The sequence below is a fragment of the Salvia hispanica genome, chromosome 4 (genome assembly GCF_029641045.1).
Source record: "Salvia hispanica isolate PSC_SH4W2 chromosome 4, Shi_PSC_v1, whole genome shotgun sequence".
Classification (NCBI taxonomy): domain Eukaryota; kingdom Viridiplantae; phylum Streptophyta; class Magnoliopsida; order Lamiales; family Lamiaceae; genus Salvia; species Salvia hispanica.
Window position 1 is genome coordinate 50,521,791 of NC_142695.1, and position 124,580 is coordinate 50,646,370.

General features: G+C 35.6%; 15 protein-coding genes and 1 pseudogene across 26 annotated transcripts; 8 read left to right on the forward strand and 8 right to left on the reverse strand.

Moving 5' to 3' along the window:
• The first annotated feature begins 7,910 nt into the window (after positions 1–7,910).
• Positions 7,911–18,485, forward strand: LOC125191671 (mediator of RNA polymerase II transcription subunit 15a-like). Of its 6 annotated transcripts, XM_089069512.1 has the most exons (13): positions 7,912–8,185; positions 8,340–8,371; positions 8,495–8,656; positions 10,261–10,372; positions 10,489–10,609; positions 11,652–13,052; positions 13,756–13,826; positions 13,954–14,028; positions 14,258–15,640; positions 15,765–16,109; positions 16,947–17,147; positions 17,228–17,316; positions 18,023–18,485. In XM_089069512.1, exons 3-13 carry the CDS (start codon positions 8,505–8,507, stop codon positions 18,228–18,230), a joined length of 4,158 nt encoding a protein of 1,385 aa, XP_088925638.1. In that variant the 5' UTR covers positions 7,912–8,185; positions 8,340–8,371; positions 8,495–8,504; the 3' UTR covers positions 18,231–18,485. The 6 variants fall into 6 exon arrangements, with proteins under 6 accessions (XP_047945030.2, XP_088925638.1, XP_088925637.1 ...); XM_048089073.2 differs by having other exon boundaries at positions 7,911–8,371; positions 13,765–13,826; XM_089069511.1 differs by having other exon boundaries at positions 7,912–8,371; positions 8,505–8,656.
• Positions 18,486–19,127: 642 nt separating this feature from the next.
• Positions 19,128–22,066, forward strand: LOC125194280 (putative serine/threonine-protein kinase PBL24). The gene is made up of 7 exons (XM_048092416.2): positions 19,128–19,341; positions 19,492–19,634; positions 19,779–19,876; positions 19,955–20,759; positions 20,838–21,053; positions 21,602–21,751; positions 21,831–22,066. Exons 1-7 carry the CDS (start codon positions 19,158–19,160, stop codon positions 21,894–21,896), a joined length of 1,662 nt encoding a protein of 553 aa, XP_047948373.1. The 5' UTR covers positions 19,128–19,157; the 3' UTR covers positions 21,897–22,066.
• A 32-nt stretch (positions 22,067–22,098) lies between these two features.
• Positions 22,099–22,860, forward strand: LOC125194281 (PRA1 family protein E-like). The gene has a single exon (XM_048092419.2). The coding sequence runs from the start codon at positions 22,245–22,247 to the stop codon at positions 22,770–22,772; it is 528 nt and encodes a 175-aa protein (XP_047948376.1). The 5' UTR covers positions 22,099–22,244; the 3' UTR covers positions 22,773–22,860.
• A 275-nt stretch (positions 22,861–23,135) lies between these two features.
• On the reverse strand, positions 23,136–29,499 carry TPR10 (ankyrin repeat family protein). Its single transcript, XM_048092420.2, has 13 exons — positions 29,349–29,499; positions 29,201–29,263; positions 28,964–29,134; positions 28,746–28,877; positions 27,830–27,969; positions 26,734–26,820; positions 25,891–26,016; positions 25,210–25,362; positions 24,822–24,893; positions 24,229–24,330; positions 23,582–23,752; positions 23,418–23,497; positions 23,136–23,327 (listed from the first exon to the last, which is right to left on the reverse strand). The coding sequence occupies exons 1-13, from the start codon at positions 29,377–29,379 to the stop codon at positions 23,264–23,266; spliced, it is 1,392 nt and encodes a 463-aa protein (XP_047948377.2). The 5' UTR covers positions 29,380–29,499; the 3' UTR covers positions 23,136–23,263.
• Positions 29,500–30,192: 693 nt separating this feature from the next.
• Positions 30,193–31,553, reverse strand: LOC148929376 (uncharacterized). The gene is made up of 2 exons (XM_089069518.1): positions 30,839–31,553; positions 30,193–30,757 (listed from the first exon to the last, which is right to left on the reverse strand). The coding sequence occupies exons 1-2, from the start codon at positions 31,311–31,313 to the stop codon at positions 30,657–30,659; spliced, it is 576 nt and encodes a 191-aa protein (XP_088925644.1). The 5' UTR covers positions 31,314–31,553; the 3' UTR covers positions 30,193–30,656.
• Positions 31,554–32,589: 1,036 nt separating this feature from the next.
• Positions 32,590–34,521, reverse strand: LOC125192462 (protein WVD2-like 2). 2 transcript variants are annotated; one of them, XM_048090041.2, is made up of 6 exons: positions 34,397–34,521; positions 33,640–33,809; positions 33,381–33,536; positions 33,237–33,308; positions 33,065–33,160; positions 32,590–32,966 (listed from the first exon to the last, which is right to left on the reverse strand). In XM_048090041.2, the coding sequence occupies exons 3-6, from the start codon at positions 33,519–33,521 to the stop codon at positions 32,760–32,762; spliced, it is 516 nt and encodes a 171-aa protein (XP_047945998.1). In that variant the 5' UTR covers positions 33,522–33,536; positions 33,640–33,809; positions 34,397–34,521; the 3' UTR covers positions 32,590–32,759. The 2 variants fall into 2 exon arrangements, with proteins under 2 accessions (XP_047945998.1, XP_047945996.1); XM_048090039.2 differs by having other exon boundaries at positions 33,050–33,160.
• An 8,417-nt stretch (positions 34,522–42,938) lies between these two features.
• On the forward strand, positions 42,939–43,637 carry LOC148929377 (uncharacterized). Its single transcript, XM_089056824.1, has one exon. The coding sequence runs from the start codon at positions 42,939–42,941 to the stop codon at positions 43,635–43,637; it is 699 nt and encodes a 232-aa protein (XP_088912950.1).
• Positions 43,638–46,105: 2,468 nt separating this feature from the next.
• LOC125195343 (secreted RxLR effector protein 161 pseudogene) lies at positions 46,106–46,828 on the forward strand (annotated as a pseudogene).
• Positions 46,829–50,062: 3,234 nt separating this feature from the next.
• On the forward strand, positions 50,063–51,709 carry LOC125191664 (uncharacterized protein At2g34160-like). The gene is made up of 5 exons (XM_048089057.2): positions 50,063–50,283; positions 50,480–50,528; positions 50,664–50,726; positions 50,801–50,865; positions 51,416–51,709. Exons 1-5 carry the CDS (start codon positions 50,113–50,115, stop codon positions 51,503–51,505), a joined length of 438 nt encoding a protein of 145 aa, XP_047945014.1. The 5' UTR covers positions 50,063–50,112; the 3' UTR covers positions 51,506–51,709.
• A 190-nt stretch (positions 51,710–51,899) lies between these two features.
• LOC125197197 (putative myosin-binding protein 5) lies at positions 51,900–56,124 on the reverse strand. 2 transcript variants are annotated; one of them, XM_048095911.2, is made up of 5 exons: positions 55,973–56,124; positions 55,597–55,636; positions 54,393–55,266; positions 52,572–54,026; positions 51,900–52,233 (listed from the first exon to the last, which is right to left on the reverse strand). In XM_048095911.2, the coding sequence occupies exons 3-4, from the start codon at positions 55,195–55,197 to the stop codon at positions 52,594–52,596; spliced, it is 2,238 nt and encodes a 745-aa protein (XP_047951868.1). In that variant the 5' UTR covers positions 55,198–55,266; positions 55,597–55,636; positions 55,973–56,124; the 3' UTR covers positions 51,900–52,233; positions 52,572–52,593. The 2 variants fall into 2 exon arrangements, with proteins under 2 accessions (XP_047951868.1, XP_088913891.1); XM_089057765.1 differs by lacking the exon at positions 55,973–56,124 and having other exon boundaries at positions 55,597–55,951.
• A 1,721-nt stretch (positions 56,125–57,845) lies between these two features.
• On the forward strand, positions 57,846–61,306 carry LOC125195834 (uncharacterized). 3 transcript variants are annotated; one of them, XM_048094089.2, is made up of 3 exons: positions 57,846–58,132; positions 58,437–60,672; positions 61,011–61,306. In XM_048094089.2, the coding sequence occupies exon 2, from the start codon at positions 58,465–58,467 to the stop codon at positions 60,670–60,672; it is 2,208 nt and encodes a 735-aa protein (XP_047950046.1). In that variant the 5' UTR covers positions 57,846–58,132; positions 58,437–58,464; the 3' UTR covers positions 61,011–61,306. The 3 variants fall into 3 exon arrangements, with proteins under 3 accessions (XP_047950046.1, XP_047950047.1, XP_047950048.1); XM_048094090.2 differs by having other exon boundaries at positions 58,452–60,672; XM_048094091.2 differs by having other exon boundaries at positions 57,847–58,132; positions 61,016–61,306.
• Positions 61,307–61,832: 526 nt separating this feature from the next.
• LOC125193760 (flowering locus K homology domain-like) lies at positions 61,833–68,305 on the reverse strand. 3 transcript variants are annotated; one of them, XM_089056296.1, is made up of 7 exons: positions 68,181–68,305; positions 66,393–66,911; positions 63,874–64,126; positions 63,026–63,174; positions 62,655–62,936; positions 62,334–62,528; positions 61,833–62,221 (listed from the first exon to the last, which is right to left on the reverse strand). In XM_089056296.1, the coding sequence occupies exons 2-7, from the start codon at positions 66,906–66,908 to the stop codon at positions 62,033–62,035; spliced, it is 1,584 nt and encodes a 527-aa protein (XP_088912422.1). In that variant the 5' UTR covers positions 66,909–66,911; positions 68,181–68,305; the 3' UTR covers positions 61,833–62,032. The 3 variants fall into 3 exon arrangements, with proteins under 3 accessions (XP_088912422.1, XP_047947588.2, XP_088912421.1); XM_048091631.2 differs by lacking the exon at positions 68,181–68,305 and adding an exon at positions 67,960–68,137; XM_089056295.1 differs by lacking the exon at positions 68,181–68,305 and having other exon boundaries at positions 66,393–68,137.
• A 1,285-nt stretch (positions 68,306–69,590) lies between these two features.
• LOC125192456 (Mitochondrial inner membrane translocase complex, subunit Tim44-related protein) lies at positions 69,591–75,733 on the reverse strand. The gene is made up of 11 exons (XM_048090034.2): positions 75,590–75,733; positions 75,403–75,495; positions 75,108–75,215; positions 74,612–74,694; positions 73,422–73,473; positions 72,673–72,765; positions 72,512–72,580; positions 72,271–72,366; positions 71,659–71,727; positions 70,261–70,317; positions 69,591–70,049 (listed from the first exon to the last, which is right to left on the reverse strand). Exons 1-11 carry the CDS (start codon positions 75,608–75,610, stop codon positions 69,963–69,965), a joined length of 828 nt encoding a protein of 275 aa, XP_047945991.1. The 5' UTR covers positions 75,611–75,733; the 3' UTR covers positions 69,591–69,962.
• Positions 75,734–91,914: 16,181 nt separating this feature from the next.
• On the reverse strand, positions 91,915–96,130 carry LOC125191797 (bifunctional 3-dehydroquinate dehydratase/shikimate dehydrogenase, chloroplastic-like). The gene is made up of 10 exons (XM_048089214.2): positions 95,698–96,130; positions 95,123–95,228; positions 94,285–94,503; positions 93,733–94,073; positions 93,385–93,448; positions 93,060–93,167; positions 92,822–92,972; positions 92,565–92,716; positions 92,308–92,470; positions 91,915–92,215 (listed from the first exon to the last, which is right to left on the reverse strand). Exons 1-10 carry the CDS (start codon positions 96,075–96,077, stop codon positions 92,172–92,174), a joined length of 1,728 nt encoding a protein of 575 aa, XP_047945171.1. The 5' UTR covers positions 96,078–96,130; the 3' UTR covers positions 91,915–92,171.
• Positions 96,131–103,139: 7,009 nt separating this feature from the next.
• LOC125193214 (putative inactive leucine-rich repeat receptor-like protein kinase At3g03770) lies at positions 103,140–106,320 on the forward strand. The gene is made up of 7 exons (XM_048090975.2): positions 103,140–104,707; positions 104,797–104,930; positions 105,017–105,257; positions 105,330–105,535; positions 105,623–105,672; positions 105,757–105,868; positions 105,956–106,320. Exons 1-7 carry the CDS (start codon positions 103,366–103,368, stop codon positions 106,214–106,216), a joined length of 2,346 nt encoding a protein of 781 aa, XP_047946932.1. The 5' UTR covers positions 103,140–103,365; the 3' UTR covers positions 106,217–106,320.
• A 1,822-nt stretch (positions 106,321–108,142) lies between these two features.
• On the reverse strand, positions 108,143–121,008 carry GYRA (DNA GYRASE A). Its single transcript, XM_048094500.2, has 27 exons — positions 120,491–121,008; positions 119,869–119,938; positions 119,688–119,753; positions 119,028–119,129; positions 118,859–118,903; positions 118,669–118,767; positions 118,474–118,560; positions 117,766–117,836; positions 117,166–117,274; positions 116,981–117,043; positions 116,033–116,098; positions 115,813–115,901; positions 114,869–114,917; positions 114,536–114,622; positions 114,243–114,336; positions 113,259–113,329; positions 113,083–113,172; positions 112,257–112,382; positions 112,018–112,175; positions 111,075–111,156; positions 110,823–110,987; positions 110,644–110,745; positions 109,943–110,076; positions 109,234–109,354; positions 109,053–109,107; positions 108,863–108,962; positions 108,143–108,498 (listed from the first exon to the last, which is right to left on the reverse strand). Exons 1-27 carry the CDS (start codon positions 120,922–120,924, stop codon positions 108,390–108,392), a joined length of 2,844 nt encoding a protein of 947 aa, XP_047950457.1. The 5' UTR covers positions 120,925–121,008; the 3' UTR covers positions 108,143–108,389.
• Positions 121,009–124,580: the final 3,572 nt, after the last annotated feature.

A 124,580-nucleotide genomic window follows, 5' to 3' on the forward strand; every position in this document is an offset into this window, starting at 1 on the left:
ATTAAAATTTCATATATCTAGTTGTAACTTGGTATATGTAATTTTAATTTCAACTTACTCTTATAATTTTCAGTGATCAAGTAAATTGTGAATTTCTATGTATATGGTATTTTTAAAATCTAAATTATGAATTTTAACAGTGATACATTTTTAGATAAAACTAGTGTCTAATCACATCCCGTGTGATGCATTACTTGAATTTGAAAACTAAAAAAAACTAAACTTCCAAAACTTACGTATAGTACAAAATATTTACAACAAACATATATATATAGACTACATATGTATTTGTTCTAAACTTTTCATTCTATTCTTTTTCACTTATAGAATTATATATTCTTTATTCCTACATATTTCTACTATAAATTATCTTTAATTTTTAATTACAAAAATTAGACTTATTGTTTATTTGAACACATTCCGTGCAATGAACATGCTAAAATAAGAAAACGATGAAGCGCAACTCAGTTGATAAAACGTTTTTTCTCAAACCAATAGGTTAGGATTTTAAGTCATCATGAGAATAAATAGAGGATCACTGTTGATCTTTTTTTCAAAAAAAAGTAGATTAAATTGGTTTCCAAAAGTATAAAAATTTTAAGATAGAGAATCATTATTAATTTATAATTTGACACTTTGACTTGCTTTTTAGTGAAATAGCCGATTTAGAAAATTTGGCCGTCAATTTTTTTAATAATTTGACCTTTACCATTCTTGATGACATGTAAGTTACGAGATAAAAATGTACATATACAAAAGTTGAGGCTAAAATATAAATCAATTGAATTAAAGGAATTTGATTGTAACCACCCCATTAATTATTTCCTTAAATATTAATTCAAATTTATTTAAAAATTACCCTAAATTGTTATCACAACACTAACCCATCTTCTTTTATTTAAATTTTGTAAAATGATTTTATAAATTCATAAAAGTATTATTTAAATTTAGTTTATACTGTAAAATGATTGTATAAATTCATAAAAGTATTATTGTATGAAATCTGAAATCATAAATATATAAAATAAAAAAAATTATTAAAAAATATAAATCAAACAAAGGGAAAAAAATAACACATATACCGAATGAGAAACAATATTATTATTTCAAGTTCTAAAATCACAAATTTATACAATAACAATTTATTGTACCAATAAAACTCATATAACCAAATAAGTTTATAAACTAAAAATTGCACACAAATCACGTATCATTTAAATCACTTTTAGATCTATATTACAAAGATCAATCACAAACACATGTCAATAAAAATAATGTATAAATATATATTAGAATATGGCCAAATCGATCAAAATCATCAACAAAAATACAACAAAATAGCATAGAATATACAACCGATATCAAGATGCATGCATTTAGCCCGAAAAAAAAAATGGTTGCATACCCTAGTAGTATACCCTGCATCGCCTACTTCTCGTGTAGCTGCTACCACCCATACCATGTCCAAGAAAGACAAATGAATAAGAGTTGCCACCAACCTAATATTAATATTATGCACTACATGAAAAAATTATACATTCGACACTTCACAATAGTACATGAAGAAAAAGAAAAAAAATCACATAATTAAGCTCGACACATCAAAAAATACATCACTTCCACCATAAAGACCTGCAAGGAGAACAACATAAACAACACGATTGATGATCAACCATGATCAACCATTACAAGTAGCAGTATTAAAAGAAAAAAATAAGGTAAACAGAGCAGAAAAGCATACGCAGTTCACAGTTCACACACACAATTATTAAAGTTATAAAAATAAGAATTAAAATTTCCATCTTCGAAATCCCGCCATTGCAAAGTCAGAACACAAATGTGTGTATAAATACAAACGCTCAAAAATCAATAAAACAAAAGGAATATAATGAGAGCACATAGAAAAACGATTGAAATGACATAATTGGAGAGATCAAAAAAGGGGAGGAGAATCTCACGAAGCAATCGTCATCAATGGTGAAAATGTACTTCTTCTCAGAAACCATGTAGCCGAAGCAGCGGCAAGCGAATAGGTTAGTGGGTAAGTGGCAATGAATGTCATTAGTGGGTAGTTAATCATGAAAAAAATGAAGAGTCATAATATTAAAATTTAATAAATAATACCCCCTCCGTCCCAAGGAAGATGACCCCTTCCTTGGGCGGCACGGGATTTTATGCAGTAAATTTTTGTGTGTTAAGAGGAGAGAGTAAAGTAAGAGAGAAGGAATAAAGTAGAGTTAAAGGTGTTTCTATTTTAAGTAATGGGTCATCTTGGTTGGGACAAACCAAAAAGGAAAGTGGACCATCTTCAATGAGACGAAGGGAGTAGTAAGTATATTCAAAAAATCTTTTTTATACTATCAATGGCATTTATGTAATTATTCCAAAAACTCCCCTTTTATATATTTATAGATCAATTATAGATAGATTATTATGGCTAATAGACAAAGTATGGTGTATGTCATGTCGTATTTGGAGAGAGAAATATTTTATTTAGATGTTGGTTGAGAGAGGTCTCAATTATGAATACTTCTATATTTTAATTTTACAAATACTTCTTATTTATAAAAAGCATTACGCTTATTCCACATATTGAGAATTTTAATATTTTTTATCAAATAAAATCATATCCAAAACCCTAATCCAAAAAATATCCATCAATTACGTTCTTATTGGGTTACGTGAAATTGAATTTACTCCATCAATAAAATTGATATTATTTGTGGATGGCATGACCGCATGAGTTTTAATAAGAAATTGTTAAGGTAAGAGAGAAGAGGAGAAAACTGGCTAAGTATGAGAGAGTGAGAAAAAGTATGAGAGAAAAATTTTCTATTTCCAAAAATAAGATTATTTTTTGTGCATATTCCAAAATGGTAAAATTAGACTATTTTTCATGAATGAAGGGAGTATATAAGAATCATTTATACAAAATTTCTTTATAATAATCATAATACTTTCAAATTATTCCCGATTCTAACTATAAATTACATATTGTTAATAAGAAAATTTATGATAACGTCCATCTTATCCAGAAATGAAGAATAAGTTTACTAGTTGTTTACCCGTATGTAACTAAGCTAAGCAATAAAATCACCATGTATTATCTTCTTAGTGAATTTGATTAAAAAAACAAGCAGGAAGCAAATAAAAAACACAAGAGAAAGTAGAAAGCGAATGAAAAAAAAAGTAACGTTGTTAGATGGAATTTAACGGAATATATCAACTTGAAACATAAAGTAAACATTTTGTATATAAAATATGTAAATCTAAAGCTATTTATACTAAATTGAAACATTGGTGAAACTTCTTATATGTACTACTTAGGGCATTCACAATGGGACATCCTAAGCGATGCTCTATGCACCGTCACGTCAGCATTTTATCCTCCTTTCATGTCACTTGCAGTGGGGCGGACTATAGCCCGCCCTAAGCATTTTATCTATTATTTGAATATTTAAATACTTCAAAATTTGGAAAAACAACTTCATTTCATTAGAATTCAAACATTACAATACGAAATAAAAAAACTACAATTTCTCAACGGCGGCGGTTGCGGTTCCAAACTTCTTCAATCATGTCGGTCATGAGCTGAGTATGGTCTTGTTGGTAGCGCATTGAGGCCTGACGCTGTAGAACCGCACCGAAGCCCATCGGTAATCCTCGAGTGACAGGCGAGGTCGCCGTGCTAGAGCTAGATCCGGCTTCATCATCCACCCAATCGGTGACATGTCCACGTTCTTATTCGACTATCATGTTATGCATGATGATGCACGCATACATGACGTCGGCGATGACTTCCTTGTACCAGAAACGCGCCGGACCTTTCACGATTGTTGTAGGCCAACTGGCGGATCACAACCGTGCACTTCTGCAACGGCGTAAGTCCGGGTCTGCCAATCCCGTCTTCCCGATACTGGAAGTACTCATCACGTCCCTCCAACGTGTGCACAATGCGGAGAAAAAGATCTCGGCTCATTCTAAAACGTCGGTGAAAAACATTCGGCAAAATAATCTGTAAACAGACGTTCGTGCGCTACGTCGTGCTCGCGGGGGACATACGTCCGACGTCGTATCAGGCGAGGGACCCGCGCCACCGCTTCCGCCGCCTCCTCCTCCTCCGCCTACTCCCGCTGCATTTGTACTTTATACGAATCACAAATCAATATATATAAAACTCTACCTTTAATTTCGCATCACACAATTATCAAACATATTCTTTTATCAATACATATAACTATAAACTTTAAATATCATAAACAATTTGCACATCCATATGCATATGCCTCTTTGTTAATTTATTATTCTGTGACAAATCAAGTCTGGTATCTGCCCGAGATTTCTCTATGACCCGAAGGTCCCTCTGTAATTGGACTCATAGGTCCTTCTGTATTCGACCCGAAGGTCCCTCTGTATTGGACTCATAGGTCTCTCTATATTTGACCCGAAGATCTCTCTGTATTTGGACTCATAGGTCCCTCTATATTTGACCCGAAGGTCCCTCTATATTTTCAAATCCAGTGCAAGACTGTCACAGATCCTCTTTAATCGCGTGATTCATATAATTCCAATACCATATGTAAATTTCATCAGTTGCATCAATTTCATATCCATATCCCATTCAATCATCTATATTAAATAACATCACCATATCAAATTCACATCACAGATAACCATAAACAGTTTCATATCTATATGTATATGCCTCTTTGTTCAATTAATTATTATGTGATAAATCAAGCCTGGTATCTGCCCGGGATTCCTCTATGAACCGAAGGTCCCTCTGTAATTGGACTCATAGGTCCCTCTGTATTCGACCCGAAGGTTCCTCTGTATTGGACTCATAGGTCCCTCTGTATTTGGACTCATAGGTCCCTCTATATTTGACCCGAATGTCCCTCTATATTTTCAGATCCAGTGCAAGACTGTCACAGATCCTCTTTAATCATATGACTCATATAATTTTCAATATCATATATATAAAACATATTTATTACACCAATCACATACCCATATTATATTCCACCATTAATATCAGACAACACATAATCATATCATCTATACATCATATAATCTGATATTCACTCTAAGTCAATAAATATCAATCAACCACGTCACATATGTATAATTAAAATTGTGATTATACAAACCTGATTATAATTGACTATATAATCGAACACCAGATTCAGTAACACCGATCCTTACCAAAACTTTTCTTCTTTTCTCTTCGTTTCTTTTTCATCTTTTATTGAAGGTACATACATACTTGCTAGCTGATATTTTAATTCCCGGATACCTCTATTTTTCTTTCTTTTATTTCCTCCCTCTCCCTTCCTTCTTCTTTTTATCGTCTAACAGTACATATATATCCACACTTTTGAGTCGGCAACTATATTATTTATTTAAAGCCTTTTAAAATGATTTTCCACAATAAATATAATATAAATGGTACACACCCATGCAACGTAGAGATTAGTTGCATGAGATTAGTGGCTAAGTGGTCAACACGTATATGCAACACAATTATACTATGCATTACATTTATTTAAATATATATTTTTATCATTTTCTAAATGTTATCACAACTTTTAATAAATTCAATAAATTATTCCAATTTACTAGTATATAATACTACGTTCAAAGCTATACAAAAATCAAAATATATAAGAGATGTGATTTCAAATCTGTCGAGTTTCCATTTCACGTGTCCTCATTAGATTTTCATATATAAACAAAAATCTTGTAAATAGTTAAATATGTAACATATATGAATTATACACGCATGTGTATACAAAGCGACTCATATATTTTTACACTTAATATTACATAAAATTATATATGTATACATTTTTGGTCACGGATGTTACACATCGTCCGGCCCATCGTCCACAGTGGCGAACGATGTGACGGACGATGGGGTAACCTCCCCGCATCGTCCGCGGACGATTTATCGGACGCGGACGATGGTTAACCCATCATCTGCGATGCTATGCGACGTACGATGCATCGTCCGGCGCATCGTCCGCACCATTGCGGATGTCCTTAGTTACCCCTCAAAATTGATGATCTTCAAATTTGACATGAAAGTCACCTACTACATCCCTAACTATATATACCAACATGATAAGTGATGGTGTCGCCCATAGGGCAGCGCAATTGGCAACAGAAGGGTAGATCTTGCTGCAACGTTAAGTGATGGTGATGCCTGCAGGGGTAGCGCAGTTGGCAATGGAAGGGCAGATCTTGCTGCACGTTAAGTGATGGTGATGCCCGCAGGGGTAGCGCAGTTAGCAACGGAATGACAGATCTTGCTGCAATGAGTCTGGGTTCAAATCCCATTGCTGTCGTGTAGTTGTTTCCATCTCTCAGGCACAAGTGTGAGGCTGGATTACTGGGTACCCTGATTGAACTTGCTCACATGATGTCGGGCCGAAGTATAGGGGCCGCCAATACAACGAAATTGCCATTTTTTTTGCTGCAATGATAAGTGATGATGGGTCCCATCTAGGCCTGTAAATTCGGGTACCCACTGGTACCCAAAACCGAAAATTCGGGTACCCGAACCCGATATTTCAAAAATATCATACCCATTACCGGACCCGTATGTGAATTCGGATATCCTAATACCCGTTGCGGGTACCTGAACCTAACTAATCGGGTACCCATAAACCCGAAATTAGCGTATTTCAAATTTATTCTTTTATATAAATTATACCGTGATGAGAATAGAAATTAATAAAAATAACACAATAATAGTACTATTTATTGACTATTATTAAAAGTATAAACTTCAATTCAAATGCTTTAGCTTTCTCTAGATTATGATTCTATGACTATATATATATATATGTAGTACTATATAATAGACATTAGACAAATAGACACTACTTAATTTCAAAATAATTTTTTTTTTGGCATAAATCTACATGTGATTAAATAAATTTACCCTAAATTTTTACTACGGGCCATAGGCCCTATACTAAATAAAAATATTTATCACAAATACATAATTAATCGGGTATTAGTCGGGTATCCTAATACGGGTTTCGGGTACCCTAAACCCGAAAAATCATAACATTAACTACCCAAACCCATACCCGAACTCATAATTTTGGATTTCGGATACCCAAAACCCGTTGGGTATTGGATCGGAATCGGGTATACCCGAAACCCGCGGACTAAATTTGCAGGCCTAGTCCCATCACTGTGTTTAGTAGGAGATGAGTAAGAAATGAAGAAGTAACTAATCCTCAAATAAAATTTGGGTATAAAATTAGAGGTAACTGCTTTTAAAGTCACCAACTTTCCATGAATTCCAATTTTTCCCACAAACTTTAAAAAGTTCTTGTAATGTCACGAACTTTATTGTCGGTTGCCATTTTCCCATATCAGGTTTTTCGGTCTGATTCAAACTGTTCATTTCCTATTAAGACAATGTCCAAATTATTTTTTCTTACTATCGTTATATTCGTCTTTGAAATAGCTTCGTGTGGGTACCTTGTACGCTCAATCGGAACTCGGATGAAGAAGTTATGGTCATTTGATGAAGGCTGCGACCTTTGTGCGACCTTGTGCCATCATAATGGCCATAACTTCTCCATCTGAGTTCCGATTGAGGCGTACAAGGTACCCACGCGAAGCTACTTCAAAGACGAAGATAATGATAGTAAGATAAAAGAATTTGGACATTGTCTTAATAGGAAACAGACAGTTTGAATCAGACCGGAAAACCTGATATGGGAAAATGACAACCGACAATAAAATTCATGACATTACACGAACTTTTTAAAATTCATGGGAAAAACCAAAATTCATTGAAAGTTGGCGGCTTTAAAAGCAGTTACCCTATAAAATTATTATCAAAAGCAGAACAAAAAATACACGCATCCCCTTCCCCAAAATTTCCCTTATACAATATGCATTATGCATATTTTCTCTATCTATTAACTATGGAAATCATATCATATCTAGTAAAAGAAAAAAATAAAAAGAAGATTTTCACGAGACTTTCAGTTACCAAACAAGTCGAAGTTATTCCATATGCTTGCCTGAAGAATTTAGTATACATTTCAATAATATTTTTGGTTATCGAGCAACACTAAATTCCAAGGTTTTTCAATTAGGCAGTTCCCTTTTTTGATTTCGAAAAGCAGTAAAAGAGTTATTGAATTGCAGTATTTGCAAGGTGCATGCATATATACTTGTTTTTCAATTAGGTATATTGGATTGGATTGGATTGATACCCTACCCCCAAACTCACTCACCTCTCACGCTACTCTGAATCATCGTTTTTCTTAATTTGATTTGCAATTATTGTGTTCATCCATCCACAACTGTAGCTTGTTCCAGTTTCATCGCTGATTCCTTTAAGGTCAAAATTTCAGTCAAAATCTCAATTTCATACATAACCTACTTGAAATCGTCTTTTGTTTTGTTTGGAGAGGGCAGATGATGGTGGTGTTTGAATTAGTCGCGTGAATTGTGCTTGTTTTAGGAGGCGGTAGATGGACAGCAACAGTTGGCGGTCAGCGCAAGGGCAGGTTCCGATGCCCGGTCAGGTCATCGGCGGCGAAGCAGTGCCCGCCGCCGGTATGGAAGGCGGCGATTGGAGGAGTCAGCTGCAGCAGGATTCCAGACAGAGGATTGTAAACAAGATGTAACATTTCCAGTTTTTCCCCTTTATTATTTGGTGTTCTTGAGCTTGCCCCTTTTTGTTGGTTTATTAAGATTCTTTACATGCTTTCGAATCCCCTCCTGAATTTTTGTGTTGGTTGGGAATAGTGGACCAGCAGAGGTGTGCATTGCTAAAGAACATGTATGCTAGTTTATTAGTTAACTGCTGCTTTAGCTTGAATCCAATCACGGGTTGGTCAAGAGTAGTGCTACCAAAACCTGAAACAACAGTTTCTTCTCTTAAATGCTGCATGACCATGGCTTAGATGCCTGGTACATGTTTGACAAAACATGAGGTTTTAAATTGGTTGTCCGAAGGAAAAAACATGTTAATGGTCATTCATTCCTGTTCTCCCAAACTGGATTTACCCATTTGTTTGCCAGTAACAAACATTGCTTCTAAGTTTATGTGAAAAAGTTACAACAAATGTTGAAGGAGATTATGAGATCTGTATGGTCTATAACCTTCATAGAGTGTAGACAACACATGCTGGACCTCTCATATATTTGAACCGTTAAGGTTAATTTTGTGGTTTAGCTATCAGTATCTCAGGCTCTACAAAATTTGGCTGCATGCATATGCCAGTTTCGATATCAGTATTAGAAAAAAAATGAATTTTTTGTTCATCATAATTTATGGACATGGGCCATATGGGCAACCATGAAAACAGAAATGTTTTGTTGATTTTTGGATGTTTGAATCCTAAAGTTGATTTTGTCGTTTAGCTTGTGTAAGCAAAGATGAAAATATGGGTATGTTAGTTTTAACAAAATTTTGGTAAATATATCAATTTCAATGGGAATTTCAGGAAAAAGGTTTTTAATGAGTGACCCAAAAACTGAAATATTGGGGAACCTTTGAATACTTCAATTCTTGCTTCTAGGTGTTTCAGATATTATACTGTGTTACAACTTGGCAATTGTTAGTTGATGTGGCATGCCACTTGAGAAATAAAAGTTTAACCATAAACGTCTCATTTGTTAAGGCCCTTATTCATTTAAGTTCCATTGTTTAGATTGAACAATACTTTTTAAGGAGTCTCCTTGATTCTCTCTAATCCCATATCATGGGATTAGGTCATCTAATATACTGATAATATTGAGGATTAAATGTGAATTAGTAGGCAGCTGGAGCTAGAAAGTCAGTTAGATCTAGTTATCTGGTCCCTGTGGTCTGTGAAACGTTCAAGTGCAGATGAGAATCACGAGGAAGTAGACGTCTTATTTGTAATTCTGGTTCGAGATGCCAATTCTGTAGAGTGTGGTTTTTCTAAATAAAACAGATAATATTCACAAGCCTATGGTGCTTTTGCTATACATTTGGAGAATAGATTGATGGGGTAAGTCAATAGAAAACATTCAATATGTAGTTGTAATGCATTGAGTGCTGACCTTGAGAACTTCTGAAAGTCGAGTAAATTCCTTTTGATATGGACTTATGTTGGCCAATTTTTGTGAAGCTTGCCTTCTATTTTGAAATCATACTTTCTTACCTAAAGATCAGTACAAATGTATCTACATAAATAAACTTTCATTGCCAGCTCATGTCGTCAATTTCAGACTAACAATATGATGCTCAATTAATAGAATGGAGACTTTGAAAAGACATCTTCCTTTCTCTGGACAAGAGGGACTGCAGGAACTCAAGAAAATAGCCATCAGATTTGAGGAAAAAATATATACTGCAGCAACTAGCCAGGTATACATCTCACATGGTTTACCTTTTAGCTATTTAAAAGCCAATGTTGCAATTGACTGCTTGGTTTCCTTTTACTGAAATTTACTGTAACTTGGACCTTTCTCATTTGTTTACAGTCGGATTATTTAAGAAAAATATCTTTGAAGATGTTGACAATGGAGAACAAATCCCAGAATCCTATGGCGAATTCTCTTCAGTCTAATGCTGCAAGTAATAGCAAAAATCCTCAAGATCCTGGTAAAGGAACATCTGTTTCTATTTCTCCCCTGATAGTTTTTACATTTTTGCCCAATTTGTAATGTGAACTATCATGAATATTTCCTGAAAAATGCAAGTATCGAGAAAATATACCGAATATTTGGATATCTCAGACATTGCTTTACTTTTTGATGACTCTAATGGTATTTAGACTGTAGTACATTGTGCAGTAAGTCGGTAACTGTGTGGATTGAAACTCACCCAGCTATAGACATGTTAATTCTTATGACTCTTAGCCTTGTCAATTGGAGTATTTTTAAAAAATTATAATCTTGTCAAATATTAGTATCTTTGAAAAGTCAAATCAGTAGAAATAGTGGAATTGAGGATTACTTGTAATTTATCAAAAATTGTCTCAGACACTCGATTCGATGGTTTAAATCTAGCCTTTATAAACTTCTCTTGCCATCTCATCTTAAACATTATTTCTGGATTGTTCTTGACCCAAGTATTTCAGTCTTCAGTCATTAGAACTTCTGTTACCTTAACAGATGGGAATGAATAGTGTGTATATAACTTTGCAAAATATTTTAAACAAATTCCACCTTTAGAACCACGATGATCAAACTTATGACATAGATTCAGTGGGAAAAGTCAAATTTATTCAATTTAATCTATTATTGATGCATTAAGCATGGTTTAGATTGCTTGATTACATTAATCATAATTTACTAAAGCACTTAATCAGGCTAATATTGTTTGACAATTGAGTGCTGTCCGTCCTGAACTACATACCGGTGTAGATCTCGTCTCTTATGTTCAGTTCCTGTTCTCATAAGGTAGCCATTTTCAGTTGTCCTGGTACACTTGCTTCTCACTGAAGCACTGATACCTATACTCTGAATTGACATGTAATATAGCTCTCTATTGTTACTCAATAGAGTTGCTATAGCTTCTTAAAGATTGATGATTTTTCCCATAAGCGGATTTCATTATTCATCAATATAACATGCTTCCATACTCTTAACATTTGATATACTTGTCCTGATAAATCTGTCCTCTTTGTGTGCATCTTCGGCAGCTTCTCAAAGCATGCAGTCCCAAATGCAAAATCAGGTCCAGCAACTACCAATTCCAATGGTTTCTAATCAATCCCGGCAACAGATTTTATCCCAAAATATCCAGAATAACATCCCATCAACTGGAGTGCCGAATTCTGCTGGTTTGACACCTTCAATGCCCTCTGTTGGCGGCATGTCCCAGGGTACCATGCCCAATGTTTCTGTTCAGAATCCTAACATGCAAAACATGTCTAGTGTAACTCCGAATGCAGTAGGGAATTCAATGGGGCAAGGTGTGCCTGCTAATATGTATGCAAGCTCCCAGAGACAGATTATGGGTAGACAGCAGCAGGTTGTTTCACAGGATGGCCAACAGCAGTCTCAGAATTCACAGCAATATCTTTACAATCAGCAGCTGCAACAACAAATTTTGAAGCAGAAATATGGGCAGGGAGGTTTGCAACAATCTATGGTGCAGTCTCAGTTGCAGCAGCAGCAGCAGCAGCAACAGAACCTATTGCAGCCAAATCAGCTGCAATCCTCTCAGCCAGCTGTTATGCAATCTTCTTTGAGGCAAACATCAGCGTCATCGACACTTCAAAATCAACAGACATCTCTTCAGCAATCAAGTCAATCTATGCTTCAACAGCAACCACAACCAGTCCTCAGACAACAGCAGCAGCAACAACCACAACAACCTCCCGTCATGCATCAGCAGCAAAGTTCTATGTCACAGCACCCAATGCTCTCGAGTCAGCAGCAGCAGCAGCAGCAACAGCAACAGCAACAGCAGCCTAGTACCCAACAGCCAAGTCCTGCAAACATGCAACAAAATCAGATGATTGCCCAACAGAATAACATGATTGACACACAGCATCAGCAAAGAATCATGACTCAGCAGAACAACATCTCCAACATGCAGCAGCATCAGTCTATCAATCAACAAAATAACCTTCCAAACATGCATCAACAGCAGTCAAGTGGTCAGCAGAATAACCTCCCAAATATGCATCAACAACAATCAGGTGGTCAGGCAAATCTTTCTGGTTTCCAACAGCAGCAAATGGGTGGAATCCAACATGTTAACTCCAGCTTGCAATCAAATCAGCAACCTGTCCATATTCTACAACAATCTAAGCTTGCAGCTCAGCAGCAAATGCAGCAGAACATGGCAAACATGCTGCCTAACCAAGCTCAACCATCCCAGTCGCAGCCAATGCAGCAGCAGTTGATGTCACAGATCCAGTCACAGCCAGGGCAGCTGCAACAGCAAATGGGTTTGCAGCAACCGTCAAATACATTACCGAGAGACATGCAACAGAGAATTCAATCATCTGGTCCCATGCTTCAACAGCAAGCTACAATTGATCAGCAGAAACAGTTGTTGCAATCTTCGAGAGTCATGCCAGAGGTTCCATTGAGTAAGTTTTTACTCTTTATTCTTTAAAGATATCAGTTTTTCCTTTTTACCACTTCAGTCCTCTTTTTAAGTAGTACTACATAATTAGGCCATGTTCACATATAACATTTATTCTACTATCATTGTATTTACCGGAAATATTTTTCCAAATATATCTAAAGTGGTTGCTCTTAATTATGCAATAAAAAGGTCTTCTCGTCTCATTTGATGCTTTGTTAAGTAATTGTTTTATTGACTACTTTTAGGCTACTAATTTAAACTTTGTGAGCATTTGTGAAGTCTTTAGAAGTGTCTTGACTAGTAGACAGACTATGTCCGACCATCTCTCGAAAACCAGTTGCTTGATTGATGGATTATCAATCTATAGAAGATATCGTCTTGTATAACATATAGACAGGCTTAAGAGACAGAATATAAGTGATTTTGCCTCTGATTGAATAGTACTGGTTAGTACATAGCTTTTCGCTTGAGAAGATGATGAAACCGTTTGCAGTTTGTCTTTGTTGCTTCCACAATGTAATAATTTGGCATTACAGATGTACATTCATTCTTAGCAATTGATATGGATGCAATGCACATATTGAGATAGTAAGATTGTTCAGTCTCTAGTCATCATAAATTCCTCGCATGTGCTGTTGCTACCATCTGTTTGTAAGGTTTTGCTATTCTTATCTTTTCACCTAGCTAACCCATGATAACTGTAGCATCTTTAGATTCCTCCTCACAGACTGGGAATGCAAATGGAGGGGAATGGCAAGAGGAAATTTATCAAAAGGTATTGTTGGATGCAGTTTTTTCTGTTCTCAATCTAAAAGATTTTTTGAGGTGGTTAATCACATGGCATTCTCTACTGATTTACTAATTTGAACTGTTATGCTTCACCCGCTGTTCTTTCGTTGCAGATTAAATCCATGCATGAGCTGTATTACCCTGAACTCAATGACATGTACCAGAGAATGGCAGCCAAGCTGCAGCAGGTAAGTGGTTGGTTTACATAATCTCATATTTACCTTAAAAAGGGCTTAGATAATGGTGAAAAGCAAGGCAGTCAAGCTACATAATTTTATTACATCAGTCATGTGGTTCCCATGAAAATACGATGAAAATAAATTTCAATTTTGCACAACGCTCTTGTGATCCTTACCCAGATAGCACTGTTTCTTGATTTTGATTCTCTCTGATGTATATGTATCTACTCTGTTGCAGCATGATTCTCATCCTCAACAGCCTAAGAACGATCAACTTGACAAACTTAGATTTCTTAAGGTTATGTTAGAACGGCTAATTATGTTTCTGAGGACAAATAAGAATGACATTCAGGCCAATCTGAAGGAGAAGGTTGCTGGAGTTGAAAAACAGATTTTGAATCTTATTACCTCAAATAGGCCCAGGAAGCCTGGTTCTTCATTGCAAGGGCAGGTCACCCAGCCTCACATGCATGCCTTGCAACAACCTCAGCAACAACAGCCCCAAATGTCTCAAATGCACTCGAATGAAAGTCAAATGAATTCTCAGATGCAACCAATGAATATACAGGGTTCTATGATGCCTACACAGCAGAATAATATGACCAGTTTGCAGCATAATACCTTATCCTCTGGCTATGGTGTTTCAAATTCTCGTCAGAATATGCTGGATGGGCTGCCGCCTAGTTCAAATATTGATCCTGGGCAGGGAAATGTACTTAACCAGATGCAGCAACAAGGTTCCATGAACTCTCTACAACAAAATCCAGTGGGTGTCTCTCAACAGATGGCTAGCTCTATATCTTCACAAAATGGGCTGACATCACTCCAGTCAAATGTCAGTTCCTTGCAATCAAATTCCAATACTCTTCAGCCACAGCAAATAAAACAGGAGCAGCAAATGTTCTCATCCCAGCATCTAAAGCAGTTCCAGCAAAGGCAGATGCAGCAACAATATATGCCAAGGCAGCAGTTACTCCAGCAGCAGCAACAGCAACAGCAACAACAACAAATCTCTCAGCAGCAATTGGGACAGTTTCCTGGACAGCAAATGACGCAACTTAATCAAATGAATGACACAAATGATATGAAGACGAGACACCAGATGGGTGCAAAACCAGGAGTTCTTCAACAGCATAACTCTTCTGGACATCGAACTTCATATCATCACCAACAAATGAAGCCTGGAACACCTTTCTCCATGTCGTCGCAGAATGCTCTTCAGGCAACATCCCCGCAGATTGGTCATCATTCTTCTCCACAAATCGACCAGCAAAGTATCCCGACTTTGCATAACAAGGCTGTAACTCCACTGCAATCTGCAAACTCACCATTTGTTGCCCCATCTCCTTCGACTTCCATGGCTCCATCCCCGATGCCAGGCGACTCAGAGAAAATGAATTCTGGTATATCATCAATCTCAAATGCTGGAAATGGCATGCTTCATCCAACCACTGTAGTGTCAATGCCAAACCAGTCCCTTGCTATTGGAACTCCTGGGATATCTGCCTCACCTTTACTTGCAGAATTCCCCAGTCCTGATGTCACTCATGGAGTTGCACCAACCATTGTTTCCAGAAACTCTAATATTGTGGAACAACCAGTTGAACGGTTAATCAAAGTGGTATGGTAGAACTTGCATCACAATATATGGCAAACCAATTTAAAATCAGTTTTCTCTAAGGGTTTTGATACCTCTTCATTGCATCTTATCTTGTTATGCTTTGTTATTGCCTTTTTTTTGACAGGCGAAGTCTATCTCTCCCAAAGCTTTGAGTGCCTCTGTTAGTGACATTAGCTCTGTAGTTAGTATGGTGGACAGAATTGCAGGATCTGCTCCGGGTAATGGATCACGTGCTGCAGTAGGTGAAGATTTAGTTGCTATGACTAAATGCCGCTTGCAGGCCAGAAATTTCTTCACTCAAGATGGGCCGAGTGGTGCCAAGAAAATGAGACGTTATACTAGTGCAATGCCATGTAATGTTGTTTCATCTAGTGGGAGTGTTAATAATGATAACCTCAGACATTTAAATGGTAATGAATCTGATGGAGAATCTACTGGAGCATCGAATGTCAAAAGACCTAGAACTGAGGTATGTCGATTCTCAACTCTCTTCTATTTGGAGCAGCAGGTATTCAAGTATTACTTATTTATGCTGACCCTTCTAACAAACTTTCACAAGCTACTATGTTGATAAGCTCAGGGAATATTAAGCAACAATATGACTGAATGGTGCCAAAAATATGATGAAGTTCGGGTTGTAAATCACCGCTAGCATCTCACCCATCCCCTTTCTGTCAAACCCTAAAAAAAGAAAAGTTCTAGATCTGGGTTTCTTGGAAATGTAGAAGGACTAGAAATGTAGAAATAAAGGAAAGTTTCTTAGTTTCTTTAGAAAAAGAAAGTTCACTAGTCTTATATCATGGTTCCTTTAGAACTAGAAGTTCACTAAGCTTATATGTCATTGCTCGCCTTAATATATGATACTCCCTCCGTCCCTAAAAAATAGACAACATTTGAAATGGTACGGGTTTTAATGCACAATTGGTACACCTATTCTCCCAAGTGGTCATTTCCTCACACACCTTTCTTCCATTTCTATTCTCCCATCTATTCAATATTTTGTTCCATCTTTTTGTGGTATGGAACAGCTATCTTTTTCAGTGTAATGTTTATTAGTGTTTTTATGTAATGTGTTTTATGTTATTTTTGTAATGTTTTAGTTTTCAATTTTAATTGTGTTTTTACAAGAACAAGTCTTGGGCTAATTTTGGAGATTCACATCAAGATTGATTGCTATGATGCTATTTAAATTATTGTTTAAGCAATATCTCAATACTTGCTAAGCTATGTTGGTGCACTTGTACTTTATGACTTTGCAGGTTGCCTATTAGTTATTAACTTTAAAGATGAACTTTCATTATTGCAGGCTAACCATGCACTTGAAGAAGAGTTGCGGGATATAAATCAAAGGCTTATAGACACTGTTGTCTATATCAGTGAAGATGATGTTGATCCAACAGCAGTTGCTGCTGCTTCTGAGGGTGGAGAAGGAACTATCGTGAAGTGCTCTTTCAGTGCTGTTGCTCTTAGCCCTAATCTAAAGTCACAATATGCTTCTGCACAAATAGTGAGATTTTTGTTACTTTTTATCCTTACCACCTTTTCTCCTTTCTTTTACATACTTAGGTGCGTTTCACCAAATTGCAGTCTCCAATTCAACCTCTAAGGTTGCTGGTCCCAAACACTTATCCAAATTGCTCTCCTATACTTCTGGACAAGTTTCCAGCTGAAGTCAGGTGAGTTTATCTTCAAATTACTCCACATTAGTGTATCCTGCTTACTATGCTGGTATTCTGTTATTTCTTAAGTGGCTAGAACCCATAACTGGATTTGGAAGGCAGATTTATTTACCTTTATATTTATCTATTGAGAAGGCAGATAAAGGAAATTCAAATAAAAAAGGAATTCACAAGGGTACCAAATATTCAACCGATGCATCTAATATTTGTAAACAAACTATTCGCCAGACAACAAACATATGTTCTGTTGCAATCGGTCTTATTATTTTGAGTTTCCGAGGGAAAAGGTTACTACTAATAAGCTGTAAGGTACATACACTCGTTTCAAATGTGCATTCTCTTTGAAGCCTAATTTGAATGGATATATCATGCTTCGTACTTCGTAGTAGTGTAAGATGGAATGAATATAGAATAGCCAAGGACCATCCAACTAAGTGTGGTCTGATGCATTCCAATTCTCTCAGCTAAATGTTACTACTATAAAACTGGAAATGCTTATTGATGAAGAAAAAATCTTTCTTTTAATAACCCTCCGGGTGTTATTACTGTGAAATTTAGACTAGTTAATAAATTAAAGAGGAAATATAAAAATTAAGATTTTGGCTTCTACACATCAGCCTTGGACCACTTCCCTTTTTGTAGGTGAAATTACCTTCTCAGTTTGAAAATGGATGCATTAATCTTCTTTTTTGACTGTCTACAGTAAGGAATATGAAGATCTCTCCATAAAGGCCAAATCTAGATTTAGCATCTCCCTGCGAAGCCTTTCACAGCCAATGTCACTCGAGCACATAGCCAGAACTTGGGATAATTGTGCTCGTGCTGTTATTTCTGAGTTCGCCCAGAAAAGTGGTGGTGGAACCTTCAGCTCAAAATACGGAACATGGGATGACTGCCGGAGTGCAGCCTGAACGAATGGAATCTTGAGCCCAATGGGATGTGATACTCTTGCTGTAAAATGTAGCTTCGGCAAACTCTTGAGATGTGGGTTTGCTTCTGTAAAGACGATTGTCGAAATTCGTTCTGGTCATTCATGTATGAATAGTTGTGTATTATATGTGATGTATATTTTTGTGCTTACATGAAAAATGTTGTCTGGTTTTGAGAATGACAAAGAAGCGTTGGCTGATTCAGCAAGTGCATATGTATTGCCGGATGTTGAATAATTGTGTGTTGTCTGATCTACATCAGATTATATTTAATGAGTATATTCTTGAAATTATATGAAAAGGCAGTTATAATAGTTTTTTAACAATCCGACACATTGTATCTTTCTCCTGATTAGGATATTTGTATGTTTGTATCGTATTTTGAGGAATCTTAATTTTTATTCATTTGTTTCTGAATCTTTTTATTTACTATTTTAGCAGTATTTTGGTAAGACAAAATTGTGGCAAGGGGGGCTGGAAACAGTATGAAATGAGTTGGAAAACCAATTATGTTGTCTCAATCAACTATCACAATGATATTTTTTAAAAGAAAATGAGCATGTACAGCCGAAGATTTTGCTTAGCTTTTTTCGAAACAGCAATTGAAAATTCAAATATTTAATTTAATGAATGTCACTTTTATGTAGTACTACTATTATTATATGCTAGCAATTTGCAATCTGCCTAGCATTTAACTACAGCTTGTGAACCAAAACACAGACACAGTCACACAGCAGTATCTAAGCAAAAAAAATCCTTCGTCTGAAGATTGAATATACCTTTTTCAAGAATGGTATGCAGATCTTTTTTCTGTTCCATTAGTTTGGCATGAGTTTTCTCTATGATGAATATGATTACGGGCTCATGGCAAAAACATTAAATATTTATTAATAAGTAATCTTCTATAAAATGTCAAAGGGAGGTGAGATTGAGAAGGTGGTGGTGATCCAAACATGTATAGATTTGAGTTGGAGTGAGATGAAATGGATGCTCAATGCTTTGCCCATAAATCCTGGAGATGAGATCATATTTCTTGGAGTTCTCCAACTCACTAATTCTTCTACTTCCTCTTTCCTTTCTGCTGCTAAACTTTGTGAGCCTCTCTCTATCTCTATACATATGTGTGTGTTTGAATTTGAAATAATGGTTACAACATCAAAAAGAACATATATCAGCATGATTTAGATGAGTAATATCATTATATAATCTAGAATGATGGTATACAATGTGTGTGATATTTCAGTGGGATACAAGGGCAAAGAGGATCCACATGTAAATGGTTCGATGAGAAAATTTATGGAGGACGAAAGACGAAAGAAGAAGGAAGAATACAGTCAAAACAGTGGGATCATCAAGCTGCAAGAGAAGCTTCAATCAGAGAAAAAGGTTTGTAATACATTTACCAAATATATAAACCTTGATAAGACCTTTTGTGATTGACTATACAGCACTTCACTTTGGCCTTTATTCCATCCAAACTTTTTATGAATGATATTGTAAAAGGCCAAGCTGTGTATATTGTTTTTCTAGGTGAAAGTGAAGGTGGAGGTAGCCGTTTGTACGTCTCGTAGGGTAGCTGCAGTTAGAGCTGTGAAAAGGTTGGGAGCCACTTGTATGATTCTAGACAGGTATTTACATTGCCTGATTAAGCTCTTACAATGGCATTGACAATGTTGGATGTAAGAGAATCGGTGTTGCCTTTGTAGGGAGATGAAGAAAGAGAAGCAATACTTCATGGATAGAGTGTCATGTGGGATCTCAACTATGAAGAGCAACAACACCATTGTTCAACTCCGAGGTCCCATCATTCGACATGTCTCATATGACGAGATGATACCTTCTTACTCGTGGGAACACATCTCTCCCACAAGTGATCAAACCCTTCACACTTCATCCATATATAGTACTACTATTAGTACTAATTCAACTTCTTGTTCCACATCAAAGGAAAACAGAACTCCCAAGAATGAAGCAAATGGATTAATATACAACCACCACAAGTTTGTTGCTGATCCGATCTGCTCCCATTGCAATAGCCAACGGCCTAGAACCGGGAGCCACATGGAGTTCAGCTATGAAGAGCTTGATGAGGCGACAGGCGGCTTCTCAGAGGAGAACTTCATATCGGAAGGCGGATTCGGGCTGGTTTTCAAAGGGAGGCTCAAGGACGGGCGGAAGGTGGCCGTGAAGAAACTCAAGGCCACAAGCCTTCAAGGGGAGAAAGAGTTCAAGAGTGAAGTTCACTTACTGAGCCAAGCAAAGCACCAGAATGTGGTGATGCTGTTGGGATCTTGCACGCAGGGAACTCACAGACTCCTCGTCTATGAGTTCATCTGCAACGGCTCCTTGGAGGACAACTTGTCGGGCGAATGCAAGCCTCTCAACTGGGAGCAGAGGATGAAGATCGCAAGGGGGGCCGCCAGGGGGCTGGCCTATCTGCACGAACGCAGCATTGTGCACCGGGACATGAGGCCGGGGAACATACTCATCACTCATGACTATGAAGCACTGGTCAGAACTAACTAACTAACTAACTAACTGAATAACTGAATAACTAACACTCTTTAGATGAGTTGTTGGTGTGTGCAGTTGGGGGATTTCGGGCTGGCGAAGGAGGATGATGGGACCGGGGCTAACTCGGGTGGGGTAGTGGGGACGCTTGGATATGTGGCGCCGGAATATGCGGAATCCGGCAAGATGTCAGACAAAACAGATGTGTACTCATTTGGGGTGGTGCTGTTGCAGCTTATCACTGGCCTCAGAACTACTGATGAGATTCCAGGTGGAAAGAGTCTAGTGGGATGGGTGAGTAATAACTTTTCTACTTGCTGTTTCTTTTGCTATATTGATTTGTGGGCGCGCCTGTGCTGTACACGAAGGTTTCGATTTTAACTTTTTCTTATATATTTCTTTTATATACATAATGGGAAAAAATAATAGTCTATGAAATGCTCTATAGAGCTCCTAAGTAGTGGATGTATGAGTACGTAGTGTAAAAGTGGATATGAAATCCATGAATAGTGCTTGTGAAGTGCTCATCATCGTAAATGCCCTTATGATACTATAATAAATACCACTATTTTTAATTTTGGATATATTTCAAATAATTCTCAGAGTAGGTCCACACCTTTTCCTGATTCATTCTCTTTATAAAAATTTCTTTTTGATCCATCCCTAGGCTTAATCAAAGGAAAGACTGAAATCCCTTGTGTTCAACTATTTCTTGAAATATCTCTTTTGATTTAAACTGCGTTGTAACTTGTACTCTTCTCACATTTCTCTCATGGACTGAATCAATAAAACGTATTTTTACTCAAAATGTCTTATTGAATTAATTTATTGTAAGATGACAGGCAAAGCCACTTTTGGAAGCAAAAAACTATCCAAAACTCATAGATTCAAGGATTTTGGAGTGCCATGATGTCCACCAGCTATTTTGGATGGTGCTTGCTGCTGACAGCTGTCTCAAACAAGATCCTCATCACAGGATCACTATGAAACAGGTTTGTATCATCTAATGTTTCTTCATTAAATTTCCAATTACACCATCAAATTAAATTTCCAATCTATATTATTATGCAGGTACTCAATTACTTGAACTGCAATAAAGAAGGCAACACCAACTTCATTATTGACTTATCTAATTGAGCTACAATGTGTATGAATCTGCATCTTAAATTCAATTAATAAATAAATGTAACAATTCGACTTAGAGTGAGATTTATTGTTTTATCAATTTGTTTTAGATTCTAAATTTATTTTAGATTTAGAGTTTAGTAAAAAATCTTAATTAAATTACAAAAAATTAATCCGCTCGCTATTCGATTTAAAATCACTGAATTATTTTTGCTTTGAGAGATTCTGTGTGTCACACTGAAACAGCCCCAACTCCCAAAAGCTCCTCCGCCCACATAATCCGCCGCCGCCGCCTCAATTAGCTATCGGTGCTTTCTCTATCTTCTCATTTCATCTCATCTCGCAAATTCCGCGACAACAATGCTCGCAAATTCCAATTCCGCCGCCGCCGCAAAGCCGCAGCTAGTTTCCCGCGCCCGATCCCTCTACGCCGCGCGCCGGCCATGGAGCCTGCTCCTCGACGTCTCCTCTCTCTCCCTCCCCTACAGCTACGCCGAGGCCACGTCTCGAATCCGCCACAATTTGAACTACTTCCGCGTCAATTACGCCCTAATCGCCCTAATCATCCTCTTCTGCGGCCTCGTCTACCACCCGCTCTCCATGATCGTCTTCCTCGTGGTGTTCATGGCCTGGCTGTGGCTCTACCTGTGCCGCGAGGATCCGGTGATCGCTCTAGGCAGAGTTGTGGATGATCGCGTGGTTCTGGTGGCGCTGGCGGTGGTGACTGTGGTGGCGCTGGCGTTGACTCACGTCGGATTCAATGTGCTCGTCGCGCTGATTGTGGCGCTGGTGGTGTGCGCCGCCCACGCTGCCTTGAGAGGCACGGAGGATTTGTTTTTGGACGAGAGCGACGCGGCGGAGGGCGGCCTGCTCTCGGTTGTGCGTTGAGCCCTAGATTTTGAGCCAATTTTATTGTTCTATGTAGTTTGTATACCTTGTTCTACTTCCATCCAATTCATATTCATATCTTTCTTCTTTTGCCTTTGCTACCAAACATTTCTACCAACATTCTTCAAGTAATTTGCTGGAATTTCAGTGTTGTATTCAAAGTTGAAGCTCATTTTCATGCTTTGGTGTTGTCATTGGCAAAGAGTGTTACCCATATCCTTGTTAAGAATCAAACACAGCCTATGCTGTGTTGAGCAGTGCAATTGATTGGTTGGCCATCAAGTCCGGCTTAATTGGTTGGGGGTTCGAGTAACCACAGTGACGGGATAAATGGATAGCCCGATGGCAAGACAGAGTAGTGTCTTTCTCGAATATTCAGTATCAGAATTCGATAAGAACAAAATATTAATACAGTATTCACCACAAGAACAAAATTGAGTGTGAAAATGCTACCAAGTAGTATTACAGAACAGACCGATAAATATTCTTCATCAAGATTCTTGCAGCTGCTGCTGTTGTGTTGCATGAAATTTTCTTCCAGCATCCACAGCTTCCCTGCAACACACAATGTCAACCAACCATTTTCCAGGCCACCTATTCTTGGATCCAAAAAATGCGACATAATGTTCATAAAAAGGTTAAGACCTGAAAGCAGTTACAAGCTCCATATTCTCAGGGTTGAGTGTGACACCATCATAGAAAGCATTGGCTGCGTCCTCAAATTTCTGCAATATTAAGCATAACAAATGTTACAAGACAGAAAACATAAATTTGCAATCAATGTGTTGACCATAGGAATGACACCTCACCTGCAGTAGACGAAGAGCGGCACCCTCTCGGTAGCAAGCCTTTGGCCAATCAGGCCTAAGAGCCTTACATGCTCTTGCATCAGCTAAAGCATGCTCGGCTTGTCCAAGACGAAGCCAACAGAGACTTCTATTGGAAAGTAAAGTGGCATCAGTTGGGTCAAAATCAATTGCCTGCAAATTCATATCAAGAGAATAAGCCAATCAGATACTAATATGAAGATTTTACACATTTACAACCCAAGAGCAAATCTATGATAATCCAACATATGATCCATGCACGCCTAGACTATATATTTAGGTGTGAAACCAGCATCTCATACTATGTTGATAAAACATTTAACATTTAGACTCATGAGGAGGATATTAATGATCAAGTGTTTTATACAGTAGTATAATATTATACACTCATCCTAGGTTAAGATGATCGGTTATAGCAACTTTGGTCATTTAAATACTAGCCCTATATTTAATTGGTGATTTATGACTTAGATATGTAGAATCAGTAGTACACCCTCGTGTCACATAGGTATGGATGGACGATAATAGAGATAACCTTGTAAGTTCCTCATCCTATTTTGTTATTGTCAAGCAAGACAACCTAATTGATGGAACACTGAATTATTCATTACATAGCAAACAAAATGAACCTGTGTGTAAGCATCAACTGCTGCCATATAGTCTTTCCTCTTGAAAGCATCATCAGCCCTTGCCTTAGCTTCAGCAGCTTTTTTCTTTGCTTCAGCTGACACCTGAGAATTTGAACCAATGAGTAAGTCAGTAAAGCTGACTTTGAATATCAGCTATTTAATAAGTATCCAGTGGCATATCCAACAACAGATCTCAACAGCTATGTCCAGTAAGTGTTATTTCACTGCCATCGACTCTCTCTCAGTAAGAGAGTCCAACATCTAATCTGCCAGTTAACTTATCCTATACTTGGTATGATAGTGATTTGCCCCTTGTAGTATTTTCCCACTGTCAGCGAGATGAAATCCTCGAAATCACATTGCTACCCAAGCTGAAGGGACAACAAAATAATGTTTCACCACCACCCCAGTCCAAGACCATGTTAATGAGTAATCATATACACTAACAGATGCAGGCTCGAGGCAAATGAATTCCAGAAAACGAACAAACTAATATACAGTGAAAGGGATTCTACTTTAGAAAATTTAAGTCAGAAATAAAACAAGAGGAAATATAATCTCACATAAAAAGATGTAGTGTTATCAAGAAATACCTCAGGCAAACTTATCTTGGGAGTTGCAGTATCCTTAAGTCCATTAGATCGTGCGGTGTTTTTATTCTGACCCTGCATTTGTTTAAATAGAAACCACATAAAGTCTAATAAGAAGAGACATGTAAAACAAGACAAAACCCCCCAATGCGGTAGGTTATAGCCTATAGGTTGAAGTAGATAATCTTTTTGCCAAACACCCAACGACAAAACAGAAAAAGTACATAAATGCTCCATCATAGGAATAAAAGAAGCTTATTTATCAAGAATAACTAGCACATAATTACCCATAACCTCAACTGTTAAGTTTTCCATGTGGCTTTGACAATAAAAAGTACAGGGATGATCACATCTTTAGATGTGGAAAAGGTAAATCATATGGAATGGCTACCTCCTCTTTCCCTGTTTCTTGTTGCATGTGTTTAAGAATTCCATCAATACTCCATTCTGGAATTGATTCAATTGGAGCTGTTACTGGAAGAAGAATTTCAACAGCTACCTTATTTCCTCTTGAAGCTGCTACCTGAACTGGTTTCAAACCATCCTGCAGCAAGACGAAGCTTAAAGACCAAAGGTTTCAATGAAAAGATGACTGTTTAGATTTGCCTTGATTTTTCTCCCAAATTCCCCAGTTACAAAGAACTTATACTAACTTGGCCATCCCATATTTCAGTAAAATGTTTTAAGATATTACATACATGTGAACTCATCTAGGCTGAAATTAGTTAGTATAAGTTCTTCTGATACTACTCCCTCCGTCCCGGCTAAGATGACACATCGCTTAGCCGTCACGGGATTTTAGGAGTTATTGGTTAAAGTGTTTAATTGGAGAGAGAGAAGGTGGGTGTAAGTATTAAAGTAGAGAGATGAAGAAAGATGGATATTTTAATAGGAGTGAGAAAAAGTGGTTGAGTGTGTTAATTGGAGAGAGAGAGTTACCAAAAAAGGAAGGGTGTCATCTTAGTTGGGACAAACTAAAAAGGAAAACGTGTCATCTTCTTAAGCGGGACGGAGGGAGTATTTTTTTGTAGTAGATGAGAAAACCAAGGCATGTAAATTTTGCTGTCTTTACCTCATCAATGGCATTAGGATCAGCTCCAGCTTGTAATAAGCAGTTTATGATCTCTGGGCTGCCAATATCAGCAGCAATGTGCAAAGGTGTCGCACCACCTGCAGTAAAGTTCACAGTTGCACCTGCCTGTATGATATAGCAAAGTATGAATTCTTAGATATGCTTACATCCTTGAAAATAGAAAATGCATGACCGCGTAGAAAAATAAGATGCAATAATGTTTCTTAAGTGACCAGAGCATGCAAACAAGAAATCAAGCTCTTATCAAATTCTGAAAGTGCACTTAAGAACTATATTTAGAACAAGTTCTAGACCCCATTGCACTTAAGTTCTAGAGTTAGTAGAATTTCGTTCAAAATTTGAATAATAAACTTAAAATTGTAGCATTTAATCTCAAATTTAGTTTTAGACTTCAAAAAGCACTGAATTATAAATTATTCTTTTTATATTATGGACTTGAATAAGCTAGGGTTAGCGTCAAATCAACTAGGCCAAAAAGAGCTCAAGAGCTAACATGCCAACAAAATTGAGGCAGAACCCTGTTATTTAAGGTTAGTCTCTCCCATCACCTATCTAACAACTATAGTAATAGAGAGGATAACATGCAAAGCAGTGTACTAACAAGATACAAGAGAAAGCACCAGCTAAATTATCACCTTACAACCATGGCAAAAAGTGCTCAAATGCAACGGGGACAAAAAAAATGAGGTTAACCATATAACTTTCTGGTTAGACAGGTTAGTTAGCCCATGGGGCCATCACCCATTAACAACTTATCAATAGAGGGACGATAGCACGCAAAGCAGTATATATCCTAACAGTAGAGACCAGTTAATTGTTTACCTTAATTAATAACTCCAAACATGCCAACGAACCAGCTGCAACAGCTGATAATAAAGGAGTAATATCATCTTCAGTCTTAGCATCTGGCTGCAACAAAAGCAGATAAAATCGTTAAAGATTGGGAGAGGAATTGGGTAAGGGTACACATAGTACAAATCGTAATACAATCAGGAACTTTTTATTAGGGTACCTATCCCCCCTCACCCCCTAAAGATTGTTTGGGCACATTTGAGTGAAATTACAATTCAATGATGCAGTTAAAACCACATTCTAGTATTTCAACATCATCTTCCTAATGCAGTTTAGGCAGCCATCAGTATGCTAAATCAAGATCAATGATTTCAAAACCCTATGTAGTCACATGATCTGGTGTTGGATAGACGGAAATCCTAACTTCAAATGACACAAGGGCATATGCACACAAAACCCCAACTGACACCACAGGGAAATAAAAAATGTTGGTTCTAATTCTATTGTTCAAATTTTAAAATATAACTATAACTGGATAGTTTCTATTAATGGTAATTAACCAAGCTAAACCATACTTCCTCCGTCCCCTAAAAATATAAACTTTCTATTTAAGGAAATTTCTTTTTCTCTAATATGATGAGACGCATTTTCCACTAACACACTTTTCGTTCTATCTCTCTCTTATTTTCCCAATTTTGCATTAATACCCTTGCCATTTCAAAAGTTCCTATTTTTAGGAGACGGAGGGACTATTATTCTACAAGTGTGGAATTAACACTGCATAAGCTGATACATCCAATTAAAATCTAACAGCCCATACCTTCCAAAAAACATCTCAGATGATACAGAGGCGGCACTTTCTGTAGGCCTTAAAAGAAGAATATGTATCTTTGTGTTTACCTTTTCTACTCCACAGGATACAAAGTATATTAAATTCTTTAATTAATCTTTATCAAACATATCTAGTTATATCACGAATTATCCACCTCTCAGCCAGTAGACCTTGTAGATATTTTATGACAAAACGCCGTCCAAATGATCTTAAAATGTGTGCCTTAAGTGCAGAAACATTTCAAAGATGGATAATTAAATTAAACTTTTCAACGTAGTAAAGCAATCAACTTACGTTGGCCTTATGTTCTAGTAGTAATTTGACAGAGTCTTGCTGGCCATGACCGGCAGCCCATATTAGCGGAGTACCAGCATCACTTTGAGAATCAACACTCACATCCTTGGAGAGTAAAAACTTTAGAAGCTCAACATCTCCTGCAAGCAAAGTTCAAATTCATTCAATTGTTGAGATTTCTTAACAAGAACAACTGAAAGATAATACAAAGAACAGAACAAGTCCCAAAAAATTCTTTAGAGAAAATGCTCCTGGTTCAATTCAGAACACACTTAAATATAGTTTGTTTTGATATACACGAGCAAATCATTGCTAACTGATAACAGGAAAAACTACAAATTTTTCCTCTCTACATAGAAACAAACGGCAGTGATCAACTTATAACAGTGGATCCCTGGGCTGAAATAGATGTCGCACCAAAATTCGAATATCTGGTCCTTGAGTTAACTAGCTAGAATTAATGCAGTTTCCCATAGCTAAAAAGCCTAAGCTTTCTTCTTATGATGGGAATATTAACCAAAATAGGCCGATTATGCTACAAAATAGTCAATATGACAGCAATACTATATTTTTCCAGTCCTCAACTAAATGCAGCAGAAATTGATCATTAGACTGCACTAATGGGGATTAATTACTTACCAAGGCAGGTGCTAAAAGATAAAAACTCATCTTTGATTAAGCACAAATAGTAGTCCCCAATAAATGAACTAATCACATACAGCCAAACCTTCAAAACCGCTACGAGGCTATGTTAAATGAATTAACCATATTGCAAAGTACTACTCTATGAGATCAGCGGTCTCCATAGCCGGGCCTCAAGTCACACAAATCAAGTCCAACTCTTTGTTTGTCATTCCTAAGACAGCAAAGGAGTAAATAGAATTCAACTTTGCTTCCTAAACGGATGAGAGTATACCTGTTCCAGCAGAATGATGCAGAGCAGTGGTCCCTAAAGCACTTGGTATGGAAGGATCAGCACCATGATCTACGAGGTACTTGGCGAGGGCAGTATGCCCTTGCCGCGCAGCATGCGTTAGAGGAGTATCTCCTGAATACCAATACCACAAATCAGGAAGATGTAATTATCTAACCGCACAGCCTCAATCAACTGATAACACATGAACACTAATTTACCATCCTCATCCTGCGTATTGACATCCATCTTCAACTCTTCCAGCAGATATTTGCAAACCTCAGCCTGACCTTCCCTGGCAGCAAAATGCAGAGCCCCTCTCTGATTGGCATCCTTAACATCCGCTACCGTTTGCGCTAGCCCCTTCCCACCATCGAGCTGCTTCGCCAATTCTATCAACAGAAACAAATTAAGCTATAGCTGAAGCGTCCAATTAAAAAAAAAACGAGGCTGCTTACTTTTGAGGAGGTCTAAATTTCCAGTCTGCGCGGCATTGAGGAAGTGTTGAACTTTTTCCCTCACTGTAATCAAAGCATATGAATTTAGTGATTCGGAACAAGGATTGAGAATTCGGTTGGTTACAAAAGAGAAAGTTGTGGAAAAAACCTGCTAGAGCATGAGAAGCATCGGGCGCCATAAATTGATCTCTGGTTTTGGAAAGAGAATTGGAGAAGAAAGATGAAGAAGATTTGAGAGTATGAGCAAAAGCCAAATAGTGTTTGAATGAATGCAGGGGACTTTGCAGCAGGTTTTGGATTCCAGAAAATTCTCGCTTATTGAAATTTGAACCCATAACCTACTATTTTTTACGGCCCAGCCCAAATTTGAGACATTTTAGCTATCCCATTTCCTCAAATCAAATTTAATTAAATAAAATAAAAATTATATAATTTAAATTAATATCCCTTTTGATCATTCGCTCCCTATTAGATTTTTACAAAAAAGAAATACAAATATAAACCAAAAAAATTTAATTTTAAATATTACTACTACTATTAGTAGTATCAATATTCGCTCTCCATTAGACTTTTTAGCTATCCCATTCCCGTCTCTCCCTGCGACATGGCCACCTCCTTTTTGCACCGAACATGCGGCCTGCACTGTGGTCACCCTGCCTCTATACACGCTACGAGCCACGAACCCTCCCTTCCTCGTTGCACGTCTCCCAATATTGCATTGTACACGGACACGACTTAACACCATCTAAGATGAAAAATACGCGGCATGCATATGGAATTTAACACGAGATGTTTAGATAAACAAGCTTATGTGCAACAAAATTTCACTTTATACTACTACTATACTATCAATAATGTAACAAAAATATCCGGTCTATAGCTCAATTTCTAGCATTGTAGTTTCCATGTGGCTGGCGACATGGACATGTGAAAACATGCCTCAGTTTTATCGATGAGTACGTAACCCAAAATCAATTGGTCTGAGAATATAATGAAAAATCAAGAATTATGGTCGAAAAAATAATCGTTTCTTTGGCAAACTTGAAATAATCAAGGCTTACAAATAAGTTTTCTAATTATAACAATTTTATCACTGTTACGTGAGCTCGAACATGATAATACAAACACTAGCATATAATTATAGGACGATTATTTGCAGCATATAAGAATTATATTAGCCATTAGGCCTACATTGCTATCGTAATTCCTAAATCACAATATTAGCAACGCTGCCCTTTTTCCGTCACCCTTCCATACGTCCCGGCGTGCTTCCACATTTCCGAGAACGAGTAATCATCCACGCTTGCGATTAGACTTACTATCTCGAATCTCTACCATTTGTGGCGATCGGATGGCGAGGCTCAAATTCTGAACCTATGGCCAAGCCGATTAAGCTAGGTAGATTAAATGAGTTCTCTCTCCGTCTAGATTTAGATTGTGTTTCTAGCTAGATAGTCTAATCCATGCCACAGCCTCTAATTGGGGACTGCATCACTGAACATGCTACCGCCTGCGCCCAATGCCGCAGCTTCGTCTTCACTTGTTGAGGATCATCGCCTGATTATAATAATTAAACACTCAATTCTCTCAATCAATTTCAAATCTCATGATGAAATTAAACTAGAAACGACGCCGTACCTTTGTTCAAAATTTTCCATGAATCGGAATCCTTCTCGAGAGAGCACGATCGGGGACTCAATGTCGCCGGTGGCGCGGGGGCGGGGCTAGGCAGGGGGCTGGCGAGGGGGCTGGTGAGGAACTGGCGGTTGACGGCGAAGTAGAGATCGAGGGCGGGGATGGTGGTGCACAATCGCTGCCCTTCCTCGGCGTTGAAGCCGAACCCTAGCTCGATGCATCCCTTGAGCTCGTTCAGATCCTCGTCCGTCAGATCCTCCTCGCTCCTCCACCGCTCCTGCTGCTGGACCTGGCGGCGGCGGCGCTCCCACGCGATGTTGCGCGGCGCCTCGCGCATCGAAAGCTGCTTCGTCAGCGTGCGCCACAGCGGCGGCGCGTCCTCGCCCTCGGAGACGTACGACGGAGACGACGACGATGCGGATGACAGAGGAGGCTCGGGTGTTGCCTGGTAATCGAATGGATTTTGCGGATCTCCCATTCGAAATGTAGGTATGAGAATTAGGAAAGGAAACACCAAATCGATCGATCAGCTGTGCTAGTGTGGTGGTGGTGGCGGCGGCGACCGTGGCGGGAGGTGGGGTGGGGAACCGCCTCGGGCCGCCGTAGAGGTGGTGGTTCTAGCTCTGTGTTTATGCGAAGAAGAATTGAAGGATTCTTCTTTGTTAAGGTGTGATTGTCGATTTTGATGGATGAAGATCGGAAGAAGAAGGTTTGAAGAGAGGAGACGAGAGAAGGAGGCCTTTGATCTGTTTCTGCGCTCAACCCGTCCTTTCTAACTGCCATCTTCCTTTGCATTATTGTTTCATAGAAAATTACGCCAAAATCATCTTTCAAAAATTATATGACAAATAATAAATCATGTTCATTTTTGTGCATACAAATGCGATTTTGAATTAGCACGTAGTAGTACATATAAAGGCTACATATTTGCAATGTTTAGATTAAATACTCCCTCCGTCCACGAATAATAGTCCCGTTTTCCATTTTGGTCCATCCACGAATAAGAGCCCCGATTCATAATTATCATAAATGGTAAAGAGACCCCACATTCCACTAACTCATTCCACTCACATATCATTTAAAACTAATATATACAAGTGAGACCTCTATTCTACTAACTTTCTTCCATCCACTTTTCTTAAAACTCGCGCTATTTAGAAATGAGATTCTTAATTGTGGACGGAGGGAGTATTAGATACTATGATTTTTGAGTTTTCATTTAACACTATCTTTTGATTTTGTTGCAACGTTGCACAACATATAATTATTTTTTGTAAACATGTCACCCAAGAAATATAATACAGTATCTGCTTGAGTGAAAAGTTCGGTAATGAATATGAGTCACATTTGAGTTTGGCGCAAATAAAGGAAACTGAGTAGAAAATTAATATTGCAATGTGAGTCTTATTTTTATATATTAGTTTTATACTGATAGATAGTGAGTAGAAATGGTTAGTGAAATGTGTAATTTATTTATCATTTAAATATTTAATATACTAAAAGTGAATTGAGACTGTTATTAGCAGAGTAGTATAACTGAGTCTCCTAGATGGAAGAAGTATTTGCTTAACTATTGGCCACCCAAGAAGTATATAATAGTCTTCTTAAATGACGTACGGTCAAAATATTATATAGAATTGATTATGATTTAGTATATAATTCCATATGCCAAATAAAAGTTTGAATATAGATCCTTAGAACTTCTCAAACATTGCCATTATAAAGTCAAGAGATGAAGAGTAAAAACCCCATGCAAATTTAGTGAATTAATCTTTGGCATGTTCAAATACATTGTGTTTGTATCAACAGTACAAAACCTCTTAAGACATGTACTATCAGTATGAACATTTAGACAAGCCACATGGATAGATCAACCATGTTAAAAGTGTGAATGAAACTAGGAAAGAAAAGTGAAAAAAAATGATCATATGTTTTGTTGATCTTCATCTTCCTGCTCTTGTGTATCACTCTTAACAGCCGTGCTATTATCACTTGATCTTCGTCCCCCATCGCGCTCCTTCCCTTTGGCGTGCTCGTTCGCTCTGACTTCCCCACAACATCCTTTCCCTGCATCACCGCAGCTCCTCCTCCTCCTCGACAGCTTTGGTGATTTAGGCCGTGTCAGTGGCAGCTGCACGACACTAGTTTCAACTATCAAAGAGAGACACCGAAAAAAAGGAATTTGCGAGATTTGCCAAAGTGTTTGTTTGAAACCTTTTTTAGCTCAACCTTAGGGGGAGGCCCTTGACGATAGAAGCTAGGAACTGGATTTGCTTTGTACACCATGGTCTTCCTCAGCTCCTTTATAGCTGCTTCTTCTTCTTCCTAGAGAAATATGAATGATTGATTTTTTTTTGTGGTGTTTCATACTATTTGGAAGTATGTATACTACACGACATACCTTTTTTCTAGCTTTGGCTTCGAGTTTCTCTTTCTCCAACGCCTTGTGCCTTTCATCCAGCTTCGCGTAGTACTAAACTTGGCAGGCAATGGAGATTTCAACAACATACATATCACAAAATATTGTATCGAAAGAAAAAGTTACCTCTTTGCGTTTCTCTAAACGTTCTCCACAGATGAATTTTGGAGCAACGGGAACTGTGGGTTGGAACGTATTAGCCAGCTCTGATGCTGAGGAAGCGTCCTCTTCATCTGTAACTTCTTCATCCTGCGGCTTTTCTGACATTGTACAAGTGTTTGGCTGCAACGATCAAGAACGATCATCAGAAATGCAGTTCTAAGGCTTATGTTACACAAACAAGATCAAACATACAAGATCAGATTTGAAGAGGTCAGTAACTAACCGGAGATTGCTGATCATCAGCACCCGAATCATCGGTCTGATCAGTGCTTACTGTTTTCTCCCCTGTCTCATCAAATTCATTAGTGTTTCTCTTTATGCCTCCTTGCTTATGAGACTCAACCTTTTCAGGTAAAGATTCAACACCGGGTTTCGCTTCAAGCTGTAAGCCACCTGCAACGATATTCGTCCATGAATACAAGTCAGACTAAATAGCCATTCTCAATAATTCACTATTTTGTTTTGTCCATACATGATAAAACTAGTGTGATTGAGAGTCAATTAACAGAAAAAAGGTCTCTCATTATTCTTAAACTGAATTAGGGAGGGTGTCAAAATATTTCATAGACAAACAGCAAATGTATACAATCAGTTATCATAATTTGTTTTCAAGCATTTAGGTGTGATTCAAAGCTAAAACACCATTTTTTCAAATTATAGAATATGAACCTATAAATCACAATATAAAAACCATAAATATCTTGTAAGTTGTATATATTCAAAAAAGAAAAGTCGTGCATTTTTATTAGGGCTAATAAGTATGAAATAGAAATGCAGCAGAAAGGGGAAATCCACAAGGGCAAAATACATACCTATATTCATGAAGAAAGATAGATGGAGAAAAAAATATACCAACAAATAAAATGAAGATCGAACAGAACAAACACAATTGCAAATACATACATGCGTTTCAGAAATAGAAAGGCTGTCATTATTGAAAGAAAAAAAAAGCTTCAACAATTGTGATTTAAAGTTCTTACAAAAATTATGGTCGGAAAGATCTACAAGAAATGGCACCACCACCTTCAACAAACTAACGTGAGCTCAATTCTGTTTTTGTTTAACTAATTTTTTTAATTTTTTTTTAGTTGATGTTTTGTTTTCTGGATGGCCCGTTTATGACGGGTTGATGCTGATTTACTTATGGCTCATCGCTTTTTTATACTGAAAACATTTTTTCATTCACAAATAAAAGTCCTTCAAAAATAAAAATATTAATACAAGACACGATCAAGAATATATTGAGCCAATGAGGAAACAAGCTTACAAATCACATTTTTATCGAGTCGGATTAGATTAGATTTGATGAAGAGATGCATGTTTAAACGGGAATTGGACCAACAATTATGGTTTTAGAATTGTAATTGTCTCCACTGACTGAATTAGAATTACAATAGTAACTTTTGAATTTTACGTGTTTGGTTTGGTACCAAGGTTTTGGAACGCAAATTTAGACCAAAATAAGAAATTTAAAATTAGGAAACAAGGAAAGTCTGGAAAAACTAATTTGAAAAATGAAAATAAGGACAAATTGGTATAAGGGCATGCCAAAATGACCAAAAACAATTGCCGTTTTGGAACCAATACTAGAATTTTCGGTTACCGATTCAAAACTGGAACAAAAAATTTACTTGTTGAACCGATTACGTTCAGTTTTCCTTTAACTCATGTCGAGCTATTCTAAGATTAAATTGACTGTTCATGAAATAGAAGCAATCCTAGATGTGATCATGTGGAATAGCATAGTCAAATTATATAAAAAAAAATGAGATTAATTAAACAAAATACCTTGGGTGGGATAGGATTAGACGGATCAAGTATAACCAAAATCAATAGTTTTAAACAAAGCCCAAACCCAAAAGTAACTTGGACATAATAACATAATGAGAACTAAGTAGTAGGAAGTCCCAAAAATCAGGTACAACTAGAGATGCCCAATTTTCGAAACTCTCATGTAGCAACCTGAAGGGTACGTGCTATAGGATTTTGAAATCCAATTGAGTTAAATTAACGTCACATGTCTAATTAAAAATAATAGTAATATGTTTATATAAAAAAGATAATTAATGAAAACAATAATTATAGCATTTCATAAAATTCTTTTCTTATTTTTCACATATGATCACAAAATTATTAAAAACCATTTCCTAAAATAACTCAAAATTTTATACTATTTCAAATAATTTTTTCAACAGAAAATTTATTGTATTAAATCAGATAATTTAAAAAAAATTCTAACAAAATCCTCAGAAATTTGAATGTATATTAGCAAGTTGTTTTTTGTTTACATAATCCCATCAAACCTTTGATAATATTGCGATGATTGTAGATGATATGACGATGATATTCCGATGATAATTTTTTGGTGATATTGTGATATGTTGATGATATTTTGTTGTTGCGTTGATGATATTGTGACACATAATCGATAATGTTGTGATTCTATGCAGATGAAATTGTATTATTGTGTTGATGACACTGTTACATACAATAAATTGTATGTATACGATGTTGTATTAATGGTATTGTGTTACGTCATTTCATATGGTAGATGATAGTGTTTTTGTTTTGATAATATTATGTTATTGTGTTAATGATATTATCAATATGCAAAAATATTACACTATATATTATCCAAATATTCAATTTGCACTAAAATATTTTAATAACATGTTATACGATTCCAGATACAAAGTCTAATACATTTCGAAAATAATCCAGCTGGAGCTAGTGACATAACAATGTGAAACCTCCTTGAGCCTATAAATATTGGCATCGACTTCGGAAATAAAACACACACGCCACATTCTCAATCTCATTCTTAAAGCTCCATGGGTGTTTGCATCATACAAATTCATCACTCAGAAACGATCCGTTGCCCCATTCTAAAGTGAAAAGCGTAGAAACATTTTTCACAAGCGTGAAGTGACCGAGGTGCTAGCCGAAGCCCTTGTCCATTGATTCTAGTGCCCACTCCAAGGTCGCATGTTCAGCATGATCAACGATGAAGAAGGCGATCCTCTTGCCATAAACTTGACCAATTTTTCATTATTTGTTGGTAAATCAAGAAATGCCAAAGAAGTTTCTCGAGATATCAAGTCTGCCCTGGACATCAATGACGTTTCAACAATGATGTGTCTAGCCATCACCGCTCACAATAACCTTGAGAAGGTGAAAAGGAAGCAAAAGATGTGAGCGATGATTGCCAACCACATCAATGTTTGAAACTTCATTGACGTACGGGATTGACTTAATAACTCAAGAAACTTCTTTGGCATTTCTCGATATACCGAGTTTCTGCTCTTCGCTCAAACGCCTTCTTCATCATGATTCATGCACCGCATGTCAATGATGGGTTGATCGTCAACAATTTCTTCTAGGAATTATCTGGTCTTTATATTGAACACTCGGCCTTAGAAAGGGTGTTAGAATCAATAGACGAGAGCTTCGACCAGCAGCTCGGTCGCATCACGCTGGTGAAAGACAATGTTGTATCCATCTCGGTTGGGGCAACGTATCCGGTTAGTTATAAAAAGCGAGATAGTGCCCTCGGCAAACTCATGGAGGCAGTCGGGGTCATGATAATGGGCGACAAAAATGTCGTCAAATATATCAGCAACATTGACACGGTGGATCGCCTTTTTAAACTACTCATTCCGTCTATAAAAAGTACTAGTATTTTTATATTTTTATTTATGTCCATCAAAATTAGTCTCCTACTGAATCGGAACCAGAAAAGTAGCATATGAATTCTACATGTTTGGCCCAAAGTTTGTGATTTTTAAAAACCACTTTTAAAGTTAAATGAAAAATATACTGGAATTGACCCAAAGTTTATGGTTTTTAATACTAATATAGTAATATCCATATTCTTTCTTTTTTAAAGTATATGATCACAAAATTATTAGAAATCAATTTCTCTCTGCTAAAATAATTCATAAGTTTAAACTTCACATAATTTTTTTAAGGGAAATTGGTCTCTAAAATCATGAACTTTACCTAAAATTTGGTATTTCCCATAAACTTTGAAATTGGTATATAATATCACGAACTTTGCATTTTGTTTGGTATTTCCCAAACTCACTCAAATAAGATGTTTTCATCAAAATCTTATTTAACGTAGGCAACCGTGATATGTTTTATAATATTTTGAACCACTTTTTAAGTTCATAACATGTAGGATAAAAAGTTACGTTGAAAATCACGTTGATTTAATTGTGTGAAGTATGATGAAAAAGCCTCGTAAGTTAGTCAAATATAGTAATAGATATCCGTGGGAAATACCAAACAAAATGCAAAGTTCGTGATATTATATACCAATTTCAAAGTTCATGGGAAATATCAAATTTTAGACAAAGTTCATGATTTTAGAGACCAATTTCCCTTTTCTTAACTAAAATTATTTTTTATAAAAAAATTTAAAAGAAAATTATTTTGCTCGGTACAATTTTGAAAATTAGAATGAAAAATTAGTGGAATATGAGTCTTATTTTATAGTATATTATATTTATAATAAATTGTGTGTGAAAAAAGTTAGAAATAAATGTTAAGGACATATAATAGCATATAGACAAAAAAATTGATACATTTATTGGACGGATTAAGTATATACTATAGATCCCCTACCATCATGTATTTCTGTGTTGGACGGATTAAGTATATACTATAGATCCCCTACCATCATGTATTTCTGTGTTTGCCCCCTGTACGATGATATTGTAATTTTATGCAGATGAAATTGTATTATTACGTTGATGCTATTATTACTTAATTAGAGGAAAAAATATGTCATATATTTAGAATTAGTTAGATAAATATAATGCTCATAATCAAATAGGAGTAGTAATACAGCTGCATTTGCCTTTTTATATAATGACTCTTTTACTTGACGTGTGTGAACTCATTGTGATTAATTACTTGCATTTTCAATTTCATTTTGTTCACACTTTTTTTATTCCACTTCAAATCGACTGTTTTAATATGTAAATAACCGATTTTTTTTTTCTGAAAATATTTTGTAGGTTTTACTAGTTTCTTTTTATATTATTTTTCTAGTTACATGTTTTTAGTGGGTGCTGAATAGAACCTTTCAAATTAATATATGCAATATAAATGTTTTGAATATACAGGCACTACAGTAAAAAAATCGTTAAGAACATGTTTGAATATATTGCAGGAATGATTTTTATACTTTTTAAATAGATGAACATTGATCATTTCATGTGTATATTCAAACATCTATATCGCATAGAGTGGTGCTAAATGGCCACATTATGGCTGGACATAATCAGATTTTTAATGTTCATTTCAATCAAATTTAATGCACTTAGAAAGTATCAAAATTTTCAGGACTATTCTACCCTCTGCCTTAATTCATCAACAAATATTTTCCTTAGGTTTCTATAAGAGATATACGCATACTTTCTTTTCATTTTTTCTCAGAATTTTATAAGAATTTACAATATTAAGTAAGTATACTATATTATAATATTATAATTAAAATTTTAAATTTTTTACTGTACATGCTATAGTGTAGTGTCCTGTTTTACACTAATAAATTAAATAATAATACTAATAAATTGTAATATAAGTATTAGTGATATAAAGTAAAATACAGAGTTAACATTTGAAGTTAATGATAATTTAAAAAATAATGTTACGACAATGTAATAAAGTCTAAATAATGACAATATTAAAAGATCAATTAGTAATAATAGTATTCTACTCTTATCCTACTCTATCATCTACTTTAATCTCTCTTATTATTACTTCGTCCCAATTAAGTGAGTCATAGTATTCTTTTTTGGGACGTTCCAACAAAGTTGAGTCATTTTGGTTTTTGACAAAACATAAACCATTTAATCACTCTTATCCTACTCTATCATCTACTTTAATCTCTCTTATCGTTGTTTAGGATTGAGTTGTGAGATTATTTTAATTGAAAGAGGGTGACTCTGACTAATTATCAAATAATTATTCATCTATGATTGTAGGGGTGGGGAAACGGTTCTAGGTTCTCGGTTAACCGAGAATCGAACCTTATTTTTTCGGTTCTCGGTTAACCGAAAATTGAAAAATAAGGTTAAGGTTTGGTTTCGGTTAGTAGGTTTTCGATTTAGGCGGTTCTCGGTTCTAACCGAGAACCGAAGGGTTAGAACCGAAGAACCGTGATTAGTGGATTGATTGTTAATTTTAACTATATTCATTTTAATTTATCAGTTATCACAAACTTCATTGCAAACTAATTTTCACGGCAAACTAATTTTTGGTGAGTGATTGCAAACTCAGAAATGAGATAATGACCGTAAATAGTCCCAAAGTTTGTTATCCCCATTTCAAAGATTGATTAATTGCAAACAACTTCGTTCTCCCCATTTCAAAAGTTACTGGTCCACCTAGTCACTAAGATAATATGATCATGAATAGTCTAAACGACCATTACCTCACACAAGCAGCTCCCAGCGAAGGTGGTAAGCTTATGTTGAATCTGTCCTCCTTCATTCACTCAGGATGAAGACCCAACAACAACAGGCTCCATTATTTTTTTTTAATTTTTACAGAATGTATTTCAATTGATTTCGGTTCCTTCGGTGGTTTCGAAGACCCTGTCGGTTATAACCAATCGGTTCCTCAAGGAACCGAACCGACAAAGGGTTCGGTTTCGGTTCTAGATTTCGGAAAAAATGGGAGTCGGTTAACCGATTAATCGGTTCGGTTAGAACCGAACCGACCGAATCCCCACCCCTATATGATTGAGTTGTGGGATTCAATCTCATGAACCAAATGCAATGTATATTTAATTCCGAAATATAATTTTAAAAACCGAATAACCCCATAAAATACGTTTTAGTCATAGTATTGTTTTTTGAGGTGACTTAATATATATAAGAATGTTGAAACGGAATAATAAAATACTAAGGTGTTTCCAATTAAAAGTATGATCATTAATATATTTGATTGAAAATGAATATTTACTTACTTTTTACTAGTATTTTTTAATTTATTATTTTTATTTTGATGGGAAAATTAATACTCTATTTTTAATCTCATAAGTTTGTAATTTAGTTCATTTTAAATTTCATTCAATTGATATTCATTTCAATTAAATAACTTTCAGTTTATATATTGTATATGTATTTATGTTTTTATTGTTTTATCTATATGTACTTTTATTTAGTACTCCCTCCGTTTTATAGTAATAGGGGTGTTTTTCCATTTTCGTCTGTTCCATAGTAATAGAGTCATTTCCCTTTTTAGTAAAAGTCAACACATTTTTCCACACCTACTTTACTCTCTCTTATTTTTTTCTATCTTCATCTCTCCACCTTTTTCATTTTCCACTTTATTCTCTCTTTACTTAACTCACCTAACACAATTTTTCTTAATCTCCGTGCCGAAAAGTTTTGCCTCCATAGTAACGAAGGGAGTATTTATTATGTGAAATCAGTTTTGAAGTTACATTATTAATAATCTTAATATTAAAATTTAAACGTTTGTGTTTAGTATTAATTATAATAATTTAATTATTGGTGTGTACTTTATCTTTAAGTTATACATCGTGTTTAGAATCAATACTAAATCATAAATTGTTCAATTCAATTGAATAAAAAATAAAACCTCTAAATATTAATTAAGATCCAATATATGAATTGAATTTTTTTTAATTCAGTTGATTAATAACTTTAAAATATAATAATTTAAACATGTTATACTTATACGGTTATAGCCTTATATCGCAAATAATAATTAGTACTCCGTACTTCATATATTAATTTACAAAACTATAAGTATAACATATTACATTTATAATATTGAATAATATTAGAATATAAAAGTATAATAATACTCCCTCCGTCCTGGCTAAGATGACATATTGTTTAGCCGGCATGAGATTTTAGGAGTTATTGGTTAAAGTATTTAATTGAAGAGAGAGAATGTGAGTGTAAGTATTAAAGTAGAGAGATAAAGAAAGATGGATATTTTAATAGGAGTGAGAAAAAGTGGTTTAGTGTATTAATTGGAGAGAGAAAGTTACTAAAAAAGGAAATGTGTCATCTTAGTTGGAACAAACAAAAAAGGAAAACGTGTCATCTTAAGCGGGACGGAGGGTGTATTATATTTTATAAATTAATAATTTAAAGGTGTGTTATAATCTAATGATAATAGTAATAATTAATGCTGCTAACATCACTATTATTATTAACATCATTACTATTATCAATCGCTTAAATTATATCCGAATCTATATATCATCATTAATTCAAACTATATAAATTATCGTTCTTAGAGTCAAACTAATCTCCTTTGCATAGAGAATTTGGTCCGAATTATTAGTTTTATATTGAAGAAATATAAAGTTTTAAAGGGAAAGGGCCATTAAGTAAAATACTTATGCACTAACAATTAGGCTTAATTTTTCTAATATTTTAATAGTGTTTAGTACCATTATATCCATGTGTGGGTGGCCATAATGTGGTTGCATAGCATTACTCTATCGCATATACTACTTAATTCGAAAAGTTCGATCCAGCATCCATTAATTATAAACATGTAATTAGAAAAATGTAAATTAAAGAAAGTAGTGAAACCTACAAAATATTTTCAGAAAAACACTCGGCTATTCACATATCAAAACTGAAAGTTTGTCTATTCCAAGCTGTGCGAAGGAAGAAAAACTTGCAGAAATTGGAAATGAAAAGTTGGTCAAACAAGTGACCACATCCAGTGGTTAAAGATCAAGAGCTGGGTGATTCATTGTCGACATTCAAGTTTCAGTTACATCTTTTGGTATCTTAGTCTTTTAGCATTCTAGTTTATCCATTGTTTTCTTAGTCTAGACTCTTCTTAGACCTCTATATAAGTTGGTTTTCTTGGTATTGTATCACATCATTTCAAGCGTGAAATATTCAAGCAATTCGATTCCTTCATCATGTGCAACACTATTCTGTTCACATACATTTCTCTTTTTATCCATGGGATTGTTGGTTTCTTTCATGGTATCAGAGCCATGAAATAGCCAACTTTCCTCATCCTTCTCCTTTATTTGTCTTTCTATTATTAAAAATAAAAATGTCTGATAGTGATACGTCCGTTGAGATGGAAAATCCAATAGCCACAAATGTCACAGCACCTCTTTTGCTTTCCCAGAATCATCCTATCAATTTCAAACTCACCGAGAAAAATTACTTGGTATGGGAGCAGCAAATTCTTGCCACTGTTAGAGGATATGGTCTTGAATCATTCCTTACTAGTGAGCACTCGATTCCCTCACAATTTCTTGGGACTGTAGGATCTACAGAAATGAGGCTCAATCCTGAGTACCTCTCTTGGCATCGTCAAGATCAGTTATTGTGCGCTTGGATACAATCTTCACTCACAGAAAGCACTGTTGTTCTTGTTGTTGGAATGAAGACGAGTAGGAATATGTGGCATGCTCTTCAAAAAAAATTTGGTAATCAATCGAAGGCAAAAATCATGCAGTATAAACTGCAACTCCAGACTCTCAAGAAGGATGCTCTTCCCATGGCAGAATACTTGAGCAAGATCAAAACTTGTTGCGATCTACTCGGTGCCGTGGGGTGCAAAATAGCAGAAGAAGATCAAATCTTGCACATCCTCTCTGGTCTAGGCGCTGAGTATGACTCAGTTATGGTAACCATCACCTCTAAAGCAGATTCATGGAAAGTGCAAGATGTAAATGCACTATTACTCAGTTTTGAGTCCAGATTGGAGTCAGCCAAATCTCCCTCCATCAATCTTGATGGATCCCAGCCTACATCAAACTTCACTCAATCTAGTGGTCAGAAAAGAGAATGGAATTTTCAAGGAAGCAAAGGCAGTTACTCAAACTATGGAAGAGGAGAAGGTGCAAGAGGAAGTGGCTATCGTGGTCGAGGAGGTAGAGGCAGAAATGGTGGATCCAGAACCTCTTGTCAGCTTTGCCAAAAACCTGGCCACACTGCTGACAAGTGTTGGTACAGGTTCGAGCAAGGATTCATGCCTCAAGCACCGCAGCCTCGACAACATCAACCAACCTATCAACAAACGAATAATGGCCAGCAATCCACTTTTTCTCGGAATCCAGCAGCTCATGTTGCTCAAGCTAGAGGGCCTCCAATCATCACTTGCCTTCAGAGATCAACTTTGATAATTCTTCCTCCACATCTTGGTATCCAGACTCAGGGGCTACTAACCATATCACTAATGATCTTTCCAACCTGAGTGTGAGTTCAGAATATCATGGAGGTAAACATCTCTTACTTGGTAATGGCCACAAAGTTAAGATCTCTCACATTGGTCACTCAAACTTTCTTCCAACTCTTACAGCTTCTAACTCTAGATCTTTGCATCTCACTAATCTGCTTCATATACCTAGCATCACTAAAAACCTACTAAGTGTGTCTCAATTTGCCAAAGATAATCGAGTCTTAATTTCACCCTTCTCTTTGTTTTGTCAAAGACCAGGTCACCAAAGCAATCATTCTCAAGGGCATCCTTAGTGATGGGTTGTACAAATTCTCACTCCTAAAGCCTTCCCAGCCTTCGAGTAACAGGTTTTCTAGTTTCAACTCGTCTCCAGAAGCTTGTTCTACCTCTCTGGACAAGAATCCTTTTGCTCCTACTACTTCTAATAGCTCTTCTAGTATAGAATTATGGCACAAAAGACTTGGCCATTGTGCTTTTGATATTGTCGAAAGAGCTCTTAAAAGTTGTAATATCTCTTATAATTCAAATAAATCCGTTTCCCTTTGTCAATCTTGTTGTGTCTCCAAAAGCCACAAACTTCCATATCATGACTCTCTCACTCAATACACATCTCCACTCCAGCTCGTACACAGTGATTTATGGGGTCCAGCCCCTGTAATTTCCAAAAATGGATTCTCTTATTATGTTACTTTTGTGGATCATTTTAGTCGATTTACATGGCTTTATCTCTTGAAAACAAAAGGGGAAGTTGAGTCTGTCTTCAAACATTTTAAAAGCTTTGTTGAAACCCAGTTTAACCAAAAGATAAAAATATTTCAAAGTGATTGGGGAGGTGAGTTTAGAGGTATGTCTTCCTTCCTTCAATCATCTGGCATCCTTCATAGAGTCTCATGCCCGTATACTCCTCAGCAAAACGGGCTTGCGGAGAGAAAACACAGGCACATAGTGGAGATGGGGTTGTCCTTGTTGTCTCAATCGGGCCTGTCCTCTCAATACTGGGACGATGCTTTTGTTTCTGCATCTTTTCTCATTAATAGAATACCCGCAAAAACCCTTCATTTTGTGTCTCCTTATGAAAAATTATACAAGGCCAAACCTGACTATCACTTATTGAAAGCCTTTGGCTGCCTCTGCTACCCACATCTTAGACCATATAACAAACATAAGCTACAATTTAGATCCACTCCAGCCACATTCATTGGCTACAGCTCACATCACAAAGGGTACAAGGCACTCCTTCCCACTGGTAAAGTGATTGTCACAAGAGATATAATTTTTGATGAAAGTGTTTTTCCTCACCTTAACCCCACTCCCATTCCAGTTCCTCTTGGTGACTCTACTGATTCTGCCCCACTCTTAGCTTCCTCCATCCCTACAAATTCCTCATTTCTACCTACTTCTCCAACAGTTCCCATGTACTCTAGCTCATCCAGGTCACCAAACTTATCTTCGAGTTCCTCTGACAGCATGCACCCACCGTCACCTCATGTATCAACTCCTCTCCAAATGGATTCTCCCTCTCCACAAATCCCCCCACCTTCACATCATGTATCTACTCCTCACCAAATGGCTTCTCCCTCACCTCTTGTCCTCCCACCTACCCCTCCTACTGCTCCCACACATCCAGTCTCTAAACATCATATGATTACAAGGGCTCGGGCAGGCATTTTCAAGCCCAAAGCCCTTCATGCTGCTGTCCTAAATACTTCTGATCAAGTTCCTAGATCTTATTCCATTGCTCTTTCCATTCCTTTCTGGAAGAGAGCTATGGTTGAAGAATTTCTAGCCCTTCTAAAGAACAAAACATGGATTCTAGTTCTTCTACCACCTGGGAAAAATCTAGTTGGTTGTACTTGGATATTCAAAGTAAAGAAACATGCTGACGGCCTCATTGCTCGACATAAAGCCCGCTTAGTTGCTCAAGGCTTCTCACAGGTCCCTGGTTTTGACTTTAATGAGACATTCAGCCCCGTTGTAAAGCCGCACACAATACGGCTCATTCTGACCATCGCCGTGACTTTTGGCTGGAGCATTTCACATCTTGATGTTAATAATGCATTTTTACACGGCGACTTGGTTGAAGATATCTACATGAAGCAACCACCTGGCTTCGAACAAGGCTCCCCTCAGCTTGTTTGCAAGCTTAACAAGGCCATATACGGTCTTAAGCAAGCCTCGCGCTCCTGGTTTCTCACCGTGCAGGCTGTTCTTTTACTCTTGGTTTCACTCAATCACGCGCAGATACTTCACTCTTCTTCCGCATTACCAAGTTCGAGGTAACCTATCTACTGATATACGTTGATGACATACTTATCACCGGGTCCTCTCAATGTGTTGTTCGGCACATAATCTCCAAACTCAGTAGCATATTCTCTTTGAAAGATCTAGGGGAAGTGAAATAGTTTCTTGGTGTTGAAGTCACTCGCACTGCTCGTGGCCTTCATCTAAGCCAAGGAAGCTACATTAGAGATCTGTTAAAGAGAATGAATATGCAGGAGGCGAAAGGATGCCCCACTCCTATGGTATCTGCCTCTAGACTTTCGAAGCATGATGGAAATCCGACTGTAGAAGGAAAAATCTATAGAAGTGCAGTAGGTGCTTTGCAATATGCCACGATAATCAGGCCGGAGATCAGTTTCTGTGTGAGCAAAGTCAGTCAATTCATGGCCAATCCCCTTGATTCACATTGGAAAGCCGTAAAGCGCATTCTGAGATATCTTGCAGGATCGAGCGACTACGGATTACATATTCTGCCCTCCTCTTTTTCACTTACTGGATTTTCAGATTCGGATTGGGGAGCTGACTTGGATGACCGTCGATCAATCACTGGATATTGTGTGTATTTTGGAAAAACTCTGATTTCTTGGTGTTCAAAGAAACAAACGGTTGTCTCTCGATCCAGCACCGAAGCAGAATACAGAAGTTTAGCACAAGTTACTTGTGAATTGTCGTGGTTAAAATCATTGCTTGAGGAACTGAAGATCAAGTATTTGAAGCCCCCCACTGTGTGGGTTGACAACATTAGCACCATTTCTCTTGCTAGCAATCCGGTTCTTCATTCTCGCACGAAACACATTGAACTCGATGTTCATTTTGTTCGGGATAAAGTGCACGGAGGAGAAATAGATCTACGACATGTTCCGACGACGATCAAATCGCAGACATCTTCACTAAACCGCTCAGCTATCAATTCTTCTCGAGATTAAGGAACAAGCTGGGAGTGTGTCCCTTATCCTCGCTCGAATTGAGGGGAAGTGAAAGTTTGTCTATTCCAAGCTGTGCGAAGGAAGAAAAACTTGCAGAAATTGGAAATGAAAAGTTGGTCAAACAAGTGACCACATCCAGTGGTTAAAGCTCAAGAGCTGGAAGATCAAGAGCTGGGTGATTCATTGTCGACATTCAAGTTTCAGTTACATCTTTTGGTATCTTAGTCTTTTAGCATTCTAGTTTATCCATTGTTTTCTTAGTCTAGACTCTTCTTAGACCTCTATATAAGTTGGTTTTCTTGGTATTGTATCACATCATTTCAAGCGTGAAATATTCAAGCAATTCGATTCCTTCATCATGTGCAACACTATTCTGTTCACATACATTTCTCTTTTTATCCATGGGATTGTTAGTTTCTTTAAAAAACAGTCGATATGATGAGGGATAAAAAGTATAAAAAATGAAAATAAAAATGTAAATGCAAATGATTGGCTATAGTGATCACAGTGACACTGACAGTGAGTTTACAGAATATTATATGATTATGACACGTGTCAAGTAAAGAATGATTATATGAAAAGACAAATGCAGTTATACAGAATTTGATTATGACATTCTATTCATATAATCCCTGTCCCAATCCATGTATTAGATGGCATTACGGAAGACCAATCTGAAAGTGTTAATTAATTAATTATGAACCATGAAAAAGGTTTAGTGCGGCATCATTACATTATTAGAAATATATCAAATATCATTGTTCCATTTTGTAAATATGACATAATTTTTCCAAAAAATATGTTAAACGTAATATTGTACTATCTCATTATCATGCAATGTAGTTATTGACTTTTTATTACAAATATAATTAATTAATTACTCCCTCCGTCCATAAATATAGTGATTTTGAATACAACACGAGTTTTAATTCAAAGTTTATAAAGTATGAAACAGATGAAAAGAAAAAATAAATAAAAATATTATTAGTATAGAATGAAGCTTACCCGATAAGATTAAAAACTTGCAAACAAATGGAAGTGAGTTAATTTTGTGGGACAGATGAAAACAGAGAAAAAGAATGTAGACCCCACCCAGGGACCAAAACGATAGTTGTAGCTGTATTGTCCACAGATGCCAGTTGAGGAGAATCGCATTACCAAAATCATACACTAATAGTAATGCTGCGTAGAAGAGCCCTCTTAACAAAATAATCTACAATGGCCAACCAAACTTGATTGGTTGATAGGTCAAGAAATTTCAAATTGATTTACCAACCGATAACTCAAAATTAGTTGAGTTTGTGAGAAGCCAATATGCCAAGAGGATGAACGCCGATGATTTCTGCTCTGCTCTTGTGAATGACGGGCCGATGATTGACAGCTTCCTCCAGACATTATCTGGCATTCATGATGAACATGCGGCCTTGGAGAGGGCGCTAGAGTTCGCCAAGAGCGCTTCCACCATTTTCTTCGTGGCAGCAGCAATGCTGTGTGTGTTGACGTCTAAGACTGTTGTATCCATCCCGGTTGGACTTGGAGCAGTGGGTACAAAGCTTAAGGAGACGGCTAGGGTCATGATAACGGGTGCCCACAACGCCACCCAACATGTTAGTAGCATCTACACAATGGCTTGCGGGTTGCTGGTCGAGATTCAACGTTTGTCGGAAATGGTGGCTGATCAAGTACATGCCCAGTGCGTGGAAAATGCATTTCACTAGTTACTAGCCAAAGTAGAAGACTACCACCGGGACATGAAATATTTCAAGCTCAACAGCATACCCAGACACCACCTTGGCTAAGCTACTTCAAAATATTAATTTTAGTCCATTTCAATTGTTTTTTGTATCCTTCTTTTCTTTCTTTGCTATGGATTAGGATATTATCATATTACATTTATTGCTCATCATTTTATATATTAGATTTATTGTATTTGTGTGTCTATGTTTTTTTCATATGCAAGTGTACTGGAGAAATATAGTACTACCTCCGTCCCCCAAATTTTAACACAGTTTATTATTTGGTCCGTCCCTAAATATTTGACACACTTCACTTTTTTCCATTTCTTGTAGTGGACCTCATATTCCACTAACTCATTCCTACTCACATTTTATTATAAAATTAATATTTTAAAAGTAGGACCCACATCCCACTAACTTTTTCAACTCACTTTCCATTACATTTCTTAAAATCCGTGTCAGGTCCAAGTGTGTCAAAATTTGGGGGACGGAGGTAGCACTATATATGTGTGAATTTGATTTTAAAATTGTCCAATTAAGTCTTGATATGGAGTAGTATAACTTATTATATTACTACTTTTAATGAGAAATAATGGTCTTGGACTAATGTGCGCATTTTATACTACTACAAATTAAGTTAGTAGTACAAATAGTAAAGATTAATAGGTTGCTCAGCTAAGTTAATAAGAATATCTGTGATTATAAAGGTTCTTTCCCATTTGATGGTAGTGGCAAAGAATGCCAAAAAAATGGATTAAATAGAATATTACTATAAATTGCATTTTGGTTGAGTGTCTGGTTTCATTAGATTAACAAATAGGACCGCCAAGGATAAAATGGACTTAAAATCATATATTGTCAAATTCATTGCTTAAGGGTCAAACCTATGACCCCCAACTTTACCTATTATCTCAAAAAATAAATAAAATGTGAACCTATAAATCACAATATATAAACCATAAAAGTGATGTGTATGCAGTATGCACCTACAAATCACAATTAAAAAGCTATAAAATGTGATTTAAAGCTCAAACACCCTTTTTCAAATTATAGAATATGCACCTGTAAATCACAATATATAAACCATAAATAGTACTAGTCATGTGTATTTTAAAATGAAAGTGGGGCTTTTTTGTTAAGGCCAAGGAGTATGAACTAGAAATGCATTCAATCAACACACTTAAAAGGGAGTAGTATTTTTTTCATTCTAAATTAAAATACTACAATAAAATTCAATAATAGTAACGAACCGAATCATCGACGACATTTTTTTTGAAGTCCGCTTTCGGTGGACTGAGTAGATCAATGTCTCCTAACAGTGTGGAGATCCAATATTTAATTTGCATTTTCCATAATTGAAATGAACCACATAAAATTATTGGGTATGAATTTTGATTGGGTTAATGTGCTAAGTAGCAGCTCCACCAGTTATTCTTACATATTCTCTTCTATACATATATAGTTAACCAAATATAAATGAGAAAAAAAGAACTTTGGAAACTGCAAAAAGTAGAAGAGGAAATTTTGGAATTTGTTAATTGAAGGAAAATGACAATAGAAGGAGAAACTGCAGTTATCAAACAAGCAAGCATTGGAAATATTGGTGATGTCAATATGAATGGCAATGGCAATAGCAATAGCAATGAAAATATCAAGAAAAATAGAATTCAGGTGTCCAATACCAAAAAACCACTATTCTTCTATGTCAATCTTGCCAAGGTTATTTCTACCTCTCTCTTTATCCCTCTCTATGTATGGTAAGGATAAGTACGGATTAAATGAGAGGAATGCTCACACGAGTGACGAAACCACTATAATTAATGATAATAATTAGTGAGGTAATTTAAAATGTAATGTTAAACGAATTTGTGTGTATTTTCATTTTCTTTGTTTTTTTTTCCTTCTTGCTATGCAGAGGTACCTACAACAACATCAAGAGATAGAGCTATCAGCTTTGGGCATGGGTAACTAATTACCTACACTTAACATAGTTTACACCAATGCTTCATCACAAATAATACTTTTCATTAATATTTTGCTCAAATATTTAATGAATTTTGTATAATCAAGTTAATGATGCTGATGATTGTTCGTTACAGCCATCACTACAGTTGTGACGATAGCTGAGATTCTAAAAAATAATGGATTTGTTAATGAGAAGAGTAAGTAACAATATTTCATGAAATTAACTTAGTATAAGAATTGCACTCAAATTATGTTTGCTTCAATATTTTAGGTATCGTGACTTCAACGGTCGGAACAAAGGATGTAGCCAAGGGTCGTACGGTTCAGAAAGCTAGGGTAAGTACTCCATTATTCAAGGAAATATTCAATTAATATTCGAGAATTGAAATGACTTCACATTTTTTTACACACTAGAACTACGTCGTTTCAGTTGAAATCAAGAAGTCATGCAACACTAGTTGGAATCTTCATCGGTTGCAAAATCGGATTAAAGCATGTATTAATGTAGTAACAGTCTAACACGTAGATTTAAAGATGGTATATATGCAAAATCTTAATTTGCCAAAAATTCAACAATTTATAGGCAAACCCTTTAAAATATTACTCTAGCTATTCATAAAATATTCACTTTCCTTTCTTGTAGTACATGTATTTTAAAACACTAATCAATATTCATGATTTTTAATTATTAATTATGCACTAATTACTTCACTGCGGTTTTTACAAGTTTCGCATTTCAAAGTTTGAGAATAATATTATGATATCCTTCCTCCCCATTCCAAAAATCATAAACAATAGTAACTTTTAGAATATGCATAATAAAATACTAATAATAATCATTAAATTAAACAATTGTTTGAGAATTATAATAAAATTCATGCTACAGATCGAAATTGTGCTGGAGAAGTCCGAGAAATTCGATAGCCTAATGAGTGCATCACAAAATGCAAATGGAAAAGTTGAAAACAAGCAGTGAGATTGAGGAGATGGAGCCCTACTTTTGTAATCTATTAATATATTTTTTGATATTTTTTTATTGTATATCTCAAATCAGATTATTTTTAACTAATTCATATTTTAGTAGTTGTCATTATATACGTTTGTAAGTGAAGTCAAACAAAGCTGGGGCCATGTAATATTTACATCTCATATTGTATAAATCAACTTAGTTCAGTTCAAATTTGTGTATATTTTTGTTGTTTTGATTAATACATTATTCACTTTCAAGACAAAGTGTGCTTATATTTCAAGAAATGAACCAATATATATTGACAGCAAAGTTTGATTTCGGATTGTATTAGCATCCATAGACTAATTTTTGTACACAACCCAAAATAGAAAAATGGAACTGTTGGTTGTGGACGGAGGAAGTATGAAATAAAAAAGGTTTACGAAATAATTCAAGAACACAACTTCAAATGCCTATACATTGTTAAATTCATCACAATAAAAAAAAAAACAGAGAAATTTTCACAAATATGAGACTAGGACTTACACAAGGAAATCTATTCAAAAACCAGATCCCAAAACTGCAAACTGAAAATTCCATAAATACAGATCCTATATATATGAAGGAAGAAGGGAAAAGCAGTGATGACACTATACATAACAAATCCATAAACTCGCCTGCCTCTCAAGACTCGATCTTCGTTGCAGCATGCCTCTCGCCTGTGTCTCAAGACTTAATCTTTGGTCATTATGCATCTGAGAAGACATGTTACACGCATAAACTTAGACGACACACTCGTAATATTTGAAATTTAACGTGTAAACTTTTGATGTACTAATTTCTGTACGAACATTTAGATCACCTATAGCAAGAAATGCAACTGCATCAAGATATGTTACTCTTTTTAGTGATGGACATAATAAATTGGCATTTTTGTAATCTTCCTATCTAATTTTGTTGCACCTAAGATCCAGGCTTTACCTAATGCAAAAATAATGCTTTGAGATATTTAATAGGTTGATCAATCGGAATGAATAGTTTGATCCCCGTAACAAACAAGTCATATACTGTTATACTAGATGAAAGATCATACCTTAGATGCACCAAGACGTGAATCATGCTGAGTTTTCTTTCCTATTCATAACATGAGCTGAATGCAACTCATGCAGACGGGTTGCTATTTCTCGAACAAATACAAATCCTTCACTTCCCTTATCGAGTGCATTGATTGAGCACTCAATAACATTTTGTTCTGCCTCTAGTGCTTGTAATCTGTTGTTTATAACAGCCAGTTCTTGTCTAAGTGCTGATAACTCGACATTTTGTTCTCCGTTTTCTTGGTGAGCGCGCTCATATCCAGATACATCTTTATCTCTTTTTAGATGATTCTGCTCTGTCCCACAGTTCTCTTGAAAACTTGCAGCTAATTCAGGCTGGTCAGAGGTATTAACCTCGAGTGATTCCTCTGTTGAAAACCCTCGAACAATCGTGTCAGAGTAGACTTCATGTTTGGTGAACATAAAGAGTTTCTCTTCCACTGTTTTCAGACATTCTAAAATATACTGTTTTTCATCTTCAAACTGACGCGGCGATATCTGTAAGGCGTTGGTGTCCCTGTTATCTGCCTCAAGTGTCTGCTCCTTCAACTCGTCTGATTCATATTCAGGTCTCTCGTTAACAAAATTATTTGACGAATGTACATCCCCAAACGGATATCTGTAAGATTCCAGCTCAAACTGAAGACGTTGAATCTGTTTCTCATTCTCAGCAAGGAGCTCATTAGCTTTCTGCAGCGCCTCGCTATCATACTCAGCTTGTTCTTCCAACACTCTTACACACTGAAGTGCCTCCATATGGAAGGCTGCTTTCTCTTCTTGCAATCTCGTGATCATCGCCATTGCTTGGTTAGCTGCAATGGCAGAGGCGTTTCGCTCCTCCTCCAATTCTTTGTACAAAGTGGCCAGTATCTTCTTGTCATGCTCAACCTGTCGTTTCAATCTATCTGCATCATTTTCGCCTTCGACTTCACATACACTGTTCCCATCTAGAGATAAATTAGACTCATTCCTTTCAAGAGAAATCTTTCTTTGAAAAATTTGAGCACCTATGGCATCCGCAGCTTTAAAATCTTCGCCATTTGCAGATGCCTTAGGAGTAATATCGTTTGAGGACAAATCAACACCTCGAACAGCAGATATTTGTGATAGCAAGAGCTTCAGATCCTCGCTAACTCTATCCGTTATAGACCGTTGTTGTTCTAATCTTCCAGACAACTGTCTACCTCTTGCTCCGAGAGCTAATTTATAAGCATCACCGAGATCCAAAGGGCCTGTCATTTGTGAACTAGCCTCAGTTTTATTCGATTTTAAATCCATTTGACTTTCAAAGGGTGGAATCAAGTTGCTTCCAACACTAGAATTTTCTCGACGTTCTGTGTTAACCTCTTTGCTTAACTCGTCTGTGCCTGTGGAGTTGATTCCTAGAGTAGAAGTTTCTCTACATTCAACATGAACATCTCTCTCCAACTCGAAGGTGCTCGTAGCATCATCTGGATAAAATAACAGATGAGGAAGCAGATAAGGCAAAAAATAATTACAACTTACATATCCAAGATTAGAAATATGATAAAGGAGTAGTTAAGTTCTCCTAATCACTCCCACTAGTCCAAAAGAAGATGAAACCCGAGACCTTTGGCATCAGACATTACCCCTCTACCGCTATGCCAACTCACACACACGAAATACATATTTGAAATATAAATGATATGTTCAAGACCAAATTGAAGCCTTGGTAAAGCTTGATTAAAATGTAGTTTTCTGATGAATATATGAATGTAACACAATATAAAAGATGATTGGAGACATCAATTTACGGTCATGTATGCAACGAGACATGTAGCACACGTTTGACTTACTAGTATGCTTTGAATCAATAGAGTGAGCCCCATGATTTGGAGAAGGATGAGCATATGAAAAATCAACCAGATCAGTAAGTCCAACGACATCTTTACCATGGCCACCTTGTTCATCCAACCCACGCCCGATAGGTTCCTCAGAATCTATATTATGATGGGATTTAGTGGGCTTCTCCGATTCAGAAAGTGATGATTTGGTGGAAGGAGCTAGATGTATCACTTTCTCCGAAGCAGGACTACGAGCAACTTCAGCAGAGACAAACTTAGCCTCTGATTCATGGTCTGAAGGCTCCATTCCATGAATTCGTTCACTTGCATTTTCAGTGTCTGAATATGGACCTTCAGACTCAGAACAGGAACCATCCTTGATCTGCGAATATTCTACATGGGGCAGCGGATCAGCATCCCTGCTCCGCATTTGGTCCAACTGAGACGACTTCTCTGTGATCTCCTGCACGACATCCCCACTCTGACTATGATCGATGGACGGCGGTGCATCAACATGATTGTTTTGAAGTTGACAAAGAACTAATGAGGTGATTTTAGACTTGTGCTCATTGCAAATCAAATCCCAGTGAAAATCAGCTCCCTCATCTCCTAAGACACGATCCAATCTCGAGCACAACAAACATGGTGTCCTCAATTGGTAATGGCGGGCAAATCTTGTAACCAAGTAAGCAAAACTAGCATCAACGAAAATCATAAACATGAGCATCCATTCAAGAACTGCTGAAACTAGAGCCGAAGCAATACTAAGAAAAACTTGATGTCCAGATTCATCGCCCAAACTTCGCCTCAAGGCCATTTCCTCAAAACTCCAATCAAACAGGAATCCTATTTCACTAAACTGATGATCCAAAAGTTCAATAGAGAACTGTAACAACAAATAGAAAATCCCAAGTTACAAATAGTGATTAATCAGATCCCTTCATCAGCAAAAGCATAGGAATATGCATCAAATCCATTTGGCAACAGTAACTTTAACCATATAGTGACACATATGCATAAGCAAGAAGTCAAACAATGAAAAATATGCATAAACAAGACAACAAACACTTGATAACTGCAGAACAAGAAACTAATGTAAAAGAGGGAAAAGAGAAAAAGTCAACCTTAAAAAAGAAGTGAAAGCATCACATGATCTTCACATCCAAATCAGACATATACAAGCAAGAATCAATAATATCCAGCAGTGGAATCATACCTGATCGCAAGAAAAGCAGCAGTTTTCGCCAAGAAACAGACTGTAAGAACACAACAAAACAAGATTCAGACAAAAGTAACTGAAAATGACAAACCCAAGAAACCTTATATCCCAACACTGATATACACAAATACAAATAAGAAAGTGGTGGCGGTGAAACAGTAGAGTGTTTGAAAAGTTCTAATAGGAATTTAAAGATGTGAAATTCCTCAAAAAAAGACAATCTTTAGTAAGCCGACAATATGACTAAGGTGGAGTTAAGTCGACTCGGCATTATGTAGCCGAAAGCTTGCCACCCCCTACCCCACTTCACTTCAAGAAAGGCGAAACCTTTCACCAAATCAGATCATAGATTCCATGGATTTCTTCTTTTTACCTGCAACTTTTCGATGATTAACCTCTCAAGTGAATGTCCGAGAAATGGAAATTCTATTTTTTTTAGTTTCAAAAATAGAAATTCTTTGGACTACAAACAATTGGGCATCCAGATTGGACAAGTCCAGTAGAAATTGCACTGTGTGTATTAATTGAATTTTCCTATTTACACAAAATTATCAATATATGAGGATGAACACGTTTTCATAAATTGAATATTTTTATCGAAAGCATAACATTTTAGAATAAGACTTGATTTATTTTAGTGGACAATAATGTATTAGTGACTTTATGGTGGGACATTATATCATTTGTCTAATCAAGATATAGCCACTTTCACCTTAAAAAATAAATTCATATCTTATGTATTTCATGCAAGACAATATTTATAATTTATAATATGCGCGAACACACAAAAATACCTACTTTCGATAATAAACTGACAAAATACTTAGTAGTACTTTTTAAAAAAAATGAATTAGTTGTTATATTCATTTTAAAGTATTTTAAACAAGTTGTGTTCAATCATTACATTGGGCATGTATATTAATTGAGAAATTTAGAATATGAATATAGAAAAAAATTGTATAAATCACACATTCAAGAGATGTGGTTGAATAGTAGGGATTTTCCAAAATAATTACTATTAGCTACTTCAAATGGGCTAGAGGCCCAAAGTTAAAAAAATTTCTCAAAGCAATTGACCCAATCCAGATCCGCTTCACACAGTGATGCAAAAATATAGTACTACTACTACAGTACTACTTCTATTCACAACTGGTGTATGAACAAATAAATAATACTATAAATAATAGATTACATGTAGATAATAATACTATAAATAATAAACAAATCAACAAACATGTAAACAATTTGTAGGCCTTGATTTTTAACTGAGTGACATAAATTGAGAAACAATAAAATAAATAAAATACACTGCACACTAAAAAAAAGACGTAATTTATAAGAGCAAAACAAAAGTAAATGAATATCCATAATTTGACATCTCTATGCAGTCATAGATTCTGTATTAGTGGATAGGTTGGAAAGGATATTTGATTTCTATATAAACTTTGTCAATATAATATTACTCCGTACATTTACTCGTTTGATAAAAAAATAGGATATAAGAAAATATGTAAAACAAGATAAAAAATACGGGTTTCATTTTATGATATGCACAAATATGAATTTTTTTTTCCGTTGTTGTTTGATTGAAAAAAATATCTAGATTTGTATAGTAAACATGGCTTAACTAGACAAATTGGTGGATTATATAAATATAGTTAAAGGTATAATTTTAGTAAGGTTGGATAGAGCCCTAGTCATATATTGGGTTTTAAGTCCAGGTTAACTATGATATCAAATAATTAAAAATGTCCATATATAATTCTCTATCTTGGTATTACTAACTTATCAAACACGCCAAAAATGAATATCTACATCGTCATTATGCATTATAAATATCAACAAATCAACTGATATAGATCAAACTTTATCAATATCTCAATATATTAATAATGTTATAAGTACTCATAATACACGATGTGATGTTTTATGAATTGCTATCTTATTATGATTGTATAATGATACAACAAGATGTATTCTGATAAACAAATCCATTGGATATTTTAAAAAGATTGTGAATACCATATACTGTATAAAGAATGATAAAGATAATAGATAAAATAAAATATATTTAAAATTTTAGATGACAATATTTTAGCAATTAGATTACCAAATTTAGTGAGTTATTTGTTACATAGTGTATTTATATTATGAAAATGATAGTATGATAAAATAAAAAGGGGTAATAGGGTAAAGTACAAAATGCGAAGGGCAAAAGGGCAAGAAGGTTTGACCTAAATACCCATCTCTCACAGCGCTGAACCATTTTCATCGCCCTCTTCTGCCCTCGCTTCTCCCTTCTCTCTTTTCTCCGATTTCCCAATTCTCTCCTTCTCCTCCTCCCTTCTCTTTTCCCCGCCACTTTCAAATTTTCTCCAACCAATTAACCGTCCTTTCAATTCCAATTTTGATCCCCGATCCATTTTTTCGGATTTCACGATTCTCCACTCAGAGTGTTGCCGCAGCTGGGCTTGTTAACGACTCCAACTTGATTCATCATAGAGATTTCAATTTTTGCTTCAATTTCACGCTGGTGAGTCACTTGATCAATTTGCTCTCGTGCTGGCGAATTAGGATTCTTTCGTTTCGTGTGTGGTTTGTTTGTGGGTGCAGTTCTGTTTTGTAAAGGTTCCTCTTTTGATGCGATTATGTGTGTGTTTTATTGATTGAACTGATTTGTTTGGTTGAGAGGATATGCAAAATTCAGTTCTATTGGATTTATTTAAGTATTCAGTTTGTAAAGGATTCATTAGATTGATGGCTCAAATTTGTTGAATTGTGTATTGTTTATCTTAAATTGCTTGATATGTAACTCAGTGGTCTAATGCAATAGATAGAAGTGATTCCTGCAGGGATAAGGAGAAAATGGTGAACCACGACGTGCTTCTGGGGCAAAATAACGGTGCAGCTCTTGGTCATATCCAGCCAGTGGTGCTAGACCGCAATCACAACCTAGTTATTGCTCAAAACCATGGATTGGAGATGGGCCAGGCTCATGAGCAAGACACGAGGTTGGGGCAGGGTCAGGACAATCAGGGTGTTGCTGATCATGAATATGATGAGCAAGAGAATGGTTTGTCAATGGAGATGGAGGAGAAGCCTGATCATGATATCCAAGATGTGCATCTTCTTGTAGGTAGTAGTGAGTTAGATATGTCTGATCATAATGAATTGGTGGCTGTCTCTGAGAGCCAAGAACTCGATGAGAATATGGAATTAACAGTGATTCAGCACGATGACATGGGCATGGACTCTATGCATGATATGGATTTTCACCAGTCTCTAGTAGTTACTCCCGCTCATATTCTGCAGCAGAGAACCCTTGCTATAAGCCCGAGCTATGAACTTCATGTGGGGCAAGAATTTTCTGATGTCAAAGCTTGTCGCAGGGCGTTGAGGGACTGTGCTATTGCCCTGCATTTTGAGATGCAGACCATAAAGTCAGACAAAACTCGTTTTACTGCCAGATGTGCCAGCGAGGAATGCCCATGGCGCATTCATGCTGCAAAGCTTCCTGGTGTACCCACTTTCACAATCAGGACAATCAATGATAGCCATACATGTGGAGGAATTTCCCATTTGGGGCATCAGCAGGCCTCAGTTCAGTGGGTTGCCAGTTCCGTGGAGCAAAGTCTAAGAGAGAACCCAAATTGCAAACCAAAAGAGATATTGGAAGAAATCCATAGAGTTCATGGTATCACTCTATCTTACAAGCAAGCCTGGCGCGGAAAGGAAAGGATTATGGCCGCTATGCGCGGATCCTTTGAAGAAGGATATCGTCTCCTCCCGCAGTACTGTGAGCAAGTTAAACGGACTAACCCAGGAAGTATTGCATCTGTTTATGGAAATCCTACGGACAACTGCTTCCAGCGCCTGTTCATCTCATTTCAGGCATCCATATATGGTTTCCTGAATGCTTGCCGTCCACTTCTTGGGCTGGATCGAACATTTCTAAAGAGTAAATACCTTGGTACATTGCTTCTGGCTACTGGATTTGATGGGGATGGTGGCCTTTTCCCTTTGGCTTTTGGTGTTGTTGATGAGGAGAATGATGATAACTGGATGTGGTTTCTCTCTGAGCTCCATAGCCTTCTTGAGGTGAATACTGAAAACATGCCAAGGCTTACGATACTGTCAGATAGGCAAAAAGGCATTGCTGATGGAGTAGAAGCCAATTTCCCCACTGCTTTCCATGGGTTTTGCATGCGTCATTTGAGCGAAAGCTTCCGGAAAGAATTTAACAATACACTGCTTGTTAACCTCTTGTGGGATGCTGCCCATGCTCTTACAGTCATTGAATTTGAAGCCAAAATTCTAGAAATTGAAGAGATTTCTCAAGATGCAGCATACTGGATTCGCAGGATTCCCTCTAGATTATGGGCTACAGCTTATTTTGAGGGAACAAGGTTTGGACATTTGACAGCTAACATAGTGGAATCTTTAAATACTTGGATCCTGGAAGCCTCAGGTCTACCGATAATCCAGATGATGGAATGCATCCGAAGGCAGCTAATGACCTGGTTTAATGAACGCCGAGAGACTAGTATGCAGTGGACATCAATCCTTGTGCCTAGTGCAGAGAGGCGAGTTGCAGAGGCTCTTGAGCGTGCACGCACTTATCAGGTTCTTCGTGCTAACGAAGCTGAATTTGAGGTGATATCTCACGAGGGGACAAACATTGTTGACATTCGAAACCGTTGTTGTCTCTGTCGGGGATGGCAACTGTATGGTCTACCCTGTGCGCATGCTGTTGCTGCACTTCTCTCTTGCAGACAGAATGTCCATCGATTTACTGAGAGCTGCTTCACTGTTGCTACCTATCGGAAGGCATACTCACAAACTATACATCCTATTCCAGATAAAACACTGTGGACGGAGTTATCTGAAGGAGATCCGACTGGCAGTCAATCTGTAGAAATGATTATTCATCCACCTAAATCACTCCGCCCTCCTGGGAGACCGAGAAAGAAGCGTGTTAGAGCAGAGGATCGTGGCCAAGTAAAGAGAGTTGTACATTGTAGCCGCTGCAACCAGACAGGCCACTTTAGGACAACGTGTGCAGCGCCAGTATGAGTGAGTGTCCATTCCGTACTATGCAATAAAGCTAAGCTATATGCTCTTATCCGTGCAGTATTTTTTCTTAGACTTGTTTTTAGACTAAGGAATTCGTGAATTACTATAAGTTGGGATGCAAGATTGTTGTCCTGATAATTAGATTTAGTAGTTTTACAATTTGTCCTATTTATTGGATCGCTTTCTAGTAGCCCAGTTTTATAGAAGAATACAGCCTCTTTTCTTCTTTTCTTGATAGGTTTGAAATGATCTAGCAAATTGTAGTAGTTGTTTTTTTGATAGGTTTAACATATGGTGCAGTGTTTTATATGAAATGTAATCGTCAATGTGTTTTCCAGTGTAGATTTAAACCACGGTTGATCATATGTGAAGATCCTAGGCACAACGCATCAGCTAGGTGTTGAGGTGCGTACTTCGTACAGCCACACTGCTTTTGTTCGATCAAGTGATTCTTGTTCGTCTTTGGAGTTAGAACATGCTTGGTACGATGAAATGGAACCACAAACCTTGGTTTATTCCAACATTTGGTATGTACAAGGAATGTAATTGTGATTTTTTGTTTGATTCCTTTCTATGACTGATATCTAGTGGTTAAGTTTAGGATAAATAAATAAAAATATTTTGTATTACTAAATTATCTCTTTACTCCCTCCGTTCCATAAGAGTGGAGACGTTTCTATTCGGCACGTGATTCAAAAAAATTGTGTTAAATGAATAAAGTAAGAAATGAAAAAGGTCATGGGAGATAAAGAGAGAGTAAAATAAGAGAGAAGAAATGTGCCGACTTTTGCTAGAAAAGAAAAGACTCTCATATAATGGAACATATGAAATGGCAAAATGACTCTAGTACTATGGAACGAATGAAATACTTTAATACATAAAATTCATACTTATATTGCATCTCTCTTCCATTTCTGTCCTTTGTCTCTTGTTTGTTGGGACAGCCAAATTACACACATTTGCCTCTCTCACCATTTGAGAAGTGTGTTTTGAAGATAGAATTTTTAATTAAAAACCCGAATTTGTTCACGTTATGATAATATTGGTCCGACTAGAAGACTAGTAAAGTTAAATTTTCATCTGCATATAGGTGAGCGACCAAAATTCGTTTTCACCACCCAATTAAAAGAAAAAAGAAATAAATTAAAAATCAACTTGGGTGATTTATGAATATGTTAAATTAGAGCAAGAAATTTATGATCCATGCGATATTGCCTGAAACAATAGCAAGACATGTAACAGAATGCCGTCAAAGAGTTGCTAGATAATGAGAAGCCAATACAGTTAGGTCCTGTCCCTATTGCCACCTCATCTTTCCTAATTTCTCTTACAACATGGTAAAAATATGAGCTTCTGCAACTCAGTAGCCGTAGTTGTTGCCATAAACTGGGCCGTACCCGCCTGATTGCCCGCCGTGGCTGGGAGGATTTGAAGCAGCATTTGATGCGTATAGCGAGGCGGTATGCCCGCCATAAGAGTTGTACGCGTGCTGCTCTGCTGATGGAGCGTGTTGCGTTTGAGCCGCACCAGCAGCTTCGGCCATGAAATTCTGCCAGAAACAAGTTCCGTTATTGCAGGAGTTTAAAAAGATTGTTGGGATAAAAATAAAACGAAGGTTTATAGGTAAAATCAATCGCTAGACGAGCGTGCTGCACAGTTACCTGAATCAGTTGCTGAGCAGTTTGGACTTGAGAAGCAGTGCCACTAATCTCGACTGTCATCTCCCCTGGAAGACCCCTTGTTTCTTGAATGGCGACGGTAGCACCACTGACCCGCCGGATGTAACTTATACTGGCACCTTGTGTACCGATTACAGCATCAGCATAAGAGAGAGGAATCTGCATTTGCTGGGTCACCTGAAAACCCCCATTTACAGCAAGCTGTGATAACTAGGTCTAGCTGAACTCCAAAGTTTCTATAGATTCCTCAATCAGAATCACAAATTAGATGGAACAGGAGTTACAAACAAGCATTTGTTTAACCTGAGTGATTACAGATGGAGCTGCCTGAGTAGATGATGGATGCATTTGTCCTGGAGCTTCTCTACCATAGGCAGATATACCTTGATGAGGTGGTTTTTCTGTTTGACGTGGCATTTCAGTAGGGGGATAATAATTGTCAAACTGCTGCGGAGGCCTAAAATGAGGGGTGGTTCCATATCCAGGACCAGGACCTCCATGTCCATGTTGAGGATAAGATTGGGGAGGCGGAGCCCAGTGCTGCGGAGGAGGCATGTGATCCATCTGCGGATTGGGAGATTGCATCTGACCACAGAAATACATAAGCGCTAAGAAAAAAGAAAATCAATTGAACAAGATCCAACCCAATGTACTTGCAAGCAAAGAAACCTTACCTGCATTTCGATTATTGATATTATGCTTCGATCAACTAAAAATTTCCTCAAATGGGAAGCAATTAATTCAATAGCTTTTTGTGTTCCTGCAGGCTCTCCTACCACCTCTACTACTCTATCATCTTGAAGTGCAAAAATCGGTAGGTCTTCTGGAAATAATAAACCAACAATCGAATGGATGAGGCACTTTACATATTGGAACTCACAATAACAGCTTAACATATGGCATGAAGACACAGTTCAAAAATTTCGAACATTTATGTTCATATTTATGCATATCTGGTAACAAAAAAAAAACAAGTAGCTATCCCGCGCCATCTGCAATAGTATTCTCTCCAGGAGACAACTATTGCTACAATTTAATTTACATTCAACGCCAAGAGCTGATAGTCTAGAACAGAAAAATGTACATAGTAGCTAACAGATATACTCATTTTACGATATTTATCTAAACAACCAGAAGATTTTATAAAGCACATAGAGAGAGCTCAAGCACAACAAAGTAAGCAACGATGCACTGAAGATAAGAACTACAGAAAGACCGACTTCATAGTTTTTCAATTCAAGAGTAGATAATCAGATAAAAGTAAACAAAATATACATGATCGATCTGACTCTTTCTAAATTCATGAAGATACAAAAACTCCAAGCACATAGCCGAAAAAGAAAAAATTTGCAACCGGACTCGACAAGTAGCAAACTGAGAAACATGGCTGGGAAACTTCTTACGAAGAGACCAACTTGGCACTTGCTCACAAAAAAAGATATATAATCAGCAGAACCAAAGAGCTACGGATCAAGTTCAACTCCCTAAATAGATGGGTTATAGAGTCAGAAAGAAGACTAACCTGATCCAAGAACTCTAACTATGCAATTAGACTCTTCTTGAATGGATTTGACAGTTGCACCTTGTTTCCCAATCAAACTTCCTGCTTGAGGGGCTGGTACGAGCAGTTTTGTTGAGACCTTTCCTCCCGAGGCTGATGGTTGTTCAGAGGAATCATTCTCCAGTCCATCCACAACACGTCTAAGAACCCGGAGCAGACCATCTATGGCAGGAGGAAGGGCAGCATCAGGCTCTTCCTTGGCAGATACCATTACCTAACCAGAAAATTGCAAATCAACAACATCCCTCAAGTACTAAAATCTAAAACAATAAACTCAAGATTACTTAATATTACTCTTATTTGTAAAGCGGTCAAATGATACCTAGTTTAGATAACATTTGTATGTCCAATAAAAAAACTTATTACTCCAATAATGTAAAAATATTAGTCTTCTCATTAAATCTATTTAGCTGCCATGATCTATCCTCCTTAAGTCATTGGATGGGATAGGAGATAAGTTCTTCCACTAGTTGATATTGGCAACATAGTTAGAAATTCATTGGTAAAAAGTTCATCAAGTTTCAGGTTACGGAGGTATGCAATCATAAGATTTCTGACATACAACTTGATTGATTTTCATGGAGCATATTCTCTCACCCCATTTTTCATCTATCCAAAATATCTTTCACCATTCAATAGTTCTTTGCCCGTTGATATTTTAGGTGTACATATTCCGAATTCATTTCTTGAACCTTCTATTCTTGAAAGTAACATCTTTCACCATTCAACAGTTCTTTGTCCTCTGATATATTAGGTGGAAATATTCAGAATTGATTTCTTGAACCTTCTATTCTTGAAAGTAACAGACTTACAAGAGTTGATATGATCAAAATGCTAGCTCATAGCGTTTCCTTCAACACTTGACTGCTTACCTATCCGGGAGGTGAACCGGCCATCACTTGACTTATTTTCTCGGAACAGAAGATACCTTTGAAATTATTCCCAACACCAGAGGTTTATACTCCATCAAGTGGTTGGCTTAGGCAGCAAAGCTCTCCAACAAGCCAATCCTTAGTGAATCAGTACTCAGATAATCCATTTAGGTTAAGTTTTGGAAATCAGGACATTCTGTCCCCCGGTCTCTAACTATATTCTTCAATTAATAATTCATGCCCCTGTTCAGCAGGAACAAAATATGACACTAGTACATGTACTCTTAATAGGAAGCAGTATGATATCTTCACATGTTAAGGCTGGAACTTCACAAAATATATTCATAAAGCTTTTTTTAGTAACTTATACAACTAGTACATTATTATCTAGGCTATTTTAAGTTTTTTAACCAATGGCTGGTGACGTTTGCATCCAATCTTAGTGGCGTGTATAACTAGCCAATCATGAGGAACACTGTTTCCTATAAATTGGCTGACTTATAACAAGAACACAATCATATGGTAGCATACATCTGGGCAATCCCTACCACATATGCCAAGATAGATAATCTCATCAAGGAACTAAATCACCAGGTCCCAAAATCAACAAAAAGTGGGAGAGGAAATGTTATAACTTATTATTGTAATGATCTTCCCCTTCCTAGCATCAGGGTTCTTTCAATCAATATCTCTCAACGATCCTATTATTAGGTTTGATTTATTACACGTATATCACTTTGAAACTGCTTTCCTTCATATCTTGGTAGGCCATCTTTGTTAACTTAATAAATACCTCAAATTATGAATTGTATTATAAATTCTATACCCAAATAAGAGGATTAATAATTAAATGGTATATATATTATATATCACCTACGAAATATTCACAGTTAGCAGCAGTTAAGCTTTTAATAGATTGAATTGCACATTGCAGGGTGGTTAGTTTCCTAAAGGCATCCTCACTTTATTGATACTTGGATACCACCAGTTTAAGTCAAGTGAGAAGTATAAGCATCTCTTGAAAATATTCTCTTTTTTTCAGAACCTGGAGAATCCTTTTTGGGAAAGTGACCTTTTAATCTTTCTAACAGAGTTATATATGAGAATAATCAGGTAAATCATTCAAGCGGGCAGAAAATATATCAAGATATGGATCTTGGGGGTGGGAGGGGATCATGCTTGTTTAAATTTTTTGACAAGGATCTTGGAGGCCAAAATCTGAGCCTTGAGTATCAAGATAAAGGAGCTCAGTTTGGAGTAGGTACTCTAAATCTTATATGCATAGTAATACTAATACTGCATACATTGCATGATGATCATATACACTGTCCATAGGTATGCAGCACAAGCATAATTTACATTAATAGCCAAAAAACATTTTAACAATATATGTGAAATGGAATAGAAACCGAGAACCAACAAATGGACAAAGTGAACAAGAGGCATACAAGAATGCTCCTATAAACTTACTTAAGCATTAAACTTACTGAGATATTTCCAAAATATGACATCAAAACACATACTTGGTTGTTAGATCACATCCATTCAACTAACTTCAACATAAATATATGATACCGAGATCATAAATCAAATAAGAAATTTGCTTACAGCTCTTTCTCTTGTTCCTGGAGGACCATCAAGAATCTTTATCCGAGCTTTTGTCTCTTCACATGTTTTCTTTATATACTCTCCTTTCCGCCCAATTATAGTACCGACCTTCTGAGCAGGTACCAGCATCCGGAAAATACTCTCTCCAGGCCAACCAGGCCATCTTTCACCACCTCCAACAACTGATTCATCTGCATGGTCCTGTTTTGCATCAACCTGAGTGTTCTCTATAACCACATCTTTTGGCTCAGTTTCTTTTTCAATTTCATGCACACGTTCTACTACAATTTCACGTTCTAAATCATTTCCATGTTCTACTTCATTTCCATGTTCCACTTCATTTACATGTTCCGCTTCATTTTCATGTTCCACTTCATTTTCATGCTCCACTTCATTTTCAGGTCCGACTTCGTTTTGAGGTTCGATTTCGTTTTCAGGTTCATGCACAAGTTGTTCAGGTTCATATTCTTGTTCATGACCTTGTTCAACTTCATGGTTCTGATCAAGTTCAGCCATGATCTGCATTGAAATGAATACACAACAATGAACAACTACATATAGTACGTATATTTTACAAAACATGATCAGTAAAACTATCCAATCAGTTTCAAGTATGTCTAGGTATGCAAGGTACAAATTTTGAAGAGTCTATAAATGGTTCACAAACATTTAAAGGGGACGAATAAACAATGACTAGTATACTACTTAATTCTTAGATTACCATAATTTATAGCAATATGGTGATTTACTAAACTAGGGGAGTCTGACTGAACTTTCTTCTTTATTTTCTTCACATATTTTATTTATTCCACAAGTATTTTTAGGGATCCCTATCTATTCTCCCCTTGATGAAAATGAAATAAAATTTATATTATTAAGAAGTACACCAAGGGGGGGGGGGGGAGAGATCTGCACCTAATTTTTCATCTTTTCCTGAACCAACTCTTGTAATACACTAATACTCAGTTAAGTAACCCTCATTATTTCACCATTGATTGCAGCAACACATATATCACTTATACAGGAAGCCATATACAAAGAGGCCTACAAACTAGGGAACAAAAGGGCGAGGGTTATATACCCAATATTTTATGCTTAAGCAATCTAGTTATTATCCAGTTATAACAGTTTGAACCTCCATTTCCAAAACTTTTGAGCAACCATTAAACAATACTCCTAGTTGGGAAACCTTCAAAGAATTATCTTGTGATAAGTCCTAGCTAAAGGGAGAAAGGATATAGAAAAGGAAACCACACAACTTCTAGTCTTAAACCAGGATCTTTACAAATTTCTTCAGAATAGAATTATAAAATTTCACAACAGATTGAACCTGAGCTGCTGGTGCACTCAGGTAGTAAAATTCAGCTTCACTAAAAGCATAATATATAATATCCATAAACACGAACAACATGAAACAATAGAGAAGCATCTTTTCAATAGCCCTTTGAAGAAATTATCAGCTCAAAAGAAAAAAAGACGGTTAAAATAGGCTATAGCTTCTCGAAAGAGGTCTTCAACTAATTTCTCAGCTCATCTAATCAAGCAAAACTCGTAATCAACACACTACCATTTTAATCATAATTCGGTGCGCCCTCAAATACCCATTCAACAAAACGCTGAAGATACAAAAAAAATCAAATTCGGAACCAACTCACTGAAACACAATATTGACAAGAAAAGGATAACAAGAAGTTGAATTGAAGAAGCAATGGAAATCAAACTTTTCCTATTCAAATTATCAATCAAGAAACTTATCTGGGGCGCAGAAATATTTGGGGATAAACTCACATGGATGAGAGCGAGATAGAGCAGAGCCCGAAATGTAGGGTTTTAACTTTAACAAATTTTAGACTTATTTTATAGTCATATACTAGTACCAAATTTTCATAATTCAGAACACTCTCTAAATAAATTTAATAAACTGTTCAAAATAGAGGACATGATTATTTAGTATTAAGAGTATTATGGAAATTTGATTAAATAATCCGACTAAAATTTATTGTCGTATCCAAAAAGTTTTTAAGTACATGAAGGAACTTAGGAATGTGTACTCTTCCTTTAAATATATATTTTTATGAAATCTCACCGTATTTTTGTTAAACTGGAATATAAAGTAGTATAAATCACAAATTGGATGCTGAAATTAAACTAACAGAACTAGACTTCTTTTGAATCCTAAAAGTAAAATAATTCTCCTTCAATTAATAAGTCGGAATTTAAAATGTCATGACCCATGATTAAACATGGACATAAATTCTCATTCGTTAGCAGTTAGTGCTATAAATTAAGTACATTGATAGTGCTAACAAATGACTTAGGAAGGACAAATATACATATAAACCAATAATTTAAAAAATTAAGAAAGGGCATTTAAAAAGGAATTCAAATTCAAATATATCCAAATCGCGGCCGAACCAACTGATCCGGTTTTTTAAATAGTGATTGGATTAATAATTTCACCAAAACTCGTGCAAAAAATTCCTAAACATCAAAACATTACTGACGTTGATATGTAACCAGCTATAATCTCAAAAATAAAACTACTCTTCATGTATATGATTAATATATGCCATCCCTACTCTTACATCAGTTGAATCTTCTGTTCAAGAAAACTGGTGTATATAACATTCTACTTATCTAGTTCCGACTGTTCTATCCTGCAACGACAAAACCAAAAATTTACCTAGAAAACACAGCCCATAGTTAAGCATGAGATCAAATCAAAGATGGAGTTGCAAGCATGGACAAGGGCAACGAAGCAACCGAATCGAGTGGAGCTTATGCGAAAGCAGTGAAAGAAGTAGCTGGGCTAAATATGGAATAGCTAAAAAAAAACTTCTCTTCTGATCATTGGTATATACTATCGCCTGCTCAATTTTATCCCAACACAGACCCAACGACAACAATATAAACAGAGAGATAACAAGATCATGTCATTGCTTTCATACAAATGATAAAATTCCAAAGTACTCCCTCCGTCCCATAGAAATAGGTCCTTTAGAGTTGACACGGGTTTTAATGTGTAATTGGTAAAATAAGAGAAGAGAAAAAGTAATTGAAATTGTGTAGTGGATGGTGGAACCATAAATGATAAAGTAAAAGAAAAGAAAGAAAAAGGTTACCATAAATGGATATGGACTATTTCTATGGGACGGACGAAAAAGGAAATATGGCCTATTTCTATGGGACGGAGGGAGCTATGGAAAAAACAATAAATAAATACTTCATAAATAAATATTTATATGACTATGGATTACAACAGCCACATCAAGCAATCTATGGAATCGACTTGTGTAAAATAGTAAGTTAAAACAGACAGCGAAGAATCTATTAGATCACATTCCAGAAAATCAGTATTAAAGAGATCGATGCTTGAAAGAATCCCAAGTATTCTCAGATCACCAATGCACGGTCTACTACCCTTAAAAAGAAAAGATGCAGGTTGCCTGTCTCAAATATTTTGTAAAGAATGTTACTGTGAGGAAGGTGCTTCCATGGGGAACTCGAGAAAATGGGATCCTTGCTTATTGACAAAATTGAGAAGCAGGTCTGCTGTGAGAGGACAGACAATTACACCTTGATTCTTCCACAAAGACGCCAGTAGGATCCTTGATGGAAGAGAGATCTCTCCAAGACCCATATATCACGTACAAGAATCTGGAGTGACAAACATAGCAGCGGTACACATCAGGCATACAAATATGTTTGGTAATGAAAAGGACATCACTCAAAGCAAGAACGTTAGTCGTGAGTCAGAATGGTGGATATTTGCCTTTTGCAGTAACTTGCGCAAAGAGTTTTGAATAGCAAGATCTAATCACAGAAGTTACTATATCGTATGAGGGCTAGATCCACCTTAGTTACATACCTCCTTGTCTTTATCACCAGAAACAACAGCTCCATTTGAGTCGTATGCCTCAAACTTCTGCAAAGATTTTAAGCAAACACAGTATAAACATGATCGAACATAATACAACCATCTACATAATACAAATAAGAGCCTGCAAATTGATAGAAAGACTTGAACCTATTAAGCCAGTAACCACTTGGAAATATTTTTAGTAATCTTCTACAAGATAGGCCATTATTTTGTAGCCAGTTAAAGTAAAAGGGAACAAAAGCCATTATCAGAATAACAAGAAGAAATGAGTATATAGATTGAGGGTTCAAAGTAAACAGTTTTCAAAATAGGAAAACTACGGGATACCAATTCAGGAACTTAGATATATTTCACCCAAGATACCATCGACTATTGGCATCAGCTACCCTTTATCTTGTTTCCTAATAAAGACATGTATCGAGCTTGGAATTATGGAATCCACATTAACATTATAAAGATAAAGAGGGTTGTTACCTATGCTTATTCATCTGATGTTAATTCTTTTTCATAATAAGTTGGTGGAGCATTGAGATGATTGAGCTTACAAGATGTCAGTAGTGATCAAGTTTATTTACAATCCAATTTTCTGAAATAAGATCATTTTTCCAAAAGGGTATCAGGATCTTATAAGCTTTATAATCTCTTACTCCCTCCATCTCAGCTAAGATGATACACTTTACTTTTAAGTTTGTCCCAAATAAGATGACATGTTTTCTCTCTCTCTAATTAAAATGTTCAACTCTCTTTCCCTCTTCATTTAATACTTACCTCTCCTTTTCTTTCTCCAAATAAACACATTAACCAACAAATCCTAAAATCTCGTGTCGCTAAGAAACGTATAATCTTAGCCGGGACAGAGGGAGTAATATCTTATTTTGAGAACCAATTAAATATTTCTATTGTAAATGGAGACCTAATACTTGTAAGTTGTTTATAAGCTCTTAAACATTTTGTAAGTTGTTTGCAAGAACTTATTGGATCAGGCATACACCCTAGAACTACAAGGAAGGACCCTATAGTGGTTTTGGGGAGCTGCCGAGCTGATGTGGTGTTGCTAGTCTTGTCCACTGCAAGTACAAGCTGTCCAATGATCCAGTAATTTCTAATCAATATTAACATTAAACTTTATTTAGAAAGAATGGAATAAATTACTCCAGCTACTAGAAGTGGGCATTCAAAAATTCAAACTTCTGTACCAACCTTGCAGATGAATATTAAGCACTTGGAATCAATTACATCATAAGTGTACAGAACAAGCTTGGAGTTATACTCAATCATCAGTAGGAATATATATCCCGTTGTATATTTGGTTATATATGGGATGAAATTTGTATAAGCACCAATAACCAAGCTACAAAGAATCAGGAAACTTAACTTTCAAATTACCTGTTTGCTGAAAATCTCGATCGTAATTTGTGCAAAAGATTTCATGACATCGTTTTTATCTGTACCAATCTGCAAAAGTAACAATTCTTAATTTATGAAATATGAGGGATGTGCTATTTTAAATGTAGTTATAAATTAATTGATGCAGTTAAACTGAGTTTTACTCCATCCATCACCAAAAAATAGTCCACTTCCATTTTTAGTAAGTTTTTCTTTCTAATGAAGTGGGCCCCAATTTTCCACTAACAATACTTCAATCACTTTTGCTTCCATTAAAAGAGAACCAGTCTTGCTCTCCCCTACACTCACGGACAATTAAAAATAGAAAGGTTCAATCTACTCATCCAAATGCATAATTGTCACCTTGAAAAAATTAAATTGCACATCCTTCATCCCATCCCCAACACACACAGAGAAGCAAAGAATAATGAAGGCAAAAAACAAATAGAAATGAGGGATAGCAGAGTTTTAGTCCCCGCACAATGAAAATGCATTGATATATCATATATTCTAGATCAACAAGTTTGGAACTTCAGAGCATCTTCCCATAACTTATATTTTAAGAAGGCTACATATACAAAAAGCTCATCTTAAATCATTACTAAGAAATACCAGACGGGCTTGAAGAGTTCTTATTTTAACGATTGGCATGATCAGTTCCCAGTGAACGTGAACCCAGTCTCTGTGTTTGATTTCATTCTTGAGGGTCTGTCATAAAAACTGGATTAGAAGGTAAAACTGGAATTTTTTTTTATTAAAAATGAGCACTGCAGAAGCACAGAGGCTGCACCCAGCTAAACTACAACTACTGCACAGTGCACAGCATATTTAGAATAAGGCAGGTAAAGCATACAGAATACATGTGCTCTGTAACAAATTTCCTAAATGATTTTTTGTCTCCATTGGCCATTAGGGTATTTATCTGAAAAGATAAGGAGCACAAGTGAGAAACAAAACAAAGAAAATACGCATGAACCATTGTTGCAACCTAGAACCAAAATGACAAGATTGGACCTCTTGGTATAAATAAACAGATTCTTCATAGAACTTCTTTTTAGAATACCCATATTTCTTCCTCACTTGTGCAATTGCGTACATACTTTTTAGCTGCACAAAAAATCAAAAGCACCAACAATTCAATCAACGAATTTGATAAGGGCCTTAAATAGTAGAACTTGACAACAGTAATAAATGAGGAGATGAAATTACGTGTTCCATTTTCCAGCTCTGGGTTTAATTTCAACAAGAAAAAAGAGAGCCCTTCATGATTTTCAAGATTTCAAGAAGACTGCTTGGGAAATGATATTCACAGTTTGGTATTAAATTGTTACAGGCTTACAGCATCAACATGAATTGGTATGGAAGCTCCATAATACTTTATATTTTCTTGAAGCGGATCTTTACATCTTTCCCGGTTGTTGTTTGTGAGAACGATTATATTTGATTTTATGAACATTTGATGGTGTCATTCTATATGATTCTATGTGGTGGCCAAGCAGTTTTCCCAGGTTGGTGATTACGATGTTGAAATGGATGACCTTGGTGAAATGGATATGATTCTAGGAGGAAAGATAAAGAAACCCCAGTCCCCAAGTGTAATTTTTGTTTCAAGAGTACAAAATTTCTACCCAAGGACTACCTAAGGTTTCAGGTTTAACAAATATGAAGATCGGTGATTTATATCCAAAGCTGTACAGCAGCAACAATTAACTTCTTTTGGTCCAATAGTCCATTAGAAGAAACAGAGATGTCCACTTAAGTACCTGTGACATAAATTCTTCTTTTGTCCTTTTCCGACCCGATCTAGTAAAGCATCTGGAAACAACTTAATAAGTTAGTGGTGACAAGATTAAAGGTCATTGAGTCCCAATAGAAGAAGCAATGTCATGGACATTCAAAAGTCAGTGACAAGCAACCATGTCAAGAATCAAGAGCATTATTGAGAGATGCAATCTTATGCAAATGCAGGTCGAACTGAAGATGCATGCATTTACTGAAATTAAGTTGCTGTTATCACCAATCTCTGGCCCTATGTATGAAAAGGAAGGAAGAAAGAATAGAGGAGAAGAGAAATAGGAAAGGAAAATGACATGGTGGAGGGTGGCAGGGGATACATCACAAAAGGAAGGTTATGATCAAGAAACAGGACATCCATAATTTACATGAGGACTTTATTATGTTAGTATCCTTTATCTCAAATATATATCAACATGCTCTGCCATATAAATGTTAATAAGAAAAGAAGCACGGGTTTAAAGAAAATAGAAATATTTAGATTCAATAAACTGCACTTCCATGGGAACATGAAAACAAGGACCAAACTTAAGAAAGCAAACCAAAGGAAGCATGGTATAAACTGCAATTTAAACTTCTCTAATAATATCATAGGACAAAAGGATGGATAATAACTAGCTTAACCTAGAGAAAGCATGGTAAATTTAAACAGCAGATGTACCAACATCAAAATAACTACTGTCTCCCTCATTTCAATGAAATCCAGTCAACATACTATATGCCTTAATTACATTTCTCATATTTTACTGAGCCATGTAGGATTGTAGACAGTTCCAGAGCAAATACTACACTAAAGTCAATCAATTAATAAATGATAATGGGTTGGCTCTCTAAATTCTGATAGCAACTTTCTTCTATCTCTTCTTATTATACACAGAAGTATCATTTGACAACAACATAATACAAATAAATAAAAAGAAAGGAATGTTCCAATAGATCGATAGTCAAAAAAGATTCTATAGTACACATGACACGACCCCCCCCCCCCCCCCCCCCCCCGCGCGTTTCTTGAGTTATACAGAAGTATGATCTTAAAACATCAAATCAAATTTTCCATTATTATCTTCTACTAGATGATTATCGCATGACACCCGATTTTAGAACATTGTAATCATCAATATGGTTTCATGTGTCAATTATCTATTCTACTACTTCTCACCTACGCCAAAATGAGATTGGCTCACTTGGTGTATATGGGTCGCCTACAACTCCAGGGCTTGTAATTGATAATTTAACAGCCGCCTGCAATGAATAAAATTTTAAAAATGCAAAGGTTATACTATGTAACAGATGCTTCAGGCTGAAAAGCTATGGATATAGAATTATAGATGACCATCCGTACTCATAAATCAAAAGGATAAAGCTAAACACACTTGACGAATTCAGGAAGCGAAAATTGTATGAAGTGTACCATATACTCCCCACGTCCGATAATAACATTTCGCCACACATTTAAAGTAGGATCCTTACTCCACTCACGCACTACTAATCAATTTGTCGAAACCAGTACATTTTTGCAAGTTCAATTTACTTTTGAGAGATATGCATGTCAATTCTTCAAGACCTCCATAATGAAATGTTCTCTCTTATCAATATCCATCCTACCATAAATCTCATGCACAAGCTAAACCAAATCTCCAAAAATAATACCATACCGATTTTCTAGATTGAACCGGAGTTCTTGCAGGACTGCTTGGAGGAGTAGTTTCTGCTGCTTGTGCACTAAAGAACCTGAGACAGCTGATGCCTGGTGACTTGACCTCCTAAGACAGCAAAATGAAAGTTATACAAAGAAATAATTGATACACAAAAAGAGGATGATGAGGCAATTAATAACAAGGTCGATCTTAGCTTATTGTTAGGATCTTTACAACTAAACAAATCCAAACAGAATGTAAAACACAGTTTGGAGGAAATTGACAGGAAGCTCATGGAATTGATTTAACGCACTGATAGTGATTTCAGCAGAAAATGAGAAGGCTCCGACGATTGCTCGAAGCACCACCGCGACGGCGTCTGATGTGTCAGAATACGGCGCCATGACTGGAACCAAAAAAAAGTTCAAGCAATCAAAATATAATTATAATTGTAGCAAGAACAAAATAGAAGAACCGCAATCGAGAGACAGAGAGAGTACCTGCGCTAGAGATCTCGCCATTGAAGAGGTTGAGGTTTTGCCAGGGTTTTGCAGAATTGAAGATGGCTTATTTTCACAACATTTGAGATCGTCTAAAATAAAATAAAAATACTCAAGTAAAATTTTGTCTAAATCTAATTTTCATGAATTTGAAATGCGGAATTTATGAATTAAGTTAGATAAGTTGAATAAATTAGTGTAACGTAGGACTTATTTATATTTATATTACTGGGGAGTGTTATATTACTAACTCAATACCTAATTGCTAACTACAACTAAATAATAGCCATTAGATATTCAAATTAAGGGTCTAGATCATCAATCAAAAATATTAATACGATCAACAAGAAACGTTAATAAAGTCATAGGATTAATTCTATAAAATATCAATAGGGGTATTAATATCAATTAACTACATGTTTTATAACTAACTTTTAAAAGAAATCCCAAAACTTTAAATTCATATAACATATATCAAATTAAAGATAATTTTATAAGGATTCCAACGATATCATATATGCATATGTTCCGACGTCAAAATTTGAAAAAAAAATTGAAAATTTTTCAATTTTTTCGTAAAGCAGAAATGTCAACATACTATATAAAATATGTCAATATAATACATGTAGAATGTCAATATAAGCAATGGGTTAACATTCTTAAAGCATCGTGGTGACATTCTCAAAGCATTGTGTTGATATTTCCGAAACACTATATTGACATTTTTATCTAAAACCCTAATTTGGCGTTTTTTTTTATCTTTTTTGATTTTATTAATAAAAACGAAAATTACACGTGGCAAATTGTAGACCACACGTTTTCTAAAATCATATGGCCTTAAATTAGTTGTAGTTAGCAATTAAATGATAAGTTAGCAATTGATCACTCCCCTATATTACTTCCTCTGTTTTGGAATAGGAGTTTTATTTACTATTATAGCATGAGTTTTAAAGAGAAGTGATTTGAATAAGTTAGTGGAATATGAGTCTCATTTGTATGAATATATATTAGTTATATAACAAAATTTGAGTGAAATAATTGGTGGAATGCGGCCTACTTATTATTGATGGTAAAAGCAAAACAGGACTCTTATTGTGGAACGGACGAAATGGCAAAATAGGACTCTTATTGTAGAACGGAGGGAGTAGTTTTAGAATAAAATGTGAGTGAAATAATTTGAAGGAATTTGGAGCCTACTTACCATTTAGAGCATCCACAATGGTAAATAGGCTAGCCTATTTCTCCTCCTGCCACATCATTCAGCACTAAAATTCCCCTTGCCACATTATTAGGACAAACAACTGGACAAGCAATAGGCTAGCCACATCATCAGCACTATTAAAAAAACAACTAAATTTACGGAATTAAACACAAAATACGGAATTAAATTTACGACACATATACGGGAAAATTCGTTAATTTTATTTAAATAAAAAAAAGTACATTAACTAAAAATTAAAAAAAATACATAATAACAAAAAATTCGGGCTTCCACACACGAGCCCCCGACCCACTCTACTCATCGTCGCCGTCGCCGCCATCCCCGCCACCACCGGCTGCACCCCCGGCATCTGAGCCTGCGTCTGATCCCCCCAACTGTGCTGCGAAGGTATCCAAATCGACCCGCATACTCTCGAGCATTGAGTGAAGAAACCTCTTCTCCACGGGTCAGTTGTCTCCCTCCATTCGGCCAAGATCTTGTGCATCTGTTTGCGCGTTTGTTGATGCGCGTAGAAGGCGAGCTCGGCTCCGACTTGCCAACGGGGAGGGATGCCGACTGGACCTCATGGGACCACTGGGCGACTCCCCTCGCTGCCCGTTGCGCCCTCCTCTGACCATTCGGGCGAGTGCGGCGACGAAGAATGGAGGGGACGGCTCCTCTGGAACATCCTCGGGGAGGTCGTGCGAACCGCCGCTGCTGCCTCTGTAATCACCGGCATAATTCAGTCGCTGCTTCTTCGACCAGCCAGCATCGACACCCGGCCGGAACTTCTCAGTATACATCAGCACCAGATGGCAGTTCCAGTATGTGAATTCCTTATACAGCCTCGGCACGGAGAAGGCTTTCTCTGCTATCCTCTTGCAATCCTCGTCAGTCTGGCCATTGGTCTTCATGCTGAGGGCGTTGGTGTACAAGCCCGCAAATCGGGAGACCGCAGCCCTAATTCGCTCTCATCCCTTCCGACACTCCTCCCCGGTGTATGCCTTCCCATGCGGGCAATTCCTCTGGTAGGCTGCTACAATTTTAGCCCACATGTTGACGCTCCTCTGATTGTTCGAAACAAGGGGATCGTCACAAACAGACACCCAAGCCTTGGACAGCGCGACGTTCTCATCATCCGTCCACTTCCTTCGTACACTGTCGTCATCAGCCGGCTGCGACGACTCGCCTACCACCTTTTTACCCTTCTTCTTCTTCTTCTTCTTCTTCTTCTTCTTCTTCAGTCCACCTCGACCCTGCCCCCGCCCCTGACCTACTCCCTCTGTCTGAATGGGAGTGTCTTCGAATCGAACGCCCGGTAACAAATCCTCTATGGAGAAAGTGTCATCTCCAGTGAATTACGTCTCCACCGGGGTTGATGTGTGGGAAGACGCAGTCAAAAAATCAAGAGTGGGGTGATAGATATTGTCCCCCCCGGCGTCACGGACTGCACGGGCTGCACCCCCGCCTGCCACCCCGGCATCATCTATGGCATCATCTGCATCCCGGCTCCCCAACCGGGCATCATCTGCATACCGGGTTGCATGCCCGATACCCCCTGACCGCCGCCTTGGGGCATCATCTGTTGCCAAGGGTACATGTTGTAGTACACGCTGCCCATCTGCCCCCATCCCGCTCTCGCGGGTACCGTGGGAGTTTGATTCCCACTCGTCGTTGGAGTAGACTCGTTGTTGTGATCCATTTCGCGTTGTTGCTCTTGTACAGAAATTAAGAGAGAGAGAAAACTCGTTAAAACAAGTAGTGCGAATGAAAATGACGTGAAAATCGCGTATATATAGTGTTTCGAAAATTTAATTAAAAAAAAATAGTGCTGGCCGATCGCTCGCTGATCACCAGCCTACAATGGCGGCGAGCGGATCGCCGAGCGCCCGAGAATCGGCGAGTGCTCGCCGAAATTCTCGTCGATTCAGCGCTCGCCGGTTGCAATGGTTCGGCGAGCGGGCCGGGTATCAGCTAGCCGGTCGCTCGCCGATTACTGTGGATGCTCTTATGGTAAAAATGAAATATAGTAACTCTTGTTGTGGAGATAAACGAGATGACAAAATAAGACTCTTGTTGTTGAAAGGAGTTGTTGAAAGAGGGGTATGTTTCCAAAATAAAACAGGATCTAGACGTGCAATCAACATTATATCATTATATGAGCTTTGACAAATAGGATACCATCACAGAGCCAGAAATTCTGTATAGGTGGGACAAAATTCCATACAAAGACATTTTTAAGGATTTTATAAGGAGCATTTATAATGGTATTTCAAAAAAATTTAAAAATAATGATCAAAATAGTACTAATGAATTTTTTTGAAGTGGGGCATTTGCCCCTTGTAGGATGCATGTACATCCGTCTCTGCCATCTTATAAATATTCTCTTTGTTCCTTATTAAATGATTCATATTTATTATTTGGACGTCCGAAGCTAAATGAGTCATTCCCATTTTTAGTATTTTCTTTCTTACTTGTTCTTCTATATTTTACTAGCATCTTACTACTTTTTCTTCCCACATAGTTAACAAAACTCATTTTCTTATATTCCGTGCCGAAAAGAAATATTTCACCTAGTGAGGACGGAAATAATAAATAAGAAGGAAATTAAAAATAATGATAATGACAAATATAGGATGAGAGTAGTGATATAGGGTAAGTGCCCACTAAGCACATAACTAGAGAACAAATTACAACCACAAGATCAAAAAAATCAAGAGCTAGTAATAACACATGTGATTTTGAATTTGAAGGAGAAATCAGTTCACTTTATCATAGATTTACTTCATTATAACAAGGCGGGGGTATAATGGTCATTTCACTAATAAAATTAGGGTTAAACTCTAATTAGTCTCTCATTTATGAAAATCGTCTCTCAAGCTCGATTCTCTCTTCTTTTCATTCTCCCATGGTCGATTCATTCTCATTCAACGTCAACGCTGTTGCCGTTGCCTCATTCCGTTATCGTTAACATTCCTAACGATTTAGAACTCAACGTTCCGCCGTTGTCAACATCGAACAAATATAATCAAAACATAAAGATTTCTCAAAATGTAATTATTCCTACCAACTTAGAACTCATTTTCCATTAACATTTTTTCATCCGATTTAGATTTAATTTTATTTTGTAGCTTTTAAATGTCAAAGCAGATTCACAACTAGAGAATCCGGCTGTATACTCAAAATCGCTGATTGTGAGTCATTCCTATTTATTGCTTTGATTTTCTTCATTTCAGTGTAGTTTTTTTGTGATTTCAGTGAAGTGTATAGAGCTTAAAGTGAACTGATAAATGCTAAGAGTGAAGTGATATATTGCTCAGTTTTTTTTTCATTTCAGTGAAGTAAAATATGCTTAAAGTGAAGTATTTCATGGTTAGAGTAAAGTGTTAATGTTCCATGCTTATATTGCTCTATATTATCATTTCAGTGAAGTAAAACATGCTTAGAGTGAAGTTTTCCATGCTTAGTGTGAAGTGTTTGTGATTCATGCTTATATTACTCTGTTTTTTCATTTTAGTGAAGTAAAATATGCTTAGAGTGAAGTATTCCATGGTTAGAGTGAAGTGTTTGTGATCCATACTTATAATGCACTATTTTTTTTATTTTAGTGAAGTAAAACGTGTTTAGAGTGAAGTATTCCATGCTTAGAGTGAAGTGCTTGAGATCCATGCTTATATTGCTCTGGTTTTCATTTCAGTGAAGTAAAACGTGCTTAGAGTGAAGTATTCCATGGTTAGAGTGAAGTGTTTGTGATCCATGCTTATAGTGCACTATATTTTCATTTCAGTGAAGTAAAACGTGCTTAGAGTGAAGTGTTTGTGATCCATGCTTATATTACTCTGTTTTTTCATTTTAGTGAAGTAAAATATGGTTATAGTGAAGTGTTTGTGATCCATGCTTAAAAGTGCACTATTTTTTCATTTCAGTGAAGTAAAACGTGTTTAGAGTGAAGTATTACATGGTTAGAGTGAAGTGATTGTGATCCATGCTTATAGTGCACTATTTTTTCATTTCAGTGAAGTAAAACGTGTTTGGAGTGAAGTCTTCCATGCTTAGAGTGAAGTGTTTGTGATCCATGCTTATATTGCTCTGTTTTTCATTTCAGTGAAGTAAAATGTGCTTAGAGTGAAGTATTTCATGGTTAGAGTGAAGTGTTTGTGATCTATGCTTATATTGCTCTGTTTTTTCATTTCAGTGAAGTAAAACGTGCTTAGAGTGATGTATATGATGTGTGTCTTATAGTATTTTTTGTTTACTGGTTTCAGTGAAGTGTATAGACCTTAGAGTACATAAAGTATATGCTGATTGTTACTATGGTGAGCGGGGACAAGATTGGAAATGTATTGCCTAAAAGAAGCAGCAAGGGAATACTCCACAGACTAAGAACGAAGTATTGCAGCACATAAATGTTGTCGGAAACAAACCATGAATCATTGAATAACTTGGCGACAACATCAAAGCATTATCAAGAATGTAGCAACAACATGAAAATAGATGTGGAAAAATTATTATAAACTTCAAGCGTTCATGCCCATTTGTATGAAAATGATATAGTTCATAATATTTGTCATTATGTTCAATATAAAGCTCATCCATTTCAATTAAATTAAATACTCCCCCTGTCCCATTAGAAATCAAACGTTTTTCTTTTTGGGTTTTCCCATTAAAAATGAAACGTTTCTGAAAATGGAAACAATACTCTCTCTACTTTTTCTTCTCTCGTACTTTACTCTCTATTCGTTAACTCACAACACTACATAAAATCCTGTGTCGAAAAGCAAATATTGCATATTTAATGGGACGGATGGAGTATTATGTTGACTATTTACTTCACTGTAGAACATATTTGCTTCACTATAGAGCATATTTGCTTCACTGTAATTCACTGTAAAGTTATTATACTTGACTATAAGCATATAATAGTTCACTATATGCACAATATACTTCATTGTAGTTAAAAAATTGTAAACTATAAGGTATGTTCAATTTACATCACTATATACACAATATACTTCACTGAAAATGAAAAAAATAGTAGACTATAAGACATGCACAATATACTTCACTTTATGCTTAATATACTTCAGTTTATGCTCAATATACTTCACTATATGAAAAAAAAAAACAGTTCATCATTAGAACATTACACTTTATGCATAAATATACTTCACTTTATGCTCAATATACTTCACTTTATGCAAGATTAAAAATCATATTTACTTCACTGGAATGAAAAAACAGTACACCATAAGGTATGCTTAATATACTTCACTATATGTTCAATATAGTCAGTACACTATAACCAATATTCTTCACTCAAATATTAAAAATCATTCAAAAGTGAACTAAACATTCTACAAAGTGAACTATTTCTGCCAGATTCTGAAATCTAGAATCGTGATGAATCTGAAATCTGGAATCGAATCATGAGAATTCACGACGAAGGACGATCGATCAGGAATCAAATCTGGAAATCATGCTTGACGAACGATTAGAAATCTGGAAATCACGAACGAGATGAAAGATGAACAAATCTGGAAAAGTGATAAATCTGAAATATGGAATCTAATCATGTGAATTCACGACGAAGGACGATCGATCAGGAATCGAATCTGGAAATCATGCTTGACGAATGATTAGAAATCTGGAAATCACGAACAAGACGAACAAATCTGGAATCTTGAAATCTAGAATTAAATCATGATGAACAAATCCAGAGGATTAACGATCAGGAATCGTGAATTTTGGAAGAAATTGTGAATTGTGAATCTCCTTTGAGATGAACAAATCTTGAATCGTGATGAATATGAAATCTGGAATCGAATCATGTGAATTCACGACGAAGGACGATCGATCAGGAATCGAATATGGAAATCATACTTGACGAACGATTAGAAATATGGAAATCACAAACGAGATGAACAAATCCGGAATCATGATGAATCTGAAATCTAGAATTGAATCACGATGAACAAATCCAGATGAATAACGATCGGGAATCGTGAATTTTGGAAGAAATCGTGAATCGTGAATGAGCTAAGAAAATCACTGAAATATGGTGATGGTGAAGAAATCGTTTGTTTGAATTAGTAATATTGAATTCCATAAATGCCCTTGGGTTATATTTAAGCAATAGGATTAATTTGAAGTATTAAAATTTGTGGCTGAGATTTATTCTCTAGTTATGGACTTAAAATTAGTTAAACATTGATCCCTTCTCATTCTCATGGGACGAGTGGTTTAATTTTGCATGCACAAAAACACCTAAAACAAATCACAAAGATTTTAGTACTGGACTTCGTAATGTAGATTTTAGTACTCTAGTTTAGAAAAATACATATATCCACACTACATAACGGAACTGAAAATTTTCAAAGATTTAATTTTATGACTATTACTACTACTATTTTTATCGGATACAATGATAAAAGGTATCATAATATTTTAAATACACGGAAATTAAAGTAATATTCTCCAAATCATTTAAAACAAAATTTATTCGTACGACACTGCTTTGAAATACATCCTTATAAAATAAAAAGGGTGAATCAACAATAGCAATGACAAAAATGATTAGGACTCGGCTGTGCGAGAACTTTGCAAAAGCCTCCTTTAGAACAATTTGACGATTTGCACATTGAATCGCACGTCGAGTTATCTAGCTCTGGTACACATCTACCAATGTGGTTGTTGTCGCAACACTTCAGCTTTTGTCCTTCCACTAAACCACCTAAATATTTAAAGAGTCAATTGAGATGAGTATATTGTTTGTTAAATTGGGATGTAATCAAATGCAAACTCTAAATACTGTATAAATTTTAAACTATGATTTAGACTGTTGAAAAATGTCAACAGATGATAAAATTACATCAATAGAAAATGTCAACACATTATCAACGGTTGATGTTGTGTTGACATCGTGTTGACATTTTGTGTTGATGTAATTTTATCATCGGTTGACATTTTTCAACAGTCAAAATCAAAATTTAGAGTTTGTACAATATTTATAGTTTATATTTTATTGTTACCCTTTAAAATTAATAGAATGAAATGTGTTATGCCGTAATAATTATGGAGGAACCAAAATTCTATTAATATTCACATTTTAAGTGGTCTTTTTTTTATAAAAAGAAAAAAAAGGAGAAACGTAAAATACAAACCTGTGAAAACGACGAAGACAAAGAAGAAGCACACCAAAAACTTAGAATTAGGACTAGCCATGTTAACTTGTTTTTATTTAGCAATAATAATAGAGATAAAGATGAATACTGAGTGGTTGGTGAAAGGTGTTTTCACTTTTCATTATATATACGAAAGTTTGTTTTTGCAGTGTACATCGAAAGTAAATTTGCATTAATTGATTTAATCTCTTTGGATTAAAAAATCTTTTCCTGTAATAGCTTAAAGGAAATATATGATAAACTAATTTCTTTTTAATCGAGATCTCTCGACCATATATATTTTCTTACTAATAGCAATAAAATTTTATTTTCTAAACAACCCATATGTTATCTCTAATAAAATTAATTAGAAATAAAATTTATTGGTATTCTATAAATATGACTTGGAATTTTTAATTTTATATCCTCATATAAAATTGGAGAATCAAACAATAGTAATGACAAAAATAATTAGGGTCTTTGTGGGGGAGAACTTGGCAAAACCCTCTGACTTGGAGAATCAAACAATAGTAATGGCAAAATAATTATCTAGCTTTGAAGAATTATCACTTGTTTTTATCACATTTCAGCAATGATGTAATTCCTAACATTATATTAACCTCTGACCAATAGCATGTCATTTCATAAATAAATATGAAGGAAATTAATTAATAATGGCAATGACAAATATGGGAGAAGGGTGGTTTAATTTTGCAAATCACAAAAACACCTCAAACAAATTTCACAATCAACAATCACAAAGACTCCTATTTTGATCTATTTATATGCTTATTTTCATTGTTGGCTTAGTATTGTATTTTTTGCACAATAATTATAAAATAGTGTGAATTTTATAATTTACAAGAATACATATATGTACACAATATATAGCGAAACTGAAATTTTTTCTAAGATTTATTTTTATTATTACTAATATTATTTTTATCGGGAATAATAATAATTGAAGTGGTCATAGTTATTTATTACCATCGAGACAAATTAAAGTAATATTATCCAAAAGTACTAAACACAAATACAATGACGGTTTCAAAAAAAATTTATTAGTACCAAAATGATTAATCAACAATAGCAATGACAAAAATGGTTGGGGTAGCCGTGTGGGAGAACTTTACAGAACCCTCCTTTGTAACATTTTGACGACCTACACAATGAGTCGCACTTTGAGTTGTCTAACTTTGGAACACATCTACCAATGTGATTGTTGTTGCAACAATTCAATTTTCCTTTCACTAAACCACCTGAAAATTGGACAAAAATAAAGCCACAAAAACAGTTTATAACATAAAATAACATTGAAAAAGGGAACAAAAACAAATCAACTTATAGACAAGAAATATTATATTCAAAATTTAAAAAAAAAAAAAAAAAAAAAGCCAATGGAAGAACACAAAAAAGCAGACAAATGGGATGATTATACTATTTTTTTTTGGTAATGGGATGATTATACTCTTTGATATACATATATCTTTCATTGATGGAATGAAATATACATTAAACAATTATGGAGGAACCAAAAATTCTAAACCAAATAAATATTCATATGTTAAGTGGTCAGTTTAAGAAAAAGAGACACACGCAAAATACAAACCTGTAAAAACGACGAAGACAAAGAAGCAAAACAACATAAACTTAGCATTAGCCATATTAACTACTCCTTATTTGCTTTACAATAATAATGAAGCTCTAGGTGATAAGATGAATAATGTTATTCATTATATATATAAGAAAAAAATTTATTCGGTTTTGGTATAAAAATCTTTCACTTTGAAATGAAAATCGATAGTCATGTTGCATTATTTGATTTAAACTATTTGGAGTAAAAAATCTTCTTTTGTAATAGCTTAAGTAAGTATTTGATAGCATTACCTTTTAGTAGAGATCTTTTAATTCTTACCGTAGCAATACAATTCTATTTTATAAATAACCCATATTTTACTTCTTTGCTTATATATTTATATTTTAAAATCATTAGAAGAAACTTATAAATTGTAGTATCAGTTACGGGTGGGTAGGTACGGTATACCTTACCGAAACCACCATACCGTATACTTATCATAAATACGGTATGCGAAAAATTCATACATTTATCTTACCAAAGTTTTCGGTATACCTTTTTTCGGTATGACGAATTTCTATACCGATATTGTACCTCATTTTCGGTATATCGTACCGAAGTTCGGTATACCTTACTTTTGCGGCATATCTGACTTTCAACATCAATTAAAATAGAAAATTAGAGTTTTTAGAATATTATCTATATTTTATAATTTTAAAAATAAATTAAATATAATTTATACATAATTATATTTATATTTCACAATAGATTTTATAATTTAAAAATATATAAAATAAGTATATTTTATATATAATTGTGTTTATATTTTTGTGGTATATACCTTAGTTTACGGTATATACCTTAATTTACGGTATATACCGAATTTCGGTATGCAGTGGTACACCGCGGTATTTGAAAATTCATACTGTTACCTTACCAGAATCTTTCGGTAAGGTATCATACTGTACCGAAAGTCACGGTATAACGAAAATTCGGTATTTTCGATATTTTTTCGGTACGATAAGGCCGTTATTTCGGTATTTCGGTATTTTTCCCCAGCCATAGTATCAGTATTATTAGGGGTGGGAATATGGATATCGGGTATTGGGCTTACCCTTACCCGTACCCGACCCGATATCCACCGAGTATTGGATACCCAATATCCAATTTTATGGGATTGAGTATGAGTTTGGATATTGAAATTTAAGATAAATCGGGTATTGGGTAACCCGAATATCCAATTTATTATTTAAAGCATTTTTTTAAATTAGGTTTAGCCTTTTTAGGCTTCAAGAGCTGAGCCAATTTATTTACTAATTACAATTTACTAGGTTAACTTTCTCTAAACTTATATAAATAAGTCGATCTCTCTTACTCTAGGTCACGGCTTCTCCAAACTCTCAAGTTTTACGTATTGCATTATCAACTCATGTGGTTTTTATATTTTAGTTAATTATTTTGACTTTTGAACTATATTATTGGTTGCTTCTACAGTTTAATTAAATGCATAACTTTTATTATTTTACTTATGTATTGCATAACCAATCGCCATAAATATAATCATATACTTTAAAGTTAAAGTAACTCATTTTTTATAGTTTTATACTAACAAAATAAATGCAACATTAAAGATATTAGTCAATTTAAATATTTCTATAATTATATTAATATAATAAATTTTGAATTTTTTTTATTAGTTATTAACACACGTAAAGAATCGGGTATTTGGGTACCCGATATGTCGGGTATGGATACCCGTGCGGGTATTGGAGTACCCGAAAATATATTGGGTCGGGTTTTGGCATTTAGATGATTTTCGGTTTGGATACCCGGTTTTTTCAGGTCGGGTATCCATGGATACCCATATTTGTTTCAAAAGAACATATGATTATATGATGAATTAGGGTGTCTCCACCGGAGGCCGTCCCGTTCGCCCGTCGGCGACGTCCGACCGGACGTCCGCCGTAGTGAGCGGGACGTCCGCCCATGCCCGTCCAGAGTGCCCCTGAGATGGGCTCGCCCCGACATAGGGATCCTCTACAACACCGATCCATGCCATGTCGAGCGATTCGCATTAGTGCCGCCTACCGCAACGTCAAACCGCCTGGGGCGAAGCCTCGCATACCCGAGCAATGCCGGAAACAGTGGCTTCGGTTGAGGCCTAAGCTCAGTCGTTTTGCCGCCCTCTACCAAAACAACATGCGCATGGTAACCAGCGGCATGTCTGAGGATGATGTGAAGAGACAAACCTTGGCCCAGTACCCCAACCGAGAGTTGAACATCAAAGAGTTTGACCAGTGGGAGGCCTTTCTCGTGGTCAAGGATTCGCAAAAGTTTGCGATTGGTATCGAATCGGGCTGGAAGCGGACGAAGATCAACTCTTCCGGTGAGCACAGCAGCAGTGCTGGTTCGCACGAGCTCCCCGAAGCCGAGGAAGAGGCCCCGCTACCACGAACAGACTCTCGCCGTCGTCGGCGCCCGATGGGGCAACAGGCTGCGCAGCGGATGGCGAGGGGAAGCGGCAACGGCAACGGGTCCTACGAGGTCGAATCGGAGGCCCCAAGAGGCCCAGAGGACGGCGTCCTCGCCCGCGCGCAGCAAACGAAGACCCTGATGCAGAGCACTATGAAGTGGTATAACACGCAGGATCCAGTGTTGAAAAGGATGTGCAAGGAGGTGGTCGACCAATGTCGGCGCGATTTAAGGCTGCCACCCATTGATGATTATGGCGTAGAGATCGGGGGCGGGGACGTCGGAGGTGGCAGCGGCACGGGCGATGAGGACGAGGACGAGGACGAGGAGTGAGAGCCGAGGGTATTATGTAATTTTATTTTTAAACTATGTTTTTTTTTAAATTATGTAATTTTTTTTAATTATGTAATTTTTTTTAATGTAATTTTTTTAAATGAAGTTTTCGAATTTTCCCGTATTTCATTTCGACGTATTAATAATTCCATAAATTTTTAGTCCGTAAATTGAATAATTGTGGGAAGGGCTAGTGGAAGTCCTAGTGCAGTGGGAAGGGCTAGTGATGTGGCAGTGGGATGGGAAGGGCTAGTGCTGACGTGACATGCAGTTTTTGTGGGAAGGGCTAGTGGAGATCCTAGTAGGAGGGGCGCCGCCGGAGACACCCATTCCACATCAGCATTTGGCCAAAGGGCTTATCTCCCTACAATGAAAGGGCCCTCCCATTCCATTTCATTTCCACGTCATCACTATTTTATTTTAATTTTTTATTATAACCAAAAATATTAATACGCAAATCTTCATTGGTTCGCTTCTTCACTACATTGTGTCGCCCGGGCAAGCACGCGCTGCACCACTCGGTTTATGACTTCGTCGTCGATATCGCTACCGGAAGACATTTAATATGTACTAGAGAGAGAAAATGTATTGAGATAAAATGAGAGAAGATGAGACGTTGGCGTGGGAAATATAAATAATGGGATATGGAATTTATAGTAGAAAAAATGAAATAAAAAAATTATTAAAAAAAACAAAAAAAAAATAAAATTGGGAGGGCCGTCGATAGGCCCTTGTTCCACAATGGAGGGCCGATCGACGAGCCCTCATCGACGGCCAAGGCCGATACATCGGCCCATTTGGAGAGAGAGGGGGGAGTCGCCGGAAGGCCCTTCCGCTGCAATGGTGGGGCTATGGGGCCCTCCCATCGACCCTCCATTGTGAATGCTCTTAGGACGTACAAGGATACAAATATTCGTTACAGTTAGAAAAAGAAAATTTTTGTCTTCTTGTTTGAAGGAATATAAAAGTTTTCAATAGATCATCATTAGCTTTCCAACCAAATCATCTTTCTATATCTCAATAATTTAATTTTGAGTAGTGATTTAGAGACATAATGTCTCTAAGCCATAATACCCTTATGTCACTTTTCCATAATCTTATTTAAATATATACTAATATACCCTTATTTTAGATAAAAGGAAAATAACTACTATTTATTAATAAAGGAAAGCTAATCAAATTAACTATCTATAACTAATTATATGGTAAGTACTATTAATTAAGATTCACATTTTTTAGTCAAAATTTTAACCAATTCTCAACTATTTTCGCTACTTGATGAGTATTTATATATAATTATTTTATTATTAAATAATTCTTAAAATTCTAAACAACTAAATTTAATTTATAAAAATAGAAAGTAAATTATAATTATAATAGTCATTGTCATCTAATTATTTTATTATCAAATAATTATAAAATTTGTAAGTTATAAAAAATACTTGATGTCTAATATTAAATAAATTAAAATGATATTAAATAGTAATATTTAAATTTTATGTTATATAAATGATTATATATATTTAGTGTTATCATTCAACCAAAAATAGTCATTCAAATCAAATTATTTTATTAGTCGTAAATAATCATTTAAACTATAAGTTATGGAAATAACTACATGTATTTGCACTCAATTTCCTTGTATTATCATTCAACGAAATAATAAATTTGCATTCAAATTTCTTAGTGTTATCATTTAAAAGCTAGTATTAAATTTTTAAGTTGTATAAATAGCTAATGTATATATCAAGATATATGTTACTACTGTTTTCCAAAATAAAGAAGAAGATTAGATTCCATAATTTTAGGAATTGTTTAAAATAAAAATAATTGATGAGACTTCTATTCAAGTTTTAATTCATTTTAGTGTATCAACTACTAATTGATGTTAAAATTTAAGAATATAAACAATCACACGTTTTAAAAAATTTAAAAATAAGTGATTGATTGATTTAGTTGTGGAATTTAGGTAAAAAATTAATAATTTAAAGTAATTAAAAGTTTGGAATGCACAAGAATTAAAATTAAAATTATGAAAATTTTTAAATCAAAATCGTTAACTCAACTAATATTAGTACTATCATATATATCAAAATTTAGTTGTTTGCATGATATAGTGAACCGAGCGAAGATTTATAATATTTTATACTAGAAAAAAGAGAATATAACTCAAATAGTAAATATATGAGTTAAGAACATGTGATTATTTTCTTATAGATGTTCGATTATAGCATTCTAAATATTAAGAATCAAATAAATTAAATTTTGAACGTAAAGAATTAAAATCATATCCAAAAACTCAATTAGTATGATTATTATATACTATGTATCAAATTTTAATTTATTGCATAATATAGTAAATGATCTTATAACTCTAATAATTTATAAAGAAAAAGAGAAAACATTAACTCTATATTTTTAGAATATTAAATAGATGAATTAAGAATATGTGATTTTTTTTTATTAAGTATGTGTTATTTTTATTGAAACGGTACAATTCAAAATAGTATACCCAATTAGTATTAACATATGTAGTAGTGAATTGATTTAAGAACTCTAATGTTTTATTAAGAAAAACAGAAAATATAATTCACATGTCTTTAACATTTTAAAGAGATGAGTTCAGAACGTGTAAACATTTTTTGATTAAGACTCGAATTTAATGTTCCAAATTTTAAGAATATAAAGAAAATAAAAAATTAATATTAATATTAATATTACTAATTTTTTTAAAAATCAAAATATTAAACTCAATTAGTATTAATACATTATATATCAAATTTTAATGCATGCCATGTTACCGTGAATTGAGCTAAAAGCTTTAATACTCCTCATAAAGAATCTTCTAAATAAAAAGGTTATAAAATTAAATTTTTCAATATTAAAAATTACAGTTTAATTATAAAATAATTATTTTTGGCCATAGTAAATCTAATTCTTTACTATTTATAAAATAAGATAACAAATTTTAATACTTTGTAGAGCTAATTATTTTATTAAATTATTTAAATTAAAATTTGTAAAAATTTATTTGATAAGAAATCTGTTATATGGTTCATTTTCTAATAAAATATAGTATTACTATTTCATAGGTAAATAAATCTACACTAAATATATAGATTCAATGAAATATAATATTTTATTATTTTAAATATGTGTCCTTAAATAAATGCAATAAGATATAAAAAAACTGCCATCATAAATATGAGGATTGCATACTAATAAAATTGAAATCGCATAATTAGTGTCAATGTCCTTAAATAAGTATATTTAGTTAATACTTTAATATAAAGGGTAGAAAAATAAATAAATATAACATGAATTTAAATAAAAGTTTAAAACAATCTAAAATGACTATTTTAGCCTCAATATTGCATTATGGCTTGGAGACATTACGTCTCTAAAACATTTTCCTTTAATTTTTCACCCATATCGTCTTTCAAAATGGTATTAATCATTTTACACAAATTAGGATCACATAACAAATCACTACTCCATTATTTATGTCAATTTCAGAATAATCATGAACTCATATCACTATGAAATTTGATTGTTTATAATTTGCTTGAAAATCAACAATATATTTCCATAAATAAACCATTAAAATAATGTGGTCCTCGTGAGTCATGACTTGCATCATGTCTCTGAGTAATAACATGAATAAATCACTAATTCCACAAACATAGCTTACAATACAACACCAACCAATCCACCTTTCTTTAATGAATGAATGTTTTTGACCATTTTTTCTCCTGTGGTTTCAACTCTTAAACTTGAGTTACTCTAATATTTGAGTAGAAACCTCATAAATTAGAAGAAGTTGCTACAATCCACTTAGTTTCAGAATTTTTCCATAACAATTTCTCTCATGAATTCTTCTGGTGCTGCAAGACAAACAAATAAAATAATTGATCAAGAAACTACAAATTAAAAAAAAATTATAAATATACAGAAACAAATCAGATATGTTTTAAACCTTTTTGGCCTGTAAAGAGACTGAACTGTGCAGCAGCCTGACCGAGAAACATTTCAACTCCACTAACAATGACGGCCCCAGCAGCCTCGGCTTCTTTTAATAGTCTAGTCTTCCTAGGGTTGTATACTGCATCGAAGACGAGCTTGTAATCTCTCAAGGTTTCCTGGTAAACGAGAACGATGTATATATGTATATTACTACTTCGTAGAACCAAAGGATATTAATTTGATCTTGGAGAGAAATGTTTGAAGATAAACCTCCAGCACAGGAATCCGCCGCTCCACATGTGGATTCATGCCTAAAGGAGTTGCGTTCGCAAGGATTGCATCCTTCTCCGGCCGGAAAGTGAGTAAATCATCAAACGGAAGAGCATCGGCAGATACTGCAGCAGCTAGAGATTTTGCCCTTCCTTCACATTGCAAAAAAGACTATAATTATCTTGTCGTTGCAGGAAATCTATAGTTCTATATAGTAAAGATATGAAAAGGTTTATTAATTAGTATCAGTATTCTACCGAAATCAATGTCAAACACAACCACTTTAGCACCCCTTATTTTAGCTCCAAACGCAAGTGCTCTTCCTGCACCCCCGGCTCCCACGAGAACAAACTGCTTCCCTGTGATTGGAGAAAGAGGACCATTCTTCCCATTCAGCCCGTCCCTACGCTGTTGGAGTGTCACAAATTATATCCTTTATTACAACTGGTGCCCCAATATATCAGTTCAAGAATAAGAATTGAGTTATTACGGTACCTTTAAAGCATCTTCGATTGCTACAATAGCAGCCTCACAATCTGTGTTATACCCGACTAGCTTTCCATCATCACGCCTCCTTACAATAGTATTAACAGCGCCAATTGACTGTTGATCATAAGACAATTTAATCATTATGACGACTTGTTGCAGCATTTCAAACATAACTAAAAAAATGACCCCCACATTCGTCTTTTGATTGTGTATTACAGACTCCTTTAAGAGGATATCAAATTTTTGCAACGTGATTAGTTAAAAAAAATCTGTGTCATTTCAATTCCCACTTACTGAAATACAGAAAGTATAAACAGATTTTTGTAGTAACCTGAGCAACTGGATGGACTTCGTCGCAGAAATCAATTACTGCTTCCTTGTAAGGGATCCCGACACTGAAATTTAAGCAAGAAAACAATGTAAAGTATCTGCTTGAAATCTGGCCAGAAGTCATCTCTAATTCAGTACTAGTATTTAATTGCTCGAAAAGATATCAGAAATGGAATAACAAAGTCCCTCTCTACATCAAATTTGTTCAAGATCTCAGTGCACAATGGCAAATATGTTTTTTTTATTAGTGACTCGAATAGTATCTCTTTTCTGGTAAAAGAAAGTACTGTACAAAACTAACTGCAGCATGAGAAAATAGAGTAGCAATTGCATAAAAGGTAACACGCACCTGTAACCAGCAAAATCAGGACTTGTGTAGACACTGAAAAATTCCTTTAGATTATCCACAAACATTGGGACATATATTCCATTGTAACCAGCATGTCTAAATGTGGGATTGTGCAATAGAGGGCCCTTGCTGTGACTTACGGGTTTTGAGATAAGCCCAAAAACTTCAGTACCCATATTGGTGTTCTTCACTCCATAGGCTTGTCTGAGGATATTTACACTGGGGAGACCAGGAATCGTATTTCCTTCAACTGATCCATATGCAAAAACACCACCAAACTTAAAACTCAGCAGCTGACTAATTAGACCTCTTTCTCCTGTGCAGTGAGCTATCATGGGTACCTGCCGGGAGTTATCAATGATTATGATAATGATCTTCTGGAGAACTCTAGAACAACAGTTATTATGCTCCCTTTTCAGCAAATTTAACCCAAAGGCCAAAGCTACTAGTTTTCTCCTCTCCGCAATGAGGATAACTATTAATGTCCAGCTTGTACTTTGTACTTGAAAACTGAGAGAGCATATCACTATCAAAAGGAGAAAGAAACCACACCTGGCTATTTGACAGAAGGTCAAAAGCAGTTGATATCTCTGTAATATTGGCTGCTTCCCAAACAAACTTAATGATATCAGCCCCGGTGGATTTCATCTCTGCAACAAGAAGGCTGGGATCTTCCAGTAAAGCAGTAAAGCTATCCAGGTAGGTTGAGACTATAATTTTACTACTTTTAAGCTGATGGAACTTATCTTCTTTTATGAGAGCAGATGCTACCTGTATAGCAATGGTGCCAAAGTCAGATTAATAGATAATCTGGGCTGGGGTAGGAATATAAAATCGGTACGTTCCAAATAAACTTTTCACATTCATTATTCCTTGTAACCAATATATTTAAAGCAATTGAAATGAGGATAATTTCATCGGAAGGACATTACAATTTGTATGCTGATCAATAAAATGGAGTGAGATCATCACTGTTACATTCAGATTATTTATCGTGCATGGGGACAACGAAGTTATCCGGACTCTAATATTTTCTGATATTGCATCATCTTTATTTATAGAAGCTACAGCAGAATTGCATTTGATAGGCGTTATATTAGATTAGACAGTATATTTTGGTTTCCATAGCACCAATCTCTCCCAGCTCTGTATACCAATCCATTAAGAAACAAGAATTAACCAAAAAAAGCTCAATAAATAATTGTAGAACTAACTGTCTATTAATATTAATAGGTAAGAGTAAGTACTTGCCTAGAACCATATGTTAAACACTATATAGAGCAACAAACATATTGATTACATCATCACAAACAAATCATGACTCACTGTTTTCTAGTTTTGGTTTATGTATGCACAAATAGTTGAATTTTATTACCATACCAACTCCTACCTTGAGTTCCAAGTCAATGTAATCAGCACCTAAATCTTTGGCCAAAAGCAGAGACTGTAGATGATCCTGTTCATTGCTTTTGCATTCATCACCTTCCCATTTCGGCCTGCAACCACCAAACTCATTTATAAAAATATTGATTTTATTGAAGGCCCACACCAATTTTCTTTGCTTTCGCACAACAACCAATAGCAACTCAATTAATAAAAAAAATGTCCATCACCAAAAAACACTACACATACATTTCCATCATACCTAGTCACACACCAAGATTCAACTAGCAGCCACCTTCTCTTGCCCTAACCTACTCAGTTTGGTATACTTTGACCATTATGAAATAAGTATTTCATGTTTTTCAAAGTATTTATTATTATTTTTTTTTGGAAATAAAAAAACTACTGCTATTTCAATTTTCAAGCCAATCTAGCACAAACTGGCATTCCTAATCGAGGAATACATATATGAAACAGAAATCCACGGAATTTATGCGGTGATCAATAAGATGCATACGGATATCATAATCTGGCGCCAAAGTCAGTTAATTGTAAAAGCCTAATATAACAAAAAATACAAACCGGGAGAGGAGAAGGACGGGAATGGGCTTGTTCCGGAGGAGGATGGTGAGGTCGGAATGGGAGAGGGAATCGAGTTCAATTTGGACGACATCGGCGCCCTGAATTTTGGCCTGATGCATGCCATTGAGGAGGTGGTCGAGGGATTGGGGAGGCAATGCGGCGCAGATCAATTTAGGAGCCCCAACAACTCTAACCATTTCTGAAGCGGTGGTGGAGTGGAGTGGGGGCATTGATAATGTGATTTGAAGGGGTTTATAAGGGAAATGCAAATTGCGTTGTTGGTGGGAATGGATAAGGACAAATTGATGAACAGGTAAACAAAGGTTGGCGCAAGCGCCAGCGCCATGCCGCATCTCTGCGAATCTCTTTTGAATACTCATCACTGACTCAGCAACTCGTGGCTTCTCACAGTGTAGAAAGAGAGAGAGAGATTCCTGCGCACGTTGGGTTTGAGTGAAATTTGGAAATTTATACCAGTATTTCTTTATTGGTAAAAAAAAGTGATTAATACAAAAACTATATACTCCTTCCTCCCATATTAAGAGTCACTTTTTGTCATAAAAGTCCGTCCCAGTTTAAGAGTCTTTTTTAGAATTTTCCATATTTGGTCATACAATTTTATCCCATTATTCATCAAAATTACATAAAAATGTCATTATCTACACTAAAATAAATCAAAACAAAAATCAAAAGTCAAAAAGGACCCACCTTCAACCAACTCTACCATCTCATTTCATTTATTACACACTTCAACTCTTTCTTAAAATCCGAGCCATAACAATAAGTGACTCCAAATGTGGGACGGAGGGAGTATTCTCCAAAATATAAACTTAAAAAATAGTACTATTCATCAGAAAAGATAAAAAAGTACTACTAGTATTTAATTTTTATTTCATTTAAAATGGGATGGAAGAAGTCTATTTTAGTACTAGTAAGTTATTATTATGAAAGAAAGTCAAATTTACAGCCCAAATAGACACACGAAAAAATCATTGTAATGTCATTATATCAATTTTAGAGCTTACTTTCTATCTTCGCATAACTGAATATATACTACTTTCTTAATTAGTACTATCTAACATCTACATTTAACCATCAAATATTTGAAATCAATAGTCAATTAAATATTGGATCTTACTATTAATTAAAAATTATGAACATATTAGTATTATATATATATATAGGCACACAAATACTCCATTTTCCATGCATATGCAATATCAAGCATGTCTTATAGGAGTAATTAATTATTATCATTGAAAATTTTTATTTCATTTGTTTTTTGCATGAGTGAGGTGTTCAAACATAAGCAGATAATTTGGAAGAGATATGGTGTCCTAACTCCTAATCTTGATCTTCGAAATTCCAATAAGTCTAGACATTTGATTTTGACAATCAACTAATATCTAAAGTGCTACTACTACATAGTATTACTAAATTTCTAATGCTATCTCGATTTGGAAATTTTAAAATCCATTCTCATTGTAAATATAGCTATGATTTATGAAAGTCATTTAAAACATAAAACGACAGGTTAAATCGTGAATTAGTGATTTTCTTCGTTTATGAATAAATGAAAATTCATTAACTATGTTCGAATCACTTCCTCCATTACTCGTCACTAGTTTCCTTTTTAATTCGTCCGCTAATACTTGTCACACTAACATTTTATACTTTTAGCAATAAATCTCATATTCTACAATCTCTTTCATCTCATATTTTATTATAAAACTATATAAAATTAATACCCACGTTCTACAAATTTTTTTAACTTACTTTCTATTAATAGTATATTATTTTGAAACCCGTGTTGATCAAGTGCGACGTTTAACAGTGGTAGAAGGAGTGATTATATTTTTGGTAATGAAATGAAAAAGACTGCATTTACATTTATTTATGAAATATGCTACGAAGCACGTACGTGTTTTCTTGTCTCCTCTTCCAATAAAGTAGGTGATGTGTTTTCTCGTCTCCTCTTCAATCTTGTGTATTACTATCTCCAGTTTCTGAAAGTTTGATACGATTTACCATTTCGATCTATCCCTAAAAGTTTAACACATTTTATTTTTCATCATTTTTAATAGTGGACCCCATATTCCACTAACTCATTCATACTCACATTTTTATTATAAAACTAATACTTTAAAAATAGGACCCACATTCCATCAATTTTTTTTATATTTCTTAAAACTCGTGTTGGGTCAAAATATGTCAATATTTGTGGGACGGAGGTAGTATGCTTTTCTGTCTCTATTTATTTTCCTTCAAGTTTCATATTATATCTGACTTAAGAAAGGAGTATGAAATACTTATTACTCAATCTAAAAGTCAATTAGATGAAATATCAATAAATCTTGATAAAATTTTTACTCCCTCCGTCCCAGAGAAGATGTCATACTTTGAAAATGACACGAGATTTTAGGAGATGTTATTTTGTGTGTTAAGTGGTGAGAGAAAATATAATTTTATAATTGATGTGAGAAGGAACTTTTTCCAAAAGAGGAAATGTGACATCTTTTGTGGGACAAACTAAAAAGGAAAGTGTGACATCTTTTGTGGGACGAAGGGAGTACGTGTTTGAAGCACTTCATTAGACACGGATAGTTGATTACATGTATAGTTTAAGACATTGTAATATGTATAAAAGGATTTAATTGGGTGTGTTAAATTCAAATATTGGTGCAGATAATAAGTCAAGTATAGGAGGGTTACATTAAAAGTATCAAACACTAAAATTAGCCTTTGAAGTAATAAATGAAGAGGATTATAAGAGAAGAGAATTCCAAGTTGAAGAGAGCATGCTAAGTAAAACTTGGAGTTTGGTGAGCCACCAAACACCTACTTCCTCCATTCTATTTTGTATTTGAATAGTTTTATTGTGAACCCAATACTTTGACAAATTGACAATAGAAGTATAGAAAGAATAAAATAGGAGAAGGAAAGAGTAAAGTAGATATTTTTGTGTTACTCTTTGTTATAAAATGAAATAATTATGCGTGACCATCCGAAATGAAATATAACTCAAATAATTTAGAACGTAGGAAATAAGTTTTCTAAAAATAATTTATAACGATACATCTAACTATATAGCCATGATGATAACTTAAATTTCTAATTTATTAATAGAAGAGAATGAATTACATTTGATCTCCTACCAGACCATTTTGAAAATATTAAACATATAGCAACTTGAAGTTTAATTAGGCCATCTTATTTGGTTATACAATGGATTTTGAAAGCAGGCATGAACCGGGCCATGTGGAATCGTCATCATTTTGGATTCGAATCTCTAGTGTCAATTCAAAAAAAAATTTGTTTTCTGGAGACAGAGGGAATATTATTAATTTTTTTTTTTTTTGTTAGAAATGCGACCAATTTTGTTACCTTTGAAAGGTAGGTATGGATTTTTAAAAAGTGTGAAAAAATGAGACAGGACACATTATTAACCATTTAATATATTAAATAAAGTAATGTTTAAAGATTAAGTGGAGATAAGGAAGAAAAAGATAATACAATTTTTTGTCAAAAAATAAAGCTATAGTGCAAGTTGCTTGAGTAATACTCCCTCCGTCCCGTTTTAGCAGTCCCATTGACTTTTCTGCACTCGTTTTGTAAAAATGATAATAAATAGTTAAAGTGGAGAAATAATAAAGTAAAAAAGAGAATAATGTAGATAAGACTTTTCTCTATATTATTCTCTTTTTTACTTTATTATTTATCCACTTTAACTATTTATTATCATTTTTAAAAAACGAGTGCAGAAAAGTCAATGGGACTGCTAAAGCGGGATGGAGGGAGTAGTAGATATCATCGCATTAAATGGCTAGGAATTTTTAATTTCATATCTTGATTATAATTAAATAAGAACGTGGTAGTTAAAGAAAAGAAAACGAAATGCTACCGTGAAGAGGTAGGTGAAAATATTAGATTATTCTGACTAATATAGCATATTCTCCCCATATTAAATCATTCCTTTAGGATTTTCTACAAATGCCATAACAATGACTATCATCTTGATTTCAAATTTACATTATGAAATGACAATTTATCCTTCATTAGAAACTAGACTTTATTCATTTGGATCCCCAAATTATAAATAGGATCCACCATTTTTACTGTTATAATGAGAATCGTTAGGTTGTGTTCAAATTTATCAATGAAGCATAAAATTTAAATTTGGAGCGGTTAGATTTGGTCTTTGTAGGTGAAGCATAATATTCAAATCAGATTAAACTGGTTTTTTTTATTTTTTAGAATTAATTGTAGGAATAACAAAAAATTTACTTGAGTTTACAATAATACGAACTTTATAATGTTACTCCTACAATTATAACTCATATTCATTATGAATTGTTGACACCATATAGTTTTACGCAGAGAAAAATGAGTATTTTCCAAACATTAGTTTAACTTCATATAATTTAACTAATATTGGATGTATTCATGCACTATCAGATTATATTCACGTGTCACAATATCAGATTTTGTTTGTTCCAACTTGTTCTTCAATTCAATGGGCTTTTTCTTGATTCAAACTTTGAAAATGATTTAGATGAAAAATATTCGAGAAAAAGTCAAGTCCAGTAAGGTTAGGTGAGTGGTTGAACATTAGTTATATAAGGAAAAATACTTTCTACCTCCTATATTTGATTGAACATATAAGATACACATAAATAATTAAAAATAGTATTTCTTCCATCACAAGTCACAACAAAGACCACTCATTTCTGCCTCAAATGATGAGACATAATTGATTCTTTACCAAAATTTAAAAAAATAAAATTGGAAGGCCTTAATTAAAATACAACCCCACACCATACGGCATACTGCACAAAGCCCAATCCAAGAGGAATTATTCGCATTATCTTCGCATGTTAAGTTTGGGAATGACCCAAATCATTATTACTCCATTAAGCACCACCTAATATTCTAATAAAACTAAATAATCAACATTTATTGCATAAAGGAGAATTAAAAAAAAAAAAAAAAAGAAGAAGAAAATTTACTGGAAAAATCACCCAAGTTTGATCTTTCTGATTAATCTCCCAACTTTAGAAAATAGCCGATCACATTATAAATATTGCAATTTTCTCAATTATCTCATGACCAAAAACTTTGGCGTCCTATGTGTTTGGGCATTGTAATAGAAAAATCGGTCAAATACAGATTATGAGCTATTAGACGATTGGAAATTTTGTCAAAATTATTGTATAGTCGACTATATGTTCGATCGACAAAACATTGTGATTTCTCCTACCATTAAAAAGTTATATACCATGAAATAATCTAAACTATAATTGTAACTAAAGAATGTAAATTATACTATATAAAAGATATTATAATCCTAATTGGTTTAGTAAATCCAGGGAGTTAAACCAAACCACAACATACCGAAATTGTAGAGAAAAATGTGAAAAAAAAAATTGACAGTGAGACATCAAGGATGATAATCTCTTCTCGGATCATATCCTTTTAAAGATAATTAATAATAATTCCTCAATATACTTCAATGTTAATATTCAGATCTGAACTTGAAATGTATTGATTAGAATAAAATTTAACTTACAGTTTTACCGACTAAGTCTTCTTCGATATTAAATCCTTTGGCCATGTTTGTTTGACATGGATTGTGTGCTGGGAAAGTAATCTAATTCCCAGTTGTAAAATTCTAGTGTTTGTTGAAAATGGGAAAGTAATGTGATTTCTAATTATTAAATTCCTATGTTTGGTAAAATTATAAGAAAATAAGGAAAGGAAACTAATTCCTAAAATCAAGGAAAGTTATTTAGAAATTTAAGGATTCTTTTTCCTCTTCTAAACCTAGGAATTCTTTTTCCCGTCATTTAAAAAAGCGGTTTCTTCCATTACTCCTACAATTTCTCATTTCTTCCACTACTCCATCACTATTTTATCTCTGATAAATTTTATTACTTCTATTCAAGTAAATAGACACGAGTTTAATTATGTAGAAATGCATTTTATTTTTGCCAAATTTTATTAATTCTAATCATCTACACAGCCACAAATTTGATTACGTAGAAATGAATACTTCGTATAAAAAAATCAATTATGCCCCGTCAAACATTTGAAGATTATTATGATTAAGTTGCTATTTTAGTTTGTTTAGGTGATTATATATATTATTTATTGTTTATTTTTGTAACTTTTAAATAATTTTTAATGTAAGATAAAAGTTCAGTTAATATGCGAGTATTTCATTATATATTTTACATTTTTTATTTTTCAAATTATTTCAATAACTGAAAATTATAATTTTAAAATCTTGACATGTTTCCAAACACAGTAATCATATTTTTCTTCAATCATATTCCACGTAATCATTTTCTGAGGAATCATAAATCCCAGAAATCATAATCCTAGAAATCACAATCCTAGAAATCAAAATCTTGGTAATCATTTTCCTTTACAACTTTACTTTCCTACCAAACAAACACGGCCTTTGTCCCACCTTTACGTTCCATCATCGCCATCTCGATCTTCGCTCATATAATCGGATGAAATCATCTGGCCCACGATCTTTTTGCGGCCCACCACCATAAACATATGCAAGTTGTCTTCATTTCATTCTTGAGAAAGAGAGGTGGTCACCTCTAGTGAAATAGATGCAAACAATTACAAAGATTCAAGAAAATAAGACATGTGAATGGGACGTAATTTTCACAAGAATCCTCACCCTATTCTTTCAAACCATCCGTGACTTCAATTTTGCTCATGATGTGACAAAAGCTAGAAGATTCAATACTCTCTTTTCCATTGCAGACACATCTTGTGAACTTATTTTGGATACTTTCTACAAAAAGCCCATTTTGTGGCCCCAATTACTATTCACTTTTTTCTAGTTATATGCCTTTTCCTGTCTCGTTTTCAGCCTTGGTTTCATGATTAATTGATATAGCAGCCAAATGTTTACTGTCACTATTTCTCATATGATTTTGGTTAATAATTGACACTCCTATCTATAATGTGTAGAAATATGTATTAAGCTAGAATTCATGAAAGTCTACAAGTATTTAAAACTAATGCAACTTTGGTATTTTGACATTATTAATTTTTGCATGAAATTATTAACTCTTGCTCTTTCTCCAAGAACATTTGATCAACTATTCTTTTGTATAAACCATCAATTTTGTAATTTCAATCAAATATATTGTTCTTAATGTCTAATTAAGCCTAATTCTTGCTTTTTTTTCTTTGAATAAAGTGCACACAATAATTTACTTCAAATCTTCTGCTTGTAATCAAACTATATTTTTGGAATTATGCTTGACTGACATCCAAACAATATTTGTATTGGCTATTGCTATGAGGCTAGGGTCATCTTAGACCAATGAAGTACTGTGGCTGCATAAAATATGTGTAGTAAAACAATCATGACAAAAAACTGCAATAATATAAACTTAAAATTATAAATTGATTATTCCTTAGTAACAACCAGATTCTTTAAATTTGTGTAGTATGTGCTACGTGTTGGTACTCTAAAACTAATGACTGTCATTTGCAAGCTCACATTCTCAATGCATTTGTCTTTTGCTGAATAAAATACACTTTACAAAGCATCCAAGAATCAGGGAAATGGGAAATAGTATTAGTTTATTAGTGTAACACATTATATACATACATGCAGTAGTAGTTTCTCTTGGTTCATCAATGGCTAAAGCAAGAATCTTTCTCTTCATCTTCTTGTTTTTGGTGCAGCCCATTTTCTCAAACCAGTTGGGGAATTCTCAGTTCCAAACCCTTTTGAAGATCAAGCAGCAGCTCAACTTCCCACAGGAAATAGCTGTTGAGGATGAGGATCAAGATTTCTGCAACAATGAGCCAACTCAGATTCTGTCTCTTGCTTGCTATGAAGGAAACATCACCCAGCTCCACATCACTGGTAACTACTGGTTCCCTCACTTGAGCCAAGATTTCTCAGCTGCTGCATTGTTCTCAAATATTGCTGAGCTCCCAAGTTTGAAGGTGCTGTCTTTGGTATCACTAGGGCTAATGGGGCCATTGCCCTCTGAGATTGGGGGTTTGGTTTCTTTGGAGATATTGAATGTTACCTCAAATCAGTTTGGTGGTTCAATCCCTAGAGAAATGTCATTTATTAAGAATTTGCAGACTCTTATATTGGATCACAATAGGTTTGAGGGTGAGATTCCTGATTGGATTGGCTCTTTGCCTTCATTGAGGGTGTTGAGTGTGAAGAACAACTCATTTAGTGGCTCATTTCCGAGGGCATTTTCGACCATGGTGAATCTTAGGGCTCTTGTGCTAACTGCAAATAATCTGTCTGGTGAAGTGGCTGAGCTTCACAACTTGACAAATCTCCAAGTTCTTGATTTGGAAGACAACAATCTTGGACCTCAGTTTCCTAGTATTCCCAAAAAGATTGTTTCTTTAGTGCTTAGGAAGAATAGGTTTCACTCCATTGTGTCATTAGATGAGGTGAGCTCTTGGTATCAGCTTCAGAGGCTTGATATCTCCTCGAACGAGCTCGTGGGGGCGTTCTCCCCGTCTCTGCTGTCGCTCCCGTCTCTGACTTACTTGGACATTGGTGGGAACAAGCTCACTGGGAAGCTCTTGCAGAACATGTCTTGCAATGCAGGGCTCACATTTGTGAATCTGTCTGAAAATCGGCTGACTGGTGACTTGCCTGAGTGCCTCAACGGGACTGGTTACGGGAAGAGGGTCGTATTGTATGATGGGAATTGTTTGTCTTCGACGTACCTGCATCAGAATCCTGTGCCGTTTTGTCACAGTGAGGCTCTGGCCGTGGGGATCTCGCCTCGGAAAAAGGAGAAGAGGCCTCATGGTATAGCAGTTCTTGCATCAACTTTGGTTGGGGCTGTTGTTGGTACAGTCACACTTGTTGGCCTCACATTCCTGTTTGTGAAGAGGGAACTTGCGAAGCGCCATATGCACCCGGGGAAAGCTCCTCAGACGAGGCTGATTGTTGATAAGGTGTCGCCTGGACTCACACTTCAGCTTCTCAAGGATGCAAGTGAGTCTCTCTTTCTACACATCAGTGTAAAATGCAAATGTTTGATTGATAAATGCAAATGATATGAAATGAAATGAATATGTTGGCAGGGTATATATCTGAGACAATCAAGTTGGGAGCTCTTGGCCTTTCACCGTATAGGACATTCGTTGTGGACGAGCTCAAGGAGGCTACGGACAACTTCAACGCGTTACATCTCATAGGCGAAGGTTCTTATGGGCAGGTACCACTTATTTTATCATATAGTCTGCATCTTGGCTTGGTTCTTTCCATTTTCGCATGTTATTACATATGCTTTAATGGGATCAGGTGTACAAAGGATGGCTCACAGATGAGACTGCCATTGCCATAAGAAGTTTGAAAGTGAAGAGAAAACACAGCATCCAAACTTACACACATCAACTCGAGTTGAACTCCAAACTCAGGCATTGCCATCTGGTTAGCACGATAGGCCACTGCTTCGAGTGCCATCCAGATGATTCAAGCATCAGCCGGATTCTTCTTGTGTCCGAATACGTCCCAAACGGAACCCTCCGGAAGTATATATCAGGTACAAACTCAAAATGCTGTAAATGCTGATGTTCGATGTTAACTTATGGATAAGTCTCAAAATCTTCAACAGATGGACAGTCAAGACACAAGTTCACCTGGACACAGAGGATAGCAGCCGGGATTGGAGTAGCCCGTGGAATCATCTTCCTCCACACGGGGATAGTACCCGGTGTGTACTCAAATCGCCTAAAAATAACAGACGTTTTGCTCGACCACAACCTCCATGTGAAGATCAAGAAATTCAACTTACCCCTGTTGGTGGAGAATAGGATATCAGTAAGTGAATTATCTCAGAATCCTTATATTTCTAATTTCTACTGTATTTATCTTGTTGAGAACTATATATCATGACTTGATGATTAGGGCCAAGCAGAAGACCGGCATTGTGGTTCGAAGCCAAAGTCAGGATCAATGTAAGCGCATACCCTTGTTAGGCTACCTGTCTTCTATCTCATTCGAAGAAGTAGTTTCATGCATCCGTTTGTGCATCATTACAGGTCGGGCTGTGAGGAGAAGCATGACGTCTATGACTTTGGGGTGATCCTACTAGAAATGATCGTTGGAAGAGTGATAAACACTCTCAACGATATCAATATATCCAAGGATATTGTAAGTATAAAGAGCATGAACTAACTATGCATGTTACTATCTTTGTTTCTCAAATCAGAGAGCTTCAACACTTGATTTGTTGAACAGCTATCAGTGAGCCTAGCGGCGGATTCTATGGCTCGAAGAAGCATTGTGGATCCGTCAGTTCACAAGGAATGCTCAGATGATTCACTCAGGACTCTGATGGAGCTGTGCTTGAGATGCCTGTCAAACGAGCTACAAGAGAGGCCTTCTATGGAGGACGCCGTGTGGAACTTGCAGTTCGCGGCTCAGGTTGAGGACTCATGGCATCGGAACTCCAGCAGCAATCGAAGCTCTCCATGCCTTAACAATCCAGCTGAACCATGACTAAGCTGTTATAAATTATGATGTATTAGGAAAATGTATACATTGTTAGATTTGCACTGAGTTATCAGCTGCTGAAAATATTTTTGAGAACCGGTTATTTTGAACTTCTCATGCATTCTCTAAATAATTGCCATCTTTTGAGGTCAAATTGATTATAACCATTACTCCCTCCATCCGCGAATAAGAATCCCGTTTTTCCATTTTAATCCGTCCGCGAATAAGAATCTCGGTTCACTTTTACCATAAATGGCAACAGAGTCCCACCTTCCACTAACTCATTCCACTCACATTTCATTTAAAACTAATATATACAAGTGAGACCCCTATTCTACTAACTTTTTTCCACCCACTTTTCTTAACATTTCTTAAAACCCGTGCCGCCCATGAATATAAGGTGAGTATTTAATTTCTTTTGTCAAGGGATGAATATAAGGTGATTGATAAGGCTAATTTCATGCATTGGTTATGGGGATAAATTCTGTGATATAAATAAGAGCACGCACTCAACATGAAAGGATCTGCGTTTATCACCATCAGCTCTTAGCTCAGCCTTTCTCATTCTCTACACACACTTTTAGGGGTTTACGGTTCAGAAATTTATCGGTAGTTGTGTAACACCGTCTCCACGGGAGGCGAAGATACAATCTCTTTACCTGCTTTCTGTTTATGTTTATGGATTTCCCGAGACTTCGTTGTTCGAAGCTCGGTCGTATTTTGCTCAGTTTCTGTTGAATATTGCACTACTTGCTATGGAATCTATTGCTTTGGTTTCGTTTTACGTTATAGTTGCATTTTCTGTTTGCTTTTGATACTTATTAGTGATTGATCTGAGTTTGGAGTTTAAATTGCGTGGAGATTAGTAGTTGATCGGTTGAATTTGGTTAAATCTGTGAGATCGGAGATGGAATTCGTGTTGGTTTGTTGTGGATGGCTTGGATCCGGAGTGGATGAAGCATCCAGTGTTTGGATCTGTTCACGTTTGCATGGTTGTGATGTTTAAATTCTGTTTTCTTGTTTACCTCGTCTAGTAATAGTAGATCTGCTTTAGTTTCGGTAGTTGATCGCATTAATCGGTTTAATTTAGTTTACCCTGTTTCGATCTTTGTTTTACTCTGTTTTCCTCTGCATTTCGTGATCAAAGTCTAAAGAAGATGATGTCGCTATTAGTTAAATCTTTAGTTAGTTAATCTGCAGCTTTTCTGTCATACTATGTTGTTTTGGGAAATGGTCCCCACGTTCTATTTCTCCTCTGTCTAGGTTAGTTTTAGGAAGCCGTTTACCAGGTCTAGTAGTCAATTCAAGCACGTCTGGTCATCATTATGCATGTTCTGTTATCTTCGCCTAGATCTAGCTATTAGGATATAGCATTTCATTTTCCAAGTCTAAGAATTAAATCTCAATACTGAAAATTGCATGGCAGCAGCCAAAAATAGTTTCCAAGTCTTTTAACATGTTTACTTACACATCCGTCTCTGTGGATTCGATACTTGCTTCCCTGTACTAATCTTTTAGCATAGCGGGTTAAGGGTTTTGAAAGGGGAAGGAAGTGATTGTGTGCCCAATGACAAGTAACTCGAGGATTCAGAACTCTGAGTTCCTAGACCCAGTGTCTAGTGGATTCTCTGGATCTGGGAAGTTCAAATTTACACGGCAAGACACACACTCTCTTATCTCATTTCAGTGATGCTACTAATTAAATAGTAATAATTCATGTAGTTTTCTCCCCTTATGTGGCGGTGTAATGCTTTATTCCTATATTAAATAGTAGTAATATGCTAGAACAGTTGCACGAATATAAAATTGTAATTCTCTATATTCACATTGTGTCACAACTTTGAGTTCATGTATTGCACTTAACGAGAATATAGAGAATTGCAATTTATATTTTTGCTCAAAGGTTAAGGAATGGAGGGATATACAACACTGTAGACAAAATGTATAATAAAAATATTCATCATAAATAGTAATCTTTTTTTGACAACTTGCTAGGACCTGATTATCTATTTTCCACAGCTGCACAAAGTAATGTTTGCTTCAAGAAAATTGCTGCGGAGATGTACACTAAAAATGGCGACTATACAAAGTACCTATGCTGTATCACCAGATCTTACAAGATTTACATGCCAAAAATCGAGGAGTAGCGGTAGAGATTTCAAAACTCGAGCCTCTCAGGTCATGCTGCAGCCTCCTCCTCTAGTTCCTCCTCCTCTGATTCAGTTGCTGATATCAATGAAGTCGACTGGATTTTTCCGGCATGTTCAAGGCGCATCAGAATCACCCCTCTGCAAAGATTGTGAAAGGCCAACTCATGTTTAATCATCCGCCAACAAAACCGAAAATATCATTCTATGAGTGCAATATCACGATCTTGTTATGCTTTTATTGCGAGAGAAAGTGAAGCAAATACTCTTTTTAGGCTATTAAGTATAGGGATACCCCTAAAGCTCAAGAAGAGACATTGTTTAACACTAAAGAGCCCTTCGCAATGGAAATGGCCGACAATTAGGTAAGGAAGAACTCGGCTTAGGGTGTTGAAAAAAGATATGACTGGCCATGATATTAATTTCTATCTTCCAACTCTACAACTCGGCTTTTGAGACACTAGCATGCAAGCACTAAAAGACAGGTACCAAAAGAACGAAGTACCTTGCATAGCGAGACTGAATGGAGATATCCCGTACTTTGATCCGGTTCACTGTTCCACTTTGGCTGACAAGCACGACTTGTTCATCACTTTCTCCATCCTCTATACAAACCAATATGTCGTTAGTTTTTGTGATCAGCTATCCTAATGCATTGAATAAAGTAGAGTGTAAATGTTAATAGGAAGCCTCACCCCCTACTGAGAATCCTACTACAAATACAGCCGCTAGACGATCTTCTGCCGAAAACTGCATCATTATGGGAAAAAGTTTCAAAGATTAGAGGCGTGAGCTAGAGTAACAGAACAAAAGAAATACACTACATTGTATAGTTACATGTTTCCTTTCCCAGATAAAAGAAAGAAGGTAACCAACCTTGTAACCTATAAGACCAACCCTATTCAGTGATGATGTCTTGAAGCTAGCAACAGGAACTCGTTTTCCATAACCACTTTCAGATATAAACAGCAGCCACGGACCAGAAAATCTCTTCCCACTACACAAATAAACCAATACATTTCATGATAAATAATACAGTACATTATAAAAAACTAAGCAAATGAAACTATGAAAAGGGGCAGTGTAGCTATTAAAATGACACAATATAACATATGTTTATGTAGACTTAAAAATTTCATCTATTCAACATCAAATGGGAAAGATGCTATGTAGACTTCAATGCCACAGTTTCGTGTTTTAACTATGTTTAATGTGGAATTATAACTCTTGACCACATTATTGACAGAGATAGCATACCATAAAGTCACAATTAGAACTGCAAAGGTTCTATGGATAATAGAGTAACTTGGTAGAAAAGTAGTATCGAGTTGAGTCTATGCTTGTTATGAACTTTTCCATAACTCGATCAATAAACCACCCTATTAGAAACTGAATTATTTTTTATAGCAACTTATCTCCATCAGAAGAATACAGATAGAGTAAGAGAAAAAAGTTCCCTATGAGTCATACAATTGCTTCCTGCAAATTGTTCTATCAGAGTTCAAACAAAATCATCTTGGAAAGTGCATGAATATATTACTCTCCTACAAAAAGCATAAAGATTAACAAGTAGTAGTGAAATTACGGGGGCAGTGTCTCAGAGCCTTTCTCGATCTTCTTTCCCAAGGATGCAGGTATTATATCAATGCTCGCCATCTTATCCCCTTGTTTCAGTCTCATTGCAACTGATCCTCTAGTATTCCTCCCAAGTGCTCTCATCTAATCAGATAAAGAAAGCAAACAACAAAAGCTGAATCATGTACTGCAGCAGCAGTAGCCAATGGATTTAACTAATGTTATCTATCTCGTATGGCGGCTTATGGCGGTTTGCCTAAAAACCGCCATAGGGATATGGCGTATTAGTATGGCGGATATGGCGGTCAATAATTAAATAAATAATAGAATACTTATATATTTATATATAACTCAAAAATTAGAAAATAATAAAAATATAACGTCTAAAACTCTTAAAACAATTAATAAAGCATAAAATACAACTCTAACCTCCATGTTTCTAGCATAATGCCCCATTCATAAATGCAGTACACACGCAATGTTTTCAAATGGTGGATATGGCGGTGCTATGGCAGCGCCATGGTACTATGGCGTTTCCACCACCAACCGCCATGCAATAGCACCATGGTGCCGCCATATCCGCTATTTGATAACACTGGATTTAAGTTCTACTGAAAAATCAGTTTCTGATTATAGCTCCAAAGTCGGTTATCTCAGCACTTAATTTAAGAAATCGCAGTGAGGGAGAAGGTAAAAGGGATGGTAACTTACATTCTCACAAGGGCACAAAATCACCATTCCATTCTGTGATGCCATGGCCACATAATCATCATTCGAGCAACGCCTCACCCACTTCAGCTCATCACCTGGAACCTGCCAGTTTCAGTAAGTTAATTAGGGCCCAATTAGCCTAATACCCAGAACTCCAAGGAACAAAGAAGCAGACAAACCAGTTGAATTGCTATGATTCCAGTAGACCTTATCGATGAGAAATAGTTCAAAGAAATTTTCTTGATATATCCCTTCATAGTTAGCATCACAAGATATTGATCTCCTTCAAATTCACTGACAGGAATTATAGAAGTTACCCTCTCACCATCAGAAAGGGATAAGATCTGTACCCAAAAGATATTCAGTGGTCATTAAACAAAACATGGAAAGTATTACAAGCCAAGAGACTGGGGTGAAGAGTATGGCACTACTTGAACTAAAGGTGTGCCAGCGGCAGTCCTGCTGCATTCAGGAATTTTATAGGCACGGGCACAATATACTGTTCCCTTATCACTGTAAAAGGATAAAACAGCAAGGGTTGTTGGAAATGAGCAACAAACCAGAATGGATTATATGCAGTATCCTTGCATAGCAAATTAATTGATTATACACAAGATGTATATCTTTTCAAATAACAGACACACATATGCTTGTAATTAGAAATCCGCGTTCTAGCAAAAAGAAACCAGCAATGATATATAAAGTCACCTTGTGGCAGGACAAATGTTAAACTTCCCCAAAATTTTAAATGAAAGCATATAAGCTGGGGACATTATTCAGAAAAGTTGAATTTAAGGGACACGGCCAATGATTAACCCTTCCATTAATTCCCAACAGATGTACCAGAATAAATTATGATTTTACTAAGCTTTACATTCATTATCCAATAGCCAAATCACATCATTTCTTTCTCAACATCCTCAGTTATGTCATTTAAGTTCTTAGTTATGATTCAGTATATTGGAGCTGCAGATAATTGCTAAATTTTTACTGAGCAACTACTACCTTCAATGTTATCATTGCCACTTCTTAGTTATTTCTCAATGATATCAGCGTGCACCACATCATCTTCCAATAAAAAAAAATTAACCCTTAGAGCGGTAAAATATTCTTTTCTTCAGAAGGCTCATCTACTAGGCTTTTGTGTACAATATTTATATAACATACTCATGCAATCACTGACAAAGATGCATAGTAAGTTCATGTCAAAACAAACTTTAAAGGAATTTATTTCTTTTTACAAGTCATATGAGCTAAATCAAAGAATTCAAAGAATATATACTTTGACCAACATTAAGATTTTTGTGGAGACAAATAATACCAATGACTATCTAGAATAAAAAACCCATAGAAAAGGTGAGTAGCCATAGGTACCTGAAGTAAAGGACATGATCGTGTGCACGGCAAACAAGGAAATCAGACATAGCATCATTCACTCTTAATTTCCCTACTGATTTTCCAATAGTTCCACGGTGTTGGAGAGTGAATGTGTCAGGCTTCATCCTTTTTAGGTAGCCTTTTTCACTAAGTGCCTAAAAGTAGTATGGAACATTCCTGAGAAAAATAATTGCAGAAAATCTGCTTCAGACCTTAACAATGTAAATATTACACACCAGTAGCATTTCTTCATTGGGTATAATATCTATGTCCTCAAGCTGGCCGCTATCAGAGTCCTCCAGCATTGAACGCCTAGGAGTAGAAAATTTGTTCTTTATCTCATTTGCTTCCACTTCTATCATCTAATAATTAAAGAAAAAATCAAAATTAGTAATAAGATAACAATATGCAATCAGATATATGACTCGCCTTCAGAAGTAAACAAAGTCGGTTACATTATTTATTTCAAAAGTTTCATACTCACCACCACATCATAATAACAAGGAAAAAGAAAAAATCCCAGTATAGTCCTTATTCTAACACCCAAAAACGGATAAGGTTGAAATTTCCCCACAACTATTTCCCTCTGAGCACTTTGACCACCAGAATAAAGTATCGTAGAAACTACTATTGGAAAATTTGGGATAAGCAAAATTAAGTAGAAAGAGAACACATCAGAAGCCAAGGCACCTGAAAATTGTTAGGAAATCAAAACGGAATCATCAATAATCCCTTCTTAGACCAAGTCTCCAAGAAATTATCAACAAGATAAAATTGGTGATCTGAAATTTTAAGTGAAACCCAAGCCTAAATCCCATGGAAAAAAACTACCATTTTCAACAAATGGAAGGTGTTAATCCCATGGAAAGAACCTACCTCCTATAGGGCCTATATGAATATGAATTGGTTTAGTTGGGTATTTTGATCCTATCCCTATTTAAAATAATAGTAACTGGCAACAGAATGGAAATGCGAGTATATAATTTATAACTTTTGAACTCTAGCATCATAATTACATAGACTCAACAAATAAATAGCAAGTATGTTCTGTCAGAAAAGCACCTCAAGTATTAACTTTTTGCTTGAAAGAAGCTCCTGCAGTTTTGAAATTTGTCCAGACAAAGATCTCCCCTCATCAATAAATTTGTTTTTCTGGAGAATGTACAGCTCAATTAGTCAGGAATATCTGCATCCATGAAACAAATATAGACCTATAGGTGCATAGTATACACAGATACCTCAAGTGACGTTAGCTTTCTGAGGCTTATATCCAATATAGCTTCAGCTTGCTTGTCAGTCAAGTTGAACTCTGCAATAAGATGCTATTTGATAAATAAAAATGGATACACTTATACTGCTGGGCACACATTGATGGTATTTGATGCAAGAAGATGCTTCAATAAACCATAACAATGAGAAATGAGAAAGTTCTAGATTACAAGAAATGACATGAGATTAATTAAGTAATACCCATGAAATGAAATAGAATCAATTTCCATGCACAAAAGATAGCAACTATACTATGTAATGCCTAAAGAGAATAAAAGATGGGTAAAGGGGAAGTGAAATATAACATTAACGCATAAATGTTATTCACAAGAGGACATAACCTAGGGTGTAACTACTTAGGGCATGGCTGGTAGGGAAGGAATGAGAATGGGATGGTATGGCTGACGTGATTCTGATAGTAGGAATCATCATTCCAGAAGGAATCCATGTACCAGTAATTATGAGATTATCCATCCCTCGCTTCCCCAATAGTATTGCCCAATCCCATGAACATGGAATTAGTTAAATTCAAAATTTAATTTTTTATTAACCAAAACTATTATTAAAACTATTTGGCATAGAAATAATAATAATAATAATAATAATAGTACTATAAATTTATATAAGTCTATGTTAAAAATCTAAGGCTAATAACAGTTGGGTCTCCAGGCGGGGTAATGTATGTTTGGAGCAACATTTAGAGAGGTTTCCTTCAATACTCTCAGCTAAAGAATATTTAATCCTCAAATATTTCAAAAACAACAAAAGGGAAGCAGACATGCCCAACTTACATTAATCAGATTAGACCAGCACAGGCAAAGCACAACAACCATAATTTTCTAATATGAACATGTATATCAGAAACTTATGAGCATGGAAAGCAGTAATTTTACTACAGCTTCAATAATCATGATTACTTCAATGTTGTCAAGAAAGAAAGATGCGAAGCTTGCCTTTTCTTAGATTAGCAGATGCCGATGCATGATTAGAAGCTTTCCTGATTATGTCAATGATACTGTCCAGATTACCAAGTCCTGTTATAATACCCTTACATACAGAAACCCCAAAGGGAAAATATATTAGCAGCTTATAAAGGCTGAGCTTGCAAAATACTACGAATGGAATCCACTATCACAACTGATGTTCGCATTTTATAGCAATTTAGAAAATGGGTCCAGATGACATTAAGAAACAATGTGATTCACATATATCTGAAGTCAATAGCTCTCTGGAATTATTAGCTAACCTCTACAATGTGATACCGATCTTGAGCTTGAGTTAGTTTATATTTTGCACGCCTTTCAACCACAGAACATCTAAAATCTAAAAATGCCTGCACAAAAATAAAATACAGTATAAATAGGAATAAACTCACAGAATAATTATAGTACAAATTAATCTAGTTTTTCTTCCTTAATGAAATTATTTAACTGCTCTTTTTTAATTGCTTAACAAATAAATCGAACGATTTCCACCCAATAATATTTTGAATAAGGCTCATCCGTTAACTTTATTAAGCAAAATGAAATTATCAGATTGATCTAGAAGATTTTAAATACAGGTGGTAAGATCCTGTCACCTGAAGCAATTCCTTCAGCCCCATTAGTTTTGGTTGTCCATTAAGGATCCTACAACGAGAAACAAAAGGTAAGGATGGAAAACCATAAAATAAAAATATAGTAGGAGTATCTTTTAACTATTATTAGAAGGGTGAAAGATGCTGCTGATAAGGAAACATAGACCTTGATAGATGACAGCTATATGAGTCTAGTACATACAATCTTCATTTGATATGCCAAAAAAGAACAGTGAAACACACCTTTCAATAAAAGGAATGTAATTAAAAAACCGAATAGAAGCAAATATATAAGTGCCCATGTTTTGACACATGGAAAAAATCTACATTGTTTCATCAACATCTAGGTTTCAGGCGAGAGTCTAAACAATTGGGCTTGTCGGACAATAAAATTTACAAAAAAGTATATATCTCTTATGATGATCCTATTCCTATACTTGTAACAAATAAACACACTAAATAAGAATTTGCCTTACATTTTTCCTAAATGATTACATTTTTTTTTGTCACATCAAAATATTTTATATGAAGAGTTGGAGTGAAATGACAAATATAACTTTCAAATATTATACATACCAAAACACATTCCACAAGAATGTGAAAATATTCTTATCATATGAACTGTAGAAGGTAAGATAATTAAGTTTTAAAATTTAGTAACAATCAGAGATTTGGATCATCGAGTCAATCCCATCAGGTTTAGGCTATTTCGAGCCAGCCTTATCCGGATTGTCCGGCTATTCAATTACAGGTCATTCCAGCTAGAAAATTGTCCTAACAGTAACGCTCAAACAACAATTTTAGCACATTAACTTCCGGTCTGCAATCTACACAAAAACCTAGAATATTCTCTCTCTTATTGCAAAGAAAATGCTTAAATGTAAGAACTCATGTCTATCATCATAAATATTATAAAATACAAAATGACTGGTATTCAAATAACTCACCCAACCATGTTGCAGCTAAATGCTGACTGCAAAGCTGTAAGACGATAAAGATTATTCAATACAATGGAGGGATCTGATCCTCTCTTGAGCTGATTAAGATGGAATAAAGAACAATCAAAGCCTAGAAATAGAAAATGTATATGCTGCTTTTGACTTTGATCAGACTTAGAATTCATGAACAGACAAATCATTTCAACAAGACCAATTTCTACAAGATTACCTCAATAACAATGCGCATCCCAGATCGATCACTCTCATCACGTATGTCACTTATTCCCTCCAAACTCTAACAGAAAGGGAAATGTTTGTAATCAGATGGTATCAATAATATCTGCATGTCATGAATCTAAAAAGGTAGATAGTATATTAGTAAGTACAACTTTGCAATCTTACATAACAGAGGAATAAAAAATTAACAGTATTTTTAGGAACCTATATTTGCATAGTCAGATGACTCAGATTACAAGATACTTTAGGCTGTCCTTTTCTTTTTCCTCCTTCTGAGGTTTTTTTAGTCTTTTTTTCTTTTCCAAGGGCAGTAGACAGCTAACAGTGATCTCATGTCCAGATATTTACGTAAAATTATATTCCAGATCATAGCTAAAAGTGATATTATTGTACAAATTTAGAAACATCTAGCACTTTTTAAATAGCTTCCAATAGAAGTAAAGTGTCCTAACCTTTTCATCTGGTTATTTCTCTGTTCAGCTAGCAGTCAAGTTATGGTAGCTACGAAGTTGAAAGCACTCTCTTGTATTAAAACTAAGAAGGAACCATGTCTTCTAAATATGCAAATATGCTTATGAACAAACGAATATAATTATCTCTCTAGAACTCTTATATAAAAGCATACAGACAGGTTTACTTGCTAAGGAATAGCAAAGAAACATGTTAGTGAAACGAAAGGTTGAAATGAGATCATAAGACTTCTCGAGAAGAGCACAAACTGAATGCAAGCTCCCTCTATCTCTCCCCACCACCCAAAAAGAGTATTAATGGAGAGAACAAATTCCTTACATATGGAACAACAGATCATATTAGCATACAATACATATGTTCAAAATTCAATAAACACATGTATTTAAGCAATTCCAACACATTTAACCACATTTGAATAAGTAGAAGCTTATTTAAAGACATTCATGGGAAACCCCAAGTAATTAGATACCTTATTTTCCACAAGTTCAGCAATTTTCTCAACAAGGGAAGCTTTATTGGTCTGGTACGGAATCTGTTTCAGTGCAAACAAAATAACATAGAGTAAGACATTTACTAATCTTTAAAGCCCCACCCCATCCCCAAGGGGGGGGGGGGGATAGCTAATAAGTCAATGTAAAGAGATAAAGATAAAACCTCTTTTATTATAATTGCTGAGCGCTTGCTCTTGGGATCCAACAACTCAACATCAGTCTTCCCTCTGATCACCACTCGCCCTCGTCCAGTTCGATATGCGTCCAAAATACTTCAAGGATAAAAAACTTCAAATTATTTCATCTCATGTTGTGTTTGATTGCAAAGCAAAATAAATTTTTGGGATACATAGGATACAGTCAACTGGAATAGCGGAGAGGGGGTCTTATGATGACAAAATACAATAGTGATTCCAGAATACATATAAAGAGACAAATTGCCATCTACAGTAGCAAAGCACACTAGTGTTTATCTTCTCCTTTCTGCCAGAAGATTTGCTCAATTTTTAAATTTATTTATCCCCTTAGGCGATAGGTTTAAATTCCAAAATTAAACCACATAATTCAGCTCCAGGTATGCAAAGATCTGTTTTATAAGCATTATAGTAAAATCACATATTCCCAGCATGAGTAGTGTGTAAAAGGCATGCAGAAGACTTCAATTTGCTGTGCATCTATATCACTAGCACGTACCAAGAATGTGAACTTGCTGTGCATCTATATCACTAGCATGTACCAAGAATGTGGCTAAGGAATAACCTACCCAATATTGCCCATTATTATTCCTCCAGTTGGGAAGTCAGGTCCAGGCATGTACTCAAGCAATTCTTGCAACTGTTGAAAAAAAACAATTACATGAAACTTACTTCTCCATAGAAATGTCAATGGTGGAAAAGCAGAATATCGAAGTTTACTTTGTAATCACAATCATAATAAAGGAATAATGAGAAAACTGACAACAAGAAGAATCACACAGCACAGCATACATGATTCCGCTACTTATAATCATGCCAAATTTAGAAGTCCTCTAAAGCTATACAGATTGGCAAATGGCAAAAAGAAATTTAGACATTAAAAATGAAGAAAAATTAAGTTCATGCTCGACTGGTGAAGTTCAGGCTAAGATACACAATTTGGACACTGATATGTTCAACATACTAACTTTATGGTTTTACTTTTCTACCAGTTGACTACTGGGAAAGGGAATAAGCAGTCTACTTCACAGTAAAGAAATGGATTCAAACACCCTGCTCCAAGTAGCCAGCAATAAATAAGCAGAATTATTAAGCTACAATCTTAATAGATAAAAGAAAATTAACCACCTTATGTGAATTAAGGAACAATCATAAAGGAAGTGAAAGAAGATCACAAGGTATGCTTAGATTTAGTTAAAAGTAACTACTTTCATCAATCAAAAGATACCATGAAAAAATATCACAAGATCGTGATGCTTGACTGGATAAAACAATACCGTTGCATCAGGATTGTGAATCAGAACAGAAAGTGCATCTACCAACTCCCCAAGATTATGTGGTGGAATATTGGTAGCCATTCCAACCTAGTGGGAGGAAGAAAAGCTAATTAATGAAATGATAATCGACAAGAAACCAAGTGAATGAAGAGCCGAGAGCCAGGCAAAAACATTTCAGCTAGTTCAGTTGGATACCGCAATCCCTGAAGCCCCATTCAGTAGCAAGTTGGGGATGCGAGCAGGAAGCAGCGATGGTTCTTTTTGTGAATTATCAAAGTTTGGAACAAAATCAACCTACAACATGTATGCATGTTTGTCAGTAAAAGAAGCAAAGACATAACACACGATCACTGAACAATGGGACAATTTATTAACAGAAACACACCGTGTCTTGTTCCAAATCTGCCAATAACATGGCCTCCGAGAGTGCCTGAAAAATAACAACAGCATATTGGTGCTCATCAGTTTCATTATAGTAGGAGTAGTAGACTAAGGAAAAAGGAACACCTATAAATTAAAGTCATGTGCTTCAGAAAAAAATCATAGTAGACTACCTCCAGCCTGCACTCAGTGTAACGCATTGCTGCAGGAGGATCCGCATCGATAGAACCAAAATTCCCATGCCCACGAATCAGTGGAGAGCGCAAGGAGAAATCCTAAGATGCAAGCGGATAGGAATATGTGAAAGATTAGACAAGCATATGTATCTGAGTTGTCTTACATGGACCTGTCCAAATACTTAAATCAACACTTTATCATCATGCCAAGCAAGTTGAGAGCGCAAACAGATGTTCAAAACATGTGTATCCAAAAAAGTTAGGTCCTTGCCCCCAAATAATATGCCTTGCCATAACTTATATATCCATAATTAGGTTATGAGAGGTAACAACTTGTACTCATGATACTAGGCAAATAGTAGCTTTATGGAATAAAAAGTAATAGTGCATTATATTATGGGAAGTCATGATTCAGCTTCTATTATAAGCACTTGCTAAAAGGTGAATGAAACAACATAATGACAATGATCACTTTTATTTCTTGTCATCTTTAGCATATCACTCCTAGCTAATGGATTCTAAGTAATACAAAGAAAAACTGAACCATCATAGTAGAAAATAGAAAACCAAGATTCCTTTGGCATATGCATAATGATTCACTTTTTAGTCACTTTCTACTATTGAAAGGATCAGAAAGGCCTATAATCCGACAGGTACCTGAGCCATTCGAACCAATGAATCATAGACAGCAGTATCTCCATGTGGATGGAACTTGCCTAGAACCTGCATCCGACCAAGCCAAACAATACATAAGGGTAGTAAATGCATAACGGTAATAATAATCTCATCAGGGGGGTTTCACGTCCGACAAAAAAATACTAATAGACCGAAATACAACCTCACCAACTACTCTGGCACACTTCTTGTGTGGTTTCTTTGATGCTAAGCCCAACTCGTGCATTGCGTATCTGATAATCCATATAATATGATCTAATTAGAAGGACATTTAATCAAACAATGCATATATAGTAGAAGCTGCAGGTGACAAGTGACATATGCCTTAGATCAAGTCACTAGCTGAGATTTATGATGAGTACAAAAAATACAATATCAGTAAAATATTATACACAGCAATGTAATGCATGACAGAAGAATCTGAAAAAAAAATATTTTGCGGAAAGAAAAAACGTCAACATGAAAATAAAATAAAAATTCAACCATGAGCGATCTGCAATGCTAAAGAAAGCTATTTAAGTATACATCATGGACAGGGACATGCAGGAGATCAAAAGTTTTCCCGAGTAGTTAATCCCCAGCTCAACAAGCCAAAATTGGCATGTAGTTTACATACTTTGAATATATACTGAGGTAAGTAGCAACAACAGTTGAGTTAAATTAACCTTATAGACCAATCAGAAATTTACAAATTCTCTTAACCCTGCCTAAGTTACACATCGCAGGGTGCTAATTTGAAGATAACACTGAATAAATAACAGATATTTGAGTTGCAATGAACTCACAAAATTCTGCGGTGGACAGGCTTGAGGCCATCTCTAACATCCGGCAGCGCCCGGCCTAGCAGCACAGACATGGCATACGATATGTACGCCTCCGTTGCCTCCTTGTGCAGCTCCGTAACCACTATCCTACCATCGCCTCCTTCACCACCACCGCCGCCGTCCTTCAAGGCAACCACACTCCCGTTCTCGTCCAATTCATCCTCCCTCCGCCTCGAGGAGGCCTTCGCGGCGAACAACCTCCGGCGCTGGTGGGGGCTCACGGCGGAGAGAAGGCGGTGCTCGGAGGCGCGCCGAGCGAGAAGCAGGCGAGGGGGCGCGGCGGAGGAGAAGGAGAGTGGGTGAGAGCGGAGCAAGCGGAGTCCGGCGGCGAAGGCCATGGGTGCTGCGGCGGGGGGTCCGAAATGGGTTCCGGGTCGGATGCAACTCGGATTCATTCCATCGCCGGAAATGGACTTCAGTTTGGGCGGAAAGAATTATCTTTGAATTTGTAAAACCCTAAATTTGTTTTAGGGTTTATCTTCTGCAGCAGTAAACTTGCCGGAAATTGATTTTTATTTTATTTTAAAGTAAATATTTAAAGTAAAGAAGGATTTTATTATTTTTTTTTTACTTATATATTTTGATGAGAATAAATTGAACTGTCGGATTTATTTTATTTTTTTAACATACAGACAGCTTTATTAGGAAACTTTGGATAAATAATTAGATAAGTAGATCATCTCAAGTCGAAAATGTGAAGGTAAATTTTTATGGAATATAGGTATAAAAGAATGATTTTTGAATTAAAATAGAAGAGATAAATAAATAAATAGTTCATCCCAATTTGAAATAAAAATAGTTTTAGAATTTGTATATTGTATAAAATGAATCTATATGCATGACAAAGTGAATTTGTATATATGACAAAAAAAAAATAATCTACATACTATATCGCACAATAATTCAAGTTATATTGCAATACCAATTTATATTCCGTTTAATATGGGAATTTATATAAAATAAATTTGTTTATTTGATATATTTTGTGCGGTTAATTGATATACTTTGTACTTTCAACTAATAAGTCATTCAGTTCTTATCTTTATTTTAAAGATTGAACTATATAAATGATACATAATGTTTCAAGTTCACTTAAAAATAGTATCTTATTTTTATTTTATAAATATTATTTTTGGTAAGACAAAAATAATTTTAAGTGCCACACATGTTATTTTGAAAGTGAGAAAAGCATAAACAAATCTTGTAATGTACCAACAGATTTATGAATTTCATAATCATTGAAAAGTACTCTCTTTACTCAAAAAAACTTACAAATTCAATCCTCAAACCTCTACACTCATTTCGATAAACGAAAAAGAAAAATAAATAAAAAGGAAGAAATCGTGAAACAATAATAGAATCTCTCTTAAAGAAGAATACTCTCTTTAATCAAATTTAGATATTCTACGCTATTTTTTTCTTTAGACTGATATGCATGAGTATCCTTTTTTTGTTACTAAATGAACCGGAAACGCCGGTTCCGATTTTAGGAAATGTGGAATCAGAACCAAACCGTGAGACTATTTCACGGTTTCGGTTTTGGTTCGAAAACCAGCGGTTCCGGTTCTAGTTTCAAACTGCCGGTTTTCAAACGGTTTTTTTAGGTTTTGAATCCGGCGGTTTTGGCTCGGTTTCACGTTTTCTAGTGATTTTTCGTGGTTCCAGTCTGGAACCGCCCGGAATCGGCGGTTCTGGCACGGTTTCGGTTTCGAAATTTTAGAATCTGAACCGAACTACGGTTCTAAAAGTGACGATTTCGGTTCGATTTAAATCTCACGGTTCCACGGGTTAACCGCCTGAACCGAAAACCTTGGGCATCTCTAGGAGTAGTAAGTTTTCTTAGGGTGTGTTTGGAGCATGGAATTGGAGGCGTGGATTTGGAATTGGAACTGGAAGCTCCAATTCCAAATCCTATGTTTAGCACCACAAAAATGTTTGGATTTGGAATTGAATCGTAATTCCAAAATTTTAATTTCATATCAAAAGTAGAAAATTTGAATTCCAAATAGTCATAAAATTAGATAAATTCACTATATATCCACTACACATATTTCACACATTTCACACACTACACACATTTCACGCACTACACACATTTCACGCACTTCACACACTACACACATTTCACACACTTCACACATTTCACGCACTTCACACATTTCACACTACACACATTTCATACATTACACACACTACACATATTTCACACACTACACACATTTCACAAACTGAAATTTTAAATTCGGTTCAGTTTTTTTTTTTGTTTAGCACTATTTAAACTTTTTGAAAATTTTAATTTTTCGATACGGTTCGGTTCGGATCGAAAAAAATCTAAAAAAAAATTATATATCCAAAAATTGGATGCTTGAAATATGTGAAATGTTGAAGTGTGAGAAATGTGTGTAGTGTGTGTTTTGTATGAAATGTGTGTAGTGCGTGAAGTGTGTGAAATGTGTGTAGTGTTGTAGTGCGTGAAGTGTGTGTAGTGTGTGAAATGCGTGTAGTGAGTGTAGTGTGTGAAATGTGTGTAGTGCGTGAAGTGTGTGAAATGTGTGTAATATGTGTAGTGTGTGAAATGCGTGTAACGCGTCTAGTGTGTGAAATGTGTGTAGTTTGCGTATTTTGTGTAATGTGAGTGTGAATGTGAGTGTGAGTGTATTTTGTATATAGTATGCATAAATTTTTTAAATTCAATCCATATTAATTACTCCATCCGTTCCAGATTTATAGTCACATTTAGTTATGCCACGGGTTTTAAGGAATTGGTGGAGTGTGTAATTAATGAAGTGAGAGATGGAGTGTGTAATACTCCCTCCGTCCCAGATTAAGAGTCATTTTTTGCCATAAAAGTCTGTCCCAGTTTAAGAGTCACTTTTATAATTTTCCATATTTGGTCATACAATTTTACCCAATTCTTCATCAAAATTACATAAAAATGTCATTATCTACATTAAAATAAATCAAAACAAAAATCAAAAGTAAAAAAGGGACCCACCTTCAACCAACTCCACCATCTCATTCCATAATTACACACTCTACCATCTCACTTCATTTATTACACACTCCACCATCTCACTTCATTTATTTACACACTTCAACTCTTTCTTAAAATCCGAGCTATAACAATAAGTGACTCCAAATGTGGGACGGAGGGAGTAAATGAAATGAGATGGTGGAGTGAGATGATGAAGTGTGTGATAAATGAAGTGAGTTGGTTGAAGGTGGGTCTCTTTTTGACTTTTTGATTTTGTATTTTTGTTTTGATTTATTTTAATGTAGATAATGACATTTGGGTGTAATTTTAGTGAATAATGGGGTAAATTTTATGTCCAAATATGAAAAATTCTAAATGTGACTATAAATATGGAATAGACTTTTATAGCAAAATATGACTATAAATCTAGGGAAGAGAGAATACTTCATTTCACCAAACATATGATTTGAATTTAATTCCATTGAATCTGAATTCTAATTCAATTCCAATTATGTGTTCCAAAAGCAGCGTGCCAGCATTAAATAAAAATCTCTTTACAGAAAATTAGTTCACCATTATTCTACTTTTTTTTCTCTTTAAACCAATATGCATGAGCATGACAGCATGAATGCCATCTCTTTTGTTAATAAACTAATATTTCTATTTAAACATTATAACATAAATAAAAAAGCCAACTAAGAATGTATATGTATATTTATGACGTAAACAATAATAACAGGGAAAAAAATGACGACATCTTACCAAAGCCGAATTTGAATTTTGTCAAATTACAGCAACATATATGATGACCATCATATATTAAGCGACAAAAAGGTTTTTAAAAAAAATATGGAAAATATTTTGTTTTTCAATATAGACAAAATTGTGACAGACCTCTCCCATCGAGGGCATTAAGGACATTTCATTTAGACTGTAATTTTGAATAATCAAGCTGTTAATTAATTATATAAACCATCCATACATCATACATGCATCTATAGCCACAATTATCTACTGACAAAATTTACAGATCTATTCTCCCATTAACTAAACATTATTATTAAAATCCTATGGTTC

What these genes read in the sequence shown, in the direction of transcription:
- LOC125191671 (XM_089069511.1), top strand. Translation starts at nt 8,505, where the DNA reads ATGGACAGCAACAGTTGGCGGTCAGCGCAAGGGCAGGTTCCGATGCCC. An exon ending in CAAAAATCCTCAAGATCCTG is followed by an intron (nt 10,610 to 11,651) that starts GTAAAGGAACAT and finishes CATCTTCGGCAG; the next exon opens with CTTCTCAAAGCATGCAGTCC. An exon ending in AAGTTTCCAGCTGAAGTCAG is followed by an intron (nt 17,317 to 18,022) that starts GTGAGTTTATCT and finishes GACTGTCTACAG; the next exon opens with TAAGGAATATGAAGATCTCT.
- LOC125194280 (XM_048092416.2), top strand. Translation starts at nt 19,158, where the DNA reads ATGTCAAAGGGAGGTGAGATTGAGAAGGTGGTGGTGATCCAAACATGT. An exon ending in ACTTGTATGATTCTAGACAG is followed by an intron (nt 19,877 to 19,954) that starts GTATTTACATTG and finishes TTGCCTTTGTAG; the next exon opens with GGAGATGAAGAAAGAGAAGC. An exon ending in GAAAGAGTCTAGTGGGATGG is followed by an intron (nt 21,054 to 21,601) that starts GTGAGTAATAAC and finishes GTAAGATGACAG; the next exon opens with GCAAAGCCACTTTTGGAAGC.
- LOC125194281 (XM_048092419.2), top strand. Translation starts at nt 22,245, where the DNA reads ATGCTCGCAAATTCCAATTCCGCCGCCGCCGCAAAGCCGCAGCTAGTT.
- TPR10 (XM_048092420.2), bottom strand. Translation starts at nt 29,379, where the DNA reads ATGGCGCCCGATGCTTCTCATGCTCTAGCAG. An exon ending in GCATCATTCTGCTGGAACAG is followed by an intron (nt 27,970 to 28,745) that starts GTATACTCTCAT and finishes CTTTGCTTGCAG; the next exon opens with GAGATGTTGAGCTTCTAAAG. An exon ending in GAGCTTGTAACTGCTTTCAG is followed by an intron (nt 23,328 to 23,417) that starts GTCTTAACCTTT and finishes TGTGTGTTGCAG; the next exon opens with GGAAGCTGTGGATGCTGGAA.
- LOC148929376 (XM_089069518.1), bottom strand. Translation starts at nt 31,313, where the DNA reads ATGGGAGATCCGCAAAATCCATTCGATTACCAGGCAACACCCGAGCCT. An exon ending in ATGGAAAATTTTGAACAAAG is followed by an intron (nt 30,758 to 30,838) that starts GTACGGCGTCGT and finishes TATTATAATCAG; the next exon opens with GCGATGATCCTCAACAAGTG.
- LOC125192462 (XM_048090039.2), bottom strand. Translation starts at nt 33,521, where the DNA reads ATGTCAGAAAAGCCGCAGGATGAAGAAGTTACAGATGAAGAGGACGCT. An exon ending in AAGCCAAAGCTAGAAAAAAG is followed by an intron (nt 33,161 to 33,236) that starts GTATGTCGTGTA and finishes ATATTTCTCTAG; the next exon opens with GAAGAAGAAGAAGCAGCTAT. An exon ending in CTAAGGTTGAGCTAAAAAAG is followed by an intron (nt 32,967 to 33,049) that starts GTTTCAAACAAA and finishes AGTGTCGTGCAG; the next exon opens with CTGCCACTGACACGGCCTAA.
- LOC148929377 (XM_089056824.1), top strand. Translation starts at nt 42,939, where the DNA reads ATGGCAGAATACTTGAGCAAGATCAAAACTTGTTGCGATCTACTCGGT.
- LOC125191664 (XM_048089057.2), top strand. Translation starts at nt 50,113, where the DNA reads ATGACAATAGAAGGAGAAACTGCAGTTATCAAACAAGCAAGCATTGGA. An exon ending in TGGATTTGTTAATGAGAAGA is followed by an intron (nt 50,727 to 50,800) that starts GTAAGTAACAAT and finishes TCAATATTTTAG; the next exon opens with GTATCGTGACTTCAACGGTC. An exon ending in GTACGGTTCAGAAAGCTAGG is followed by an intron (nt 50,866 to 51,415) that starts GTAAGTACTCCA and finishes TTCATGCTACAG; the next exon opens with ATCGAAATTGTGCTGGAGAA.
- LOC125197197 (XM_048095911.2), bottom strand. Translation starts at nt 55,197, where the DNA reads ATGGCCTTGAGGCGAAGTTTGGGCGATGAATCTGGACATCAAGTTTTT. An exon ending in TATTGATTCAAAGCATACTA is followed by an intron (nt 54,027 to 54,392) that starts GTAAGTCAAACG and finishes TATTTTATCCAG; the next exon opens with ATGATGCTACGAGCACCTTC.
- LOC125195834 (XM_048094089.2), top strand. Translation starts at nt 58,465, where the DNA reads ATGGTGAACCACGACGTGCTTCTGGGGCAAAATAACGGTGCAGCTCTT.
- LOC125193760 (XM_089056295.1), bottom strand. Translation starts at nt 66,974, where the DNA reads ATGTTTTGTAAAATATACGTACTATATGTAGTTGTTCATTGTTGTGTA. An exon ending in AGTTAGAGTTCTTGGATCAG is followed by an intron (nt 63,175 to 63,873) that starts GTTAGTCTTCTT and finishes TATTATTTCCAG; the next exon opens with AAGACCTACCGATTTTTGCA. An exon ending in CTGCTCAGCAACTGATTCAG is followed by an intron (nt 62,222 to 62,333) that starts GTAACTGTGCAG and finishes TGTTTCTGGCAG; the next exon opens with AATTTCATGGCCGAAGCTGC.
- LOC125192456 (XM_048090034.2), bottom strand. Translation starts at nt 75,610, where the DNA reads ATGGCGAGATCTCTAGCGCAG. An exon ending in CCAATCTCATTTTGGCGTAG is followed by an intron (nt 73,474 to 74,611) that starts GTGAGAAGTAGT and finishes AGTTGTTTCCAG; the next exon opens with ATGCTTTACTAGATCGGGTC. An exon ending in TTACAGAGCACATGTATTCT is followed by an intron (nt 72,367 to 72,511) that starts GTATGCTTTACC and finishes TTTTTATGACAG; the next exon opens with ACCCTCAAGAATGAAATCAA.
- LOC125191797 (XM_048089214.2), bottom strand. Translation starts at nt 96,077, where the DNA reads ATGAGTATTCAAAAGAGATTCGCAGAGATGCGGCATGGCGCTGGCGCT. An exon ending in ACCTTCTGTCAAATAGCCAG is followed by an intron (nt 94,074 to 94,284) that starts GTGTGGTTTCTT and finishes AACTCCCGGCAG; the next exon opens with GTACCCATGATAGCTCACTG. An exon ending in GGCGGATTCCTGTGCTGGAG is followed by an intron (nt 92,471 to 92,564) that starts GTTTATCTTCAA and finishes CTCGTTTACCAG; the next exon opens with GAAACCTTGAGAGATTACAA.
- LOC125193214 (XM_048090975.2), top strand. Translation starts at nt 103,366, where the DNA reads ATGGCTAAAGCAAGAATCTTTCTCTTCATCTTCTTGTTTTTGGTGCAG. An exon ending in GCGAAGGTTCTTATGGGCAG is followed by an intron (nt 104,931 to 105,016) that starts GTACCACTTATT and finishes TAATGGGATCAG; the next exon opens with GTGTACAAAGGATGGCTCAC. An exon ending in TCAATATATCCAAGGATATT is followed by an intron (nt 105,869 to 105,955) that starts GTAAGTATAAAG and finishes TTTGTTGAACAG; the next exon opens with CTATCAGTGAGCCTAGCGGC.
- GYRA (XM_048094500.2), bottom strand. Translation starts at nt 120,924, where the DNA reads ATGAATCCGAGTTGCATCCGACCCGGAACCCATTTCGGACCCCCCGCC. An exon ending in GAAAGCTAACGTCACTTGAG is followed by an intron (nt 113,173 to 113,258) that starts GTATCTGTGTAT and finishes TACATTCTCCAG; the next exon opens with AAAAACAAATTTATTGATGA. An exon ending in AGTAGGATTCTCAGTAGGGG is followed by an intron (nt 108,963 to 109,052) that starts GTGAGGCTTCCT and finishes TGGTTTGTATAG; the next exon opens with AGGATGGAGAAAGTGATGAA.